The 144,179-nt window shown below is 40.1% G+C and overlaps 1 protein-coding gene and 1 pseudogene across 1 annotated transcript; both read right to left on the bottom strand.

The window, feature by feature from the left end:
• Positions 1-24,575: 24,575 nt before the first annotated feature.
• Positions 24,576-112,040, bottom strand: ELOVL2 (ELOVL fatty acid elongase 2). The gene is made up of 8 exons (XM_037037873.1): positions 111,906-112,040; positions 60,272-60,335; positions 46,770-46,957; positions 40,174-40,251; positions 34,715-34,886; positions 31,147-31,271; positions 30,497-30,631; positions 24,576-27,712 (listed from the first exon to the last, which is right to left on the bottom strand). The coding sequence occupies exons 1-8, from the start codon at positions 111,906-111,908 to the stop codon at positions 27,587-27,589; spliced, it is 891 nt and encodes a 296-aa protein (XP_036893768.1). The 5' UTR covers positions 111,909-112,040; the 3' UTR covers positions 24,576-27,586.
• Positions 37,393-39,178, bottom strand: LOC118981155 (40S ribosomal protein S6-like; annotated as a pseudogene).
• Positions 112,041-144,179: the final 32,139 nt, after the last annotated feature.

The raw sequence follows: 144,179 nt of genomic DNA on the forward strand, positions 1-144,179 counted from the left end.
CAAGGAGGAACACACCAAGGCACATCATAATTACATTAGCCAAGACCAAAATGAAGGAGAGAATCCTAGGAGCAGCAAGAGGTAAGGGGACAGTCACCTACAAAGGAGTACCCATCAGACTGTCAGCATATTTCTCAAAAGAGACCTTACAGGCAAGAAGGGGCTGGAAAGAAATAGTCCAAGTCATGAAAGACAAGGACCTACATCCAAGACTGCTCTATCCAGCAAAGCTTTCATTTAGAATGGAAGGGCAGATAAAGCACTTCTCAGATAAGGTCAAGCTAAAAGAGTTCATCACCACCAAGCCCTTATTATATGAAATATTAAAGGGACTTATCTAAAAAAAGATGATAAAACATATGAACAGCAAAAAGATAGCAAACTCACAGTTATTAACAACAACACCTAAAACAAAAGCAAATTAAGCAAATGACTAGAACAGGAACAGAACCACAGAAATGGAGATCACATGGAGGGTTAGCAACAGGGGAGTGGGAGGATGAGAGGGGGGGAAAAGGTTCAGGGAATAAGTAGCATAGATAGTAAGTAGATAATAGACAGAAGGAGGACAAAAATAGTATGGGGAATGTAGAAGCTAAAGAACTTATGACACATGGACATGAACTAAAGTAGGGGAATGTGGGTGGGAGGGGGTGTGCAGGGTGGAGGGAAATGAAGGGGGGAAATGGGATGACTATAATAGCATAATCAATAAAATATATATATTTTTAAAAAATGCTTCCCAGATAAGGTCAAGTTAAAGGACTTCATCATCACCAAACCCTTATTATGTGAAATGTTAAAGTCACTTATCTAAGAAAAAGAAGATCAAAACCTATGAACAGTGAAAGGACAACAATCTCACAACTATCAACAACCGAACCTGAAAAACAAAAACTAAGCAAACAACTAGAACACGAACAGAATCACAGAAATGGAGATCACATGGAGGGTTATAATTGCGACAGGGGAGAGAATGGTGGGAAAAGGTATAGGGAATAAGAAGCATACTTGGTAGGTACAAAACAGACAGGGGTAGATTAAGAATAGTATAGGAAATGGAGAAGCCAAAGAACTTATACATACAACTCATGGTCATGAGCTAAGTGGAGGGAAATGCTGGAGGGTGGGGCGGTGCAGGGGGTTAAAGGGGAGAAAAAATTGGGACAAGTATAATAGCATAATCAACAAAATATACTTTAAAAATATGTCTAAAACTTATAATTTTCTTATTTCACTTAATGATCTAGAAAAGTTTATTTGGACATGAACATTCTATTAGACAGTGTTTCCATTCTTTACCTAAGTATCAGGTAACTATTTATAATAATAATAACAATAATAACAACAACAATGATAAATAAAGGTGAGAGGAAACTTGGAAGTGATGGATACATTATAATAATGCTCACGGATATGTATTTATAACAAAACTCATCAAGTTGTTAGCATTACATATGTACAGCTTTTTATATGTCAATCATATAAAGTGAGTTTTAAAAAGACTTGTTAAAAAAAGGAGTAGGTTTCTTGGAAAGTAACAAGTTTTTGCTTCAGTGAAAGTGACAAATGGCCTTCCTGGAAGTTTGAGGAGATCATGTCTAATATCTCTTCCAATTACAAGATTCAGAAAAATGCCAGCCCAAGGGTACTTGTAGACAAATGACCTTGGCCTTACTTCCAAATGCTGGTGACTCAGTAGTCCTTCCACTGTTGCTCCTCACCCCCTAATTGGGTACCATTGGAAATGTATTCAGAGAAAATTATAATTATGTATCTCTTAGCCACCTAATTCAGAGAAGTATGCATAAGGCAAACTATAATGTTGATCAAGGCATGAACCTGAGATTCTGATTCCTTACCACTCCTCCCAACTCAGGCCTTACCTGCTCCTTCCTGTGTCCAACTCCTGCCTCTGAATTCCTCTGTGGTACAGGCATAAGACTGGAGAGCCTACTAGCGAAGGAGGAAATTTCTCCATTCACCAACCATCGGGTTTCCTTCTGAAACTAACTTTCTCCTTCCAGGAAAGGCCGCCTAAAGTCCCTTTCCTTTCCACTTTAGTCAGGCCACAGAATCAATTACAGAGGATCAGGAAGCTGGGGGATCTTCACTCAAAGGGTCAGGGGAGAAGGGTGCTCTTTGTTTTTGCTTTTGTTTCTTTCCAGGTGCCCACAGCTGGACAGTGGCTTGGACAAACAAGTGCTGGGCAACTTACTGGGTGGCTTGGGCCTCCTTATTTGGCAATTGCAAAGCAGTGGAGACAAGGCGTTTCCAAGAACTGCTAAGAGAAATGAGTCAAAGGTAACTAGGAAAGATTAACTAGAGTTAGCTGCTTTATATACCCTCTGCTGCCTTTTCCCCCAAAGGTGGTTCTCCAGAGGCAGCAGCTGCTAACATTGAATTTAGTCCATCAAGCAAGGTAAGTTAGGAAGAATACCACTTAGGGACAGTACCGCCAAATCACCCACACACCTGCTACCACCTACTCACGAATGTAAACATCTTCTAGAATGTTTGTTGTTGTTTTTGTTTTTAAGGCACTTCTCCCTGGAGTGACCCCAGCCTCATTTCAGCACACTATTATTATCCCCATTTACGGGTGAGAAATATTTCTATCTTCCTGTCTAATTCTGGAAAGCAGGAGTTTAGAATATGGTCTGTGCCCTTTGAGAAACATACTGTTTCCTTAAGAATTTTGTGCCAGGTTTCCTTCTTTTGCTTCTCTGGACCTGCTCTCCTCACTGCCTGGTGCCCTGGGAGACTGACCAGAGTGAAGCATACAATGGCCCTACCCTCTGGATTCCAGGTGGGGTCAGCCATTGGGGATCCCAAGATCAGAAAGGGGAGGAGAGCAGGTTCCCTTCAGACCCTTGTGTACTGGTGTTGGGTGGTCCCCACCATCAGGGTTACTCTCTAAGTGGCCCTTTCTCCTCATCTCTCCTTCTGGGTGCTGGATGCTCAGTATACTTGGGAGTGCTACGAGCTTTCCTGGGGCAAAGGCAGGAGTAAACTTCACTTTCCAGTGTGTGTGTGTGTGTGTGTGTGTGTGTGCACACATGTGGGCGTGTAAGAGAGAGAGATCAATTCCTAGTTCCACTTATTCATGCATTCATTGGTTGATTCTTGTATCAAACCTGCCAACCTGGCTATCAGAAAGATGCTCTAACTAACCCACCCAAGGCTAAAACACTTTTACTTTAATCAGAGTTTTCCTCAATTCCCAAATTATTATGTATATATTTTCAGTGATCCTGTGAATCTGAGTGTTTCTTCCCAAGCAACTCATTAAACTCCCTAGTTTGCTATAGATATGAAACCTGAGCCTGTCAATAGTACCTGCATGTAGGTATCGATTACAGATTTTTCATGCAATGAAACATCGGGCCCTCGTGGGTGGGCTCCCATCCTCACCTGAATGCCGATTCTGACATTGGTTTGGCCTTATTTCTGCAGGTGTTTTCTTAAAGGACAAAATGAGTCTTTAAGGCCTGTCTCTGAATTTTTATTTCAAAACACAGTTCTCTTTATCCCATTTTTTTAAACAGCAGAAATTTCTGTGTTAATGAAAAAACATGAGAAATTGTTTAGACACTGAAGTAAACTCTGGATATTAAAATACCTAATGATTAGACTAGGGGACACCTGGAGAGGGCTGTGTATGAAGACTTTGCCTTTTTCATAAAGTAATTAAAAATGATTGCAGGCATTTTTTATTTACTTGTCTTCCTCTAGTTCCTCCTATTCTTTCTTTCTCATTCCTCTTTCTCCTCCTAACCTGAAGTTGATTGACTAATTCATTAATTGTCTTAACCCCCTTCTTCCTTGCTGCCTCTTACCAAAGTTCTGCAAAGCCACAGTCCCTGGCAGATAGGGTTGGCCACACGACCCGATTACAACCCAGGAAACAAAAATGGAAATATGTTAGGGGCTTCTGGGACAGATTTTGCTTCTATATGAAAGGGCAGAAAAGGGAGATCTTTGGTAGAGCCTATTTCCCTGTCTTCCTGCCTTGAAGGCAGAAATGACCTCTGGGTCTGCAACAGCCGTCTTGTCTTCATGAGACTACCAGCATTGGGATGAAAAATCCAAAGACAGCGGAGTAGAAATAGTAAAAGGGGCTGGTTTTTGATGACATTTTTTTTCCAGCTGGTCCAATGTTAGCACACCACCCCCTTTTCAGACTTAATGCCAGTGAGGAAAGCAAAGCCTTATTTTAATACACTGTTAATTACTATCACCTGTAGAGGAAATCATTCTGAACTGGTGCACACCCTTCATGCTTTTCTTCTTCTCATGTGCCTCCCTTTTTCCTTTGTCTTCTTTCCCTGTTATGGGCTGAATTTTGTCCTCCCCTCCCCATTCATATGTTGAATTTCTAACCTCCAGTATCTCAGAATGTGACTGTATTCAGAGATATTTAAAGAAGTAATTAAATTAAAATAAAATTATTAAAGTAGGTGGGGATTAAAAAAGAGGAAATCTGGACACAGAGACATAGGGATGTGAAGACACAGGGAGGTAGTCATCTATAAGCTAAAGAAAGAAACCGCTGAAGAAACCAACCCTGGTGGTAATTTTATCCTGAACTTCTAGCCTCCAGAGTTGTGAGAAAATAAATTTGTTGTTTAAAATAAATAAATAAACAAATAAATCAATGCAGAAAGTTATTCTTTCACAGCTATAGAGGCCAGAGAAATCTGAGATCAAGGTGTTGGCAGTGTTGGTTCCTTCTGAGGGAGTCTTGTGGTTTACTGGAAATCTTTGATATACCTGATCATCAACTTCATCTTCACATGGTTTCTCCCTGTGTCCACGTCTGTCTCCAAATATTAGAAGGACGGCAGTCATATTGGATTGGAGTCACCCTAATAACTTCATTTTAACTAGATAACTTCAGTAGAGACCCTGTCTCCAAATTAAGGTCACATTCTGAGGTCCTGGACATTAGGATTTAAGGGTGAATTTGGAGGGGATACAATTCAACCTATAACACTGCCCAAGCTAGGCACCTTAGAGTTAGCTTTGAATGTTTTCTCTCTCTCTGCTTCCTAACCCCAATCTTGAACCAAGTTTCATTGCTTCTCTCCACATCCACTCCTGGGTCTGCACCTTCATCTCCAGGTGACCACTGTCCCTGACACATCTTCTCCAGTAAGACCTTCCTGCAAACTGCTCTAGTCCTAAAACCATACAGTATTAGGTTTGTTATATTGCTCTAGTTGCTCGAGGATACGCAGTGACTCTCTAGTACTTCTGAAATCTACTGGGAAAGCCTCTTCCTTGTTCCAAAGCTCTCCATATCTCCCTGGTATACCATTACACCCTGGGGAGGCTGGCTTGTCCCAGTGAACCCCACATGTCATATTTATTCCTGCTTCCAAGCCTTTATGCTATTTTAATTGCTTAGAAAACTATGGTACATTTACACAATGGAATTCTATGCAGCAGAAAAAAAGAAGGAGCTCCTACCCTTTGCAACAGCATGGATGGAACTGGAAAGCATTATGCTGAGTGAAATAAGCCAGGCGGTGAAAGACAAATACCATTTGATCTCACGTTTAGCAGGAATCTAAAGAACAAAACAAACAAGCAAGCAAAATATAACCAAAGACACTGAAATAGAGAACAGGCTGACAGGGACCAGAGGGGAGAGGGGAGAAGGGAGGAAATTTCAGGGGAAAGGGGGAACTATTTATAGGAACAAGTATAAAAGACACATGGGCAAAAACTAAGGGGGGTGGAAATGGGAGGGAGGTGGGGATCACTGGGGGGGGGGCTGGGATTGGAGTAAAAGGCAGAAAACTGTACTTGAACAACAATTAAATAAATAAATAAATAATAAAGTGCTTTGGGGGGGGGGAGATTGCCCCTTCTGCCTTTTTGAAATGTATACTTTAAAGACCAGCCTAAGTCATACTTTTTCAGTGGCAACATTTCCTGATAGTTCCGTTATTAGAATCTTGCTAGAATATACTATAGCCAATATCTTACAGCTCTGTTCTTGACTTTTTAATTTTTATTACTATTTCACATATGTGAGTCTCTTAAAGCAAGCTGTGTTATCACACTCAAGGGATAAGAGACTTGAGGTGGTCTAATCAAGAACAAGACATGGTTGTTGCAAGGCAGTTTTATTTACTTGTAGCAAGTAAAGGAGACAGAGGATTTGTATGCAAAGGGAGACTTAGCCATTGCATATATACACTATTCAGTTAACTACACATTGATTTCTTCCTTGCAGTTGGCTACATTTATCTGGTTGAGTTCCTGTCAAGCTCCTCCTATTGACTACAAAATACTGTGCTACATTTTAGCAGTTAGCAAGAATAACATTTAGTAGTAACATTTAGAATCACCCAGACCTTGAGACCCTTATCCTACCTAACAGATATGAGCCACTTGAGAGCAGAGCCATAACTGGAATTTCACTTGTCTTCCTCCCCGCCTACGAAGTGTCTGAGATGTACTAGATATCAATAAATGTTGGTTGAAAGGAGAAATGAATGAGTAGATGGTCTAGTGAATGAAATAGTAGCTGATCAAATGAGAGCACGCATGAATGATGATGCTAAGGGTAGAACTCCAAATCTGCTAAAAGCCCCATAAATATTCACTTGTCGTGATGAAGGGGGCTTCACTGTGATGGAGGCTTGCTTTCTAAGGGCTTCAACCCCTTACCTCATGCCCTGCAGCACGAAGTCCTTTTCAGAGTGTTGTGTTTTAGACCTGCATGGAGACTGGAAGAGTGATTTAAATCTTCAGAAGAGGCTTGAGCACAGTCATTGGAGGCATCTGGGTAGGTTTGATCATGATCACCTGTGTTTCTGACAACTGTAGCCTGCTGTGAGGCAGGTTAAAGAATGTCCTGATGTTTCTCAAGTGCTGCCCAAAGGGCAAGGATTTAGTCCTGGTCATTGTTAAGGGTACTGTGAAAACATGGCCCAAGAACACTTAACCAAAGAGCTTCTTTTTTGAAAAATAATTTTTAATTTTATTTATCTATCTTTAGAGGGGAAGGGAAGGGAAGGAGGGAGGGGAATATCAATGTATGGTTGATAGTGTGCATCAACCTGCTGGGAACTGGCATGTGCTCTGACCGGGAATCTAACCGTGATCCTCTGGTTCACAGGCCCACACTCAATCCACTGAGCTACACCAGCCAGGCCCAAAGAGCTTCTTGATTACCATTAGCAACAGAGAAGTATTGAAGGCCATTGGCTAAACTGTAACCCCCTGAAGTCAGAGGTTATTGCCTATCCAAGCCCTACACAAGAGTCCTAAGAGAGCAGTTATTTCTACTTGAACTCCTGCAGCCCTCACCAGGCCAGAGATGGGTGCTACCTCATAATGAAAATGTAAGCATTATGCGCAGGCATTTATAAGTTTTGAGAAGGGAGAAGGGCCACTTCCGGCTTAAGATGAAAGCCCTGGAATCTATGATAAGTGGAGGAATGGTCTTGGGAACCTGGTGCTGGTAAAGCCTGGGCAGAAGCAGAGAGAAATAGAAGGGCACTNTTTCTACTTGAACTCCTGCAGCCCTCACCAGGCCAGAGATGGGTGCTACCTCATAATGAAAATGTAAGCATTATGCGCAGGCATTTATAAGTTTTGAGAAGGGAGAAGGGCCACTTCCGGCTTAAGATGAAAGCCCTGGAATCTATGATAAGTGGAGGAATGGTCTTGGGAACCTGGTGCTGGTAGGGCCTGGGCAGAAGCAGAGAGAAATAGAAGGGCACTCTCTCTTTCTCTCTCTCTCTCTCTCTGTCTCTGTCTCTTTCTGTCTCTCTGTCTCTCTCTCTCTCTCTCTCAGATTTACTTTTGTTTGTGCTAAGCCTGTAGTTAGAGAACTTTGGAGGGTCAAGCCATCAGAATAGGCCACTAAGGATGTATGGAAAGAGAACCAACCACTTTTACTGCAAAGACAAGTCCAACCAGCACCAGCTACATAATTCTCAGGGCACAATGCAAAATAAAAATGAGGGATTTCTTATATAAAAATTACCAAAAAGTATCATTAAAAATTCAGGATAATGACAGCAGAGCATTAAGCCAAGTGTGGGGCCCTTCTGAGCATAAGACCTTGTGTGACCACTCAGGTGTCATGCCTGGGGAGCCAGCCATAGACCCAGCACCTGGAGGAACACAGTGTTCAGTCCAAACCACTCACTATAGCCTATTGGTCATGCCCAGCTGCCCTGCCTCAAGCCTGTGTTCCTGCTGTCACATTTGCCTGGAACACCTTTCCTCCCTGCTGTGCTCCATCTTCCTCTTGGGTGGTGGCTGGGATGTTTGCTTATAATAATGTATTAAGGACACATTTTTAATGTTTTTATGTATGTGCTATATGTAACAATGAAAATGTTCTTTGAGAAAAAGAGCAACTTTAACTACAGAGCTTGACTTTTGCTTGAAACAAGTAATTTGCAGTATAGCTCCCTGTGGTTCATGTTGGAGTACAAAGTGGATACTTTGAGTTCCGGGATAGGGAGTGAGGAGTTAAGGTCAGCCAGAAGTAACAGAAAGCTGCTCAGGATATCTGGGTCTGCGACAAGGCCACAAGAAAGGCAAAATTTAGATAGAGAAGGGGGAGTGAGCCTTCTGGGAAGAGCAAAAGACGGAGCCCAAGGACTCAAGGTGGAAAAGAATCTGTGCTAGGCCAGTCACGAGATGACAGTGGCTACCCAGAACAGGAGGTAGCTGGGAGACCAGTGGGAGAGCATGACGACTTATTGAATTAATGTTGCTTGTACAGCCATGGAAATTTGCCATGTGGGGGGATGTGTGCACGTTTGTACAGAATCTGATCATTTCATGATGGAGAACGTCTGAGAACTAGGTGAGACAGTGATGGTATGGCATCACCGATGTGTGCTCTGGTTTTAGAGCCAGACTGCTTAACTTCAAAGGGCAGCACTGCTGCTTTCTAGCTGGGTGACTTTGGCAGCTTCAGGAGCTCAGTTTCTTCATCTGTGAAATAGTTTCAGGAAAAATCCTAAATCTGGGACGTAGGAAGAGAAGAAACTTTATCCAAGTGAACAGTTTGCAAAACGGGAACACAGCCTCAGGTGGAAACCAAAGATGCAGCTGCACCCCACTCCCCAGAAAGTTACCACCTTGGTTCCTGATTGGTCCACTTTTATTCCAATCAGAAGTCCAGTTCACACATTCTAATTAGTCTAAATAGCATTGTCTTGATTGGTCAGAATTGTGCATACTGACTGGCCATTATTGAGCCACTCCAATTGGTCAGCATGGATGCAAATGAGGACATAGTTACCCAGTTCCAATTAGCTGGGGCTTGTCTCAACCCATTAGTTAAAATATAATACCAGGAACTCCTTTAAAGATGGCAGGAGCACAGTGGAGGAGATTAAAGTCTTCTCTGTGGCTTTTCCCTGAAATGCAGAGTAGAGGCCTCTGTTGTCAATTGCTGCTAGGCTCTAGCTATGACTCTGTGTCCATTTAATCTTGAGGAGTCCTTCTTGGCAGATACAATCCTTCTTGAGGTTTACAATGAGAATAATAATAGTATCCCTGTTTTAGGATTGGTTTTGTGAGGATTAAATGAATCACTACATGTATTGTGCTTAAATGACCAGGGCATAGTAAATACTCCACAAATAGCATCCTGTTACTATTGAGGCTATATCAGAATTATGGCAGGATATGATTCTTGGGTCAAAGCATTGTCTTAGATAGTTCTGGAGGTGGAAGGATTACCCAATTTTGTCTGTACTTTCTATCTAATAAATGTTTAAGAAGTGAAACACCTGGGGGCATTCCCACACATGAATGACTCCAATACACAGGTGGAAGGCAATTTCCCTAGGACACTGTGCCTAGTCTTCCAGATCAGCTGCCACTCAGAGGAACGCCTTGCACACATCAAAAAGTAACTTCTTAATGCACATCTGCTTAATTTCTCTTTCTCTCCTTTGTTTCCTTTTATATCATCTTACTTTAAGCTTCTTGAGCACATTAGTAAGACAGAAAATTTCCCCAGTCCCTTTTTTAACTGCAGCGTGATTTGGCATACTTCTGATCATTCTTTCCTTAAGGACATGCACATTTTCTTGACCTTTTAAAGAGCTTTGTTCTATGTGCTTATCCCATGTGACTGTGACTTAGGACAATAGAAGGAAATAGACTGTGATTAATCATAGGGTGGCTTTTTCGTTTTCTCTAAAGCTATATTCACATTCAGGGGCATTTTTCATTTACTTGATATCTTTAGGGTACTTTTTTGTGGTTTATTAGTTTGAAGCCAGGATTCGAGTGAAGTATAATTCTCATAAAAAGTTTAATTGGATGCTGAGAGTATGTGTTTAAGACCATGAAGCAATTCAGAGACAAAATTGATATTTCATTTAAAAAATGTTAGTGCATTGAATTTCACACAAAAACAAAATATCAGCAAATACAAAATAGCCCAGTTATTTTGTTGTGGTGAAATTAAAACATATATTATCAGAGAATGCATCTTCTTTCTGTACTCTCTGGGGTAGATGCTTAGCTGAAGCTGTTTGTGAGGTCTTAAGTGAGTCACATGTATGGGATGTGATAAGAAATAATAAGAGGTGTGGTTGGTATGGCAAGTGACTTGGCTTTGATGTATCATTTTCTTCTATAAAGATGGCAGAAGTCTTAATAGGAGAAAGAAACAAGGAGTATTCAAGGTAATCACTCCTAGAAATATGGAGAGGGACCAAGAATTAGAGGAAAATAAGGAATTACTCAATGATGTTAAGGATTATGGTGGCTTGTGTTGTCACTGCATAATGAAACATAAGCAGAAAAGTATCAAAATGTCTGTAAAATACCTATTATCTGAAATATTCTAGCAAAACTAAAATATATAAATGTAAGAATCCTGAAATACCAATTCAAAAAAAATACATGTACCCTTACGTTCATAGCAGTGCTATTTACAGTAGCCAAGATTTGCAAACCACCTAAGTATTCATCAGTAGATGAGTCTGTTACAGAAAACAACTCAGCCGCTTTTGGGCGTATGGAGTGGAACTTTATTTTACACACACGGACCCAGAGGAATCAGTCTCCAAATTCTGGGCCCTGAACAGCGGAGGAGCAGTTACTTTTATAGAGCAAGGGAGGGCCCATCCTTCAGACCATCACTTCTAGGGTGAAAGCAGGAGGCAGCTTGCAGAGGCAGAAGCAGAGCATTATCTCTGGCATGCAGATGATAAGCAGGTTAAAAAAAAAGCTAAAAGAAAACAAGTCACTAGGCTATTAAAAAACTCGACTGTAAAAGCAAATCACTCTCTAGTCGCAGTGCTATCTTAAAATAGCTATCAATTTCCCCCAATGGGTCTATAAAAAAATCTGTGATAGATTTATACAGTGGAATACTACACAGCAGTAAAACAGAAGGAATTCTTACCTTTTGCAACAGTGTGGATGGAACTGGAGACTACTACACTAAGTGAAATAAGCCAGTCAGTGAAAGACAAATATGATCTCACTTGTAAGTAGAATCTAATAAACAAAATAAACTCACAAGAAAAATAAAACCAGAGGCATAGAAACATGGAACAGACTGACAGCTGTAAGAGGGGAGAGGACTCATGGACATGGACATGAGTGTGGGATTGACTGCAGGAGCTGGGTGGAGGAGGGCAAAAGGGAAACATTGGGACAACTGTAATAGCAATAAACAATAAAATAGTTAAATTAAAATAAATAAATAAATAAAATATATAGATGATAATAAAGATGGAAGATGCACACTACCTGATTTTGAGAATTACTATAAATCTACAGTAATTAACATAGTGTAGTATTGGCTTAAAGATAAACAAATAGAACTATGAATTAGAATAGGGATTCCAGAAATACACCTACATAAATATGGTCAATAAAATATTGACAAAGGTGCATAAACAGTATGAAAATAAACAGTGTTGGGATAATTGTGTATTCATGTGAAAAGATGAGTTTCAACCCACATATCATACCTGATACTAAAGATAACTCAAAAGGAATCATAAACCTGCATGTAAAACATAAACTATAAAACTTTAAGAAGAAAAATACAACTTAACATTTTGGTATATTATGTCTTTGTAATGTTTTATTCATATAAAATTTTTTCAGAATGTATTTACTGTGCTTATAATCAGATTTTGTTACTTAACATTACATAATTGACAATTTTCCATGTTACTGAAAGTCTCCTCCTGCCTGTTTATAACTGGGGGACCTACCACCCCCTGCCCAGGAAATGGGAGAGGAGTTGGAAAGCACTGAGGATGGTGCATGAGTTGCCTTGGCAACTGGGGCAATGTGGCACCACTCCTCAGAAAGAAGAGTGTAGGGTGCATGCATCAGGCTAGGGAGGTGATTGGATGGAGGGACATATCCTCCTATCTACTTTTGCTGTGTAGTACGGTCCTAGGGTTGTTGCTAAGAACTGGAGAGAACAGATATGCTGCACTCTACTTTCCCCTCTTCTCACTGGTTTGGTCAGCCACCAGGGCTCCATTCCTGGGCCAGCGGGCCTTGGGGACCACGTGGCCTGAGAATATTGCTGGTGTTCCTTCCCAAGTGCCCCAAGGCCTGGCAGGTCAGGAGATCAGCAGGCACTGGACCAGTAGGGCAGAAGGGAAGGAGGCTGGGGCTGGTGGGCCCTGGATGCTATGTGGCTGGGCAGAAAGCCCCATGCCCCTCCCTCAGACATGAAGCTGCAGTGGTGCTGACAGCTGGAGCAAGCACTGTGCAGGCCTGCCCAAGCAGGAGCTCAGTGGCAGCAGCAAGGCAATGCTGAAGAGACAGGGAGCAAGTGCTGGACCATTGCTCAGAAGCCAAGCAAGGAGCAGCATGCTGTGAGAGGGACTTTGGCCAGCTCACAGTTTCCAGAGGACGCTTGGAGCAGACTGTGACTAGACATATGCTGCAGCTGCCTGTGTTTCCCCAAGGATTGTACTTTTAATTGGGAAAAGAAATTTCAGGTGCAGCCTAGGACTGGTCTGGCCTGACAGAGGGTGGCAGGGTTATTTTTCTTTGGATATTTTAGAGGGAATGGGCTTTGAGGCAGAAACCTGCCATTATTCGAGATTGCATGGGGGTTAGATAAAAGATTCCTTTTCCTTTCCACAGAACTATGTCTCCTGAGTTTTGTCTGTTTGGCTGTGAGCAGTAGGATCCTCACTGACTGATTCAGTAATGTCTTCACTGGAGGCCAGCCTTTGGGTCTAGAATAGAAGAAAGCTATAAGAGAAGAGACTCATTAAGAACTTGAGTTCCTTGAGGGGGATTCCAGAAACAGACCTGATGGCTTAGCTTGTCTGTTCCTTAGGGGTGGCCTCAGAATGAAGGACACTGACCATTCTCCAACAGCAAACCTCAGAGCTGAGCTGGAAAGTCATGTACCATACAAAAAAATTTGAAATGAATAAACCTGAAAAGAGAGCCATACTTCATGAATCACTTGCTATAGCTGTGAGAACCAGAAACTCTCCAACATTAGGAATATATGGCTTTTTCCCCTTCAGCCCCATTGCTTGTTTTTGAGAAGCACAGTAACCTGTGATGTCTGTCTGTGCCTGTCACCATCATGCCTAAGAAAATCCCAAACCTCAGAGATGTAATAAAGATAGTTTGAAGTCCACCATCTAGGTTTATTATCACACATAAAGGTCTGCACATAGCGGAAGAATAAAAATTTCCAAAATTGTTTTATGAATCTTTCATTATAATATAAAACTTTAACAAAAATTGTACAGAGAACCACAGAGCAATCTTAATTAAAATAACTAAGCCAAAATTCTAAGTAACGTATTGGTGAACACAATTTAGCAGCTTATTAAAGGAATAATATGTCATGACCAAGTGAAATTTATTCCAGGAATACCAAGATTGTTCGATATTAGGTAGTCTATTAATATATTAATTATTAATAGATCGAAGGATAAAATCATTATGGTTCTTCCCATATACTTCAAAAGGCATTTGAAAAAATTCTACATATCCCCTTGAATTTTTATGAAACCAAGTAAAATAGTACTAACTAGATTATTTTTTGTAAGATAAATCTCAGTCCCAAAGCCATTATCATGCTCAATGGAGAAACTCTAAATGTATTATTACTAAAATCAGCAGCAATGATGGAGAGACTCAATAACAAAAGTTGCTGATTTTAATGTGGCAGAGAGCAGAGAAAGACAGTGCTCTTCTGACTTTTATGAAGGCATTAATCCCACTCACGAGGGCCCCACTCTCTTTGTTGCCAGACAGGAACTTGCCTGGTCTGCCTCAGGCCAGCCTACAGTGTGTGGGATCTGACTTCATGTAGGAAAGATTTCCCAACACAAGTCCAGGTGATTTTGATAGCATGTTTACTAAGGCTGGGGATGGTGAGACCAAGGAAGAATGTAGGGTGAAAAAATAACAAGAACTAAATAAAAAATTATTTTAATAAATAATAAATAAATAAATAAATAAATAAATAAAAACAGTAATAGGACAGAGCCTAAAGGATGCTCTACTTTGGCTCCCTAGAAATGTTATAGGAAAGGAGTGAACTAAGGTGGAGCTGCCGTCAGCTCCCTGGAAGTGGAGGTCACAATGACAGAAGTGAGCCAAGGCAGAGCTGCTTTTAGCTCACTGAGAAGTCAGAGAAAAGGGGGCCCCAGAGACAGGATCAGGGTGTTAGCCGGGGTCCAGCTGACACTGCCCACTGCTTCCCTGACTGCAAGTCTCCTGGAGACCCTCAGAGTTTAGGAGGAAATAAAAGGCTCATGCTGGGGAAGGGGCAGGGGCATACTCGAGAGTGAGCCCACTCTGAGTTGTCCTGAGGCTTCTTACCTTTTCTCTGTGGGTGAGAATCTTAGGGGAGGGTTTCTACCAAATATTCACTAGCTTTCCAAGCGCATGTTTAATATGCTAATACATCAGAATGAGCTCATCGCAGGGTTTGGGAACATTCTTTGGTCTGTTACATTGTTTTACTTTTGTCTTGGGTCTGTTTGGCTTTTAATGGAGTTTTTGTTATTCGTTCCTGACTTCATCTGTCCTTGGGTTTAGCTGGCCCAAACAACATTAATTGGGCCTCTGTTCTCTATTACCCAGAACAGGGAGATTTAAGCTATGCGTTCTTTGGTTAGAGAGGAGAGGTATGAACAATTTGCTTTCAAGTGTCCTTGGTTAGGGGTTATACGGTCTTGAGATTCACCAGCTGGCTGCAAGTTGCTCAAACTGTTTGGCCTTATTTAGTCTTCTTGTCTCAGTTTCCCCATTCCACTTGCCCAGTAATTTTCCTAGCTTCTTACTACCCTGTCACAACATGACCTCATTTACTTCTAACTACTTCCTAAGAGCTCTACTTCCTAATAGTATCACAAGGGCAGGGAGTCAGCACATGAATGAGGGGGAGGGAACACAAACATTCAGTCTGTAACATGGGGTCAGTGACTCGACAGTCTCTGGGAGATCAAAAACTGTGACAGTGGAGGAAGGAGAGCAGGAGCCTTGGAAAGGCCAGGGAGGTGTGGGCAGAAAGTTGGATATTGAAAATCAAGAATACAGAGGTGGGAACTTTGTGTTGATGACAAAAATCTGTGCGTGGCTGTGGTGAAACAACGGAATGTGGTACAGGAGGTGAGGTGTCAGAGAACCTGAGAAGCCAGAACTTGAAGATGGGTCCTTAGTGATGGTGTTGCCATTACTACCAAGGCTAGCAGGAACCAAGTAAACAAAGGACCCAGGACGATGAATGCATAGTGGGATGGATGGTATAAAATCAGCAGGGAAGTTTCTTCAAGAGACCCGGTAAAGACCTGTGTGAGGCAATAGGCAGTGAGCAGAACACTTGCCTCTCCATCTGGCCATGAAGTGATAGGATGATTGGGGAAAAAAAAGGCTTCTAATTCACAGACAGACTCAGGGGAAGTGGTACCTTCAGAGGTCACCACATTTTAGTGAAGATAAAGAGGCGAGGAGGTATTTTCATCTGGGACTAGGCTAAGGATATCGGGGAGTCTGCTGATGATGGGCTGAATTGTGGGGCTTGGACAGAAAGACCCTGAGACGGTGGGAAAGGCTAGTAGAGGAGGAGATGTGCCAGCAGCATCAAGCGAGAGGGTGGAGGATGATGGCAGTCTTTTGTTAGCCATTAAGGCAAAGGGGGAACTGAGAGCAAATGGGGTTGCCTTTGAGCGATTTCTATAGGAGGGAGTTTATATACTTTTAACTGTGAGCCCCAACACTTCTCTGGAAGCTCCAGCCATTCGATGAGCTTTCTGCCAGTGTTGTGAGGCCCACAGAATAAATAAATACGGAATGTGTTTGACAACCACCAACTATTCTGTTCTTGGACACAATCACTTTAAACAATGATTGGATTCTTTGAATCTTGTTTTGTTCATTCTCACAGCATTTAATAATGGGGTTTTTAAATGTTTGTTTATTTATTCATTTATTTAATTGTTGTTCAAGTACAATTTTCTGTCTTTTACTCCCATCCCAGCCCACCCCCTAGTGCTCCCCACTTCCCTCCCATTTCCACCCTCCTTAGTTGTTGTCCATGTGTCCTTTATACTACTAGTTCCTGTAAATCCTTCCCCTTTTCCCCTGAAATTCCCTCCCCTCTCCCCTCTGGTCCCTGTCAGCCTGTTCTCTATTTCAGTGTCTTTGGTTATATTTTGCTTGTTTGTTTGTTTTGTTGTTTGGATTCCTGTTAAAGGCAAGATCATATGGTATTTGTCTTTCACCGCCTGGCTTATTTCACTCAGCATAATGCTTTCCATTTCCATCCATGCTGTGCAAAGGGTAGGAGCTCCTTCTTTCTTTCTGCTGGATAAAATTCCATTGTGTATATGTACCATAATTTTTGGATCCATTCATTTACTGATGCACACCTAGGTTGCTTCCAACTCTTGGCTATTGTAAATTGTGCTGTTATGAACAATGGAGTGCATAGGTTTTTTTGGATTGGTGTTTTAGGGTTCTTAGGATATAATCCTAGCAGTGGAATTGCTGGGCAATAATGGGTTTTTTTATACAGACGTCAAGTTGATATTTTCTTCAATTTAGAGGCCTGAACTAGATTCCCTAAATAGGCCATAACCCAATACATTTTTATAGGAATCCAATTCCATTTACCTTAAAGAGTGTAGTAATTATAAAGATCATGTGTTTGGTTTCATTTTACTCAGAGTGAATTAAATGGGTAGTTTTTAAATATGCTTTCAGTGTCCAAAGTTGTGCTTTGTGATTTTTCATTCAGCAATCCACTTCTAGGAAATTATATTAAAGATGAAGTTGAACTATTCAGTAATACATACAATATATGTATTGGAAACAATTCTAATCAGGGAAGATTGGAATTCTCCTTAAATTTCCAGCTGGAGTTTGATTAAATAGGTTGATAACTTCATATAATAGGCCATGCATCCATTCAAAAGATTTAGGTTATATCAATTTGACTTGGGAAGATATTTAAAAGTGAGTAAAATGTAAAAGCTTGTTGCAAAGCATCATATGTTACAAGATCCCATTTGTTTTAAATGTTAGATGAGGATATGAAGTTTCATTCTCCTAGTAAATCGTTGCATCTGTTAGGTGCCGGGTACTATCTTTGAAGCTGGAGGTAGAACAACACTCAAGGTCCTTGACCTCATACAGTGTATATTTTAGTAAGATAGACAGATGGTAAAGAAGTAAACAGATAAGAATTCATGATAGTGGTTAGTGTTAAGAAGGAAAATATGTGAGAGCAAGCCTCATAGTGTGGAAGGAGGAGAGTCAAGTCAAATCTCTCCAAGGAAGTGATATTTGAGCTAAAATTAGAAGGATGAGTGGACCCAGCAGTGAGGACAGTGGGAAGAGCATTTCAGAGGGAAAGGCCAAGACAGACATCTGAGGCCTTGCGAAGCTTAGAATGTTCTAGAAATTCAGTGAGAGCCAAACAAAAAGAGTGAGGGCAGAGTAATCTAAGCTCAGGTTAGGGGCAGGGGTATGGGAGGTGGTAAATCTAGGGCCTTAGGGACCATGGTTAGGAAGCTGGATTTTATTCCCACGGAAGTGAAGGGGGTAAAAGTAAAGAGACTATCCTCAGGGTTGTTTGTGTGTGTGTTGGGGTGGAGAATGGGATGAGGTGGGCAAGTGGAGATGGACCTAGAAGGGTTGTTGATAGTTTAGATGTGGTGGGAGGGGAAAAGGAAGGATTAAGGACAACTTCCAGGTGGAAACTGGAGACAGTGAAGATTTGGAAAGGTGTGCTTTTATTGGGAAGAGGAGGGGGAAGATGTGGACAGATATTAAAAGTTTGATTCATGATGTACTTTCATTTTGTGAGTCCAGCATCTGAATGAAGTTGTCAGGTGTGCAACTGGATATTTGAAACTGAAAGTCACAGCACAGGGGTGACCTTAAGTCTGACTGAGTTGACTTAGGGACTAAGTTTAGAGAGAAGTTCCATGAAAAAAATCCAGTGTACTGAAGCTAGGTAAGGGGGATTAAAGCTACCAGGAGAGGATCAGAAAGAGCAGGCCAATGAAGCACTGGCTGCATGGGCAGGTTGGTTAGAGCAAGGGCCCCCAACCCCTGCTCACCTGAGTTCTGCCTCCTGTCTCCTCCTCTCCCCTCCACCCCCACCCCATCTTCCACAAAAATGGCCCTTGGTGCCCAAAAGGTTGGGGACCTCTGATCTGGTATAGGTCAATGGTCTGACCTGATATATCAAGGCTGCAGGTTCCATCCCCAGTCAGGGCACATACAAGAAGCAAACAAAAAATGCAGTGAGTGCATTGAGCGGAAAAACAAATCTCTCTCTCTCTCTCTCTCCCTTCCCCTCTCTCTAAAAACAATAAATAAAATTAAAAAGAGTTGATCGATGAGATAACAAGGAGAGAAGGTGTTACAATAATGAGAGGTTGTATGTATACAGGAAAGATTGAGATTCTAGAAGATACTCACCAACTTGTCAACTGTGGTTATTTCTGTGGGGGTATGTTTCAGATGAATTTACTTTCATCTTAGGCTATTCTGTAATTCTAGAATTTAGTCCAAGATAAGAATCACTTTTGAGTAATAGACTCAAACAACATAACACTTATAAAAAGTTAAACTTTTCTACACCCCCAAACCTCCCTCTTGTCTATAACCCAGAGGTAACTGCCTCTGCACAGTTTGGTGCATGTTCTTCCAGGCATTTTTGTCTGTACCCACAGGAGAAGGTACACAAATGTTCATATAAGGATGCAAATGTGTATTTTATGTGATATAAATGGTACAGTAAATATTATGTATATTCTTGTTGGTGCTCAGCAATACAAGGAGGATTCCTTTCTAAGTCATAAATACGGATCTTATTTTCTAAATAGCTGCAAAATATTCCAATTTATAATCTATGCATTCAACTCTCTATTGACGAACATCCAGGTAATTTTCAATTGTTATTCCTAATAAATCTGCTGTGGATACCCTTGTATGTATCTTGAATGACTTTCATTATCAGGCAAAAATAACTTTTAATTTGGGGAAATAAAAATAACAAATCTCCTAATCAAAATAGTCCTGAAAGAGGATATGGAGAAAAGACTAATCTGGCCTAAAGATATTAGACTAATTCCCAGCCCTAATGGAGAATTGGACAAAATGTGAATTAACTGTACATGTTACAGTTAGTCACATGTAACAGATTCTAGCAGCTGAGACAAAGATGGGTCCCATCCCTCCCCAACCCTGGTTCCGGTAAGCAGCAGCCCGCAGGGAGGTCATCCAGGGCTGGTGTAAAGTAGCTTTAAATTGTCAGTGGGGCCCAGGTTTTCTTAAGCTTCCTGCTCTGCTATCCTCCCTGTGGCTTTGGACTTTATACACACAGGATGCCTACTCTGCCTCTAAGCATCTCTTCTACAGTTCAGGCAGTACATTTACACCTGTCCCCTAGACAAGTACCAACTGGAGGTGGTGCATGCTCCTCAGACTGAATGTGTCCACAGCTGAATCTCAACCCCTGCTGCCCCTGCCCTGCCAGTCCAGACTCTCTCCTGCTGAGCCCATGGCGGCCCCACCCACTGCTTCCCCTGGGCTTCAAAGTTTTGTGGCAACACCCAGTGAAGTCTCCTGTATGATCTAGCTTAGATTTTCCCCGATAACCCACTGCTTATCTGTGCACAGCACCCATCTAACACATCATTTCCCTGCTGAATTCTGTGATGGCTCCATTAGCCTGGCATTCAAGGCTGTACATCTTCTGCCTCATTTTCTACCCATCACCCTAAGGCTCCTCTTTACAGCTAGAAGTTTCTGGAATGTGCTATGACAGCTCTGTCATTATGCATCTCCCTTTTTTACTGGGAATTCAGATAAGCTAGGAGCTTGCCTTTCACTTTTTTTCACAAGCCATTGGGCTTATTTATGTGGCTCAGTCATTTTTGATTGTTATAACAGGACATGGTGAATTTGAAATGTGTCAACTTGGCTAGGCTGAACTACATTTCTCAGAATACCTGCTCTTTAATATTTTCGTTTAGAGTTGGCCACAGAGGGACCAGTGCGGGATCTGGAAGGCAGAGTAATGAGACTGTTACTTGTTGGCAGATATGAGTTGTTGCCCATCTGCCAACTAGACTCCCTGCTGTGAGGCAGCACCTGGGCCTGGGGCTGCCCCGCCCTTCCCCACCTCCATCAGCTGCCCCTTCTGGGCCAGGTGTGTGCAGCTCTGTGACACAGGCCAGCAGTGCCTTGCCCTGTGACACAGACCCTGGCTTCTGCAGGACACTCATCACAAGCTTGGAGGTAACAAGATTGCCGGGTTTCAGTCTGTCTTCATGGGCCAGCTTGTGCTGTAGGTCCTGGTTTGCTCTTAATCTCCCCATTCTACATCCATCCTCCCTCCCAACTGCCTGCCCTGTGGATTTCAAGCTTCAACTTCAGACATGATGACAACAGCCTTACAGAGACTTCTTAATCACTCCCACAACCCTGGTGCCAAATCCCTATGCATATATGTGGAACATATTCAGGAAGAATAATGGTCTCAGCTGTCATATTCAGTGCCCCATATAAGTGATGTGTGTGAATGCTAACCTGTTTAACAGTTAACATAAATAGCACATTCTTGCAGAATGTGATGACAGTTTTCCCGCTAGGAGGTGTCCACTAGACACAAGTTCCTAGAGACCTTGTCTGTTTTCTGCACTATCTTATTCCAAATCCTGGGGCAATGCCTGGCCCCTGGGAGGCACTCGAGGAGTACTTGTTGAAGGAACGGTGACTCCTATTAGAATTGTGTTTACCTCTGAAATTTCCTCAAAGGTCCTGCCTTGTCTATTTGGAGAACTTCTCACCCATCATAGCTAAGGCATTCCCTCCTTTAGAAAATAGCTTAGTAAGCTGTTTTCAATATTTCTATTATTTTATAAACTAAATGTTTCTCCATCTACTTTATCAGACTATGAACTGTGGGGGAGCTTTGTCCAGCAGAGCCCCTGCATCTGTTGAGGATGAGGATAAGTCTACCAAGACATGATCTGCTTGGGGAAGAAAGATGGCCAGTCTCTCAGAGAAAAGCCTTGAGCCTGTTCCTCAATAGGCTTTTATCGGGTTTAATTTGCATAGGAACACAGGACATATATGTAAATCTCAATCATTGTCAGGCAGAAATGATTAAACAATAGATATCATTCAAAGAACTATGAGGGCTTATTCTGAGTCAGGGTCAGATAGGCAAAGGGCCATAAAGCTCTGGGAAACAAAGTCATTTTATGCTTAGACCCTTATTGTTTAAATTGAGGGCATTCTTAGCAAAGCAGGTTTCATGGGATTTTATGCATTCTTTTCTTAGGCCTGATTACCCCAGAAACCTGCCCTTTCCAGCACAGGGCTGCACCCACCTTTGGCATTGTTTCAGGCTTAAGTCAGGTGGGGCAAGTAAGGTAGCCAAGAGATTAGTGGATTTCTTACAGACAGAATGAGGACTCAGGCTATACCAAAGCCTTAGGGTAAGAGTCCATCACCCCGTTTTTCTATAGGCCCCCAAGTCCTTCCCTGAGGGCCCTTCATGACCATTCCTGTCTTAGGTCATCCCTCCCTTGAGGAATCTTACCTGTCAGGGCTAACCAGTCATCTGCCTGGGGTCAAGCAGGGTGAAGTAAAGGGGACAGAGGCTGCACCCCTGATGGGGCGATAAGCTGTGTCTCCTTAGTGGCTTATGACCCCAAGACTTTTTCACTCAGCTTTAGCCATGGGGGGTCACAGCTTCTCAAACCAGGCAGGGCAGTTCCCACAATGAACTCCAAGGGCAGATATTTCACTGGGGTCACTTCTGCTCTCTAGTGTAATACACAGTACTGGATAATGTAGATTTGATGACTTTTTCAATTGAACATTACTATTTCCAGAGTGTATCAAAGCCTGCAGAACCAAATTAGCTTAAGAAAAAGTAAACGGTTGTTGTACACAAAGTACACTAGGAAAAGTGGTTAGTCTTTTACTGAAATTTGCAACTTCTAATTATTTGTTACTAGGATCACAGCCAACAAGAATGTTAAATTCATTTCCTTCTTAGTATATGACACCAGTCTGGGCAAATCTGTACAGAATTTCTCCTTTTGTTGTTCAATGGTCAGGAGTCACAGATTCAAATGCCTTTAGGGATCAGCTAAGTCAACAGGCTGAAGACAAAAGGCTTAGTGGAAACTGGCAAAAGCAAGAGCACAGGCACTATCTCAAGACTAGAGACTGCAGTGCACAAGAGAAAGGCGTGTGCCAAGAGCTTGGAGGGCACCCGGCATGTCTGGGCTTTACCTGCATGCCAAAAGTGACTTGGCTCAGGTGCTGTCCTAATGGGCTTCCAGTGGGTTGCTCCTAAAAGCCGTAATAACTGCATTTACAAATTGCTCAATGAGGGCATGAATTTCAGGTTTACTTCTCCTGGTGTCATTCCAATGTTCTCTCAGCAGAGTTTCTTAAGGCAGAAAAATGACCTACAAATCAACAGCATTTTACCCCCTTCATAGCTGAAAGTCTAGTGTACTAAAGGTCAAGGGATATTTTAGGTGACCGCAATTGGTCTTGTAAGAATGATTACTTTGGTGTGTGCCCTGGAGTGGAAAGCTTCCTTAAAAATACACAAATGTAATTCGATTTTTTAAAAAAGCCTGCTGTAATAAAAACACACACTTTTTATATAAAGAAACTATGAAACTTATTTAGATGAACATTTATCATGTATAAGCATATTTTTAAAAAATTTTAATCCTCACACAAGTACATGTTTCCATTGATTTTTAGAGAGAGAGAGAGAAACTTCGATGTGTGAGAGAAGCATCAATCGGCTGCCTTCTGCACACACCCCAACAGGGGATCCAATCGCCTACCTGGGCATGTGCCCTGACTGGGTATCAAGCTGGCAGCCTTTTGGTGCACAGAATGACACACCAACCAATGGAGCCATGCATCCAGGGTAGGTATGAGCACCTTTTAATTTGTAATATTTATTACACACTGTCATAGAAAAATAGGATGTATCTTTTAAATATGAAGTTTTAATGACTTGGTTCTACCCACTGTTTAAAACCTATTGTTTAAAAAAATGAAAGCCCTTTAGGTTAGGAGAAGGCTCTTAAAAATGCCCACTCTTCCTCCCCAAACTCTAGCCCCCATACTGACAGTGAACGTGAAGTTTCCCCTCTACAGTGCCACCACCCCTCCCCTCTTTTTTCTCATTTCCTCCCTCCCTCCCCTACTCTTCCTTAATAAATCCTGCCCACCCCAGTCCTGTTACTCCTCTCCAGGAATTGAAGCATTTCATAAGTAATCTCTGAGCACATCTTTTGTAATTTTTGGACCTATTTCTTGTCCTTTTTAAAGATTTTATTTAGTTGTAAGATTTTATTATTTTTACAGAGAAGGGAAGGGAAGGAGGGAGGTGGAGAAACATCAGTGTGTGGTTGCCTCTCATGTGGCCACTGGTCCATAACCCAGGCACGTGCCCTGACTGGGAATTGAAGCGGTGTCCCTTTGGTTCACAGCCCACGCTCAATCCACTGAGCTACACCAGCCAGGGCTCTTGTTCTCCTTAATATCACATTAGAAACTTTACCCTATGTACTGATACAATGCCAATCTGTGATCTTGCTCTACACCATGGTCAAATCTCCACTCCCATATCCCTCCTGAGTGGCAACAGCCTCCTCTCTGCCTGTCCAGGGGGCGCTGGGCTTCCTCTGCAAAGGGGGCCCTGGGCTTCAGAGCATTGTGCAATGCTGTTTGTGTCTGACTTAGTTTGCTCAAACAACCCAGTACTCCTTCCAGATTATTCTATATAGCAATTTGCTTCTTATACCTTTATATCCTCTGCTTATTTAATTGGTCGTAAATTTTTTTGTGAATGACCTTTTATGAAATAGTTTAACTTGCATATGAATATTATATAAAGGCAATAGATCATATTTAAAAACTCACTGCTTATTGGAGAAAAATTAAACATCTAAAGTTAATTGCTAAAATACCACTTTATTATTTTAAAAATCCTGAGTTATTTGGAATCCCAGGTGGACACAAATTATAACTTATTTGAACCAGATAAGAAAAATCACAATGTGCTTTACTTTAGTGTAAAAATCAATTTATTATACAACAATCATACAGAATGCTTTTCTCTATCTACCAAGAAAAACAGCTTCTCCTGCCCACCCCGGCCACCCCGATCATGATGTTATGTTCTTAAGACATAAATACTTTCAAAAGAAAATCCACAAAGTAACATTCTTATTTCCCAAGTAAGGAAGCCCCCAGGAAACAATATGGAAATATTAGAAAGAACCAGAATGGCCTCTTACACACAAAGTGCTGTGCTGCCCATTGCAGTATATGCTGTTTTGTCTTAAAACAGAAATAAATATTTTTCTCATGGGAATGTGAAGGAACTTATCCCCCAAATGCCTAAACAGTTCAATATATAATTTTGAAGAGCTGAAAATTTCTGTTTAATTATATTAAGTAAATGTTTTGTTCTGTTAGTTTAAAAAATTGGGGGAATTATTAACAGATGTGCTGTGGTATTCATTTAAAGGTTTTCATTTTCCTATGAGTAAGAGAAAATTTATTTGGGAAAACTCATTGTCTATTTCTTAACAGGTAATACAGATATTTAAAAATAGTTTCATTTTAGGAAAATCACATTAAAAGAAAACATTGTGTTTCTTAAAGTTGTAACACTTAATGACAGGTTAAAATATTTACCTGATTCAATTTTTGTGGCTAAGATTTCATAGCTTTGTGTAAATTAACTGGCCCTTGAATGGTTTAAGGCTACAAGTGTTTTATTAAGCTTTTCTAGAATTAAATCCCACTTGGAAGTAAGCATCCTGAAACCTGTAACTATACTGAGTGTGAAAGTGTAAACTACCCAAGCTTTCCTGCTTGATCTGCGAGGTTCCAAGCTGCACCCACGTTGAGCTCCTTGGCTTTGCTGTTCTGTTGAACAACGGCAGCCCTCCTCGCACTGCAGCTACGAAGCCCACGAGAGCCTCCTGAACTGTAGGTATGAGGAGGAGTGGTGAGACTTTAGGTACTTGTGGACGATTAAAAACAAACTGAATACAGTGAATGACCAGTGATGTCTGTCTTCTGTCTGAATCACAGTTTTAGTAGGCATGGTCCTTGAGAACAGATTTTGGTGCATGTCTGATAACCTAAAACTGCAGCAGAGTCCGGCTGCTCCACAGGCTGTCTCCTTAGTCCGACTTGTGTTTGTCACGGAGCAGCAGTACCAGCTGTACCCGAAGCTAGCCCTTGTTTTAAGGTGAGTTTTGGAAGAGAATAAATCTTATAACAATACAGTAATAACGTGATGAAAGTGGGGATTAAGCACCCTAGAACAAGTTGGCTTTAGAAAGCCATTCACGAAAATAAATCCAAGGGTAAGTGGTATCAGGTAGAGATGTCTGTTCAATAGAAACCGATCAACAAGCAGAGGGGGGATGTTATGGGCCCAGCACTTTCACCAGGAAGACTAGTCTCAGGTCAGTCACCTTCCAAAAGGTGGGCCAGATTCCTGAGTGGGCAGTTCACACGAAAGGGAAGATTAAAAAGTCGGCACAACGTCAGTACACAGTATCAGTACAAAAGTCAGTGTTCTTACTTTTTAAACAGGGAAAATAATTAAAAAAAACTAGAGTTTGGAAGGAAAAAGCATAAAAGGACAGAAAGGCACTCCCCAACAGACTGGGTGTGCTGGGGCAATGGTGACAATGCCTTTCCAACACTGGAGCATTTGATGTCAACATTATGACCTAACTGTTTACAAAGAAGGCATATGGGATAAATAATCCTTTTATAGGGGATAAATCAGCATCAAATCTTCAGAAAATATTGTTTCCATTCGTGGTACAATGTAATAGTGAGTAACAGTCCCACAGACAGAGGAGGAAGGAAACAGCCATTGATGACCTCCTGTGCTTTTGCGCTGAATTCTTGGCACAGATTATATTCCCTGAGCTGGAAAAAGATATGCTGAGTTCGCCACATCGGCACTTCTCACTGTGGCTCATTACCAGCTGATGGCTGAGTACTGAAATCTTTCTGTAGTCCTCCAAGTTTTGGTTCCTATTTTCAAAAACGTAACCTGCCAAGACTGGTAGCAGGTTATTTGGGAATAATATTCACAAAGAGGTTCACAATAAACAGTTGACAAATTCAATATCTCCTTTTCCCCAATTGCTCTGTTAATTCTGATTTAGAAATGTTCCAGTGGCTTATCACTCCAAAGAAGGGGGCAGACTGGACTCAAGTGCTCGCTCCGAAGGAGGTGGGCAGCCAGGTTTAGTGAGATGCTGCTTCTAAACACTGAGCACTGTCGCTGTCTAACGTAGGGCGACTTAACATGAGAGGTAGACATGAATAATTAAAACTGAGGAACAACTATTCAAAGCCCCTGAGCTATGAGGGTTTGGCAGATTTTTTTCTTTCAAGAAAAAGTAACATTCAAAATTTAAAAAAATATACAAGTTTCATTACCATATCGCTATGCTGAGAATTAAGACTGGTTGTGGGAATTTGACAGACACACAGCTTGAGAAAGTTTTGCTATATTTTCCATTTATGATCCCACTTGAATATCTTTTGGGGTTGATTTCCTAAAGGAACAGAGGGACTAATTATGCACTGACAATTATTGCTTAATATAGATTACAACATACCCTGTATTAGGAGATAAGTAACATTTTCTTTTAAACATTTTCATGTGAACAAAACTCTAAACTTTTCATTTGAAGACTTGCTATGAAAAACAATGCTCCATGTTCCCTGGCTTTGTGAGCGTATAAGGCATTATGAAGACAGTTTCTCGTTAGGGGTTAAGTCTGGGGGGAGGAGGGAAAGCGAGAGAATGCTGCACCAGGTCTGAGGTCTACAAGCTCAGCCTCACCTCAATGCTTACAGAAGTACTCAGTTAACAGATTAACCTAATAGCAAGATACTAATACATTCTGGGTACAAATGATTCATAAACTCAAAAGAAATTAGTGTATGCTAAAACATAGATAACTTTCAATTCAATCCTTGCCTTAAAAGCAAGTGAATGTTAGGCTATTGTATATCTTTGTCTGTTACTTGACGTTTACTGGGCTTTCTTGTTTATTACTCCATTAGTTGCAGTGAAGTAGGTTTTGGAAAACCCATTCTTAACTTCTTTCCCGGCTGGTGCCTCTTCCACCTCTTTCTTCATTGGCTTGTTTCGATATGTCTGTTAGATATGTAACATTTCGAAGAGAAAAAGAAAGAAAAAAGGATTCTTTAATAAGATCTTGTCTCTCAAGTGGCAGATAGTCTAAAATAGTGCATGATTTTCTTGGATACTGGACTTTCTAATAAGAATTCTTGTTTTTAATATGAAATTTTTTAAGCTTCTGGTTAAAATAAAAATAAGGTGAAAAGAGGACATATGCATGAAACCTAATGAAAGGCTGTTTCTTTCACGTTATCAGCATAGTATTTATGCATTATGGGATTAGTATTCAATTTATTCTGCATTAGTTGCTTACTTGGAAAGGATTTATAAATTTGTTTTTCAATAGAGGTATAATTGGCACATAGTAGTTTAAGGTGTACAAAGTCATGATTCAAAATTTGTCTACACTGTGGCAATATCAGTGCAGTAAGTCCAGTTCACACTCATCACCACCTAGACTTTTCCCTTGTGATGACGACTGTGAAGATCTAATCTGTTAGCAACTTGCAAATACACAACACAGTACTAAATGTAGTCACCATGCCATTAACATCCAATGACTTATTTATGGACTAATTTTTCAATAATACAGTTCAAGCGAAAAAGTGCCACTTGTTATTTTAAAAGTACTAGTAAACCCAGGATTTTGGCTTGATTTGGATTTTGGCAAATATATTTGCTATTGTGACAAAACAACTGATCTCATCTCATTTTTAAGGGTTAAGACTAAAAGAACATACTCAGTTTTGACAGACTAAGAGTCAATTGAACCAACAAGCAGAGTTCAAGCTTGGACGGCCACTGTGGCGGCCCCTGCTGGGCCATCCGTCCACTTCTCTTTAAGTTTCAGCACCAAATGGCTCCCTTAGCTCTCCTGTAACAGTCAGCTTTTTAAATTCTTTTGTTTTTCTGGTTTTGTTTGCTTCTATGAATGATCATTTCTTTAGACATTCTAAAACTTCTGTCTCTTATAGTGGACAAAGCCTAGCCAGTCCAATTTCAGAAACACCAGAGCTGGAAAGCTTTCCAAAGTTCCACTCCCACAGTCGTACTTTGTGAAAACCACTGTGGCTTGACTGTCAGCAAAGCAAACTAAAAAATCAGAAAGCATTTGTTTGTTTGAAGAAGAAAATATAGTTAAATATGATTTCGGGAGTACTGTTTTGAACATAAATATACGTTCTCATTTTTTTCATGATGTTTGCTATTTCTCCAGCCCACAGAGGAGAGCAATTTACACCTGCAAACACCTGAGGCTCGTGCTCTTATCACTGTCATCAGTTCTTGTATAATACAGTTGCTTTGATATTGCATTCTGAAGCACTCTTTAAATTGTTAGTTAAAAAGAAAATGACACTCAAGAAAAAGTCAACATAAACTTTGCACACTGCTTTGTCTTAAAATAATTTTCTTTCAGATAAACAGCCTGTCACATCACTGTAGCTGATATGGAAAGTTTTTTAGTATTGGACTCATTAGGCCTAAGTTTTTCTCCATTTGTTACTAGTAGACAGTCTGTCCAGAGCACCAGGGGAGTCTCTGCCCATTGGCCAAGATGGTGGCAGGTTCTTACACTCAGCCGTGAAAGCCTAGCAAGATAACTGGATAGAGAAAAAAGCCCTCCCTGCTTCTGCTATCAGATTGGGGGTGGAACCAGGGGAAGCAAGCACATGCCCCATAGAAATCAAAATGGTGCAGGGGGAGGCTCTGGACCAGGGAATCTAGGCTGACAGGTTCTGGCCTGTCAGTCTAGCCTGGAGAAAGAAGGGATTGGTTGGGAGGTGGATCCCATCAAAGCATGTGAAAATTTGGGAAGTCCATTGGTTATTTTTTTGAGAAAGCACTTGCTCCATCCCACACCCAAACTAATATAATCCCAGGGGAACAAAGAAACACATTGTCTCTCTTCCGTTCTCCACCTGGACTCACATGGTGTACTCGCCTCTTCTCTCTGTGGACCACCTAGCTACTAAGGCCCATGGCCTCCTGGAAGGAGCCTCTCTGGCTCTCTCTTGCCCACCTGCTGATGCACTTGCTGGTGCATTCATATCCTCTCTCTTGAAAGGACATGGCCTTGCAGCCCTAGCAGCCTCATGGCCCATGTCTGTGTGGCCTCCACACACACGCTCCAGAGGGAACCTAAAATGAACAGCAGCCAGGACCAAAGTTTGCTACCTGGATGGGGACTATGACCACTTAGCAGCTGCCTGAGAGCTTTAAAGGACTGTACTTTAAAATGGAACAGGAACTGGGGACAACGCCTTTTTTCTTGGTTTTGAGGAGTAGGCAGGCTTTTAGATAGGAGTCCACCATTCTCACAGATCACACAGCGCCTGAATAAAATCTTTCCTTTTACAACAGCATCTGCCTCACAAGTTTGGCTTTTGTGGAGATAGGCAGCCAAATATCCCCCTTTTCTGTTGCTTTCAGACTTCAAACTTTGGCAGCATAGTGTAAATATATGTGCAAATATGTTTATGTGCACATGCATAATACTTTTGATAAAACTGTGTATGTATTCATTGGAACATGTCTAATACACTGCCCATAGACTGGCAGTGGTTGCCCTTTGAGAAGGCGCTCCTTTGTTGGGAAAGGAGTTTGAAATGCAGGTTTCATTTTTTTCCTTTGTGCTGAGATTTAAATAGAGATTAAAGTAGAGATTCATATCTCTATTATTTGAATTTACCAACAAGCATGTGCTACTGTAATATTTAATTGGTAAAATTAAACAAATATACAATGCAAAGAGTGCATAGTCTATTACATTTTACCACTGAACATTTCAATTTAACTTACCTGAAAGTAAAAATTTAAGAACAGGATGACTAATGTAAGCATGTAAGAAGACTGGAAGATGAGACACCCAAAGGGGAAGCCGCACGGTTTCACGACAGCACTCATTGTGTGGGTGATGGTGAGCACGAACTGCACCTGGGAGGGTGGGAGAAGGGGCAACCATGGTGAGGGGCCCAGGCCGGGCCATGTAAAAACCACTGTGAGGTTTTATAGCTTTCGAAGTCAACTACTCTTATCCCCTCAATTTTGCAGGAATAAAGCAAAACAAGAAAATGCTAAAGCAGCCCACTACTTAATCTATAAATTTTATTTGAAGTTATATTAGTCAGTAATTATAATTGCTCATTAATTTTCTCATGGAAAAGTAGTAGTTGAAATGATTTAGATAAAACTGATTTAACATTAACATTGATTTTAAAGTATTCACCTACACTTCACAGCAAGGAATAAGCTAATTGCATACACAAACGATGTTTAAACACACAAGGTTTCATTGTTAAAAGGCCATTTTTAAGAGAAAACAGGCAGCTTCATCACACATGGAAAAACCTCTGATGTTTAAGAAGTCTGGCGTTCCTATTACCTTTCCCCATCCCTGAGGATATCTAGAAGCTTCCCAGGGGGAAGAGGTGAAAGGAGAGAGGACATACCAGCTGAGCTTGTGTGAGATATTTCTTCCACCAAAGATACTTGTGCATTGATGGAAACACAGAGAGTCCATAGTAGGAATACATCAGAATGTGGATAAAACTGTTCAAAGTGGGTCCAAAGAAACCTACGAAAGTACCACATAATTACTGCTCTTATAGAAAGTAAAACTGTTCATTTTTTTGTCAAGTGAGACCCTTCCTGTTCATCATAAAGATGAATAGCAAGTATGGCACTAACAATTCACACTGACACACTCACTCTGCCATTATTACTCCAGGACTCAAGCAAAAGTCACTGACATGGAACTAAACTGAATAGTGCTTCAGAGTGCTCCCCAAACAGGTAAATCCTGGTTTGCAAAGGTTTCACTGTCCCTTTACCTGTCAGCTAACTGGGGAGGAAGGAAATGTTACCTTACAGCCAACGGCAGAATTTCTTTAAGAAAGAAGTGTCTTTGCTTTAGCCCAGCCTCTGATGAGCCCATTTGGTTGTAGAGAGCGAGCCTTCAGTACATGCCTGAAGGGGGTGCTCAAAAGCCAAGGAGAACATGTTGCTCTTTATAATGAAGTACAGAAAACCTAACTGAAAGGGACCTAGGAACCAGGACATGATGGGGAAGGTGAGATAATACAAGAGAGAAGGGCCAGCAGGACAAGAAAAGGCTGGGACTGAGAAGTGATTGGCCAGTGAGACCTTCCCAGTCGCTGAGCCTCTCATGGACTTTTAGATGATCTAAAAGATGATCTAAAATCCAGTTTTAGGGTATTTGCAGTGATAAGCCATGCTGAAGCATTTCCCCAGCCACTGCCATCACCTTCAAGAAATCCTTCTAAACTGCTGTCAGTGTAGGTGGATGGTGCTTCACGACACCAAGAAGAAAGGACCACGTTCTATGTTGCTCGACCAAGGTTTGAAAAGGTATAGCTGCAAGAGTAAGATGTCAGAGGTAGATTACTTGTTGGAAACGGAACACACTATTGTGAGGGTTAAATCAATTGATATGTGTAAAGTGTTTATTAGTGTTCACTTTGTGCCAGGTATTGTTCTATGTGATAACTTGGGATCCGGAGGGCTGGGGTAGGAGAGACTGGGGAGCCAGAGGACCTATCACTATGTCCCTTTGGATCCGTTACTTTGACTTTGTATATTTTGATTTTTCTCACCTAGAAAATTGTTATAACAATAATTACTTCTTAAGGTTGTGGTAGGATTAATGGAGATAATAAATACTATATAATCAAAGAGGTACTAAACATGTATTTGTTAACTGATCAATTTAAATTCTCTAGCCTGGTTTCCCAGTCCTGGGTTAGAGATCTGGATGAATGCAAATGAATGAGTAAGGAACAAAAGGAGTAACACCATGCATCCAGCAAGGCCTTAATAAACACTGGCTGGAATAACTTATTAAGGCACTTGAATTTATAAAGACACAAATATAATTTCAGAGTGCCAGGAAGCACAATATTAGTGATATTTTTTTACCCACCAGAATTTTCATTTCCATCAATTAATTAAAAATAAGTAGTTGCTTATAATTTTAATAATATTCTAGATAGAATAGTAGTAATATTCTAGATAAAATACTATTCACATAGTATTTTATTCATAGGAATTCTATGTCTTCACACAATGATTATTTGAGACTGACTTTTTTATGCTTAGTGATTTGTAATGAAAATGTTGACAATCATAGAAATACTTAACCTTGATACTGTCATCTGGTGTTGATTATAGTATAAGTCTATTGTAGTCTTAATAACTAAATTCAAGAAACTAGATTCTGTCAGGCTAGGAGAGGTGTGAAGAAAAGCTAGGGCTTTCTGCCCACTGCACCCCCAGCAATTTCCCTCTTCACACTGTGGGGCAAGTTTTCATCTTCACAGTCACTGATGTATCCAAATATCCTTGGTTTTAAAAAAACAAAACCAAAAAAAAACAACCTCATCTCTACAAGATCCTAAATCCTAGAAAAAATCATTCTGACTTGAGTTTCACCTGTTCTGATTTTTCACTGGCTATTTTTTAATTCTTATGTATAAGACAATTGAATAGAAGTACTGTTCTCTTTACCTTTGGGCTTCTCCAACTGCGGGTCATAAAGGACCCATTGAGGGAGGACTCAAGAGTTGGAAAATTATAGTTTAAGGTAATAGTTAATAAACCTAGCAGTTAATGCATATAAAAAGCTGTTGTTTCAGGAACTGCAGGTACAGCCCACCCTGACTTCAGGAGACCACAAGAGATTGACCTTTGAGCTCCAGAAAAGACCATGAGCAGTCAAGGTGGTATCTAAGCCATTTTGTTCCAGAGAGAGATATTCCACGACACAGGACACAGGACACAGATAAATAAAAGGACTGGTCAGCAGATGAAAGGATGTTGGGACACTGCTGGACTGCAGTTTTTATCTGATCAACGTCATTCCTGGATTCCAGACCCCTTACCTACACTTTTTCCCCCTGAATGCCAGACCCCTTACCCCCACCTTATTGCCTCCTTATAAAAAAGGCTGGCTTCAAAGGAAATGTTAGCCGGCCCCTTAAGGTACAAACCCACCGTCTTCTCAGATCGCCAGCCGTCTGAATAAAGTGCCCATAAAGATTCAATCCCTGTCTCTGCTTATGGGGTCTGGTAGGTGACAGCTGGCATGAACACCGGCTTTTTTGATTACCTCATTACTAAATCAATGCAGTGAGGATTGTCATCAGTTTTTCTTAAGTGAAACAGAATTTGAAAAAAANTTCCCCCTGAATGCCAGACCCCTTACCCCCACCTTATTGCCTCCTTATAAAAAAGGCTGGCTTCAAAGGAAATGTTAGCCGGCCCATTAAGGTACAAACCCACCGTCTTCTCAGATCGCCAGCCATCTGAATAAAGTGCCCATAAAGATTCAATCCCTGTCTCTGCTTATGGGGTCTGGTAGGTGACAGCTGGCATGAACACCAGCTTTTTTTGATTACCTCATTACTAAATCAATGCAGTGAGGATTGTCATCAGTTTTTCTTAAGTGAAACAGAATTTGAAAAAAATATACAGAAGCAGATAAATATTATCCCATGAAAGTTGTTTCATTCAAAATATATACATATGAATGAATGGGTTGTGATGTGAAACATATTGCAGTTCTTAATTTTAAAAAAGTCAATACTCTGATAGGTCAGCAATGCGGCTTTAATTTTTCAGAATGGAAACACAGCCCCTAAAATTTGGAATGACTGAACCTGCACCACCGCCAAGAGGTGATTATGGAAGGTGCCACACTTGCTCGTTCAACCCCAAGAATTGGAGTGAAACTGCTCCAGGCAGGATATGTGCTTCTGGTCACTGGGCATTTGGTACAAGGGAAAGAAAATATTTTTAAACTTTAAGATAATACTCAGACTTTGCCAGTATCAAAGAAAAAATGTTCCTTGGCAAACATGTGCTTCCCTGCATGGGGCTGCAGGCTATGCTGTGGCCTTTCTTCCCTCTCTCCTGATCTGCATGCAGTTCTCAACACAAAAGACATGCTAGAGGTCTTGCAAGATCCACTACACAGAACTAAAAATTGACAAAATAACTTACTTTGCCCACAAGGTATCCAGTTCAAAACACACCACCAGATGTTAAACATAGAGGCATGATGATACACATGAAGAAAAGTAATCTGACTGGTTTTTTTCCGCAAGACAAAGAATATCGTGTCCAGGAACTCTATTAATTTGGAGAAGTAGTACCACCATAACACCTTGGCTACCTGTAAAAATTTTTTAAAAGGGAAAAAATAAAAGGCAAGCAATAAAAAGGCCCCTTGTACTGCCTTCCCTCTCAGCCTCCTGTGTGTCCTGTGCTTCCCTGGCATACATTTCTCTCAGACTATTATTGAAAAAGCTTCTTCCAGGCATCTTTGCCTCCAGTTTTTCCTTACTCCCAGCGATCCAACCTAGTCTAGTATTATTATTTCCAAAGTACATGTCTGATCAAATTACTCCTCCACACCTACAGAACCGATTCATATGCCTCTTAAAAACCTTTGCTCTGGAGCTCCACCTCTCTTTTTTCTTTTCTCGGGCTGAATCGACTGCTTCTTCATTTATATTCCCAAATTACTTTATGCCTCTATTTCAATAACCATAACAAAGCACACTTAGTGTTATGAATCAATCTTTTCCAACAGAATGTGAATCACTTGAAGGCAGAGACTGTCTGTCTCACCCCTGTTTAGGGCCCAGCACTGGAAAGACCACCACTGCTGCTACACGAGATTTAACTTTGTATCCACTCGCCTAATGTAGGTGTTTTACCTCTAAAATTATACTACCCAAGAGCAGTCTATGACTACTTCTTCCATGTCTCTTCCTTAGAAGTAAAGATTAAAAATCCAGATGCTTTTCTTCCTCACTGACAGCAGTGTGACATGATTACCACTTCCTTTCCCTCCAGAGTCTGTTAGCACCACCGTATAGAAACAAGACACACTATACAACAGGAACTTTGAGATTAGGGTACATGCTCTACAGTCTGCTTCTCAAGGTAAGGTGTGGTGGCTTCCATCTTAACGTTTGAGGTAACAATAAACCTTCAAACATATTAAACTGTAAGTACATACAATACATATATGCAGCAATGACCTCTAGAGAACTGTATGGTATCCCAAAGTGTACTTGTATATGATAATACTTTAGGGTTGCCTAAAAAATCTGTATAGTATTTTCTGTAAAATAAAAAAATGCATATTTCGTTTACACAAATAACTTTATTGATTTAGATATTTTGAGTATGTTGGCTATCTCTTGAGTTGTATAATGTTGATTGCTCTCAATTAATGTCTTCATTTGATTGCTACCAACTTCAAATGGTCTATGCAGCCATGAAGCATCATCTAGTAAGAAATCTCCAGCATGAAATTTCACAAACCACATTGGACACGTTTGATCAGTCACTGCACCTTCTCCATACACTGCATAAATCTTTTTTTCCTGCATTTTAGTTCCCTTTTTACCTTTCTTGAAATATTAAGCATAATATGCAGAAAATGTTATATATTTTCTCCCATCTTCAATATTAAAATTACTACACAAATACCAATTTTGATAAGTTTTTTTAAAATGCACACTGATAGACAGCTGTCACAGTATAATCTAACAAAATTGTTTTTGAATGAAGTTAAAGACAACTAAGTGTTACTAGAGCCATCTTATAGGGAAAAAAACAAACTAACTAACTTTTTGGCCAACCCAATGTATTAGAAATCTTGTGGTGTAGAGAAATTAATATATCTTACCGTTTTGTACTATAGCTTTGAAGATGCTTTAAAAATGTACATCTCAGCCCTGGTTGGTGTAGCTCAGTGAATTGAGCACGGGCCTGCGAACCACATGGTCACGGTTCGATTCCCAGTTAGAGCACCATGCCTGGGTTGCAGGCCAGTTCCCAGCAGGGGACTCACAAGAGGCAACCATACATTGATATTTCTCTCCTTCTCTCCTTCCCTTCCCCTCTAAAGATAAATAAATAGAATCTTTAAAAAATGTACATCTTAAAGATTTTAATTAAAAGGTTTTCTACCATCTCCCTTATTGATAACCTGTGTTTTTTATTGTCAAATCGTCATAAATATAGAGGAAATAAGTATAATGAACCTTTTGGTATCTATCACTGAATTTCAAAATTTTCATTATGATTTCAAATTTGTTGAATCAATTCTATTTCCCACCACCATTTTTTGTTGGGGGGGCAGTATAACATACAAGCAAATCCAAAGTATATAATTTTATCTATAAAAACTAATAAGGAGGTTTCTTTTATTTTAACATAATCACCTTGACATTATCTTATGAAACTAACAATTGCTTAATATCTTCTAATAGCCTAGTCAATGTTCAAAAAAAATGTCTTCTTATAATTCATTTAAATCAGGATCTAAATAAAATCCAGCTTCCATTTCTCTGATACAGTTCTTAAGTGTTCTTTTTTTTTAATATATTTTATTGATTATACCATTACAGTTGTTCTATTCCCCCCTTCATTCCCCTCCACCCGCACACTCCCTCCCCCAACATTCTCTCCCCCTTAGTTTATAACCACGTGTCTCAAGTTCTTTAGATTCTATATTTCCCCCACTATTCTCGCCCTCCCCCCTATTTTCTACCTACCATCTATGCNTTTGGCACTCTCTGAGCTTCCTGGATTTCCTGGAAGTCTATTTCCTTTGCCAGACTGGGGAAGTTCTCCTTTATTATTTGTTCAAATACGTTTAAGTGTTCTAATCAATAACTCTCCCTCACCTTGCTCCCCCCTTTTCTTTCATGTCTTTTATTCTTAAAAAAGCTAGGTTAGTTGTATAGAATTCTAATATTATTAATATTACAGATTTGAATTAATATTATGGATTTCTGTTTTCCTAGTGTTATTTAACTTGTTTCTCTATCCCCCACTTTTTCTGTAATCATTTAGACTTACAGGCTTGATAGGATTCTGGTTTAAGGTTTGGGGCAAGAAGACTTCATAGGTGGTTCAGTGCACTTCCTATCATATCACATCAAGAGGGACATAATTTCCCTTCCTTGCCCCTCCCTCCCTCCCTCCTTCTCTTTTTTCTCTCTTTTCTTTCTTCATTTATCCCTTTCCTTCCCTTTCTCCTTCCTTCCATCTGATCTTATTTGTTATCCTAGGAAATCTCATTTTTGTATGGATTCAGATTTAGAGGTAGAAGCTCTCAGAAAGGGCAGCCTACGTCTCTCGGGAACCTATTCCTAGAGTTCTTTGACTATCTTCATTGTTTTAGCCAAAAGTTTAGCATATTCTGTGGCCTCTTCCTTATTTTTATTAGTACATTGTTTCTGCAGAGCAGTATGCTGATGTCTGTGTTGCAGGACATGTGGAGAAAGAGGATACTGAACCTTGGGTGCTTTGATCCTAGGTATCTGGCCTTCTTTTTTTAGGGGCTTTTTCACAACATTTTTGTGGACAGCATCTTCTATAGAGAGACCGGAAAGTTTGCAGATGCTGCTAGCTCTTTTGAGCCCCAGGCAATGACAGTACTATCAGTGAGACCTGGAATATCTTTCTTGGTCAATTTTCACAATGACCAAATTGAAAAACACTCAGATTAGTGCCCACAATTCAACCCTACCGAAATTTGCACTTTCTTTCTCCAGGCCTCCTTGGTCTACAACAGGAATGCTCCTTACTCAGCAGCCAGCACACATGGCCAAGGTTCAAGGCACCCTGCTTCATGGGGTAGCCTTGTCATTCCCACCACTGATTCGAACCATATAATCATTCTGCTCTTCTCCCAGAATGTCAGCAGCAACTTACATGGCCACACACTTCTCATAAAGGTACAGAATTTGTGGCTGGGAAAGAAATGTCCAGCTTCACCCTGAAGCAGCCAACCACCTCTGAGATTCCATGAAAAAGAGGGGCATAATTTCTGATATTGATGTGTAGTGACATCAGGTGTCAACAGCCGAATCCAATCACTAGGAAGTTTCCATTCAACGTTCACCCAACAGTTTTATCATTTACAGATCATTGCTGTCTAGATCAAAACTTCTCTAGGAATTGCAAAATGGTAATTTTGATTCTCCTGTTACTTATGCCTTTATTTCCTTCTATAGAGAAGAACTCTTCCTCTTCATTTGGAGATTCACATATGAAAGGCAAGAAAACATTTGATTCTTTCCCTATAATTATTTTCTACAATGAGTTGGTGTCTTACCAACCTTCAGAAAACAATGAGGGTTTTTTAGCATCATTTTAAACTCATGGTTTTAAAAATAAGTTTCGTATGTTTCAATTCACCAGTCAGTATTCTTTTTGATACTCAAACTGTCCCCCAGCAGTGGGAGTCATTTTAAGGTGTCTCCTGTGTCTTGTTGTCAAGACTCTAGCAGTCGTGGGCATTTCCCTTATTTTCTGTCACAGGAGGTTCTGGATTCTTCCTATACACCTTTCCCACCCCAACCAAAAATCGGCCAATTCTTTAAGAACCCTCTCTCTTCTGCTGGCAAATTATAGTACTGAGGGGCCAATCTGGGGATTCATAGACCATTATGCTGAGTTGTCAGAGACTAACTAGGTCTTTTCTGTACAGAGATCTGAAAACATGTTTGTTTTAGAATGAATAAAGTTAGTTCTGATATTTCCAATTTGAATCTATTATTAATGGGCTTCATTTAACATATTTATTAATATCTTCTTTCTTTTGTTTAAATATTAATTGTAATGATATTAACATTACTACATACTTACTTTATCCCACAGTGTACCTATAACAGTCTCAAAAAGAAATACACATATTTTTATTAATAGCACACAAAAAAATTCCTGAACACTGTTAAGATATATCTCATTAGGGATGTCCAGTCAAAACACTGTGTTTTAATGTTACTTGAAATAATTCTTCTTTGGGTGGTTATGTTACCAACTTAATAGATGGGTATATTCACTTATTTTAGTTTATTTCCAAGTTTTGGGGGGAATCTGCCCTGCTTTCTTTTTAGATTTATTTTTTCTATAATTATGTAAAACAATGGTTTCAAAGTCAAATGCATTACAATGCACATTCAGAGATGTGGAGCTTTTATCTGGGCTCCCCTGCCCTGCCCCCTATCCTGGAAGGAAACCACTTTGTTGGCTTTGGGGTTATTCTAGCATTGTTTCTTTTTAAAAATATAAACAATACACACATATATTCATACAATTTCTTGCACAAAAGGTACTATACTACAAACATGGGTCACACGGGTTGCTTTTTTTTCACTTGGACATATCCTGGAGATGATTCTGTAACAGTATAGAGATCTTCCTCATTCCATGTGGAAAGGGATCCATCACAGAGATGTACCGTGGCTTATTTGGTCAGTCTCCCATAGCTGCACATTTGGAAAACATTTTTGTAATCCAACATTTCTATTAGAACAGGAGTTCCTTTCTTATCTAATCCCAGACCCCGTCCTCTCATCTACCAAGAGAAAGCCTTCCTTCTTCTCCACGAGAAATGGTTACAGGAGGCTGATTTGCTTCTTCCCATGACTCACCCGGATATCTGCTTCCCCTGCACTGGCAAGATTCTGACATTGCAAGTTGTAGCCTCCTTCCCAACTGGAGAGAATAAGCTGCCAGGGAAACAAGAAAGGCAAAGGGATCACCGCAAGAATTTGGATAAAAACAATTTCCATTCATGCTTCTAACTGGCATCTATTCAAGGTTGGAGTAGAAACTTCCCAGAATTTGACTTTGATTCAATCCTGTCCTTAAACACTTATTATCAAAGGATTTAATTCTTGCTGTGAACTGATATCAATGGTTATATTCCTTAGTTAATGTAATTTACTTCTAACATTTTTTCTTTTAAAATTAAATCTAAAATTTGGCCTGGCTGGTGTAGCTCAGTGAATTGAGCACGGGCCTGCGAACCACACGATCGCGGTTCGATTCCCAGTCAGGGCACATGCCTGGGTTGCAGGCCAGTTCCCAGCAGGGGACTCACAAGAAGCAACCATACATTGATATTTCTCTCCTTCTCTCCTTTCCTTCCTGTCCAAAGACAAATAAATAAAATCTTTAAAAAAAATCTAAAATGAAACAAAATTTAGATATTATTTGAGTGACGAAATATTTTGTGTAAAGTATTACCTAGTCGTAATGCTTCCACAAGTAAAATGTAGAATTATATGTAAACAAAGGTGAGGAAACTACACTAAAATTTTAATAGTACTCAATATTGACTTATACATAAATATCTTAGTTAATCATCTCAGTAACTTTAAGAGCATATTTATTATAATTTTATAGATATGAAAACCAGGGCTCAGAAAGATTCTTATGTCATTTCTTCATTAATTTATGCTATGTGGTGACTAATCATTTGTGTGATTATAACTGATCAATATCTATATTCCTCTTGCTCAAAAACAAAAATCTGCATAAAATCTAAACTTTTTTGTTCACTTTTTTATCTAGTTCCCTGCTCAATGCCTAGCACATAAAAAGTACTCAATGAGCATATAAGTAAATAATTTCTTCAACATTATGTGGATTGAAAGTAATAGTACAATGATTGGAATTCACATATTTTAATTCTTCACCTAGTGTTCTTTCTACAAAATGAGCTTTTTAGTTCTTTGTGGAAATTTTTACAAAAGAGGTTTTCTCCCTTCTTTCCCACTATTACTAAAGAAACCTGACATTCTAAAATATAAGGCATTTGACTTTGATTTACATGTTATTATATGCAAAAGTCTACCATTTTCTCCTACATATCGGAAATGTGTAAAGGTGAACTTCTGGCCAAGATGGAGGCACAGGGAGATATACTTTGCCTCTCCACACAACCAAAGGAAAGACAACAAATTTAAAAACACAAAACAACAAGAACTGTCAGATTATTGAAGTGTATGGAAGTCTGACAACCAAAGAGTTAAAGAAGAAACATTCATCCAGACTGGTAGGAGGGGTGGAGATAGATAGCTTGGGTGAAAAGGACTCTTGGCAAGGCTGTGGCTGGAGGACCGGGGCAGGAGAGGCAGTGGCTGGCAAAGTGGGCGGCCCACATTTGCTGCGGATAATCCAGGGGGAAAAACTAACTGGGGAGCAAGACAGACCAACCAACCCAGGGTTCTAGCGTGGGGAAATAAAGCCTCTAAATCTCTGACTGAAACAATTAGTGGGGATTGAAGTAGCAGGAGAAACCCCCAGCCTCATAGGACAGTTCATTGGAGAGAGCCACAGGGTCCTAGAATGTACACAAACCCATCCACCAGGGGAATCAGCACCAGAAGGGCCCAATTTGCTTGTGGGTAGCAGAGGAAGTGACTGAAAACCGGTAGAGAGTGAAGTAAGTGGCACTTTTCCCTCCTGGACCGTCCCCCCTGACATACAGTGCCAGAAGGCAGTAACGTGGGTTGCTCTGCTCTGGCAAATATTTAAAGCTATACCCTTTACTATGCAACAAGTGCATGAAGACCAAAAAATGTGTCCCAAATGAAAGAACAGATCAAAGCTCCAGAAAAAATGCAACTAAGGCAAAGGAAACTGACTTCTAGGAAGCTCAGAGAGTCCCCAAAAAGTTGGACCCAAGGAAGTACACACCAAGGCACATCATAATTACATTACTCAAGATTAAAGATAAGGAGAGAATCTCAAAACTAGCAAGAGAAAAGGAGACAGTTACCTACAAAGGAGATTCCATGGGACTGTCAGCTGATTTCTCAAAAGAAATCTTACAGGCAAGAAGGGGTTGAAAAGAAGCATTTGAAGTCATGAAAGACAAAGACCTACATCCAAGATGATGTAGGTCTATCCAGCAAAGCTATCATTTAGAATGGAAGGGCAGATAAAGTGCTTCCTAGATAAGGTCAAGTTAAAGGAGTTTGTCATCACCAAGCCCTTATTATATGAAATGTTATAGGGACTTATCTAAGAAAAATAAGATCAAAATATGAACAGTAAAATAACAGACTCACAACTATCAACAAATGAACCTAAAAAACAAAAACAAAAACTAAGCAAATGATTAGAAGAGGAACAGAATGACAGAAATGAATATCGCACGGAGGGTTATCAGTGGGGAAGGGGAGAATGGGGGGAAAAGTAGGGAATAAGAAGCACAAATAGTAGGTACAAAATAGACAGGGGGAAGTTAAGAATAGTATAGGAAATGGAAAAGCCAAAGAACTTATATGTATGACCTATGGACATGAACTAAGGGGGAGGGAGGGAGGGTGCAGGGCAGAGGGGGATAAAGGGGAGAAAAATATGGAACACCTGTAATAGCATAATCAATAAAATATATTTTAAAAAAAGAAATGTGTGAAGGTATAGAACTGTTAATATACAAGCAGGGAAGGATGTGATGTTAATGAACTGAACATTAAAAAAAGATGAACCACTAAAAACACTCAGAATATTTTAGAGTCCTTGTCTTCACTCCACTATCCTAGTTTACCTCTTTCCTCTGACCAAAGCACCTTTTAGTTCGCATCTAACTCTATATCATCAGGATAAATGAATCCAGTGAAAGTTAAAAAGATTGAATTTTCCTGATGGGATCTATTTATTATAAGTCAAGTCACCCCCCTAGCTTCCAGGGCTTTACGTGTCTGGGTCTCCGGTGGGACCCAGTGATAGGCTACAGGGGACCTAGGGATACCTAAGAGTAAATTTTTGTGTGTCAGTACATTTTTCAAATAGGAAAGCTGTTTAACATTGTGCAGAAAGATTAATAAAAACCTCTATGATCATGCTGTAGTATTTTGTAAGAGGCTCTAGTCTTTTTGCTATACACTAACAATACAGTAGTGGGAGGGGATGGGCCATATTCTGTTACTCCATGACATTTCCTGCTTCCATCAGATTTGTTTAGGCTCCACCCACTCCTGTGTCACCTCTGTAGAACTACCTGGCAATCTAACAATTAAACAGCATAATTAAGCAGCCAAACTACAGGAGGCTTTTTCTGCCTTACTCTGGACCATTCCAAATCCCCTAGCTGGGTTGGTGTACAGGAGCCATCCAAGTCATGTGTTGATGAAAAAACATGCTTTGCCTTAAGGAGATGTGAGCCAAAGTAATACGTGTAGAATCTACTGTCTTCTCATTTCTACCACCTAAATCCAACAAGCTGCCAGCATCTGTCACCTGCTGTACTGCAATCATATCCTAACTGGACACTATTTCTATCCTTGTCCTCAACTCACTCTCATAGTCCATTTTCCATGTAGCCAGAATAACCAATTTTAAAAGGGAGATCATACATCACTCCCCTCATTAAAATCCTCCAGTGGCTTTCCATTCTGCTTAGAATAAAAGCCAAATATTTTACAAGACCCTCTATAATCTTCCACATCCACAGCTCATCTTGAATCATTTTCTCTTCCCTTTGCTGTGTCCCTGCTACATTGTTTTTTATAGTCCTTGAACAAACACCCCAAGCTTATTCCTGCCTCAAGAACTTTACACTCATTGTCCGTAACGCATGAACACACTCTCCCCAGATTTTTAGTTACCTGGGTTATTTTCATCATTTAGTCTCAGCTCAAATATGACCTCCTTCATGAGGCATTCCAGTCCCACCACCAGCCCATCGCTGTTCAATGCACTAGAGCTGTGATTTTCAACCTTTTTCATCTCATGGTACATATGAACTACTTAATTACTAAAATGCTGTAGCACTCCAAAAAATAGGCATAATTTAGATTCATTCACACCTGACAGTTAATGTTGTGTTGGTTGTTGTCATTTTTCATTTGACGGTCTAAAGAAATGAGGGCAGTACCCCTGACTAAATAGTCAGGAATTGCATGTTTTAAAAATTCTTGCAGCACACCGATTGAAAATCTCTGAACTAGGGCAAAGACTGTGTCCCAGAATCTAGAACAGAATCTGACATAGTAAAGGCACTCAATACATATTTGTTGAAAGAAGAATTTTAGCAATGATTTCCTGGACTGAGTAAACATCTGGCCATGGCATAACAAGTCAGCAAGGTCAACTCAACTTGTCACTCGACTGATGTCTATTAAATGCACCCCAAGAGTATCAAGGAAAAGACCTTATGCTTTCCCTGTAAGAGGTTACAATCAGAGGAGGCTAGGAGGCAACTGATGATGGTTTTGAACCAAGAGGTATAAAAGTGTGAGAAGAAAACCAGTAGGTAAAATTCGTAGTAGGAAATGAGCTTGGTGCTCATGTTCTCCCTAAACAACAGAAACTATTAATTGATTGTTCAAAAACTAAACTTGTTCTTGTTTCTGTTGATGGTGACTAATATTCGCTTTAAAATGCACAAAACATTTCCACACTTACTCCTCCTTATACACACCTGTGGACACCTGAGTACAGAATCTGTCACTCTGTCTCTGTATCCCATGCTTCACGCACCTAAGTGCTCTCTGCATGTTGACTGAACACAACCGATTGATCCTCATATCTCACTCACGAGTTGGACAAATATCGTATCTTCGTTTCAAAGATTAATTGCCCAAGAGGCGACACTAACTCCTCTAAAATTACAGAGATAGTGACAGAGATGACACATGAATTTGGACCTTGTGACTCCACTACATCAAAGCTTCCAGCAGGTAATGGAGCTTCCAATGCAGTTAGATGTTTGGATACAGCTGTTACGTTTAACGATAATGCAATGAAGAGCATTTTTCCCTTTGTTATGTAGGGAAACCAACAGCATAAATCACTATCTCGTAAGCTCATCTAGTGAACTAAAATTCACCTAGTAGAGAACCTGAGATAAAACTTCCCAGGGGAAAAGGGGAAGGATTCATAGGAACAAGTATAAAGGACACATGGACAAAAACTAAGGAGGGATGGAAATAGGAGGGAGGTGGGGAGCACTGGGGGGTGGGCTGGGACGGGAGTAAAAGACAGAAAACTGTACTTGAACAATAATTAAATTTAAAACAAACAAACAAACAAACAAAAACTTCTCCTTTCAGAGTGAGGTAACTTAGTGAGCCCCAACGTGGATTTTAGAGCTGCTAGCATGGCCTGCCCATCTCCTGCACTCTGGCTGCTGTCTCCAATTCCATTTGTGGAGTTCTACTACAGTCATTTCAGATCATTGTTGTTTACCATTATTTGAATGGTGCATTTTGGATTAATGCACAGATTACCTCCACAGGTGAGACCTGTTTTTAGTCAAGAAAAAATTTTTTTAATTCAAAGATACAGGAGGGCAGCTATACTTGTGCCATCAACAGCTATTTATAATTCATATGAGTGGTTTTACCCTAACTTTTCCCTAAAAAAGATTTTATGTTTATCTCCTTTCCTCTCTTCCCCTCCCCCCGTCTGTCAGGTCAGGCCTTAGGTCGTACAGGAGAGACAATTACTTCTTTCTTTCTTGTGAAATTCCATGGGTTTGGCACTTTGCAAAGGAACAGGGAGTACGTGGTGGAACAAGGACAGCTCGAGCTGAGCTGGAGTGTCGCCTCAGGCTCCAGAAGTCAGCCCTGAGAAACAGCTATCCCACCGTCGGTGTCCCAAGGATGTGGGAAGTTCCCTTTAGGGGACAGTATATTCATATTTCAGTCAAACTAACTGCACTTGATATTTGGTTTTAAAAATAATCTGTTACGCAGCCCTGGCTGGTGGATTGAGTGCCAAACCGCTAATCAAAAGATCCGCAGTTCAATTCCCAGGACCTGGGTTGCAGGCCAGGTCCCCTCTCTCATATTCATGTTTCTCCCCCTCTTTTTCTCTCTCCCTTCCCCTCTGTCTAGAAACAAATAAATAAACTATTTTTAAAATCTGTTAATAGCTGTCTGTTCTCAGACAAATTATGTAGATTTTCTAAGCTTCAGCATCATAACCTATAAAAGGAGAAAATGATAACATATGATCTTTAAACACCCATTCAGATCTAAATTGTGATTTTAAATTATAATAGAAGACTAAAGACTAAATAAATAGGCCTACATTTGGATAAGAAAAATTCAAGTTAGAAATACAGACTTCTAAGGGCTTTCAGAAGTCATACTATCAAATGCTGGAACAAGTTCTTGAGGTCTTAAAGAACAGTTTGATAGCAACCTTGGGTAGTTCTGCTATGCTAGATTTAATCGCTTCTAAAAATCTCTTAATTAGGGCCTCCAGACTTAGCTGAATGAACACTTACCTCTGTCAGCATATACGTGGAGAGAAGTGTGATTGCTAGATTGTACAAGGTGAGGATACCTCTGAGGGAAAGAGCAGGTCTGTTCTTCATATACTTGTTACCCAGCCATATTGAAAGCAGATATATGACCGTAAGAGAAAAGGTAGGAAGGTAAGAATCCAACATGAACCACCCTCTGACTCGAGGATCTGAAAAGAAACACAAACAGTGAGAATTCTGAAGAGTGACGATTCTGTTTAATTATAAGATATTGGCACATATATCTTAGTTGTACATACCAAATACAACAGAGAACAACCTGGCACGGCATTAAGGAAGCTGGCTTTGGGTTGTCATTCAGGAGACGAAACCAGTGGGGGTTGGAATGGCTAGGGAAGCTTTCATGGAGCAAGCAGGGCTTAAGCTGAACACCGAATAACAGGAAAAGTTAATGAAGGTGGGAAGTAACAGTTCCTGAATGTCTGCTTGGGAATAATGACTACATTTATTTACTCTAATTCAGTAAATATGAAATAGGTTGTGCCATTTTATGAATTAATAAAGAGCTTAGAAAGCTTTAGTAACTCGCAAATGGCTGTCCGGGTGTTGGCAGCAGAGTCAGGATTTGAATGCACAGCTGACTCCCAGCCATTTCTCAACTGCAGCTCATCAGCATAAACAACCGTCACTTAGTGGTTTGTTATCATAGCTGTACTGTTACTATGACTAACATTTACTGAGTGTTAATCCTGTGTCACACACTGCTTTAAAGCCTTTCACATGAACTAACTTATTTAACTCTCAAAGCAATCTTCTTATATAGCTATTATTTTTAGTAACTTTACTGAGATACAGTTGATACACAGAATCCTGCACATATTTAATGTGCACAGTGTTGGGAACAAGAACAATGGCCTCAGCACCAAGGAGCCTGAAACCCTAGAAGAGACTCTGTAAGCCAATAATCTGCCTCTGTGCCAAAAAAAAAAAAAAAAAAAAACACGCCTGCTTTATGACCTGTATATAAGGACTTAGCTGTAAGCGCTAGGCGCGAATCCCAGAGGAGCCCCCAGTGGGCACAGTGTCTCTGGAGGGATCGCCCCTGCGCAGGTTAAACTTAGAGGAGCCCCCAGTGGGCACAGTGTCTCTGGAGGGATCGCCCCTGCGCAGGTTAAACTTGGCCAATAAATTAACACCTTTGAATCCCTGAAAGTCTCCGATATTTGTTCTCGTGGTTGGTGGATCTAACATTTGGAGGTCCCACCGAGATGTCCCTCCTCGGAGACCGGATGGGTGACTTCAGCTGAGTAAGTAATTGGTTGGGATCCTCTTAGTGTTTGTCCTCCGGAGTGAAAAGACCCTGTGGTGTGAGACAGGACGCTGTCAAGACCACCCAGGGATTGTCAGAGGCAGGACGCTGCTCTCTGAAATTTGGTATTGACGACTTGGATTGGGACCGGTCCCGTTAGGTTTCTATTTCCTTGCTCTGCGCCGCGCTGCGAGTGTGCTTGGTGTGCCTGCAAGTGTGTATGTTTAGGGACTCGGATAATCTGTGTGTTCGTACCGTCCTGTGCCTGTCGGGTCTTTGTCTGTCTTGTTTTGTGTATTGGTTTGGCCTCTGAGGTCTCTAAGGTCTCTCAGATGGGTCAGCGAGAATCTGTGCCCGATTCTCCGCTTGATTGTCTGTTGAAAAATTTTTCTGATTTTCAGAGGCGAGCCCAAGGATATGGTGGCTCGCCACCGGACTCTGAATTCCTCCGAACCCTGAGTCAACTAGAATGGCCCTCCTTTAATGTAGGATGGCCTACGGAGGGAACTTTTGAGCTTCCAACCTTGTTTGCCGTCCGGGCTACTGTTTATAGAGTCCCCCACCCCGACCAATACCTGTACATAGATATCTGGGTGGATATCGCTACTGAGCGGCCTGGATATATTAGGAAATTTTTAAAAGGAAATCAGCGGGGCAGACGAGCCGTTTGTCTCCTGGCCGGAGGGAACAAAGAAAAGGGGGAGGAGGGGAGGGGCGGAGCTGCTGGTGCCGCCCGGAGACAGCCCCGGAGTCAGCGTAGGCTTTATCCTGTTTTGCAAGAACCGCAGGAGGACAATCTCGATCCAGATCCAGTGAATGCTCCTCCACCTTACGCACGCAAACAGGAACCTGATTCCTTGCATTGGGACCTTGGCGACTCCATAAGCCCGTCACACACCCGGGGAGGGGCACTCTACGGGGAGGGGATATTGCCTGTGGGGCGAAACCCTGCCGTTTTCTCCTCATTAGAGGGACACGCCCCTCTGCCTGTGGCGCGAAACCCTGGGGCTTTGTCCTCCTCAGAGGGACACGCCCCTCTGCCTGTGGCGCGAAACCCTGGGGCTTTGTCCTCCTCAGAGGGACACGCCCCTCTGCCTGTGGCGCGAAGCCCTGGGGCTTTGTCCTCCTCAGAGGGACACGCCCCTCTGCCTGTGGCGCGAAACCCTGGGGCTTTGTCCTCCTCAGAGGGACACGCCCCTCTGCCTGTGGCGCGAAACCCTGGGGCTTTGTCCTCCTCAGAGGGACCTGCCCCTCTGCCTGTAGGGCCCAACCCTGCTGCTTTCTCCTCGTCAGAGGGATACACCCCTCTGCCTGTGGCGGGGACTCCTACCATCTTACCCCTCCGAGAGGCCCCGCCCCTACCAGACGCCCCACCGCGAGCTCCTCCTCGATTTGTCTATGTCCCTTTTTCCACCAGTGATTTATATAATTGGAAACATCAGAATCCCCCGTTCTCTGAGAAACCCCAAGGGCTAATCTCCCTCCTCGAAACTATATTTAGAACTCATCAACCCACCTGGGATGATTGCCAGCAGATTCTGCAGACCCTTTTCACTTCGGAGGAGAGAGACAGGATTATTAGGGAGGCTGCAAAGGCAGTCCTGGGTGAGGAGAGGGACACCGTGGCGGGAAGGAGGGAAATTGAGGGCATCCTCCCTTCCCAGCCTCCTAATTGGGACCCCAACACCACAGGGGGGAGAGATTCGCTCATTCAGTATCGCCGGGCTCTAATCAGGGGGCTGAAGGCAGCAGCTAGAAAGCCGACCAATTTTAGTAAAGTCGGTGAGGTCATCCAGGGGCGGGAGGAGTCCCCAGCAGCCTTCCTAGAAAGACTCATGGAGGCCTACAGGATATATACCCCTCTAGATCCGGAGGCAGAGGAGAACAGAAGGCTAGTGAATATAACTTTTGTGACTCAGGCAGCATCAGATATCAGAAAAAAGCTTCAGAAGATAGAAGGGTTTGAGGGAGAGAATAGGAGCAAGTTATTGGAAATAGCACAGAAAGTGTATGTTAATAGGGATGATCCGGAGGTTGGCAGAGCAAAGGAAGTTGCCAAGATTTTGATTGCCGCTCAGAAGCCTCCTCCTAAAGGAAAAGGGGGACAACGAAAAGGCCAGGGACGGCGAACAGACATAGACAAGGACCAATGTGCCTTTTGCAAGGAGAAGGGACACTGGAAGCGAGACTGCCCAAAGCTGAAGGCTGTGAAGGCAGACAATCAGGGACAAAAACAAGGCCCTGAAGTCTTGCTCCAAACCTTAGACTGACGGGGCCAGGGCTCCATTCCCGTTGGCTCCCAGGAGCCCATGGTCACCTTAACAGTCGAAGGTAAGCCAATAGACTTCCTGGTCGACACGGGAGCCACTTTTTCAGTCCTGAAACAACCTCAGGGGCAAATTCAGAAGGCAACCACCAAAATAGTTGGGGCGACTGGCAAAGCAGAAGCCTATCCATGGACTACCGCTAGAATTACTAATTTGGGCCGAGGCACCATCACCCACTCCTTCCTAGTTATCCCAGACTGCCCTTACCCACTGCTTGGGAGAGATTTGTTGCAGAAGCTTCAGGCCACCATTACCTTCAGACGTGAGGAGAGCCCTTCGAGGAACAAGGGCAAGGAGGCAGAGGTCAGCTTGGAGATAACTGTCCCACTGTCTGAAGAATACCTACTTGCCGTTGTACAAGGAGGTAAGGAGGAAGGAGCAGGGGTCCCTGATGCCCTACTCACCAAGATACCTGGAGTATGGGCAGAGACCAATCCACCAGGGTTGGCCATCCACCAGCCACCTGCCCTGGTGCAGCTGCTGAGCACCGCCAGCCCAGTTAGAATTAGGCAATACCCAGTCCCAGCCCGAGCCAAACAGGGCATTGCACGACACTTGCAACGCCTGCTGGAGGCAGGCATACTCCGAGAGTGTCAATCCGCATGGAATACCCCACTACTCCCTGTCCAGAAACCAGGGACTCAGGACTACCGCCCGGTGCAGGACTTGCGGGAGGTGAATGCGCGGGTAGAGACTATTCATCCCACGGTGCCCAACCCGTACACCCTGCTGAGCTCATTGCCCCCGACCCATACCTATTATTCAGTCCTAGACTTGAAGGATGCCTTCTTTTGTATTCCCCTGGCGCCCCAGAGCCAAGAGATCTTTGCCTTTGAATGGAACGACCCAGAAAATGGACTGGTGGGGCAGTTCACTTGGACTAGGCTACCACAAGGGTTTAAGAACTCCCCCACCATTTTCAATGAGGCCCTCGGCAAGGATCTGCAGGGTTTTCGCTCCTCCCACCCGTCGATCGTACTGCTCCAGTATGTAGATGATATTCTCATAGCAGCCAAGGATAAAAGAGAATGTGAAGAGGCCACCATAGATCTGTTACAGGATCTCGAGCGGATGGGGTATCGAGTCTCAGCTAAGAAGGCCCAGATTGTGACTCAGACTGTAAGTTATTTGGGGTATAACTTGCAGGGGGGACAAAGAACTCTGTCCAGCCAGCGGATCCAGGCAGTTCTGCAGATTCCTGAGCCCTCCACCAAAAGGCAAGTACGAGAATTCTTGGGCGCAGTAGGATACTGCCGGTTGTGGATACTAGGCTTTGCAGAACTAGCTAGACCCCTGCATGAACTAACCAGAGGAAAAGAAGAGCAGTTCACATGGACAGATAAGGAGAGGCAAGCATTCCAAGCACTTAAGGAGGCCCTAGTGACTGCCCCAGCCTTAGCCCTGCCGGACCTGGCTAAGCCCTTTCAGCTGTTTGTAGCAGAAAAGGGAGGGGTAGCCCTAGGGGTGCTGAGCCAGGAGCTTGGGCCATGGAAGAGGCCCGTCGCCTATTTGTCTAAAAAGCTTGACCCCGTGGCCTCAGGATGGCCAACATGTCTGAGGGCACTTGCTGCCACCTCAACCCTGGTCAAGGAGGCCAGTAAGTTGACCCTGGGACAGGACATACAGGTGATTGGGGAACATTACATAGAGCAAGTGCTACGAGCGCCCCCAGATAGGTGGCTAACTAACGCACGGCTAACGCAGTATCAGGCCCAACTATTAAACCCTCCGTCTGTTCAGTTCCTTAAAACAGCTGCCCTGAACCCGGCGACCCTGCTGCCAGTACCGGATTCCACTTTAGTCCACGATTGCAAGCAAATCCTTGACACAGTGACTGGCTCCCGCCCGGACTTAAGAGATCAGGCATATAAAAAGGCAGACCTGACCCTCTTTACTGATGGGAGCAGTTTTATCAAGGATGGACAGCGGTACGCGGGGGCAGCAGTGACCACAGGAGATAAGGTCCTGTGGCGAAGGGCATTGCCTGCAGGGACCTCTGCACAGAGGGCAGAGCTGATAGGGCTGACCGAGGCCTTACGGATAGCTGAAGGAAAAGTGGCCAACATCTACACTGACAGCCGTTATGCATTTGCCACAGCCCACATTCATGGGGCCATATATAAGGAGAGAGGCCTCCTAACAGCAGGGGGAAAGGACATTAAGAACCGCAGTGAAATTCTTGCCCTCCTAGACGCCATTTGGTTACCCACCAAAGTTGCCATCATTCATTGCAAAGGACATCAAAAGGGGAATTCCCCTGTTATAAAAGGTAATTGCCTGGCGGACTCGGCTGCGAAAGAAGCAGCTACGGGACAACAAGAAAACCTCCTCCCCCTACTGCCTCAGCCAACGCTACCTCCGGATCCTAAGTATTCCCCCGAGGAAGAGCAGGAAGGGATACAACTAAAGGGGCAGAAAAATCAGCAGGGGTGGATAGAACTTCCCGACTCCAGACTCTACCTGCCACAAGGAGTAATAAGAGAGATAGTAAAGGATATTCATACCAGTACCCACCTAGGGCAAAATAAGTTGGAACAGCTTGTCAAGAAATACTATTTAGGGCCCAACATTAGGGACATTATTCACTCCATTGTCTCTAGATGTAGCATTTGTGCTAGGGTAAATGCGCAGAATAAGAAATTGCCTCCCCTTGTAAGGTATCGGGGAAAAGCTCCTGGAGAGTTATGGGAAATAGATTTCACAGAGATGACTCCTGGGAAATCAGGTTATAAGTATCTATTAGTATTAGTAGACACCTTCTCGGGATGGGTAGAAGCATTCCCCACACGAGGAGAGACTGCCTCCACCGTTTGCAAAGTTTTATTGAGGGAAATCATACCCAGATATGGCATTCCCATAGCCCTAGGATCAGACAATGGACCTGCATTTGTCTCAAAGATATCTCAAGAATTAGCTACAAAGTTAAATATCAGTTGGAAATTGCATTGCATCTATAGGCCCCAGAGTTCAGGACAAGTAGAAAGGATGAACAGGACTTTGAAAGAAACCATAATGAAATTAAGGGAAGAGACCGGCGAAAACTGGGTTGAGCTACTCCCTTTCGCCCTTTTTAGAACAAGGTGTACTCCTTACCTTAAGAAATGGGCCCCTTACGAAATTTTATTTGGACAACCAATACCTCTTGTGCCTCGGTTAACTAGAGAAGAGATAGAAGTTTCTAACCACAACTTCCTCAAGTCCTTACAGGCACTACAGCACATCCGGAGCGAGGTGCGAGCCCTTCAGAAGACAGCTCTATCAGACGCTGATCGTGGCACCCGAATACCTGAACCACCAGAACCTGGACAGTGGGTGTGGATCCTCAATCACAGGCGGGGTAACCTGGAACCGAGATGGAATGGACCATTCCAGGTACTCTTAAGCACGCCAACGGCTATTAAAGTGGCAGAGAAACCCTACTGGATCCATCTCTCCCATGTGAAACCAGCCAACCCCCCTGACGAGGATCCCCGGAGATGGCAAGTCAAAAGAAAACCAGGGGAACCCTTGAAGTTGACTTTTTCTGCCAACTAAGACTACTGATTCTTTGTTCCCTGTTTGGTCAAAATATGGGGTTAAAAGGAGGAGAATGGGTACTAATTCGAACAGCCGATGGAAGTGCTATTGCTAAAAATTTTACTTGGGATGTGGGCCCAATAACCCTACAAGCTGATTTTTCTAAATTTTTTGGAGACACTCTTAAAGATTCCTCAGTGTCAGATAGGTTAGGGACTTCAAACCTTTATGTATCCACTGGGATAGTTGGAGGAGGGGCTCCCCCCAAACCCATACCAGTGGATGAAGAAGAATTTTTAAATAAACAATTAAGTAGAACGGGAGCCTACGGGTGTCCACAACCGGAGAGGAAAAGAGCCCGTGGCTGTGGATGGGAAGGAGATTTTTACTGCAAAAGTTGGGGTTGTGAGACTTTAGTCAGCAAGGGAGGATGGGTCCCAGGAGGAGGAAAAGATCCCCATATTAACTTAGATAGGGAAAGTAAATGGGGGAAACCTCAAGACTGTGGAAAAAATAAGTGTAACCCAACAGTCATTACTATTAAGAACCCAAAAGACCCTGAATGGATTAAAGGGAGAACTTGGGGTTTAAGATTATATGTTACTGGACAGGATCCAGGAACCCTGTTTACTATAAAGAAGCTCCCTACGAAAACTGAGTCACTCCTAAAGGGGGCAGGAGGTGGTCTCCCACCAAAGCCACCACAGCCCACTACAAGGGGGCCACCACGATCCACCACAAGTTCTCCCAGTCAGAGCAGGTTGCCTGTAACCCCCGTTGAAAAGTCAGAAGAATTAGAAGACCAGAGCCCTAAGCCACCATTCTACACTCCTAATCCACCGTTAGAAAGACCGCATCACCAAGAAATCTATGCCTTAGATTTATTGGATAAAGTTTTCCCATTCTTCAACAACACTCAGCCAGAAATTACAGAGTCCTGCTGGCTATGTTTAAGTCCCCGGCCGCCTTTTTATATAGGATTAGGAGCCAACACCTCCAGAGGAGGAGAATTAGCCCCTAAGACAGTCACTCTTACAAATGACATAGACCGAGATCAAGACCAGATGAAGGACTGTGTTACTGAAGGGTCCCTCACCCTTGCGGAGTTCCATGGGAGGGGAACCTGTTACCTCCAAGCAAATTCCACTCTAGACAAAAATCCAAACTATAGTGACTACTGTCTTAATCAAGAGGCCCTGCAAATAACCTCAGGGAACCCCTTCATAACCAAAGCTTCTGAGGGGTTATGGTTTGTCTGTACCCAAGGCATTTTTAAATGCATTGTCCCCACTCACCCTGAGCTCTGTGTTAGTGCTTATATTATTCCTCAAGTATATTTGTATGGAGGAAATCCTGAGTTTCTAGTTGCCTCCCCTAAGCGCACCAAACGAGCCCCATTGCTTATCCCAATTGTAGCCACTATAGGGATTGTAGGTTCCGCTGCTGTAGGGGCGGGGGCTTTCATACAAGGGGAGCTCAACCTCAGGCAATTATCCCAAACTTTCTCAAAGGACATATCCCTCCTACAAGATCAAATAATATATCTAGAGCACCAAGTAGACTCCCTTGCTGAAGTAGCCTTACAGAATAGGAGAGGACTAGACCTCCTCCTCCTCCAGCAAGGTGGGTTATGTGCTGCATTAGGAGAAGAATGTTGTTTTTATGCTAACCACTCTGGAATAATTAAAGAAAATGTCAAAACACTCACCAAAAGGTTAAAAGATAGAAATAGAGAAGAAGAAAGTTCTAATTGGTATGAATCTATGTTCAAAACGTCCCCTTGGCTAACCACCCTTATATCGGCCATTGCTGGACCACTCCTAGTACTCTTATTAGTGGTCACAATAGGACCTATTATCTTAAATAAAGTATTTGCTTTCATCAAGGAGAGAATAGAAATAGTTAAGCTAATGGTACTCTCCCAACCATACACCATCCTCCCAAGTGATGAAGAATCAAAGGTTTGACATACCCCCCAAAAGAAAACGGGGGAATGTTGGGAACAAGAACAATGGCCTCAGCACCAAGGAGCCTGAAACCCTAGAAGACACCCTGTAAGCCAATAATCTGCCTCTGTGCCAAAAAAAAAAAAAAACACGCCTGCTTTATGACCTGTATATAAGGACTTAGCTGTAAGCGCTAGGCGCGAATCCCTGACGAGCCCCCAGTGGGCACAGTGTCTCTGGAGGGATCGCCCCTGCGCAGGTTAAACTTGGCCAATAAATTAACATCTTTGAATCCCTGAAAGTCTCCGATATTTGTTCTCGTGGTTGGTGGATCTAACACACAGTGTGATGAGTCTGGGCATGTATGCAAACACATGTGCCATCACCACAGTCACAGTAATAGACATGTAGGTGATACTGTTGTCCCCAGTTTACATTTGAGAAAAACTGAGCCCTGGGGGTAAAAAGTTAAATAACTTTCACTAAAGTGCTACCCTACCTCTTGTTATGATATTATGGGTTGAAACCCTAAAAAGATATGTTCAAGTCCTAACTCCTATTCCCTGAGATTGTGAACTTATTTGGAAATTAGGGTTTTTGCAGAGGTAACCAAGTTAAGATGAGGTCATACTAGATTAGGGTGGGTGCTGACCAGTGACTGGTGTCCTTGTAAGAAAAGGAGATTTGGATTCAGGGACACAAAGAGAACACTATGGGGAGATGGAGGCAGAGTTTGGAATGATATATCCGTAAGCCAAGGGACGCCAAAGATTGCTGGCAACCACCAGAAGTTAGGAGAGAGACACGCAACAGGTTCTTTCCTAGAACTTCAGAGGGAACATGGTCTTGCCAACACCTTGATTTCAAACTTGAAGTCTTCAGAACCATCAGAGAGTAAATTGCAGCTGTTTTAAGCCATGAGTTTGTGATGCTTTGTTACTGCAGCCCCAGGAAACTCACACACGTGGTTCACGTGATAGCTTTCCAATTGTTCTGATGTGCCAGTTTTACCTTCTCAACAACACTATATGCTCTATGAGACAGACACTAGGTCTTATATTTCTACTCTGTCTCACTCATAACTTATATCCACCTAGTGCTGAGTTGAAAAGAAAGTTATTAAATATATATTAATTGGCACATTGAGTCAATCACATATTACAAAACTAATATAGCACTTGGAGTTTTGTCTTCTTACATCATGGTCCTATGAATACTTGCTTCAGTTGTTATAGAGCACCATAACTGATCCAACCAAAAAATGAGAACAAATACTTGTAAGAACATTATTATCTTTGGGACTTGAGAAGTGTTACCTCTGAATCTGTGTCAAGTATTTGCCCACAACAACATCCTTTGATGGTACTAACATGATGTAGGTAAAATCAGAGATCTGGGGACACCTAGAAGCTTACCAGGTGGCTGCCAGTCAGCTTAAGCTTGTGCCACTTTTAGAAGGTGACAAGGATTCGTGATTACCTATATGTCACTGTGGAGGTCAACTGATCCAGTTTCCAAATGCCAATCTTATAGTCTCTTTGTAATGGGGTGCAGAGTGAGGGCCCCCTAAAAATCCCCATGAACCTTAACTGGGGGAAGGGGAACGGGACAATAAGACATTTAGGATATTTTACATTACAATGGCAAGTTGACAGCCCTGTCCTTCCCAAAGAGAAGCAGACTGCTGCCTAGGGCAAAAGGAGTTGTGACTCCGAAAGTACACAGTGGCTTGAAACATAGCTGAGGGATGTGAATGCCCACCCTGATGTCTGCATGCCACAGTGAACTCTCGCCCTAACTAAAGATGACAGCTGAAAGAGGGTAAAAGATACAGGAAAACGGACAAATGTAGCACATCATAGGAAGGGCCAGATAAGGTCATGTAGGAAGCTCCAGGCCAAGCATTTAAAATAAGGGTGGGCTGAAAGAGAAGGGAATTCTGCCATGAAGGCCAAAGGAGTAGGGAAGCAGCCATGTGGGCTGTAGGTAGATTCAGTGAGGAGGTCTGAAAGAGGAAGCAGCAAGCAGCCATGCAGTTTGTAGTGAAGCAGTCTATGAGGGCTGGTGTATGGGTACAAGCCATGCTGGCTGGAAGCCAGGATTCCGCCATGTGGCCTGGGGTAGTGAGGAAGGCAGCTATGCAGGCTGAGGAGAGGATGCAAGAAGAGAGCTGATGGAGCTGTGTGGGAACTTGCCAAACCAAGCATGGATTTGTGGGAAATGCTTTGGAACTGAACTGTGACCAGGAATGTGGACTTCTCTTAAGGACGTACAGGGAAGCCACTCCCCTGGGACCTGTGCCTCCCTGGACTCCACCACGATCCAGTGTAACTCAGCACAAGTTTTCCCGAACTACTACACAAAAACTGAGGACAGTGTACCCTAGATCCTGAAGGGAAGAGCTGCAATGACAGGATGGTGATTCTGAAACCCATGAGTGTACTTTGCAGAGGGGATGGAAAACTGTTTGCGTAGCTGGGTTACAAACTGATAAGGATATGGGGAATTTCTGGGCATGGTTCTGGCTTGTAGCCTGCTGGGGAACAAGGGAAGTGCTGGGTCTTCTGGGAGAACAGGGTTCTGAGCAGGAGTGCTTCCAGCCCCCACCCCCCTGAGGTTGGAATCCTGTAAATAAAACCTGTTTCTTTCAACACTAATTGTTGGGCCATGTATCAGGGCAACATGTGGACGGGCCCCAGTTTGCTCAGTTATATCTTTGCCACAAAAAAACTTCCATTCAAATGACCAAAGCTAAGTAAACAACAATAATCCTATCCTGAATTGATTCCATATTCATGTAATCCCAGGTAATGATGATCTTATTGATGGCAAAGTTCAATGTGAAGTTGGCTCAGAGAGACTATTATTTAACTCTCTAGTGGGAGTGTCAGAAAGCCACAGTTACCAAGAAACCCCACATGCTTAAATTAGAATGTCATGCCCTCTACCCTACCCACTAAAGCTGTGAGGCAGAGGACATATTAAGGAAAGTAGGTCGCAGGTATCCCACCTGCCTATCCCACCAATCACCATAAGGATAAAATGGAAAACAAAACCAAACAAAACCAAAGACTATGTGAAAGTATTTTTAAGAAGTTCTATATAATCACAGGGTATCATTTTATTAAAATTATATATAGTCATTCACCTAGAATAGAAACTGGAGAGTGGTCTAAATAATCTCTAAGTAATTCTGTTTAAAGATTTTGAGAAACAAACAAACAAAACTTCCTCATACTCCACCCCACCCCCAATAAACAAAAACATGCTGTTTAGAATTTATTCATTGATTTGCAAAATACATAGTGCCTAACATGTTCCTGAAACTGTACTAAGCCCTGGAGAGAACAGTCAACCATAACTGTTGTTCTCGCAGTCATGGTTGACTGCGAGAACAACAGTCAACTCCTGTTCTCGCAGGAGGAGGTGGGGCAAATTCCCTGAAAGCTTTGTCAGGGAAAAGGCAGAATTTAAGTTGATACCTGAAGTGTGAGAAGGGGCTTGTTACACTGGGGCATGGAGTAGGCGACAGCAGGCAGGAATTCTAGGCTCAAGGGATAGCATATGGAAGAATTTTATATATTTGAGGAGATAAAAGAAGTCAGATGTCAAAGTGAGTGGAAAAGAGTGGTACTGCCTGTTGGAGAGGCAGCGGGGGCTAGATAATACATGGGTATGTAGTCCACACTAAGAAATTTGGTTTTTATCTAAAGGACACTGAGTATTAAGCTAGAGTATCACATATTATGACTTAGACTTTCAAAGTATTATTCCAACTGATAATAAAAGGTTGGAAGAAGGGAGACTAGTTAGGATAACTTACAACCACTTAGTGCTGAGTTGAGTTATTAAATATATATCAACTGGCACATTGAGTAGATTGGCACATTGCCGTAGTCTTAAGTGATTGGTGATGGAGGAATGATTGAGAGACTCAGAACGACTGAGGGTTCAGAAATTCCATCTAACAGACCTGGGCAGAGAAAGATCACACATCTTCAAAGAGAATTTATCAAGATCCTGTCGGGGCAGAAAGACTATATATGACTGTGCATGTGAGGAAGGTAGAAAGTGAATGGTCAATGGAGAGATAAGAGAAGTAGCATAAGTTTAGAAGGAAAGCTACAGCCTATTTTGATAGCCAGTTTTTGGCAACTTTGGTAGCTAGAAAGACACCAAAGGAAACTATTGCACTGCATTCTATTCCTGCTTTCTGCTCCCAGAACTTTTAATTCTGGGAGAGGCTGAGCAGGAGAAAGGAGGCCTTCTAGATGCTCTGGGAGAAGGATAAAAAGGGTGAGGAAAGTTAAGACTCTAAATGTTAAGTACCACACTATTGTCAGGATACCAGAAGTGACATAATTCTCTTCTATAGGAAAAAAAATACTGTTCCTTCCACATTAAGTCCTCAAGTAGTTCACTTACCTCGAGGTCCAAACATATTGTCCAAAAAAACATTGATTTCATTGTCAAAAGCCTTTAGATGCTCCTGAAAAGATAAAGGAAAAATGATTAAAGGGGTTCTGGGGGGAAATTCTCAAAACAAACCACTGTCTACAATACGTAGTTGATAAAATCTCTAGGGGCCCTAGGTTCAAGGAGTTTTGACTGCAAAGAGAACTAGTAAATGTAGCCTCTTTCTCACAAGTTTCTAAAGATTTGGAAGCAAACATTCCTTTTTCATTTCCTTAGGCAAGAATAGTTCAGAAAAACAGGGTTGGTACATTTAAACATCAAAGGGTTATTGACCTCATTTCCATTTCCTTTTAAAATGCTTAGAAGTATAAGCATTTCCATAAGTAACTTCTATTGTGGCAGTTAACAGAAGTGTGCAAGCAACAGGGAAGTCTATAGCTACAAGATGTGATGTAATTATTAAATGAAAATACAGCTGAACTGTATTTCACTTAACTAAATCTAAAGCTTTAAAGGGGACTTGGTTTTCAATGAAGAAAATTAAGCATTACAGTTATTTTCCACTACATTTATATTGTTTCTTTCAAAACCTTTTTATACACTAACATCTATTTAATAGTACATCAAATAGCATCACTAGGGTACATCATCAGATTAATTATTGCCACTTTAATTGAATTTCAGATTGGTAATGAAGAATCTTAAGGTTCATAATCTGGCTTCTGACTCTTGATTTAGCTCCTATTCATGCTGGTCAGCCATTATACTTCTCAAAATATCTGCTAAGGTATCCCCACCCCTCTAAAAAGGTCTAGAATACCTCCTCAAGCAAAGCAAAGGAGAGACATGGCACTCCCCAATGTTCCTAGGAAAGGGATCTTTGATAAGGATTTGGGCTCATGGACTGGTCCCTGCCGAGGTGTGAGTTGAGTATGACGACCCTCAGAAATTCATATAGAACCTTCTCTACAGTCAATAGCTGGAGTACAGTCAAAAGCATCTTATTCTCAAAGAAAAGGTTAAGTACCAAAGCGGAAAATTAACTGACTGGCATTGGAAGAGAAGGTATATATCTTTGGTGACTGGCACACACCATGTAGACCTATTACTTATTGGTGACTTTGATCCTGAGATAAATTTCAAGGAAACTTAGATCTCTGGGAACTTTAGAAGGAGGAAGAAGATTAGAGACTAACATTTATCAGTACCTACCACTGCTGTCCAGTGTATTAGGAACTTTATTATTCCACAATACTGCCATAAAAGGTATCCAGAATAAACAAAGCTTGGAAGTTTTGAAACAGTGTTTTAATCTTTGGTTTCTGTGAAGTGCATCTCAGGAGACCTCCAGACTTGAGAAAGGTCAGTTACGTAACATCTGAGTATGACAGACTGGTTTTTGTTGCCATTAGGATAGGGCAGGTCTGTCTAGATCTCTCATTTTTGAACAAAGCATGTTAACATCACTGATGTACCTAACCTCAAAACAAATACCAATGAAATCTCTTTTTCATTGCCACATCCCCTTGTAAATGTTTAAACTTTTCCAGTTCATTTGCTAAGGTTCAAAATCCATTTTCCAGCATTTGTAGATTTAAGAACACTAGTTAAAGGTCACAGACATTGTATTATTTCTATAATCTTGCAAAAATGTAGTCACAGTGGAAAAGCAAAGTAAGGGGAAGACATGAAGAGAAAGCAGAGAATGAAAGAAATGTATGAGAAGGGATGTTCCATTATTTCAGTCATTAAGTACTGATTCATTGACCAATTATCTAAGTATTCCTGTGTGTCAGCACCAAGTTACATTATGAAATACTAAGTCAAATGTAACATGTCCTTATCTTTACCTAGGATATAGAGAAGTAAATAAATAATTACGTAGTATCTTAAATACGATGAGCGAGAGGTTTACAGGGATGTGCTATAAGAACACAGAGGAAGGAACTATCATTCAGCCATTAAAAAAAGAGAAAATCTTGCCATTTTCTACACCATGAAAAAACCTTTAGGGCATTATGCTAAGTGAATAAATAAATCAGAGAGAAACAAATTCCATGTGATCTTATTTATATATGAAATCAAAAAAGAGCAAACTAACTCAGCTGCACAGAACAGGCTGGTGGTTACCAGAGGTGGAGGGTGGGGGTGGGCATAATGGGTGAAGGTGGCCTAAAAGTACAAACTTCCAGTTACAAAATAAATAAGTCATGAAGACACACGTAGGGTGACAATAGATAATAATGCCCGGTATATTTGAAAATTGCTAAGAGTAGATCTTAAAAGTTCTCATCACACACACAAAATTATAGCTGTGTATATACCTAGATTTATCGTAGTAATCATTTTGCAATGTGTAAAGATATTAAATCATTATGTGGTACACATGAAATAAATAAAAAAATTTAGAAGTAGGAAATTTAATTTAGATCTCTTAAAAAGAGAAGCTTCCCAGGAAGAACTGCTGCTGTCGTTGAGTTTGGAAAGATTCTAGGGCAGACAGAGAAGAAAAGAAAGAACATTTGAGGAAGAAGATCAATATATACAAATACACTGAGACATGACTTGGGAAATGTTCATGGACGGGGTCTCTAGTGACCTATATGACAGAAATAAAGCCAATGCTAAGAAAACCAGAAACCTGGAAAAATTACTTTTTTTTCTGGGTTAATACAGTTAGTAATGATATAAGTTAAAAAGACAATGATGAGATGAGATCAGAAGATCAAAATTTATCCTGGATTAGTAAAACATAAGTTCAGAATTTGGGTAGTGTTAGTCAACTAATGATGAATGCTTAAGAAAAGGTGATGGAGAAGAACTTGGGTACTGAGTTATAGCTATACACTGGGTTGTATATGTGTAAATGCAAAAGTGTACTGGAGACTTCTGGCCAAGATGGAGGCATAGGTAGACACACTGGGCCTCCATGCACAACCAAAATAAGGACAACAATAATTTAGAAACAACCCCCGCCCCCCAGTATTGATAGAAAATTGAACTGTATGGAAGTCCAACAGCCAAGGAGTTAAAGTAGACACATTCATCAAGACCAGCAGGAAGGACAGAGTTGGGGTGCCTGGTGGGGAGGGGGTGCAGCAAAAAAGCGGTGGCTGGGGGACCCCAGGCATGCGAGGCAGCAGCTGGCAGACCCAGTGAGGCCTCCAACAGTGGAGGGGCATGGTGCACAAGGTGGCTGGCAGGTTGGGCAGTCCCACATTCTTGCGCAGATAAACTAGACAAAACTGGGGAGCAAGACAGACCGTGCAACCAAGGTTCCCAGTATGGGGAAATAAAGCCTAAAAACACCAATTGAAAACACCTCTGGGGGCTAAGGTTCCAGGAGAGCCTCCCAGCCTCACAGGAGTGTTCATTAGAGAAATCCACAGGGTCCTAGAACATACACAAACCCACTAAAAAGGGAATCTGCACTAGAAGGGCCCGGTTTGCTTGGGGGAAGTAGTAGAAAGGACTGAAATCCAGCAGAAAGCTGAGCAAGCGCCATTCTTCCCTCTCAAACTCCTGCCCCACATACAGCGTCACAATCCAGTGACTGGGTTGCCTCACCCAAATGAATACCTAAGGCTCCGCCCCTAACTACGTAACAGTCGCATCAAGACAAAAAAAAAAAAATGGCCCAAACAAAAGAACAGATCAAGCTCCAGAAAAAATACAACTAAGTGAAGAAGAGATTGCCAACCTATCAGATGCACAGTTCAAAGCATTAGTGATCAGGATGCTCACAGAATTGGTTGAATTTGGTTGCAAATTGGATGAAAAAATGAAGGCTACGCTAAGTGAAATGAAGCAAAATGCACAGTGATGGGAAGAAAACTGGGACTCAAATTAATGGAGTGGACCAGAAGGAAGAAACAACCAAACAGAAAAGAAGGAAGAAAAAATAATTTTAAAAAAATGAGGAGAGGCTTAGGAACCTGCAGGACATCTTTAAACACCCCACCATTCAAATCATAGGGCTACCAAAAGGAGATGAGGAAGAGCAACAAGTGGAAAAGTTATTTGAACACATAATTTTAAAAAACTTCCTCAATCTGGCAAAGGAAATAGAATTCCAGGAAGTCCAGGAAACTCAGAAGGTCCCAGAGAAGTTGGACCCAAGAAGGAACACACCAAGGCACATCATAATTACATTACCCAAGATTGAAATGAAGGAGAGAATCCTAGAAGCAGCAAGAGATAAGAGGACAGTCACTTACAAAGGAGTTCCCATCAGACTGTCAGCTGATTTTCAAAAAAAGACCTGACAGGCAAGAAGGGGCTGGAAAGAAGGATTCCAGGTCATGAAAGGCAAGGACCTACATCCAAGATTGCTCTATCCAGCAAAGCTTTCATTTAGAATGGAAGGACAGATAAAGTGCTCCTGAGATAAGGTCAAGTCAAAGAAGTTCATCATCAACAAGCCCTTATTATAAGAAATGTTAAAGGGACTTATCTAAGAAAATAAAAAACATGCACAGTAAAATGACAGCAAACTCACAGTTGTTAACAACCACACCTAAAACAAAAAGAAAAGAAAACAAAGCAAACAACTAGAACAGGAACAGAACCACAGAAATGGAGATCACATGGAGAGTTATCAATAGGTAAGTGGGAGGAGGAGAGAGGGGGGAAAGGTACAGAGAATAAGTAGCATAGATGATAGGTAGAAAATAGACAGGGGGAGGGTAAGAATAATATGGGGAATGTAGAAGCCAAGAACTTATAAGTATGACACACAGACATGAACTAAAGGCGGGAAATGTGGGTGGGAGAGGGTGTGCAGGGTGGAGGGGAGTGAAGGGGGGGAATGGGACAACTGTAACAGCATAATCAATAAGACATATTTTTTAAAGTGCACTGGAAAATTTCTCAAGACTAATACTATAACCTAGGAGCTATGGAAACCAACAAATCACCTGTTGTACTTCACTCAATCAGGATCTTTGAACAGCTATTTTGACCATAGTACTTTACTGGACATATGAAGGAAAAAAAGGGATGCAGTGGTTGACTCAAAAGCTTACAGACAAATAGGGAAAGTGATAGATACAAAGGTAAAGAGAAAACAATTGGGAAGAAAGAGGTACACAGAATTGCCACAATGACGGAAGTCATACAGTATGAGTGATGACTTACCATGAGTTTTTCAGATGGTTAAGGTGGTTAGAATTTGGACAGATTAGAAGACAGGGGAGCAGTACTGCCCTTAGACCTGGGTTAGATGCTTTTCTCAACTCTGTACAGTAGAAGGCCCTACTCTGGTCATCCTTTGGCCATATCCCTCCACACAGGGAACAAAAATCCTTTGAACCAAGGGAAATGCCTGCCTATGACCACAGCTTCCCCATTTTAGACCATGTTCCAAGTGCAACAGGCCAAAAAATTCTCTGCCAAACAACAATTCTCTGAGCTCACTTCTAGAACAACATAAGTGATTTCTGCTTGCCCACTTAGTAAAGTCCACGTTCCATGACTTTGAATCCGATTTGCAACTATTTATAGCAATAGATGAAGGACAGAAGTATTGTGAGCAAGTTGTGCCTTATTTAGTTGTATATCCCTGAATGCCTACCACATCTGGTGATAATGTAAAATGTATAATCACACTGGAAAACAGTTTAGCCATTTAGTAAAAACAAACATTCAACTATGATCCAGCATGCCACTTCTGGGTATTCACCAAAGTGAAAATAAAGCTTCTAGTCATGCAAAGACTTGTATACAAATATTCATGGCAGCTTTATGTCTATAGCTAAAAATGGAAACTTCCTAATTACCCATTAAAAGGTGAATGGATAGCCCTGAGCAGTGTGGCTCAGTTGGCTGGGCATCATCCCAAAAAGCAAAAGGTGCTGGTTTGATTCCCTGTCCCTGCCTAGGGACAGGTGCAGCAAAGGTGCCTAGGCTTGATTACCTGATGTTTCTCTCCCTCTCTTTCTCTCTCCCTTCCACTCTCTTTCTCTCTCTCTAAAAAAAAGTAAATGGATAAACAAGTTGTGGTATAGCCACACAATGAAATATTACTCAGCAGTATAATAGAGTGAATTATTTATCCACGTGAATGAATGTCAAAATTATGATGCTGCATTTAAGAAGCTAAACAGCAGAAAAGGATACACATGTTTCCATTTATATAAAATTCTAGTAAATGTAAACCTGTCTATGTGACAGAAAGCAAATCATGGTTGTTTGGTGTCTTCAGGAGAGGGAACAAAATATCCTTCAGAAATGGGGGTGAAATAAGGGTATTTTCATATATGCATAATGATAGGACTTGTAGCTAGCAGAACTATACACTATGGAGTATGATAAAGATGTTTTTCATGCCAAAGGGAAATAATTCCATATGAAAAGTAGTGTTTGCAGAAAAGAATCAAGAGCACCAGAAATAGATCTAACTAATTGAAGAGTCATAACTCAGAGTAAGCTGGCCTTCACCCACCTCACCACATCAGCTGTAACTGCAATCATCACCTCTTACAGCATGTTCATCCTTACCCAGGATTAGCGACTCATAACACCTAGGTGATGTCTTGCACCTGGTCCTTCTTCTACTGGGCTATGTAACATGCAACTTACAACATTGGTAGATTGGACCACCATGCACTGCTGCCTCAGAGAATACTTGGGAAACAGCCATGAAGGATACATCTAGGCTTTGCCACCATGATGCTGGTTGGGACTTCCACCCAGCTCTAACTGCACTAGTTGGAGCTAAACATCAAGCAGGGGCATCTAGTGGGAGGGCATTTCCTGGCCTGTTCTTCAAGGTGCAAACTCATGATCACTGTGGGGATGGCTACATCCTGAACACCTTGATAACTCAAGATTTTCTTTAGCAAGGGCGGTCTTGCATTCAGAAACTTGGCACCACAATTAAATAAACCCCACCACAAAAACTCTGACTATGCTTTCTCTCATCTTTAATTAACAGGACTCCTGATTTCCTTTTTCTCCCCTTTCCCCTTTTTCCTTACTCTCCTTTTCTCCTCTGTTACTTTCCTTGTTTCCTTTACCTTCTTCCATTCCTTTCTTTCCTTCCTCCTTCCATTTTCTTCCTTCATTCCACATTCCCTTCCTCTTTTCACTTTCCCTGAAACCTTCCTTTCCTCTCTCATTCCTTCATTCCTCTTAGGCATTTCTTCCTTTGTTTATGTGTTAAGCATTTTATTATTTTTAGTATTTATCTACCAGGGGCCTTAAAAAATCCAGTGACTTGAGGAGATGGCAAGATGGCAGAGGACTGAATGGAAGCCACTCTAACTTCCTCCCAGGGCCAATCTGGAATTACAAGTAAATTGTGGGGAAATCACCCAGAACAAACAACTGAACAATAGTGACAGAGAAGACTTATAACCTCAGACAGAGAAAATAACTAGCTTCAGCAGTAACTGACTGGTAATGAGTATGGTGGAGTCTCAAGAAGGCTGGCTGTGCACCCACAGGCAGCAGCAGCACTGGAGGGATAATTAAGCAACTGGATGAATTCCCCTGAGAAGTCTAGGGTCTAAAGCCTAAGCTGAGAGCCCCAGCCTAGAGCATAAGAGCCCAAAAAGTACACAGATAACAATCAACAGCAGAAAGCGACAGGGTTGCTCTGTGCCAGAGACAGATGGCTGGAGATGCAAAGATCTGTTTAAAGGGCCAACACAATTCTTCAGCTATAGCCACTTACCCTGGTCTCCAGAAAAGGCAGGGGCAGAGTGGGCTAGAGATGCCTGAAGACAGACTGAGGACAGAAGCTTTGGGGAGAGAGCTGAGAGAGTAGACACTGGGAACCCAGTGCTGAGTCATCCCTCATATGGCAGCAGCCATCCTGCCCAGGCAGACCACTCTCCTCAGAGCAGGAGCAGCCTGAGGGGAAACAATAGCCCTGATTCCAGAAGAGATTGTGTCCCAGCTCTGTGGTACTTAAGCCTGACTGCTGAGTGCAGAGTGACTAGAGTAACAACTGAAGGAGTCAGCCAAAGACACTAGATCCCTGTTAAAGTGGGGGCAGAGTGGACTAGAGACACTTTAAGAGAGACTGGGGATAGAGGCTTAGGGGAGAGAACTGAGAGGGTGGCTGCCAGGATCCAGGTGCCGAGTCATGACCCATGCTAGAGCAGCTCAGGCAGACCACTCTGCTCCATGCGGCAGCAGCATGAGGGGAAACAATAGCCCCAACCCCAGGAGGGATTCTACACCACGCTATGGGGCTTCAGCCTCTTTGCTGAGTGCTGAGTGACTAGATTAACAACTGAAGGAGACAGCCAGAGGCAGTAGATCCCTTGCAGTCTCAGAGCAGGCTCCTTAAGGTCAGACAGGGTGAACATCCGACATCACCAGAGGCAGATCCACAAAGAAAAAACAATGGCAAATACTAGAGGCTACTGAAATGAAATCCACTGTGGTCTTCTCCATGATTTATGATATTTTCTTTCCTGCATAGCTCTTTAACATTAGGTTCTTGTCCATCAAATTAGTGCATATTAAGTCACTAGATTTTATACCATAGTTTATTTCTCTCCTTTCTTCTAATGGCCTTAATCTCTTTATGCCCTTATTAATACTGGTTCATTTGCTGTTGATAGTGGGATTGTGGGGAGAGACCTATTTTTGCAGATGTGGGTTTGTTTCCTGAGCTTTATGATTTTCTTCTGGCAGCAAACAAGACCTAGTGGGTGGAATGACCTTCAGTCAACCAGCTGGAGGGAAGGACCCTCAACAAAGAATGGCCCAACAATAATCAAAACCTAATTACATCCAGAGATCCAACATAAACAGCATAAAGGCACCCTGAGAGCATCAAGTTCAGGAGTTCAAGGAGACTGCACCACTGAATCTCACAGGTCTTACCACAGTTCATACCACAAACTCTGGGTATCAAAACAGATCAATTTAAGAAGCAGGAACAAACAAGAAGAGTCTCACAAATAATTGGAAGACAAAGAACCAATCCCCCCAATCTAAAGGGAAGTTGGAATCCTCAGAGAGCATGCTAAATGAAATAGAGGCAATTAAACAATCAGATATTGAGTTCAAACATGCTTATAAGGAAACTCAATGAGCTCAGTGAGAATTACCAAAAGCTACAGCGAAACTATCAGGAACTTACTGCAAACTATATCAATGTGATAAAGGACATAGAAACTATCAATAAGTGCCAAGAGGAAATGAAGAATACAATTTTTGAACTGAAGAACACAGTACAAGGAATCAAAAGCAGGCTAGATGAAGCAGGGGATCAAATCAGAGAGCTGGAAAACAAGGTAGAAAAAATACCCAGAAAGAGCAAGAAAAGAAAAAGAAACTAAGAAAGAATGAAGTGTGAAGGGAACTGCAGGACAACATGAAACTGAATAATATCCATATAATAGGGTACCAGAAGGAGAAGAAGGGGAGCAAGGGATAGAAAACATCTTTGAAAAAAGTAATGATGGAAAACTTCTCTAATTTGATGAGAGAAAAAGTCACACAAATCTAGGAAGCACAGAGGGTGCCAAACAAGAGGAACCCAAACAGGCCCACTCCAAGACACACTGTAATTAAAGTGGCGAAATTCAAAGGCAAAGAGAGCATCTTAAAGGCAACAAAGGAGAAACAGGCAGTAACGTACAAGGGAGCCCTGGTAAGGCTAGCAGCTGACTTCTTGATTGAAACACTCCAAGCAAGAACAGAATGGTAAGAAATATTTCAAGTAATGAAAACCAAAGGCCTGCAACCCAGGCTACTCTATCTAGCAAGACTCTCAATTAAAATGGAAGGCCAAATAAGGAGCTTCCCAGACAAAAGAAGGCTCAAGTAATACACCTCCTCCAAATCAGCTCTGCAAGAGATGCTGAAGAATCTGCTTTAAGAACAGGAAGAAAAAGAGAAAAGAAGACAGGCAGAAAGGGGATAAAATGGCAATGATAAGTACCTATCAATAATAACCTTAAATGTAAATGGATTAAATGCTCCAATCAAAAGATAGAGAATAGCTGAATGGATAAGAAATCATGACCCACACATACACTGCCTATCAGAGCACCACCTCAGAAAAAAAGACCTACACAGATTCAAAGTGAAGTGTTGGAAAAAAATATCCCAAGCAAATGGACAGGAAAACAAGCCAGGGTGGCAATACTTGTATCGGACAAAATAGATTTCAAAAGAAAGATCATAAAAAGAGACACAGAAGAACACTTCATAATACTCAAGGGAAGAATCCATCAAGAAGACATAAACATTATAAACATATATGAAGCCCCAAAAAGAGCACCCAAATATAGAAGGAAAATCTTGGAGGACTTCAAGAAAGATACAACAGCAATATACTTATACTAGGGGATTTTAACATCCCACTGTCAAAAATGGATAAATCTTCCAAACAAAATATCACCAAGGATACTGTGGCATCAAACAATGTCCTAAATCAAATGGACTTAACTGATATATATATAGAACCTTTCACCCCAAAGAAGCAAAATACACATTCTTTTCAAATGCACATAGAACAGTTTCAAAGATAGACCACATGACAGGTCTCAACAAATTCAAAAAAATTAAAATCAAGCATTTTCTCAGACCATGAGAGTCTGACACCAGAAAACAATCTCAAGGAAATAACTCACAAACATCCAAATTCATGGAGATTGAATAGCCTGCTATTAAACAATGAATGGGTTAATAATGAGATCAAGGAAGAAATAAAAGAGGTTTCTGGAAACAAATGAAAATGAACACACAACAGTCCAAAACTTATGGGACAGAGAGAAGGCAGTCCTAAGAAGAAAGTTCATAGAGATAAAGGCTTACCTAAAAAAGATAGAAATATTTTAAACAAACAACCTAACCCTATGCCTACAAGAACTCGAGGAACAACAACAAACAAAGCCCAGAGAGAGTAGAAGAAAGGAAATGATCAAGAGTAGAACTAAAAGACATAGACACTAAAAGCACAATTCTAAGGATCAATGAATCCAGGAGCTGGTTCTTTGAAAAGATAAACAAAATCGAAAAGCCTTTAACCAGACTCATCAAAAAAAAAAGAGGGAGGACCCAAATAAACAAAATGAGAAATGAAAGAGGAGAGATTACCACTTATACCACAGAAATACAAAGGATTGTTAAGAAATTACTACAAAGAACTATATGCCAAGAAATCTGAAAACCTAGGTGAAATGGACAAATTTCTAGAAAAATACAATCTTCCAAAGCTGAATAGAGAAGCAGAAAGCCTGAACAGACCAATAACAGCAGATGACATTGAAGCAGTAATCAAAAAACTCCCAACACACAAAAGCCCTGGACCGGACAGTTTCACAGGAGAATTCTACAAAACATTTAAGGAACAACTAACCCCTATTCTTCAAAGAGTATTCCAAAAATTCCAAGAAGATGGAAAACTCCCAAACTCTTTTGATGAAGTCAGCATCATCCTAATCCCAAAACCAGATAAAGACACCACCAAGAGCCCTGGCTGGTGTAGCTCAGCGAATTGAGCATGGGCTGAGAACCAAAGGATTGCCAGTTCAATTTCCAATCAGGGCACATGCCTGGGTTATAGACCAGGTCCTCAGTAGGGGCCATGTGAGAGGCAACCACACATTGATGTTTCTCTCCTCTCTTTTTCCCTCCCTTTCCCTCTATAAAAATATATAAAATCTTTAAAAAAAAAAGAAACAGCAAAGAAAGAAAACTACAGGCCAATATTACTGATGAACATAGATTTCAAAATCCTCAATAAAATATTGGCAAACCGCATCCAGCAATACATCAAAAAGGTCATACACCATGATCAAGTGGGATCCATCCCAGGGATGCAAGGACGGTACAATAGTCACAAATCAATAAACATAATACATCACATAAACAAAAGAAAAAAATCACATGATCCCATCAACAGATGCAGAAAAAGCATTTGATAAGGTGCAGCACCTATTCATGATAAAAACACTCTGTAAAGTGGGAATAGAGGAAGCATTCCTCAACATAATAAAGGCCATACACAAGAGACCTACAGCTAACATATGCGATGGGCAAAAACTAAAAGCTCCCCCACTAAGATCAGGAAGAAGACAAGGATGTCTGCTTTCAACACTTCTATTCAACATAGTATTAGAAGTCCTAGTCACAGAGATCAGAAAAGAAAAAGAAATAAAAGGCATCCAAATTGGAAAGGAGGAAGCAAAACTGTCACTGTTTGTAGATGACAGGATAGTATACACAGAAAATACTGTAGACTCCACCAAAAAACTGCTTGACTACTAAATGAGTTAGCAAAACAGTGGATACATAGTCAATATTTAGAAATCAAAAGCATTTTTGTACACCAATGACAAAATATCAGAAACAGAAATCAGGAAAAAATCCCATTTGATATAGCAACAAGAAAAATAAATTAGGAATAAACCTAATCTAGGAGGTAAAAGACCTGTACTCAGAAAGCTACACAACACTGAAGAAAAAAATTAAGGCAAACACAAACAAATGGAAGCATATTCTGTGTTCATGGATTCGAGTATTTAACATCATCAAAATGTCATACTACTCAAAGCAATTTATAGATTCAATGCAATCCCTATTAAAGTATCAATGGCATATTTCACAGACATAGAACAAACACTTCAAAAATTTATGTGGAACCATAAATGGCCCCGATAGTGGCAGCAATTTTGAGAAAGAAGAACAAAGTAGAAAAGCTCACAATACCTGATATCAAACTATACTACAAGGCTACGGTAATCAAAACTGTCTGGTACTGGCTTAAGAACAGATACATAGGTCAGTGGAACAAAATAGAGAGCCCAAGAATAAACCCAAGTCTCTTTGGCAATTAATATTCAACAAAGGGGGCAAAAGCATAAAATGGAGTAAAAATAGCCTCTTCAACAAATGGTGTTGGGAGATCTGGACAGCTACATGAAACTCAACCACCAACTTACACCATACAAAAAAGAATCTCAAGATGGATAAAAGACTTAAATGTAAGTCACAATAGCATAAAAGTCCTAGAGGAGAACATAGACAAGAAAATCTTAGATATTCCATGCAGCAATATTTTCACTGATATGTCCCGTAGAGCAAAGGACATAAAGGAAAGAATAAACAAATGGGACTTCATCAAAATGAAAAGGTTCTGTATGGCTAAAGAAAAGATTAGCAAAATGAAAATGGAACCAACCACATGGGAAAATATATTTGCAAATGATACCTCAGACAAAGGTTTCATTTCCAAAATATACAAAGAACTCACACGACTCCACTCCAGGAAGACAAACCACCCAATTAAAAAATGGGCAAAGGACCTGAACAGACACTTCTCCAAGGAGGATACACAGAAGGCCCAGAGACACATGAAAAGATGCTCAGCATCGCTACCCATCAGACAGATGCAAATTCAAAGCACAATGAGATACCATTTCACAACGGTGAGAATGGCCATCATAAACAAATCAACAAACAAGTGCTGGAGAGGATGTGGAGAAAAAGGAACCCTAGTGCACTGTTGGTGGGAATACAGACTGATGCAGCCACTGTGGAAAATAGTATGGAATTTCCTCAGAAAACTAAAATTGGAACTTCCTTTTGACCCACCAATTACACTGCTAGGATTATATCCTAAGAACCCTGAAGCACCAATTCAAAAGAACCCATGCACCCCAATGTTCATAGCAGCACAATTTACAATAGCCAGGTGCTGGAAGCAACCTAAATGTCCATCAGTAGATGAATGGCTCAAAAAACTATGGTACATTTATACAATGGAATACTATGCACCAGAAAGAAAGAAGGAACTCCTACCCTTCATGACAGCATGGATGGATCTGTAGAGCATTATGCTAAGTTAAATAAGCCAGGTGGTGAAAGACAAATACCATATGATCTCATCACATGTAAGTGGAACCTAATCAACAAAACCAACAAGCAATCAAAATATAACCAAAAACACTGAAATAAAGAATAAACTGACAAGTAACCAGAAGGGAAGGAGGAGGGGATAATGAGGGGGAAAAAGGAGGGTAGTCAAGGAACATGTGTAAAGGACACACAGACAAAGCCAAAAAGGGATAGGATTGAGGGTGGGAGGTTGGGATGGGTGGGGTGAAAGGTCGTAGGGAAAAGTAGAAATAACTATACTTGAACAACAATAATTAAAAAAATAAGTGGAAGAAATAAAAAATTCAGTTACTCAGTATCTTGATGTTTGTCTTATTTTGTTGGTATAGTTTTATAGACCATTTTAAAAATGCTTATTCTATCAGAACAGTTATTTCCCACCACCAACTCCGTTCTTTACTGCTTTTTAAAATAATAAAAAGCCTTTAAGATGACAAAATTGTTAAGTTTGGAAGAAGACATAGTATCCAAATCCTTAACTTTCTTTTTTAAAATTGTATTTCAGAGTAAACTAAATCTGAAGTGCTCAATGACAGCAGGTCAGGAAATGGGATCTGACCAGCTCTGGAATATATTATATTTCAGACAAACCAGATATCAACTCTTAAAATTTCACAGGAACCTCAGGGTGAAGGCTGAGTTACACAGACTGAGAGACAACTCTCAGTATAGAATCCCCCCTCAGGAGCAAGGGGCACAGACTAGCTAGAGTGCCATTCCACAATGAGTCTTCCAAGCTATTACCAGGGCTCAGGGCGCATGCATGTCTGCTATTTAGAGCTCTTTCGGCAGACTCCTGAGGGGCTCTTCCCAGCTGTGTGAACACAACTAGAAGGTTTAGACAGAGGATGGTTGAAGGTGGACATAAAAAAATTCTTTGGCTGTCTTGAAGCTTATTTCACACAATGTGTACTTATGCATATTTTACACTGATAACCCTAACTGCCTTTGAGAGGTCTACCCACTCAACCACTCAACATCTCAGCCTCCAACTGCTGTACTCTGGAGGAATGGATAGACTAAGTTAGGCAGAAGGTAAGAAATAGGTAGAAATTCTTATTTATTTATAGAAGCTCTAAATTGTTATGTTTTAGGGAGTACTTTTCAGAAGACTGAAACTAAGGTATTGAAGAATCTGTGGGAACACTTACCCTTGGTTACCACATCTTAAGACATATAAATTGGTGGACAGAATATGCCACTTTTTGAGTTATAATTACTTAAGAAGCAGTAGGTAGATAAAGGACACCTCGATCCTCTTTTCTCCTCCTGAAAGCAGGAAATAAATCTCTTCCTATACTACTAGGAGGGTAGAAGGCACCTTATCACCAGAGATAGGGAAATTAGGGCCAAGAGGGTTGTATAAACAAACCTTGTTACTCTTTACCAATTTACCACCACAAGTCCAAACACCCTTTGTCTTGTTAGGCCTTCACAAATGTATTGTTTTCTTGTCTAAAAGGTATAAAAACTGCCTGCTTTGGACACCTAACTTTGAGTCTCGCCTTTTTATGGTGCTCTCATGGAGGATTAAATTTGTTTTTCTCATGTTAATCCATTATATGTCAATTTAATTGTTAGGACAAACGAAGAACCTAGAAGGGAAGGAGGAAAAAGTTTTCTGCTCCTACAAAATGAATAGTTCCTGTTTATCTAAATAGTATGTGCCAGGCATTTAATATACATTTGCTATGATTTTTACAATTACTTTGTAAGTTGGGTTTGTTCCTGTTGCGAACAAGAAAAATAGTCTCAGCCCCAAGGAGCCTGCATCCCTAGCAAACATCCTGTAAGTTGATTGCCATCTGTTTAGTTTCAGAATTGTCCTTTCAGTTGAGTCAGACCCCACCCTGTTCCCCGTGTGGGCTCTGTAAGCCAATAGCTAACCACCACATCTGCTTCTGTGCAATGCTTGCTTGCCTCTATATAAGGACTTGGCTATAATCGCTAGGCACGACTCTCGTTTGCGGGCACTGTGTCTCTGGACACTCTGAGAGTTCGCCCCTGCGCAGGTTAAACTTGGCCAATAAAGTAACATCTTTGAAACCCTAAAAGTCTCTGACATTTGTTCTCGCAGTTGGTGGATGCAACAGTTCCCAGTTTACAGATGTGACGATTGGGAGTGCAAACTTCAGTGGCACTGTTGTGTGAAACTTGACCTAAGTTTAACAGCAAGTTAATCAGTGTTTTTTATACCTTCAGATTGAAAGGTTTCAGAGCTGGGATAGCAGAAAAAGGGCTTCTGGAGAGCTCACGCTCATATTTCTTGTGCTGTAGTACATGTCAGGACACTAAGTCGACAAAGAAAATAGGGGCTGATTTTATTTGCATTCTGGGTAACACTGACACTATAGGACAGTTTCACTCAAGGAGATGAAAGATTTGTTTTAGAACAGGAAATATTACTGCAGTTTTGTTTATGTTCCAATTCTCCCACATGGCTCTCTATCTCACTGCATTCAGTGTCTGGTCAAATGGCAACTGCTTACATGTTTCCCTGATTCACCTCTCATGGGCCTAATTATAAAGGAGAAGAAAACACCTGCTACATGGTAACCTGGTCTGTGGTGCAGAATCATTCTCCATTTCCTTACATACCCTGTATCTTCCTTATAGTACTTACTGTTACACAAATTCTCACTGGCTAATTAATTTATTGTCTGGGTCTCCTAATAAAACCACAGCTCTAATACGGCATTTTACCTTCAATTCTTAGAACAATGCCTGGCACATAATGGGGGCTTAGTATTTATTGTATTAATCAAGGAAACTCATTCTAATCCTTCACAGTACTCACTTGATACTTATTTCATATTTATTACATCCCTAGCTATATTTTAATATATGTGATCTGGCTTCAAATATATTTTTAAAGATCCTTAACACTCAATACTCAGTATATCATCAGGGTCTACTGGACCCAATTTTATTTTTTCCATTTCTGTTTTAGAAGTTTCATCCTTCCAAAGAACAAAGAAAAACATTTGTTTATATATTTTTAAAGTAGAATAAACCTCATTCTATCTTGCAATTAACACTGAATCCAATGAGCTCTTGTGTAAATCTAAGATACACTATACATCTTAGTGATCATATTATTTTCTGTATCTTAAAACATTTTGCTATTTAACCAACCTAGTAATTACATCATTAATATTCATCAACCACTTCAATTTATGCTAATAAAAATATAGGAAAATGTAAGAATGATGTAATTGCCTGGAAGGACAATGCAACGGTCCGATGATTTTCAGCCAGTGTACCACAAGAGGTTTTAAAGCATGCAATACCTGACTATTTAGTCAGGGGCACTGACCTCTTTTCCTTTAGAGTGTCCAATTAAAAAAAAGAAATGACATCAACCAACACAATAGCTGTCCAGTGTAAATGAATCAAAATTATAGCAATTTTTTCACCATATCAGTCAAAATATATATTTTTGGTGTGCCGCATAAATTTAGTCGTTTGTGTGTTCTGCAAGATGAAAAAGGTGGAAGATGGCTGCAATATTCAAATAAGCAATCACAACTGCATCATCCTTCATTTTTCTTACTTTATCCAAAGTTTTGCATTGTGCTTTAAAAAGATACAGAAATTACAAAAGTAACTTTTTTCTTTTTTTATTGTTGCTCAAATACAGTTTTCTACCTTTTCCCCCACCCCTCCACACCACCCCAGCCCTCCCTGCCTCCCTCCCCTGTTTTCACCCCCCTTGTTATTGTTCATATGTCCTTTAAAATTGTTCCCGTAAACCCTTCACCCTTTCCCCCCATTATCCCCGCCCCCTCCCCTCTGATTGCTGTCAGCATGTTCTCAATTTCAATGTCTTTAGCTATACTTTGCTTGCTTGTTTTGTTAATTAGGTTCCTATTAATGGTGAGATCATATGGTATGTCTTTTAGCTCCTGGCTTCATTTAGCATAATGCTTCCCAGTTCCATCCATGCTGTTGCAAAGGGTAGGAGCTCCTTCTTTCTTTCTGCTGCATAGAATTCCATTGTGTAAATGTACCACAGTTTTTTGATCCATTCATTCACTGATGGGCATTTGGGTTGCTTCCAGAACTTGGCTATTGTAAATTGGACTGCAATGAACATTGGGGTGCATAGGTTCTTTTGGATTGGAGCTTCAGGGTTCTTAGGAAATAATCCTAGGAGTGGAATTGCTGGGTCAAAAGGCAGATTCATTTTTAGTTTTCTGAGGAAGTTTCATACTGTTTTCTGTAGTAGTTGCACCAGTCTGCAACTTTTTAAAGTTTTCATTGAGCACACTTAAAGGTTAGAATTTTTTATGTTCTTAAAACTTCAGTAATCATACAAATAAATACCTGAGGATCTNCCAACACAATAGCTGTCCAGTGTAAATGAATCAAAATTATAGCAATTTTTTCACCATATCAGTCAAAATATATATTTTTGGTGTGCCGCATAAATTTAGTCGTTTGTGTGTTCTGCAAGATGAAAAAGGTGGAAGATGGCTGCAATATTCAAATAAGCAATCACAACTGCATCATCCTTCATTTTTCTTACTTTATCCAAAGTTTTGCATTGTGCTTTAAAAAGATACAGAAATTACAAAAGTAACTTTTTTCTTTTTTTATTGTTGCTCAAATACAGTTTTCTACCTTTTCCCCCACCCCTCCACACCACCCCAGCCCTCCCTGCCTCCCTCCCGTTTTCACCCCCCTTGTTATTGTTCATATGTCCTTTAAAATTGTTCCTGTAAACCCTTCACCCTTTCCCCCCATTATCCCCGCCCCCTCCCCTCTGATTGCTGTCAGCATGTTCTCAATTTCAATGTCTTTAGCTATACTTTGCTTGCTTGTTTTGTTAATTAGGTTCCTATTAATGGTGAGATCATATGGTATGTCTTTTAGCTCCTGGCTTCATTTAGCATAATGCTTCCCAGTTCCATCCATGCTGTTGCAAAGGGTAGGAGCTCCTTCTTTCTTTCTGCTGCATAGAATTCCATTGTGTAAATGTACCACAGTTTTTTGATCCATTCATTCACTGATGGGCATTTGGGTTGCTTCCAGAACTTGGCTATTGTAAATTGGACTGCAATGAACACTGGGGTGCATAGGTTCTTTTGGATTGGAGCTTCAGGGTTCTTAGGAAATAATCCTAGGAGTGGAATTGCTGGGTCAAAAGGCAGATTCATTTTTAGTTTTCTGAGGAAGTTTCATACTGTTTTCTGTAGTAGTTGCACCAGTCTGCAACTTTTTAAAGTTTTCATTGAGCACACTTAAAGGTTAGAATTTTTTATGTTCTTAAAACTTCAGTAATCATACAAATAAATACCTGAGGATCTTGCTAAAGTACAAATTTTCATTGCATTATTTAGTTCAGTAATTTTAAACCTTTTTCATCTCATGGCACACATAAACAAATTACTAAAATTCTGCAGCACACCAAAAAATATGTTTTTTCTGATCTGACAGAAAAAAGGTATTATGAATAAAAATTCATTCATACCAGAGAGCTATTGTTGTATGGGTTGTTGTCATTTTTTTTTTAACTTGACAATCTAAAGAAAAGAGGTCAGTGCCTCCAACTAAATAGTCAGGTGTTATATGTCTTAAAAATTTCTGTGGCACTTCAGTTGAAAGCCACCAGTCTTGGTTGAGGCTGGAAGTCTCCCAGGTGACATCAAAGCTACTGGACTAAAGAGCACACTGTGAGCGGCAATGATTTAGATGAGGGTCTCTTGAAATCCGCTTGGGTTTTTATCAAACTAGTAGTTTTCTGATGTACTCTTATCACAAAAATACTACTTTCTTGATTACTTTTTAAAAACCTACCAAGTATTTTATTACATATTGTTCTATATAAAATTCAAATTTGTTATGTTAATTATATCACGATTCATTTCACAGGCATTTTAGTAATGAACTGCCTATGCAAACCCGCTTATATACTACCTACAGCACTCTCAACAGAAATGAAATCACTCCTTTGGCTGTGTTTTTCCACATTTGCTGTACTTAAAATACAGTCTCTTAAACACAGTCTCAAGAGGAGTGCAGAAAGACTGCTGTCCTATCTTGATCAGGATATTACATTTCTACCAAAGTTTCATAGGACTGCACTTGCCCATTCCATCAGTTAGTCCTTGTCAACAAACATTACCCACTACTTTTCATGTTAACTGCTGTCAAATTCAAGCTCTACTCAAGCTACACAACTGATTTTTAAACTGTTACCACTTTTGAGTCTATCTTCTTTATTTCAGCCCCACCTTCACCCTCGGATAAGATTATCCAAATTTCTAAGCATATATGTATTTTCCCTTTAGGTTTACTATATTTAAACCTTTTAGTACCTATATTCAAACTACTAATTAAACCAAGTTATATAACCGGGTGTTATGAACTAAGTATCTGTGTCCCAAAATTCATATGATAAAGCCCTAACCACCAATGTGATGGTATCTGGAGATGTAACTTTTAGGAGATATTTAGGTTTATATGAGGTCTTGAGGGTGGGGCCTTTATGATAAATTAGTGGCCTTATAAGAAGAGACACTAGAGTGACCTCGGCATCATGATGGAATGAAAGGACTCTTTTGTGCCTCCCTTTAGGTTTATAAGTCTATAAATCTGAATTTATAAGTCTAAGACATCTATATAATCTGGAAAAAGTTCCTCTGCTCAACACATAAAAAAATCCTCTGAGAGATCCACTCATCAGTACATGTGAAGGTAGACATACTTGAACGTGTATGGGAGGTGGGATTGGTGACTGCAGATGCAGTTGGGTGGCCATCATGGTGGTGGTAAAGGAGCCCCACACTACAGCCCAGCAGAGGGTAAAGGCACAGAAGAAGCAGTGGTGCCTGAGAACTGGTTCCCTGCCCCTGCACTGAGGCAAAACCCAGTAGCATCAGCGGAGGTGCCTCTAACAGCATGCTAGTGATGGTGGCCATTAGTAACAAGGAGGCAGTGCTGCAGACTTGCAAACCAGCCTCTCCCCTACCTGCCATAACCTCCCACATGATAGTGGTGTCCTGAGACTGAGGTGACCTAGACACAGTGAAGACACCCACCACTCCAGTCACCCAGAGTTCAATTTCCAAAACAGCCACTACCCCTCTCCCCCACTTCAACCCTGGGGCCACAAACGGCAGGTAAAAGAAAACAAAATTTGTGCTATATATAGCACCAGTTACTGGAAATCTAAAGAAAGACCTTAACAAACTGTTAGCTATGATTATCTCTAGGGAAGAAAAGAGAAGAATGAGGAATAATGAGAGAAAAGAAAGAGGGACTAACTCTTTACTGTGTATATGTCTTATGTTTTAGTTTTTAGTAAATTACTGTCAATATATTAACCATGTAATTAAAATACTACAACTAAAACTAAGAGATATTGTTAATGGGATGGCTTGTGCAATTTTCTCCATAAATCTTAAAAATATAATCACAATTTTTATTTTTTATAATCACAATTTTTAATAGGTTAGTTTCTTCCAATTAATTCATCTAAAATAAAAGATGAGATAAAGTAGATGATATTATGATATATAATGCCTAAAAAGCATTACCCTACTGCCCCTGGGTCAAGTGACTCAATTGGTTGGCTGTTGTTCCACAAACCAAAAGGTCATCTGTTAAATTCCCAGTCAGGGCATATGCCTAGGTTGCAAGTTCATCCCCAGTTGGGGAGTGTAAGGAAAGCCATCAATCTTTCTTTCTCTCTCACATTGATGTTTCTTTCTCCCCTCCCTTTCCCTCTTTCTAAAATAATTTTTTTAAAAAGCCTTACCCTATTTAAGAACTTATTAACTAATTCTATTCTTTAAAGAATTTATTTATTTATTTAGAGAGAGGGGAGGGAAAGAGGTGGGAGAGAAACACCAATGTGTGGTTGCCTCTCATGAGCCCCCTACTGAGGACCTGGCCCGAAATCCAGGCATGTGCCCTGACTGGGAATTGAACCAGTGACCCTTTGCCTCACAGGCCCGTGTTCAATTCACTGAGCTACACCAGCCAGGGCTCTTAACTAATTCTTGACTAAGTATGTGATAAGTACTTACTTTTTCATCAGATATGTTTTTATTATTTTGTACCAATACAAACAGATTAGTGGTTATAATAATCAGCCCAAAGCTGTTTTCTTTTTTAAAGATAAACAAAATTGACAAACCTTTACCTGGACGGACTCAGAAAAAGGACTCAAAATCAGAAAAGAAAAACACTGCAACAGAAATACAAAAGATCATGAGAAACTACTATGAATAATTATGCATTAACAAACTAAGTATACAAACTAAAAATATACAACCTACCAAGACAGAATCATGAAGAAACAGAAATCTGAATAGACTTACAAGTAAGAAGACTGAATCAGTAATAAAAAACAACCCCCTCCACCACAACACAGAAAAGGCCAGCACCAGATAATTTCACTAGTGAATTCTACCAAATATTTAAAGAATTAATGCCAATTCCTTTGGAACTGAAAGGGAGAACTGAAAAGTGAAGACAGAACACTTCCAAACCCATTTTATGGGACTGGTACTCTCCTGATACCAAAGGCAGACATGGACACCATAAGAAAAGAAAAGGACAGACCAATATCCCTGATAAATACAGTGTAAAAATTCTCAAAATATTATCAAACCAAATTCACAGTACATTAAAAGGATCATATAGCATGATTAAGTGGGATTTATTTCTAGGATGCAAGGGTGGTCTAACATATGTAAATCCATAAATGTAATACCCACATTAATAGAATGAAAGGTAAAATCATGAATATGTCAATAGGTGCAAAAAATTCTGACAAAATGCAACATCCTGTTATGATTAACGAAAGTTGACCAATTGGTTATGGAAATAAGTTACCTCAACAAAATAAAGGCCATTATAACAACCCACAACAAACATCCTACTCCACATCGAAAGGCTGAAATTTTTTCCTCTAAGATCAGAAACAAGACAAGGGTGCCCACTCTCACCACTCCTGTTGAACATAGTTTGGAAGTCCTAGCAAAAGCAGCAATCAGACAAGAAAAGAAATAAAAGGCACACAAACAAGAGAGGAATAAGCAAGATTGTCACTGTTTATAGATGATACAATTTTGTATATTGAAAATCCAAAAGATTCTACAAAAAAAATCTGCCAGAACTAATCAACAAATTCAGTAAAGTTGCAAGATACAATCAACAGTTATGTCTCTATACATTAACAACACCTGGAAAAATAAAGAAGATAATCCCATTCGTAATAGCATTCTAAACAATGAAATAAGAATAAATTTAACCAGAGGCAAAAGATCTATACACTGAAAGAAACTGAATGATTAAAGAAACTGAAAAAGACACAAACAAATGTAAAGATATCTCATTTTCATGCATCAGAAGAATTAACATTGTTAAAATGTCCTTATTACCCATTCGTCTGTAGATTCAATGCAATCCTTATCAAAATTCCAATGGCATTTTTCACAGAAACACAGTCTAAAAACGTTAGAGAACCACAAAATCCTTAATAGCCAAAGAGGAAACAAACAAAGAACAAAACTGGAGTTATCACACTTTCTGACATATATTACAAAGCTATAGTAAACAAAACAGTATGATACTGGTATAAAAACAGACACATAAGGGAACAGAAATGAGACCTCAGGAATAAATCCTCAAATACAGAATCAACTAATATTTGACATGGGAACCAAAAATTCTCAGTGGAGAAAGAACAGTCTCCTGAATAAAATGAGAAAACTGGATAAGCACATGCAAAAGAGTGAAATTAGACCCAACAAAATGAAGTAAATGTTTGAACATAAGGCCTAAAACATAAAACTCCTAGAGAAAAACGTAGGAATTAAAACTTTTCTAAGCCTTCTGCCCTTCAAGATGCCTTCTGTGCACTCGATATGCCAGGCATATCTACTTAGCTGAAGCTCTCCCAATGCATTACTCTCTCAGCGTTCATTCAAATATGAACAATAAAACAACAAACTCACAACTATCAACAAATGAACCTAAAAGAAAAGAAAAACAATGAAAATAAAAACTAAACAAACAACCAGAAAAGGAACAGAATCAGAGAAATGGACATCACATGGAGAGATTTCAGTGGGGAGTGGGAAGGGCAGAATAGGGGGGAAATGGTACGGGGAAGAAGCAGCATAATTAGTAGGCATAAAATAGACGGGAAGAGATAAAAATGGTATAAAAAACAGAGGACTCAAAGAACTTATATGTACAACCCATGGACATGAACTAAAGAAGGGAATGCTAGAGGGCTTGGAGGAGCAGGGCAGAGGGGGAATAAAAAAAACTGAGAAAACTAATAGCATAATTAATTTAAAAAACACTTAACAAAGAAAAAGAAAAAACAAAGATATGAGATAAATATATCTTGTTTGTTACGTCTCAAAAACAGATTTTAAACACTTTAAAAATATACTGACATGGCTTAAGTGATTTGTGAATTAATTCATTAGTTACATGGAAATTTGACAACTTTAAGGATACTGAAATTTAGCTAAACAAATACATCTTCTTTTTAAAAAGGATTTTATTTATTTTTAGAGAGAGGGAAAGGGAGGGAGAAAGAGTGGGAGGGAAACATTGATGTGTGAGAGAAACATCGATCATTGCCTCTCACATGCCCCCAACAGGGAATCTGGTCTGCAGCCCAGGCATGGGATCTGACTGAGAATCCTACCGGTGACCTTTCAGCTTGCTTGCAGGATGACACTCAGCCCACCGAGCTACACGATTCAGGGCCAAATACATATTCTTAATAATTAGTTTCTTTCCAATAATTTTGCAAGTTACGGCCTTCTGTACAAGAGTATGAAAATAAGACACAAATACATTTCATTTATAACATTCTGGTCTTATTAAAAGGAATTAAATAACTTGCCTTAATTTCAAGTGAGTAAAAATGAAATCTGCTGTACAGAAAAACAAAATGTGTCAATGTCACAATTTGAAAATAAAGTCATTCTGTGATTCAATACTAAATATTTGAGGAACAAAAAGCTAATGATGCTGCTAAGGTTGTAATTCAAGATTATTTGTAATGACCATTACAACTTCTACTTCCACAGGAAGTAGTGAGTGAATACAAAACCCCTTGGAGATTTAATCCAAAGCCAGATAGCTCTATTCAGGACACACTGGAACTGCACCAGTTTCTGAATTTGGGGACATGGAGAAGAATACAGCTCTTTCACAATTAACAGCAATGATGAAAGGCGATTCTGTTTCTATGTGCTTTGGTTATCAAGTACTGACCAGAGGGGAAGCAGGTTGGCTATTCTGCATGTACAAGTGGCATCCTTTTCAGTGGGAAAACAAAGGAAAGCTTTTAATGATTTCTTGAAAAAAAAAAACATGGGTCAGGTTTTATTTCTAACTTGTTAAGCAATAAGCATACAAATCTATTCTATATTTATACATTCCAATCTATCTATTCTAAAATACCTACAGTATCTTGGTATATTTATGGTAAAGTCAAAAGATGTATTCTTTTTACTGAAAACAGAGCAAGAGACAAGTTTTGAGTCATATGAATAAATTATTTTATACTTTCCTTCTTTTGAGCTAAGAAACCAACCAACAAAGAGATTTAACTGTGCAGTCCAGATTACTTACCTGATGAAGGGCTTATCACATCCTTGCTTGTTTGATAGTGCTTTATCTTAAAGTGGCAGTTGATCTACACTTCACTGCATTCAATTAAGAGGTAAAGGAAAATCATACCTTTGCCCTAGCACTTTAATCCAGACAATGTCAGATCAAACTGAGTATCATTAGCAGATTCTAAGAGGAAAATAAACCGTCAAATGGCAAAATGCAGCCTGAGTGGTATGTGAATAAAATAACACTTGACCTTTATGATGGTTAGAGTTTTAAAAACTAAATTTTGATATTTGAATCTCATGTTATTTTGAACATCTCCTGGAATATCATCTTAACTGATGATCATTAACTCATCAACATTCAATCATCAGTACAACGTGGTCTCCCAAAACACTAGACCAACCTAAGAGGGAAGTTCACAGCAATACAGGCCTACCTAAAAAATATAGAAACATTTCAAATAAACAACCTAATCCTACATCTACAAGTTCTGGAGAAACAACAACAAAGACAGTCCAGAGCAAGCAGAAGGAAGGAAATAAAAAAGATTAGAGCAGAATTAAACGACATAGAGACTAAAAGCACAATTCTAAGGATCAATAAATCCAGGAGCTGGTTCTTTGAAAAGATAAACAATATCAACAAGCCTTGAAGCAGACTCATCAAGAAAAAAAGAGGGAGGACCCATATAAACACAATCAGAAATGAAAGCGGAGAGATTACAACTGTTACCATGGAAATACAAAGGATTGTAAGAAATTACTACAAAGAACTATATGCCAAGAAATTTCTAGAAAATATAATCTTCCAAAACTCGGTGAAGAAGCAGAAAACCTGAACAGACTAATAACAGCAGATTACATTGAAGTAGTAATCAAAAAATTCCCCACAAACAAAAGCCCTTGACTGGACAGTTTCACAGGAGAATTCTACAAAGCATTTAAGGAAGAGCTAACCCCTATCCTTCATAGACTTCAAAAAAATCGTAAATGATGGAAGACTCCCAAACTCTTTTTATGAAGCCAGCATCATCCTAATACCAAAACCAGATAAAGACACAACAAAGAAAGAAAACTTCAGGCCAATACTGCTGATGAACATAGACGCTAAAATCTTCAACAAAATATGGACAAACTGCATCCAGAAATACATTAAAAAGATCAAGCACCGTGATCAAGTGGAAATCACCCCAGGGATGCAAAAGTGATATAATATTCACAAATCAATAAGCATAATACATGACATTAAAAAGCAAAACAAAATCACATGATCATATCAACAGATGCAGAAAAAGGATTTGATTAGGCACAGCACCCATAATGATTAAAACACTCAGCAAAATGGGAATGGAGGAAGCATTCCTCAACCTAATAAAGGCTATATATGAGAAATCTATAGCCAACACCATACTCAACGGGCAAAAACTAAAAACTTTCCCACTAAGATCAGGAACAAGAAAAGGTTGTCCACTTTCACCATTACTATTCAACATAATGTTGGAAGTCCTATCTACAGAGATCAGAAAAGAAAAAGAAAGAAAAGGCATCCAAATCAGAAAGGGGAAAACAAAACTGTCATTGTTTGCAGATGAGATGATATTGTACACAGAAAATACTATAGACTCCACTAAAAAATTACTTGACCTAATAAATGAATTTGGCAAAACAGCGGGATACAAAGTCAATATTCAGAAATCAAAGGCATTTTTGAACATCAACAATGAGATATCAGGAACAGAAATCAGGGAAAAAATCCCATTTGATATAGCAACAAGAAAAATAAAATATCTAGGAATAAACCTAACCAAGGAGGTAAAAGACCTGTACTGAGAAAACTACACAACACTGAAGAAAGAAATTAAGGAAGACACAAATGGAAGCATATACCACACTCATGGAGAGAACTAACATCAACAAAATGTCCATATTACCCGAAGCAATTTAGAGATTCAATGCAATACTTACCAATGGCATATTTCACAGATATAAAACAAACACTTCAAAAATGTATATGGAACCATAAATGACCCCAAATAGCTGCAGCAATGTTCAGAAAGAAGAACGAAGTAGGGGGTATCACAATACCTGATATCAAACTGTATTACAAGGCCACTATAATCAAAACAGCCTGGTACTGGCATAAGAACAGACACATGGATAAACAGATACATGGACCAACAGAACAGAATAGAGAGCCCAGAAATTAACCTAAGTCTCTATGGTCAATTAATATTTGTCAAAGGGGGAAGAAGCATAAAATGGAGCAAAAATAGACTCTTCAACAAGTGGTGCTGGGAGAGCTGGACAGATACATGCAAAAAAAAAAAGAAACAATCACTAACTTACACCATACACAAAAATAAATGCAAGGTGGATAAAGGACTTAAATATAAGTCATGACACCATAAAAGTCCTTCTGGAGAACATAGGTAGGAAAATGTCAGATATTCCACGCAGCAAATTTTCACTGATATGTCCCCTAGAGCAAGGGACATGAAGGAAAGAATAAACGAATGGGATCTCATCAAAATTAAAAGCTTCTGCATGGCTAAAGAAAACAGCGTTAAAAAGAAAAGAGAGCCAACCATATGGGAAACATTTGCCAATGATACCTTGGACAAGGGTTTGATCTCAAAAATATATAAAGAACTCACATGACTCCACTCTAGGAATATAAACAACCCAATTAAAAAATGGGCAAAGAACTTAACAGACACTTCTTGAAGGAGGACATACAGAGGGCCCAGAGACGCATGAAAAGATGCTCAATATTGCTAGCCATCAGAAAGATGCAAATTAAAACCACAAGGAGATATCACCTCATGCTAGTCAAAATGGCCATCGTAAACAAAGCAACAAACAATGAATGTTGGAGAGGATGTGGAGAAAAGGGAACCCTAGTGCACTGTTGGTAAGAATGCAGACTGGTGCAACCACTGTGGAAAACAGTATGGAATTTCCTCAGAAAACTGAAAATGGAACTGCCTTTTGACCCAGCGATTACACTGCTAGGGTTATACCCTAAGAACGCTGAAACACCAATCCAAAAGAACCAATGCACACCAATGTTCAAAGCAGCAGAATTTACAATAGCCAAGTGCTGGAAGCAACCTAAGTGACCATCAGTAAATGAATGGATAAAAAACGATTGTACATTTACACAATGGAATACTGCAGAGAAGAGAGGAAGAAGGAGCTCCTACCCTTTGCAACAGCATGGATGGAAGTGGACAGCAGTATGCTAAGTGAAGTAAGCCTGGTGGTGAAAGACAAATACCATATGATCTCACCCATAAGTGGAACCTAATCAACAAAACAAACAAGCAAGCAAAACATAACCAGAGACATTGAAATTAAGAACAAACGGACAGTAACCAGAGAGGAGATGGAAGGGGATAATGGGGGAAAAAGGGTAAGGGTTTTCAGGAACCACCATAAAGGACACATGGACAAAACAAAGGGGGTGTTAGAATCAGAGGAAGGAGGTGGGGAGGGCTAGGGTTAGGGGCAGAAGGCCAAAAACTGTACTTGAACAACAATACAATTTTAAACACTGGACTGATACAGACAACTTTATGGAGGTGAATTGATAAGGGTGACAAGTGCTATTTTACACATAAGGGGCACTTGACAAAACAATTTATTTCCATTACACACCCTGTGTGATTATGCCCATTTGCCTTTGCCAATTTATTGCATCAAAATAAAGAGATTAATGTAAATTAAGTGTCATACCCCCATTTTTAAATTTATTGTATTGATTATGCTATTACAGTTGTCCCATTTTCCCTTCCCCTTCACCCTGCACACCCTCTACCACCCGCATTCCCCCATTTTAGTTCATGTCCATGTGTCGTAAGTTCTTTAGTTCTACATTTCCCATACTGTTCTTGCCCCCCACAACTATTATCTACCTACCATCAATGCTACTTATTCTCTGTAACTTTTCCCCCTCTCTCTTCCTCCCACTCCCCTCTTTATAACTCTCCATGTGATCTCCATTTCTGTGGTTCTGATCCTCTTCTAGTTGTTTGCTTACTTTGTTTTTGTTTTTAGGTTCAGTTGTTAATGACTGTGAGTTTATTGTCATTTTACTGTTCATATTTTACCTTCTTTTTCTTGGACAAATTCCTTTAACATTTCATGTAATAAGGGCTGGGTGATGATGAACTCCTTGAACTTGACCTCATCTGAGAAGCACTTTATCTGTCCTTCCATTCTAAATGAAAGCTTTGCTGGATAGAGCAATCTTGAATGCAGGTCCTTGCCCTTCATGACTTGGAATCCTTCTTTCCAGCCCCTTCTTGCCTATAAGGTCTCTTGAGAAATCAGCTGACAGTCTGATGGGAATTCCTCTGTAGGTGACTGTCCCCTTATTTCTTGCTGCTTCTAGGATTCTCTCCTTCATTTTAATCTTGGCTAATGTAATTATGATGTGGCTTGGTGTGTTCCTCCTTGGGTCCAACTTCTTCGGGACTCTCTGAGCTTCCTGGACTTCCTGGAAGTCTATTTCCTTTGCCAGAATGGGGAAGTTGTCCTTTATTATTTGTTCAAATAACTTTTCCTCTTACTGCTCTTCCTCTTCCCCTTCTGGTAGTTGTATGATTCGGATGTTGGAACATTTAAAGATGTCCTGGATTCCTAAGCTGCTCATTTTTTTAATTCTTTTTTCTTCTTTCTTTTCTGTTTGGTTGTTTCTTTCTTCCTTCTGGTCCACTCCATTGATTTGAGTCCTAGTTTTCTTCCCATCACTATTTGTTCTCTGTACATTTTCCTTCATTTCATTTAGCATAACCTTCATTTTTTAATCTAATTTGCTCTGCCTGGTTTCAGGAGTTGTAACTGACCCCCATGGCTAAGGCTGAGTGAGTGACCTCCGGACTGTGAGCCACTAAAGAGACAAAGTTTGTCTCTGGCAGCAGCACTGCTTCTGCTTCATCCCTTGCCCCCAACGCTTGGTCGGATATTCAATGACGGGTAAGACTCCTCGGGGGGGGGGGGCACCTAAGCTAGACATGATCACATGGGAGGCCATCATGGAAGGACTCAGGGGGCCCCAACAAAGAGGGAGTGATGGACCCTCAACCCCCAGCTCTTCTGACATAGCGCAAGTCCCCATTTCCTCTGGGGGAAGCGCTTCCTGTCTCTAATCCACTTAAGCCTAAAAACCTATGATGGGAGAGGCGGTGCGCCCCTTTTGGCTAGAGTGGGATCCGGGGTGATTGGGCATAAAAAAGAATTTCTAAAGTCCTGTGAAGCCTGCTTTGATAAGAGTGTTTTCATTCATCTGATAAGGGTCCAAGCAGGAAATGAGTATGTCTCCCAAAGTTTCTGCAACCCCCTTACCTGACAGACACTGACTCAAACTAAGCCCTCAGATTTCTTTGAAATGTTATCTACTGTTTGATCCTTGCTGCCTGTATTCCTGTGTATTACAACCCAATAAATGTCATTAAGGAAGGGGCTCCTGGTCTTTCTCCTCTGAGAGATTGGCCATCTCTCCTCCCCAAGCAGATCATGTCTTGGTATATTACTTTCATCCTTGTGGGAAAACTTGTGGAGGCAACTTTCCTCACAAGTCCCCCCCATGTGCCACAGATGAGAGTAATTATGACTAAGACATGATGTGATCTGCTTGGGGAAGAGGGGTGTCCAGTTTCTCAGGGGAGACAAAGGCCAGCAGCAGCCAGTTTCTCTGAGGAGAAAAAGGCTCTGAGCCCCCTCCTCCAGGGACTTTTATTGGGTTGTAACACACAGGAATACAGGGCGGCAAGGATCAAACAGTAGATAACATTTCAAAGAAATCTGAGGGCTTAGTCTGAGTCAGAGTCTGTCAGGAAGAGAGTTTTAGAGTTTCCTACTTGAACCCTTAACATATGAATGAAAGCACTCTTAGCAGAGCAGGTTTCACAGGTTTATGAGGAAGTCTTTGTCATGCCAGATTTTTCCCCAGGACATGCTCTAGCAAGGCAAGAAGCTGCACCCCTCCCCATCAGGTATTCAGGCTTAAGGGGATTAGAGCCAGGAAGCACTTCTACCAGAAGACATGGGGACTCTGGCTATCTCAAAGCCAGGGGGGTGGGGCGAGAGTCCATTGCTATTTGTTGCAGCCCCAAGTCCTTCTATGGCCTCTAAAGTGATCGAGTCTGGCTTAGGTTGCCCCCCACTGTGAGGCGTCTTAACCTTCACTGACTAACGACCAAGTTTTAGGGGCAGGGAGAGGAAACTGAGGAAGTGCTTGCTACCAGAGACAAGCTTTGTCTCCTGCGGCTGGCACTCCAAAGGTCATCCTTCACCCTTAGCCACAAGGGATCGAGATACAATTCCTAGAACCAGGCAGAGAGGTCTACAACAAAAACTTGCCCCCACACCATCACTATTGGTTCCCTGTACATTTTCCTTCATTTCACTTAGCATAGCCTTCATTTTTTTATCTAATTTGTGACCAAATTCAACCAATTCTGTGAGCATCCTGATCACCAGTGCTTTGAACTATGCATCTGATAGGTTGGCTATCTCTTCTTTGCTTAGTTGTATTTTTTTCTGAAGCTTTGATCTGTTCTTCCATTTGGGCCATTTTTTTGTCTTGACACACCTGTTATGTAGTAAGGGGCAGAGCCTTAGGTGTTCAGCAGGGCAGGGCAATCCAGTCACTGGGCTGTGACACTATGTGGGGACGGGTCCGAGAGGCAACAGTGGTGCTTGCTCAGCTCTCTGCTGGATTTCAGTCCCTGCCACCACTTCCCCCAAGCAAACTGGGTCTTTCTGGTGCCAATTTCCCCTGTGGCTGGGTTTGTGTATGTTCTAGGACCCTGTGGGTCTTTCCAACAAACTCTCACCTGGTACCTCAACACCCACAGGTGTTTTCAATCGGTATTTTGAAGCTTTATTTCCCCTCGCTGGGACCCTAGGTTGTGAGGTCTGTCTTGCTTCCCAGTTTTGCCTGGTTTATCTGCACATGAATGTGTGACCCCCCAGTCAGCCAGCTACCTTGTGCACAGTGCTTTATAGTGGTTCATGTGTCCTTTACAGTTGTTCCTGAAAACCCTTGTTCTTGACAACTATAGTTGCCTCTCTGAGTCTGCCCATTGCCACCCCACGCCCGGGGCCTGCCAGCCAGGGTACTCGCTTGGGTGCCCAGTGCCACTAGTTTTTTTGCCTTGACCCCTCTCCACTAGGCCACAGACTCTGCCCCTCCTACTGTTCTGGATGAATGTACCTATTTTAACTCCTTGGTTGTCAGATTTCCATACAGTTCAATTTTCTGTCAGTTCTGGTTACTATTTTGTTTCCAAATTGTTGTTGCCCTTATTTTGGTTGTGCGAGGAAGCACGGTGTGTCTTTCTACGCCTTCGTCTTGGCTGGAAGTCCCAGACCCCCATTTTTTTTATTAGCATTGTATCTCACTTTCTGCTCTCTGGGTTCTTCTTGAGCTACTGTTTTCAATGCTACTAAGTGAGCACTTTTATGAAACATTACTACCTTTTTCTTATTGGTAAACCATTTCAATTCAATGGAGAAGTGAAGCATTTTGTTGTGTTTTCTCAATTTTCTTTTTTTAATTTTTTAAATTATTCTATTATAGTTGTCCCAATTTTTCCCCCCTTTGCCCTCCTCTGTCCATTTTCTTTAAGGTGCTAAATAACAGACTTCAAGCCCTTCCTCCCTCATCCCTGTTTCCAACCAGACAGCTGTCCCATTCTTTGCCTATATACTAATTTTTAAGCTACTGGAAATAAATATAAAACACATAATAAAGTGATAACTAAATGTATTTTACTCTTCATATATGGTGCTAAGACCTTAAGTATGTAGAATTGATGCATAATTTGGAAATGAACTGGGCAGATAGAACTGAAATCAGTGAAACTGAAATCTGTAGCCTTTTAAATTAACACAGTAATTTGGTAAGTTAAGTTACATCAATGATTTCATTCATTCAATAATTTAGTTCAACTGCATGCATGCAAGCTCTTCTTTGAATGCTTATTTTCAGTGTAATCCTTAACAGGTTATAAGAAACATTTTGAAGTGAATAAATGTCTATTTAAAATAATTATAAATGTATCATAAAAATTTAAATGGAGTAAGAGCACAACCACTTTGTCATATAAATAATTTATGACAATATCACCAAATTTAAAAAATGTGTACATCAGTTTATTCTTTTTTTCTCATTTAACTTGGTCATCAAGTGTAACATCACATGATGGGAAAATGAAGGCTAAAACATCAGTTTCCCTGTTTTCCCTAATTTTGACAATACAGTCATCCCCCTTATCTGTGGTTTTGCTTTTGAAGTTCAAGTTACCTGCAGCCATCCATGGTCCAAACATATTAAATGGAAAACTCCAGAAATAAACAATTCATAAGTTATGAATTGGGCATCGGTTTGAATAGAATGATGAAATCTGGCTCTGTCCCACTCCTTCCCACCTGGGACGCGCATCCCCCTCGTCCAGCGTCTCCATACAGTATGTGCGTGCTCCCCGCCTGGCAGTCACCTGGTAGTCCCTAGTTATCGAATCAGTTATGAGATGTTTGGTATGCTCTTCCTTTTTCTACTTTTAGGTTTTTATTTTTATTTTTTTTTCAATACCATTTATCCCCTTTATATGTTCACCTCCACCCATCCCCAACCCCTTAATCTATTTTTCTATTAGAAACTAGTTGGCTTCTATAAAATAAAGAACCATACACAAAGTACATTAATTGTTCTTTTCATCTAATGATTGTAAAAATATTATCCTGGCAGAAGTCTTCACTGAGTTTTAGCCTTTCAGCACACAAAGATTACTTGGTTTTCTTTTATATATAGCTTTTTAGAATTGTATCATGATAGAAAATGTTAACTACTACAGCTAATGTAGGTTTATAGAGTTTTCTCTCTCAGCCTCTAAAATGGACAAGCTAAACTGATTAACAGTAATAGGTAGTGACTCTGGGCAGAGGAAGGAGTGGATGGGGAACACTCCTGAGTTTTAGGAAGATATCTGATACAGAAGTTTTCAGGAAGACACAGCAGAAAGAGCAATTGCAACAATTATGAGAGCCCAGCTTCCATGTTGTTAGTGATTGCACTTGATTAGTCGTTTCAGCTGTTTCTCAAACTGTGGCCACAACTAGTCTCCAGAGTAGACTTAATGAAAGTTTGCTGGCCTGATTATTTGAAAATAAGCATGTGTTGGATTTAAATATATTAGAAAAGTTAAGGAAGGAGATGTTAGATTGAGTTTTTTTGTTATTATTTTTTTAACAGGACAGTCAGCCAACTCAATTGCATAACTTTAAAAGACTCCTGGGGTTGAAAATGTAAACGGTTCTGAAGGCCAGGGGCAAGCTGGGCAAAAATGTCAGATAACGTTGTGCAGGGCTGCGAAAGTGCAACCGGGCAGCATTTGGTAGGAAATCCTTGGTGATCCTTCTTGGCTGTAACAGGAGGGACAAGGCAACTCATACATTAATCCTGAACTTGGGCATGAAGTGTAATATTACAGATCTCTGGGACAGCCACCAAGAAACTGATTCTTTATAGAAGGGCCTCCTTTGTTTCACTAGACAAACTAGGAATTGTGGGAAAATAAAAGCCCCTTTTCAGTATTTCTTCATGTCCATTGTCTCATGAATATATAATTCTCAAGGCAAGAGACTTATTAGGTAGCAGCTGGTAAAAATTAGAAGGGAAAATCCTTACTAAAGTATATAGATAAGTAGATAGATAGAGTTGTAAATATATCCATTCAGTACTTTCTCTAACTCTTCCCTTTGAAGGATTGGAGAGCAGTGTGATTTTCACCTTCTTGTTCATTCCAGCTTGCTATTCCTTCAGTTTCCAGAATACTCTAATACAGCAGTCAGTTAAATATACTCACAGAGAAAGCTATATAACTCAATGAGAACAGTGGTTATTTTAGCCTTTAGAATAAAACATATCCATGTCACACCCGTAAGGGTAGCTTGCAAGCACTTAGCAGGATGGCAGCAACTAGAATGAACTCATCGTTATATGGGGGGCAAAACTAGCTTTATAGTCATTAGTATGCAAAAGAGTTCATTCTTGTATAATTCTTTATTAATTACTGTATTTTCCCATATAATGTAAATCTACTTTTGTCCCCTGCATATTAATTAAAAATCCTATTTAAGCAAAATCCCAATTCTCTGGAATCTCTTCAAGAGAATGTCCATACAGTTAGCCACTGTAAACATTACTGCTTCATTCTAAAGTCACTAATCATCATTGTAAGGCTGAAAGCATCAGAATATGAATTAAGAAACTCGGGTTCCTATCTTGACTCTGAAACTTAAGTTTTGTGGCCTTGAACATCATTTACATAGCACAGTGGTGGGGGCTGGGGGGACAACCTCACTTTCTGTGATGACTGGATTAGCTGCTGTTGATGCCAGTTACCTAGAAACAAAGATTTTTAAGACAAATGCTCATGGAACAAAAATATGCTAAAGATGATCAACTATGCTTATAATAAGCAAAATAAGTGTTGCTCATGTGTGATTCCAGCATGATCACTGTCTTAATGTGAAATTTTTTTCTGCCTTTGGTCACGCTCTGTAACTCATACCAAGAAGCTCTAGTTTTATACATATCCAGCATATGAAAAATTGAAGAAGTAATAGGATTTACAGACTGTACAAACTGGGGACAAAAAAAGGGCCACATACTAAACCCTGAGAAGCTCAAGGGGTGTCCACGTGGCAGGCCTTACAAACACAGAGACCACAGTAACCACACAAGTGGTATAAATATAAAAATTCCTAACTAAGAGAGGGTCATGGTGGGTAGTTACATCATAGGCCTACAGCTTCCTTGACAAAGGTCAACCTTTACCTTTGGAATTTCAGTCTACTGTCATTGTGCATCTAAGATAACATGCCTTTCCAATGTCAGAGTCATCTTCTTTTCCAGGTCTCTTGAAGACACAACCGCAGGCACCAGAGCAGGAGACAACATTGTTACCTTGTTGCCCACATACCACCTCTATGTGCTATAAATGTTCGTGATTAACTCCCCTGTGCCCACCAACATAAAAGAACATGTCTGTTTTACTTTTTATACAATCTCAGAGAATTCCCTAATTTGCTTTCTCCCGCCTCCCTAATCTACCACATTTCTTCCTTTGATTCTAATGTATAAAATAAGTTGCAAAACTGCCCTTCTCTGGAGCATTTTCTCAGTCTGTTGAGATCTTGGTTCCAGGCAATTGTCATCAATTTGGCTCAAATAAATTCTTACAAACCTTTTTCTTAGGCTGGACATTTTTTTCATCAACAGCCTGATTTCACATGAACTATAACATAACAATTTAAAGTAGTAATACTGTTGTATCTAACAGTAACTATCTTTCTAAAGAGTAACAGTCTTTTCTTACAGAGATTTAATATTTTAGGTAAAATAATATTTGAAAATATTTGGCAAGTCTCCATTTCCTAAACCTACCCCGTGTTTTATGGAAAATGACTTTTAAAATGTATTATAGTAAAAATTAACATACTTATTTATAAGGATTTCTTTCCCAACACATAGTACTGTAAAGGCATAAGAATTAGCTTATGTGGCCCAGAGTTTTTATTATGGAAAACTCTGAAAGGAAACACAGAAAGGAAAAAACATAGAAAGGAAAAAACAGAATGACTTTTAAACCTCAGACAAACCATAATTCAACTTTCCACCCAAACCTAAATATAACTGCTTTCCACAATAATTCTGATAGAAACTACTCACCCACATTATTGGAAAAACTTCAAAGACTTCTACTTTGCAAAATAGCACATTCTATTTTTAAACATTTCTTAGAAAACCCTTCCAGATTCTGAGCTAAAAATGTTTCTCCATAACCTGTTACTTGTCAAGCTTAGTTCTTCCCTCTTAAGTCATACATGACTAATTAGTTTTCTTCCACGGGAGAGCCCTTCAGACATCTGATGCTAGGTGTCATCTGACACAGCCTTCACCTTTCCTAAGCTAAACAGCCTCAGTAAATTCAACTTTTCCCATTCTTCTTTTACTCCCTCCCTCCCTCCCTCTCTTCCTCCCTACATGAGCACTAATTGAATACACTAGGTATTAGACACATGTCTGTATGTATGAAGTCAATTCTAGACCCTCGCCTTCTTTAAAATTATTTTCTGGATTTATTCCAGTTCATCAACATCTTTTTTTTTAAGAGTCCTCAGAAGTAAGTATTTTCAGAATGTGGAGGAACCATTACCTCTCTTGCTCTGAAAGCCCTATTTCTACTGATATAACCAATTCCTTCTGCCCGTGCCTTGCTAACATCTTTCCCCTAATACCATTCCTCCAAATGGGACCATTTTGGACTTTTGGGAGTAAAATCTACAGACACATGGATTTCGTTTCCATCAATCAAATGTCTGTAGTTTCTTCATAAACATGTAAGTTGCTTTGCTGTCTTTTCCTCTTGGAAGATTTAGTTTTGCTTAGAATTTGGATGTAGCATTTTAACTCCATAACAGGTTAAAACAGGTTCTTGTCTTAAAACACTGTATGCCTCCCTTGTTACTGCTGCCTTGATAAGCTATCGCTTGTTTTAACTTTCTAATTATTTCTTTGGCTTGGCCACTTTTTATAAAGAGGTTTTACTGTTGCCCAGGAGCAGGTATGGACAAACAGGCCAATCAGTGATCGGATGGCTTCAGTCCAGAGTAACTATCTCCATCAGAAGAGTAAACTGCTTCCAAGTTATAATTATCACAGGCTTTCTTTTTCCTTTCTAACTTATTGACTAGTTTATATTTTAAAAAAGAGAATTAAATTATCCCTCATTAGTTACCCACAGTTGCCATGTAGCTTGCTCTTTTAATTTTTTAATTTTAAAATAAAGGAGTTCCTAATTTCCAAATCACCCCCAATATTACTGATTTCTTCATTACAGAAACTATAGATGATGATAAAAATAATAATAAATGTACATAGTTAAATGTATCTACTAGGTCATTGTATTTATTGGGCATACTACACTTCATCCTCTCAACTACTCTATAGAATAGGTATTTTCATCTCTTCTGACAAATCAGGAAACTGAGGCAGAGAAGTGAAGCAGCTTGCCTAATTTCATCGAGCTAGTAAATGACTGACCACCATGCAGGGGTGTCCAACTTGCAGCCCGCAGACCTCATGAGGCTCAGGATGACTATGAATGCAGCCCAACACAAAATTTTAAGTTTACTTAAAACCTTTTTTTTTTGCTTATCAGTTGGTCATTAGTGTTTGTGCATTTAATGTGTGGCCCAAGATAATTCTTCCAGTGTGGCCCAGAGATTCGAAAAGTTTGGACATCCCTGGTAGAGGAAGGCTGTGTCTTCCTGCCATTCATGTAGATGGTGATTATTCTTAGGTAATCCTGGGTTTTGTGTGTGAGGAGGAGGTCACTTAAGGCTATGGTTAAAACAGCAGCATAGCATTCTGTGTGGTTTGCTGAAAATTATGAGAGTTTCACAAGGGTTCTAGTCTTGGTTCTGACACTAAGCAGTTGCAATAACCTTGGACAAATCATCTCTGAGCAACATCTCCATTATCTATAAAAAAGAGAAAAATAATCTTAACTTCTCAATATTAGGAAGATTAAGTGATTTCATACTTGTAAAAGCATCCACAACAGGCCCGTATACCCAGTAGAAGCTTAACAGACATTCATTCAGTGTCCTGCATTTTCAAATCCCAATTCAGGGACACACTGCCATAGCGTTGTATCTCCCACTGCCATCACACTTGGAAAATCTCAAGGGAGTGACATCATATAGAAGAAATGTCCCTTCTTTAATTAGTGATTACCTCAATGATATTTTTTTGAAGAATCAGGAGAAGAAATGCAGTGGTGTGAAAAGGAGAGTGACGAAATCCCAGTCCGAGTGTTAACACTGGAAATGGACCCAAGGGACACTCAACGTAAATATCTTCAAAGGCAACACAGGGCAAACTGGAGAGTAGAGACAGGAAAGTGGGAGGATTCAACTTGCAGTGGGTTCAGAAGCCCTTTACAACTGACTTGCAAGTGGGAAACACAAATATTTATGGTGCGTAATTTGAGTAAAAATCCTTTCCTTACTTTTATGCTTCTTTCTCCAACTTGCTTCAGTTTCCCTAGTGGCAAAAAAGAAATGACAGTACCAACTCCAAAGTTGCTATGAAGATGCATGAAAACAGGAAAGATGCTTAGCACATTCATTGGGATACAGTAAGAATTAACTGCTATTATTATTTGGTTATTCTCTTTTCCCACATGGGGAAACATCCTTATTCCTTTCATTGATGTCCAGAATGACAAGCATGCTTTTCTACGTTGCCCTTCAGCTCTTTAAAACTGCATGGATGCTCAGTCTGGCCTTGTAAAGCCTTTCAGATGTTGATTAAGTCAGGCAAGAAAGGGTCAGGGATTAAGAAAACAATAAAAGGTTCTCTCAGGGACGTGCTCTCAGTCCTTTCACCTACTTGAGAAAAAATGTAAAGGCATAAAAATGTAGAGAATGGTAAGCTAAACATATCACACATTGAAAGGTGTGTCCTATTTGTCTCCCATCTTTTAAAATTAACTCAATAAGTACTTTTAATGTACCTATTAGGTACTGGGAACTAAGAAATAAAATATAACTCATAAATTATCATTCCCTTTGTATATCTTTCTAATCCTGTGTCCCTTGTTCCCTCCTCAAATATAACTACTATAAACAATTTGATGTCAAGGCATCCTGACCAGGTTCTTACATATTTATATTCCCAACAGAAATAGCTTTCTTGTGCATTTGTACATATATATAAATTACATCATACCTACCTTTCTGCAGCCTGTTGTATCATGCTGATACTAGTTCATGCACTGTAACTGCTGTATCATATTCTATCATGTGACTATTCTATACTATTATGTATCCATTTCCTTACTGATGGATATTTTAGTTGTTCCAGTTTTTGCTATTTCAAACAATGTTGCTATATACTAATTTCTTTGCATTCATAAGTAATAATTTCTCTGGGAATAAATCTAGTTGTGGAATTGCTATGTTGTGTGAGGAATACATTTTTAATTTTAGTAAAAACTACCATATGCTCTTAAAAATTCATGGGATTTTCTACTGTTGTCATTTCAAATTTTTGCCAAATTCACAGGTGTTGAATGGTTTTAATTTGCATCTCCTTATCATTATTACAGTTATTCATGCCTTTAAAATGTTTATTGGCTATGCGATTTCCTCTTCAGTGAGCTGTCACTTAATAACCTCTATCCATATTTCTAATGGACTGCCTGTCTTCTTTTTATTGACACAGAAAAGTCATTTGTATATATAACAATCCATATTGTTACATAGATTGCAAATACCTCCTCTTAGTCTGCTGCCTTTTAAAAAAATCTAAGCCTATAACGTCTTCTATCACCTCGAAATTTTTATTTTGACATGACTAAACCTGTCGTTTTTTAGGGTCTGTTGTTTTCAGTCTTGCTGAAAATATCACGGGTATCGGGAAAGCCAGTTGGTACAATGAAGCACACAATGTGATTGAAGATTAAGAGACATAGGTATGAAGTGGGCCTGAATCCCCAGTCCACCATTTACTAGTTTCATGATGAAATAATACAATCTCTAAGTCTGTTTCCTCAAGCATGAGAAAGCTGCTTTACACATCTGACCATTTATTCAACAAGTATTCTTTAAGTAGCTATGACATGCCGGCACCATTCCAGTGCTGAAATTTCAGTGGTAAATAAGACACACACAGTTCTTGCCTTTATAGAGCTTATATTACAGTGGGGGAATATAATAACCAAATAAAAAAACTAAGTAATATGCAACTGAGATGATATTTCGAAAGTGTTCTCTAAGTTAAGAAGTATTATGCAAACATGCAGTATTATGATTGCCATTATTAGGGACATTGTGGAAAGTTTCTCTAAAGTTGCTAACAAATTGAAGATGTAATTGTCCTGTTTTACGTGAAAATGAACTGATAGTCAAGTTATAGAAGACAAATGACTACTAGGTAAAAAGGAGTTTTATAGTGGAGGACATCATGGACGTTCACCAAAACCCCAGAGACTTCACTCCATTTGGGTCAAAGCATTCCTCCAGCCTGTCTGAACCAGCCTTCCATGCAACACCTCTACACTGGCAAGGCTGGTCTATTCACTGCCCTCAACCTGTGCAACGTATCTCCTACTTTTCTTACCTGATCTTAGTTAGCTTCTTTTAAAACTGCCCTCTCCTAAATCATACGAAGTTCATTCCATATTGCTACTTACTTCAATTTTACTCATGTGATGGGGTGCAGAAGTTGGGGTGCCCAGGAATATAAGGTATCCCCCATAGGCCTGGAGGATGGCCATCGAGCAGGCATGGAGCTCAACGGCAGACATGGAGCAGGGCCACTGAGAGTTATTTTGCATATCAGTAACAGATTGATAAATAGTTCCTTTCCTTTTTACCAAACTCTGGCATCGAGAGCCACAGTTCCTAACACCTGGGTGCTGGCAAGATGGACCTAGAACAGAAAGACCCTGGGGGAGGGGGTTTGTTTTGGCAACAGTATCTGGGCTCCCTCATGGGTTCCATTCTATGACACTCATACACTTTAATTTCTAATCAATATTCACTACTTCTAAACTGACAGGAAAAAGGTGGGAAAAGAAGCTTTTCTTTCCTCATTATTTTCAATACAATATAAAAATCCAATACTCTTCCCTACTTAGGATTTTAGCAACTGAAATAATGCTTATCAAGTGGAAAAGGCAGGGAATGAAAAAACTGTTTCCTTGTAGGGTACACTTTAGGGGTTAAGGCATCAGATTAAGCTTTATTAAGAAGCTTAAGACCATACACAATTTGATGTAGACAGCTAAAGCTTAATCCGGTTATGTGAAGCTCCCAGGATTTTCTAAAGTTGTTATTCAAATCCATAAAACAATTTTCAAAATATACTATTTTATAATATGAGTACATCTATAGGTGAAAATAAGAAAAACTTTAAACAAGGAGTTTAATTTTTTATTTCTCATTTGTTTTGTTTTTTAAATTTCTCATTAGTTAATAGAACTCATGAAGCTTTAAGAAAAAGAACAAAAAAATCAGAAAATAAAATTTTATCACTTTTCATTCTCTCCAGAAAAAGTCCTGGATGTTAAACCTAATATCCATATCACCAGATAATTATCATTTTAAAAATGTAAATAAATGTGTATTAGTCAAGGTGGTTAAATTTTTTTCAGGCATGCAAAAAAAAAGTTAGGGTTGTAAAGATGAACATAATTAAGTTTCTGTGGGTAATAGCCACTAGTTTTGAGTACCTAGTGTTAGCTAGCTTGTATTAGGGACTTTATATATATTATCTTATTTGAATCAATCTTTACTATATGTCATAAGTATTTTAGAGATGAGATAAATGGAGTGGAGAATTAAACCCGAGAGTGTGTGGTTATAGAGGTCAGTTTTCAAAAGTTAGTAACATGAAAATAAGTGAGAAGAACTGACATATTAGTTCATCCCCACTAGAACCTCCTTATCTGGGCTGTCTCCCAGCCACAGACACTACAGAACCAGATTAATTTTTCTAAATGATGCTTTCATCATTTAACTCTCCATTATAAAAACCTGGTTTACAAAATCCAGAAGAAACTTCTTAGCCTCAGATTCAAGATCCTTCAAAATTTAACTGGTCCATATAATTATCCAGTTAGTCCATAGCTGTCACAAATTTATGGAGCACCTAATCTATACTAGGCTCTACGAAAATATGACCCTGTCCATAAATTGCTCACAGTACAGTGTTTCTCAAATACACCTGTTATTGCTTCTGGGTCCTTACCCACTTATTGCCTTAAATGGAATATTCTGCTTAATTCTACATTCCTCCCTTTTCCAACATATCAAAATCCAAGCTATTTAAGATTCATCATCAATCCCAACTCCTTCATGAAGCACACACTAAACATTTTTGCTAGAAAGCAGTCCCTCATCCCTTCGTGCCCCCCAAGAACTAGATCACAAATTTGTGTGGACTTGATTCCTGACCTGCAGACTGCAAGGCCCCTCCCCTCAGAGGTTCTGAGTCAGTAGGTATGGCTTTGCCCAATCTAGAGGTAACGTGCATTTAAATATGTGTGTCCAATTCCTAAGGCCATGCTCCTTCTACCCATGCTACCTCTCAGACAATGGGTTTGATTTTCCCTCCTTTCACTAAACCAACTCATTTTCTGAGTACCCTGGTGTCACAATGTTGATCTCAGCCTTATTCATTCTGATGATTTTGGCTATATAATTGCCAACTACCTCCTGGCCCTAAATGTGCCCTAAGCACATTCTTGGCATGATAAAGAAATAAAAGGGTTTAGTTTCAAGGTTTTTTGTGGGGGTTTTTTATTAACAATATAACTCACCTCATTAGACTAAGTTGTTTTGTTGGATAAAATGGTACACTAACTCCAGGAAGGCACATTCACTAGCCTGAGTGACTTAAAGGCTCTGCCACTGAGCCTGCTTGCACCAGAGGACATCAAAGAGTCTCCCACTGCAGTGTGGACTTCTTGAAGCAGAGACTGTCGTTTACATTTAGACTGACAGTACCTAGCACATCCCTATTACTGAGCGTGTGTTGAATGAAAAATATCAATGAGTACATTTAATCAAAAGTTTACTGAGACAATATATTTTCGTGTCTCCTTGGTATCAGTTTTAAAGAATGCGGTATTCAATGTAGACAGCCTACCTCTTTCCTTCAAAAGAATGAATGCAAACTATTAATTCCAAAGTTTGCACTAAGGACTTTATTATGCATCTTATTATATGACTCAAGACTGATAAGAATAGTGTTTTCAGAAATGTACTGCAATACAACTGGGGCATTTCCACTTACTCTCTTAATTGTAAAAAGAAAAGATTAGGACTAGCAAACCTAATTTACAAAAGGAACCAGGCAGCATTTCAGTAGCAGGACCTTTAGGGGGTTGATGTAATAACCACACTATTATTTAATGGAGAAACAGGGCTTATGCAACTTTGAAACTAGTGTGGCTGCCTTGTGCTGGTGAGTTTGAAGTGGACATCAGGCAGTAAATCTCAGAAAAAAAAACAAAAACAAAAAACCTTGTGACACATGCCATTTCTTTTTTGGAGTCGGAATAGAGGAAAGGCCAAAGGAAAGCAGGTGATGCCTTCTGTGAAAACACAAAGGAGTAACAATTCCCAAGACCATGGATAGAGGGACGTGAAATAGCCTCTAAGTGCCATTTTGACTACGGGAAAGTACAGCCAACTGAGTATTTTTCTGACAGCCCAAAGCACTCCCCTTCCTAAGCATGACTTCATCACTGACATTAAAACGGTTACGAAATCTGCATTTCCAAAATATCAAGGAAGCTGCCAGCTCCAAGGGAATGTATCTTCCCCGTCACAATTTAAGGAAAGCCTCTAGAATGGGAGCAGAGAAGGTCCAAGTACAGGCTTCCTCTTCCTTCGCCTTCCCTTGGACACCACTGAACAGTCCTCCCAGAGGCAGAGAAGAAAGTCAATTAAAACTGAATTTTCTGGAAAGCTGAAAATGGCCTAATTTTGTTTTCTTGCATTATGGACACATTCTGATTTCTTCTTTAAAGGCTTGAGTTAATTTTTAATTTAACTCATCAGTGTTGCAGTGGATAAATTTTGACATTGCCAAAAAAAAAAGCCCCCTGCAAGTATCCATAATATCTGTAAAATGCAAAGATTCTATTAACCAAATTCTGCTAACCATACAGAAAAAATAACTCAAGTATTTAAAGTTTTATAAATAAACCTAAATGATGAACTCTTTATGAAACAAAAATTTACGTGAAAAGCTGTTGGTCTCTCTCTGATCAATGTCTTCAGAATGCAGACATTCTCCTCAGAAACAGTGACTTCCCTTCCCTTGTAAATTACCTAATTGTCTACTTAAGGGTATTCCCCACTTATTATACCAATAAGTAGATAAAATTTGATACGTACATCTGTTGTTCCTGATCACCTCCATTTAAAATTAATTTCCTTTTCACACTCCCCATATACACGACATGAATCTTTTTGTTTTACACATTCTGTGTTTAAATGTCCATGTATTTATCTATCTATTCTGATCACTCACAGGGAAGTCATTCCGAGTTTTCCAATGCTATTGCTTTCATCACACTCTCATGAGAAGAGCACATCTACACTGGCTCCTCGCTAAGGCTCTACGGAAGAGGAGAAGACGTGCTATTTTAGGAATTGGAAGGTTCATACATGGTTTTGCTACCTCTAATACGTGACCTTGGGTAAACCATCTATCTTCTTTGAAACTTAACTCTATCCCCTGTAAAGCAGGTACGTTGATACAGAACTCGTCTCTCTAAAAAGTTTTTGTGAGGTGTCAAAGCACATAATATGTAAAAAATGCATTGAAGAACACTTGATTGATAAATATATTACTATATTTGTAGTGTATTTAAGTGATAACTAAAAGCCAAAAATATAACAGATATAATTAAAATAATTATTCAGTAACTTCATGAGTTGTAGCTTTGTTTATATCACTAAAACAGAAATTTATTTTTATTTCGGTAACAACTTAATGTTATAATTATAAATCTCATTATATAGAAATAATGGTATAACTTGTCCCTTTCCGCAAATATGACTGTGAGGTGTAAACAGAGTTGTATGCACACATACACAGTATCATTTACTAAAAGGTTACACAGCCATACATGCATTGATGAAGCAACTATATTACTGAAACACACCTAAACTGAACTGTAATAATTTCAAATGCATCAAAGAGATATTGTTCTTTGAAGGACCTGTGCCGTGAATATGTCTGCAAATGGCAATTTCCCAATTCTTCCTCTATGGACGGTAAATGGGATGTGAAGAGAAAAGAGCACTGCCCTGGGAACCAGCCTCCACTTTATCTACAAACTATTTAACATTTACTGAATGTCAGGCATTTGCCTAGCAGGGGTGTCTAACCTTTTGGCATCTCTGGGCCACACTGGAAGAAGATTTGTCGTGGGCCACACATTAAATACACAAACAGTAACAAAAACTGGTGAGCAAAAAAAGAAGGTTTTAAGTAAATATAAAAGGCGCTGGCTGGTGTAGCTCAGTGGATTGAGCGCAGGCCTGCGAACCAGAGGATTGGGGTTCGATTCCCAGTCAGGGCACATGCCTGGGTTGCAGGCTGGTTCCCTGCAGGCCAACTCCCAGCAGGGGACGCACGAAAGGCAACCATACATTGATGTTTCTCTCCCTCCCCTCTAAAGATAAATAAATAAATAAATAAAATCTTTAAAAAAAAGTAAATATAAAAATTTGTGAATTGTAAATTAATTGTAAATTTACATTTACAATTCATAGCCATCGTGGGCCGCATACAGCTGGTGGGCTGCAGCTGTATGGGTATAAGACACCTAGAGATACATCACTGAGCAACGCAAATAAAAACTTCTGTCCCCATGAAGCTGGCATTTGGGTAGGAAGGGACAAAAAAAATCCTATAACATCATAAGTAAATTATTAGAAGATTCCAAGTGCTACGTAAATGAGTAAGGATTTAGGTTTTAATTGTTACAGGGGGTAAAATAAAGAATGGTGTAAGATTTGGTATGTGTGAATATGGTAGCACAGTTTCCAGTGTTAAACAGTAGTTACAGTAGGTCTAGTTAAGAAAGTATTAGGAACACTGCCATACAGGTCTCTGTGGGAAAAAATCCAGCCAGAAGAAAAAGCCAGTGAAACAGTAAGCCCCATTTGATTTTGACAAAACAGTCTTGTGAAAAATACCCCATTTTGCAGATGAATAAACAGCGTCTCAGAGCAACTTACAGGGACAGAGCTAGTCAATATTAAAGCCAGAACTAGAAACCAGGTTTCTTGACTCTTGGTCCAGTCCCACTCTTTTGTTTTGTGCCTGTGTTTACTAAACACAGAGAAAGTGCTTCGTTTCCCATAAAGCACTGAGTAAATGTAAAGTGCCATCACTGCTGTGGGTGTAGCTATTATTATTTATCAGGTACTCTGATATTTCTTGAAAGGTAGATGAAGATCAAATAATTTCACTTCCCCTTTCTGTGTTTTTTTTTCCTTCCTTCGTGCTTCTTGGGTGGACTATTTTAATATCTGATTATCAGTTAAAGTAATTATATTTCTTGGCTATCTGATAAAGAAAAGGTGTTTAACATAAACTATAAAATAGCATTTATAACAACAGAAAAAGAGCTGATGAAAGGATGAAGAGAATATGTTGCCCAGCGATTCAGGAGAGAACTGTATTTCTCAAGAAGGGAAGGGGAAGATCTTTGAACATATTAGGACTAGAGGCCTCTGCATTAAGTTACTACATGACTCTGGCCTTGAAGAAATAATAAACTTAAAGTAAAAATGTTAAAAACAGAGACTACAAAAGAAGAAAAAAGTAGAAAAGATAAGAATAGCAGAAAGGGGGTTGGAAAGGAAAAGAGAAGAGATTTAAAAACTTTTTTTCTAGTAAAATGTGAGAATATTATACAATAAACAATATTAAAGAAAAAAGAGTGAGAATCAGATTTCAGACACAGTAGACTTGAGAGCTGGTGGAATTACTAACAGCAAAAGGGAACAGAGAGGAGCATCTGAAAGGTGAGCTTTCTTTTCGTCATACTAGGTTTAAGGTGGCAGTAGGTTCTCACAAGTGGAAAGGGTCTAATAGATAAGAGGTAAATTTGAAAGATGTGTATCATCTAGAGCTGTTCTGTCCAATACAGTAGTCTCTCACCACATGCGGCTGCTGAGCACTTGAAATTGTGGCTAGCCTGAACTGAATGTGCTGTAAGTACACATATACACCAGTTTTAAATATTTCATATTAAAAAAGAATATCATATAGCATTAACATTTTTACAATGATTGCATGCTGAGATAATATTTGCATGGATTGAGGTAAATGAAATACATTAAAGTAACTTCACTTGTCTCTTTTTAATGTGACAACTAAAAACTTAAAAATTACTATGTGGCTTGCATTATATTTCTACTGCACACTGCTGATACAGATATGCATTAGCATCGCGTAAGGGGAAGCAAACTTAGTGGTAAATCTTCTGAGGTGACTCAACTGAAAACAGATGTGGGAGAAAAAGAACACATCATAAGAGTTAATATTTACTGAGTACTCTAAGCATTATGCTTATTTTAAGTGTATCATCTTATTTGTTCCTCCCAGCAACCTTAGGGAATATTCGTCTTCTTTTACAAAAGAAAAAACTGAAGCCTGAAGAAGTTAATCTGCCCAAGGTCATAGTTAAATGTTGGCATTGGGATTCAAACTCATGACTGATCCCAGATCTCAAGTTCTAAATTGTCATATCTTCAATTCTAGAACAATTTATACTCCACAATTATTAAATTGTTAGATTTTTAAATGGTTATATTCAAACTAACAATTTATTAGAATGGTTCATTGTCAGTGTAACTGATGTCCTGATGCAGTGAGGAAAAAATACAAATGTATAAATTTGTAACTTCAGAATTATGATGAACTACTACTGATGTTGGCATGTTTTCACCATGCCAGGCCTAGGAGTCTCCAGGGTAACTTCTTGTCCTGTATCGATGTGTACTCCAAAAAACCCAACCCTGTCCTGCACAATTGTACAGTGGAGGTGATGATGGGCACAGCCCGGAGCAGCAGCGCCCTGTTTTCTGAATATGACGAGATCTATGACATGGATCCACTTAAATTTTAAACCATAAAAGAACCTGAACTACCCAAATTGTGATTTAAATGTTTTGGAGGGAACTGGATTAAATTGCAAGCTTTTGTTGAAGAACCAAAAAGTAAACTTACCCAAATGGATAATTTAAAAATGGACTTTGTCACCCTTACAAATGCAACACTTGAGGAATAGAATGGAAAAAATAGCTTGATATTTATAGACTGGAATCATAACACAATGAAATCTCCTAGAAATATAAACTGGGATAAAAAATAAGGTGTTTTTCATTTATGTTTGTTTGTACAAACTTATCTTCCTTTCCTTTTCACCTGTAATTTCTACCACCTATCTGGACTAGACAGTAATCATAGAACTACTGCATGTGTACAGTGATGGCTATAAGCACATCGTTTTCAGATACTTGCCCATGTAAATTTTATCAAGCGGTTTGGCTCAAACACTTCTCCAGGCTTAAAACAAGGATTGCCATCAATTTACACTATGGAAATGGAAAAACAAAAGGGAATTTTAAGGGAAGAATTCTGTTTCGGAATAAGACTAATTAGTAGAGACATCCTGAAACTGTTCAAGTTAGACATGAATCTAAAGGGGTGTCTCTTTCAACTGACCTAATAATTTATGAATTTTACCCCAGACTCTTCCCACTCCCTGCCCTTTTTTTAGTGAGATGACTTGGACGTGGTTATATTTATAAAAATAGGTCCTCTGAAGACCCAAAGTTACTGAGAAATGCTTATCTAAAGAAGAAGTATCACAATTGTACAGGGTAGAGCTTCCAAGAGCCTGCCCTTTATTTTGGCTCTTCCAGGTCAATTCCCATGACTCGTCCATCCAGTTAAGGAGTTATCCTTGGACTTGTTACCTTACTCATTGCAATTCATAATGATTTGGAACAAAGATTCAGACCTGGAAGGAAAAAGCCCTAAAAAGGATTTGTCCACTCATATGCCAAGGTGTCAAGAGCATAAAGCTGACAGATCCAGATATAACAGGTGGTCAACCAATACTCCTACCATGGAGGACCACTAAATTGACTCTTCCTTCCAAGAATATCCCTCCTTTCAAAGTTCACTTGAGATTCTCATCACTACAATCTTCAACTGGGTATTTAATCCTTGTAGCTGCGCTGCTTCCCATTTGTACATTAGCATAAAGTATGCAGCTTTGCTGGGTTAATTTTAAGAACATATTGAGCACTCACTATGTGCCAGGCACTGTTATATGCAGGTACTAGACATATAGCAGTGGATAAAAATGACAAAAATGTCAGCCTTACCGAAACTTACATTCCAGTGGGGAACACATTCAATAAACAAGATAAACAAAATCAATAGTAAGTTAAATGTTAGATACTGAAGAAGAAAAAATGGAACAGGCAAGGGGAATATGAACTGTGGTGCGTTGGGTGGGCAAGACTGTAAGTTTGGGTAAAGTGGCCAGAAAAGTCTTCACATATAATCAGATAAATAGTGTGCACTTGAAAGGGTAGAATGGGCATGATGTAGGACTGATTAGTGTTAGCTGGAGCGGGGAAGGGAGGTGATTAGCATACTTTAATCAGTCCTGAAGTGGAGAGGAAACTATATGAAAGAAAGGAGAGAAGCAAAGATAAAATATGGAGCACTTTAGACAAATGTGGGCTCCACATTTCGCCTAGGACTGACTGGTCCTTTGAGCGTGGCACAACACTTTCTTTTTTAGCCACAGACCCAGGCTCTGCTGCCAAACCAGGCAGGTCATGGGACACCAACAGACATTCCCCCACCCCCACCCCAGCAAGAGTCCAGTACTGGCTTGAGAAACTGAGATAGAGTAGTTATTGAAGGAACACTCCAGAGGGCCCTCCATCCTGATACATAAATGAAAACCTACCCACTGACACCACTATGCAAACCCAGGGAGGCAAAGGCAAGCACAGACACACCCCCTGGACAGTAGGTACGGAGCACAGAGACGGGAATTCCACAGCTTAGAGCTCAAACCCTCTTTCCCTACGTTGGGTCGATACCACAGGAGAGAAAACGCCGTTGCCCACGCCAGACGGTGGAGGGTGGGAGCGAGTGCCAGGAGAAGAAGGCTGTGGGGCGGCGAGCAGGCCTGGCTGCCGCGGGAGGAGGGCAAGTTCGTCGGGCATCCCCGGCGATGACCAGCCGCGGTCACACAACAGGGGGCTGGACGCGAGCTGGCGCCTCGAGGGGCCGGATCAGGACCGAAGACCCGGACAAAGTGCCCAACACCCGCCGGCCTCCGCCTGACTCGTGCCCCCGTCCCAGCCCAAACGTTCACCGCCCCCTCCCCAGGCCTGCGCGGGCCCGGCCCCCCGACAGCGACAGGTTCCAGCGGTCGAATCCGCAGCTCCCGCACCGCCGCCCGCTCGACCCCTTCCCGCCCAGCGCGGCGGTCCAGAAGCGAAAGAAAGAAAGAGCGGCAGTGGTAGCGCGCGGTCCCACTCACCATGATCGCGGCTGCGGCGGCACAGTGACCCCGGCGGGTAGCGATGCGCTGTCCAGGGTAGCTGGCGTCCCTCTGCCCCGCGCTCCCGCGCGCCCGCTCTACTTACCGCCACCCACACCCACGTTCAGCGCGCGCGCCGCCCGCCCGCGCCTCCCCGCCCCTCGGACTCGCGCCACTCCACCGCCCGAAGCCTCAGGGCCGTTTCGGGCGCCCCCGGCTCTTCGCCCCCTCCCCTAGCTGGGGCTTCGCCCGCCGCGTCACGTGGAGGGATAAAGGGGAGGAACAACGCAAGCCGGGCGGGGGCGCCCGGCGGCCTCGCGCGCCCCTTCTAGGGCGCGTGGCTTCTCCCGAGCGGCAGTGGCGCCTCCTGCCGGGCGGGCTGTGATTTGCAGGCCCAGCGGACACCCTCTGCGCGGGGTGACTCAATGTTAGCAGACTGTAGGCAAGAACCCACCGGCCAGAGGTGGCTTCAACACCCCCGGAGGCTACCAGACCTTCAGGAGCAATAGGGAGGACAGGGATGTAGATAGTAGGACACTGGTGCTGCTGTTAGTTGGGCTCCATGGCTTTCGAGCACACGTTAAAGGGAGAACAGCTCTTGCTCATGTAGGTTTGCGGGATGTAGGTGGTTTAGAAACAGGAATCAATCTGATTCCTTCAGGGATGAGGTCCGGAGTGAGTCAGTCTGAGCAGGAAATTCCATTTCTCACACGACTCTACCTCCAGAGGATCTTATTCCAGAATCTAATGCCAACAATGGTTATTTTAACACTTACTTGTGAGCAGAAAGTATAGGATCTTAGATTCTGGGCTGTAGATTGATTGATTGATGTATTTATTTATTTATTTTTATTTTTTATCACCCAAGATGAAAGATGTTGGGAAAGGTAGAGAGTGGTATATGACCTTTCCTCCTCCTCCTCTTTTTTTTTTTAGGATTAAGAATGTGCAGCCCTGGCTGATTGACTTGGTTTGCTGGAGCATCTTCCAATGTATGGGGAGGTTTTGGGCTGGATTTCCTGGTAAGGGCACATACCTAGGTTGCAGGTTCAAACCTCAGTGGGGTCACACTCAGGTGGCAAAAGAAGCCAACTAATTGGTGTTTCTCTTGCACTGATGTTTCTCTCTCTCTCTCTCTCCCCCCTCCCTCCTTTTCTTCCTTTCTCAAATTAATGAAAAAAAAAACATATCTTTGGGTGAAGATAAAAAAAAAAGTGTACTTGCTTTATGTGGCCAGTGTGGTAAACTGAAATGCAAGCAAAGTAAACACATTTATTGGCAGTGGGAACATTACATCTGTTTGTGCACAGAGAAACCTGCAACATAAACCGAATATTCCATGCTTGAAGTGATACAGACATATTTGTTGTTTGTCAAGTAGCAGAGTTAATAAACAAAGGTGCTAGGTCTAAGTTTTAATTGTCGTATAATCACCTAATACTTAGTTTTCTATAGTTAGAGTGCTAAACATCAGGTACATATGTATTTGCTTAGCAGGGGTGGTTAACTTGAGGCCATAATAGGTAGGTATTTGTTAACCAAGTCTTATAAAATGTCACTGTCAGTGGGCTCAGGAGTCAGTTCTTCCATATACTGGCTGTGTGATGTTGGATTAGTTACCTAACTTCTCTGTGCTCCACTTTCCTGATCTACAAAATGGGGATAAAAATGGCACACAATATATTGCTGTTATGGTTAAATTAATGTGAGTAAAACACTAGGAAAATGTCTGATGTAAAAGTACTAGTATTGATGTTACTGATTTGATGCCTATGGGAATCAGAAAGTGATATCCTATGTAATGTTGGCATACTTTTATAGATTGTCCATATGGCCAGAACTAAGGCTGCTTTAGATGCCAGTTTCATTCATTCATTCACTCTGCTCATTCAACAATATTTGAATATCAGGCTTTATGGTAAGACTTGGGGATACAATGATAAATGCATAAATATGGCCCCTGCCATCAGAATCTATGGTGATCCATATTATGACATCCAAAGACTAGAAGGAAATTCACCCAAATATTCACCAAATATTAACTATTTATCTCCCCCAAATAGCAGTGTTATGGAATAATTTTTTCCACCTCGCCCACCCAGTCTGCCAGCTGCCGCCTTATCCTGCATCCTCACTATCCCAGCTTTCCATCTCTGCCTCCTCTACCCATCTGGATGAATGTTTCTTTAACTCCTCAGTTGTCGGACTTCCATCAGTTTGACTCTCTGGCAGTTCTGGTTGTTTTTTATTTTAGAATTTGTTGTTATTCTTCTTTTGGTTGTGCAAGGTAGCGAAGCATTGTCTACCTATGTCTCCATCTTTGTCTCCACCCTGCAATAATAAATTTAAAATGGATTAAATACTTAAACTTTAGACCTGAAACCATAAAAATTATAGAAAAGTACACAGGCAGCAAAATCTCAGACATAGCTGGTAGCAATATTTTATCAGATATATCTCCCCAGGTGAGAGGAACAAAAGAATAGATAAGCAAATGTAACTTTATCAAACTAAAAATGTTTTGCACTGCAAATGAAAACATGAACAAAATAAAAAGAAAACCCACAGAATGGGAGGACACATTTGCCAATACATCTGATAAGGGGTTAATATCCAAAATTTATAATGAACTTATGAAACTGAACATGAAAAATACCAACTCAATTAAAAAATGAACAAAGGATCTGAAGAGACACTTCTCCAAAGAGGACAGAAAGATGGCCAGGAGACATATGAAAAGATGCCCAACATCACTAATCATCAGAGAAATGCAAATTAAAACCACCTCTCACACCTGTCAGAATGTCTATCATCAATAAATCAACAAATAACAAGTGCTAGTGAGAAAGTAGAGAAAGGGGAACCCTTTTGCAGTGTTGGTGGGAATGCATATTGGTGCAGTCACTGTGAAAACCAGTATGGACATACCTCAAAAATTAAAAATAGGTCTGTATTTTGACCCAGCTATCCCACTTCTGGGAATATATCTGAAGGACCCCAAAACACTAATTCAAAAGAACATAAGCAACCGTATGTTCACTGTAGTGTTGTTGACAATCACCAAGATATGAAACCAGCCCAAGTGTTTGTCAGTAGATAAGTGGATAAAGCAACTATGGGACATTTACTCAGTGGAATACTACTTGGTCATAAAAAAGAAGAAAGTTTTACCCTTTGCAACAGCATGGATGGACCTGGAGAACATTATGCTAAGTGAAATAAGCCAGTCAGAGAAAGACAAATACCACATGGTTTCACTCATGTAGAATCTGATGAACAAACTGAACTAACAAACAAAATAGAGACAGACACATAATTAGCAGGATGACAGCTAAGTGGGGGAGGGTAGTGGGTGGAGGGATTGAGCAAAAAAGAAAAAGGACTCATAGACATGGACAACAGTGTGGTGGTTGTGGTGAGGAGGGGTATAAGGGGACAAATGGTAATGAAAAAGTACAATAAAAATGAAAAGGAATTGCTGCTACTTTGCAAAGAAAATTTGCATGAACACATAAAATGTAATAGTTTCCGTCCTGACTTTTTTTTACATTAGACTGATTTCTCTTGCATAATCTTTCCATTGTCATAAAAAAAAGATATTCAATGATAAACCTATAAAGCCTTGACCATGTGGCTCAGGTGGTTGGAGTGTCATCCCATAGTATGACAAAATGTTGTGGGTTCGATCCCTGGTCAGGGCACATGTGAGAGGCTACCAATTGATGTTTCTATCTTACATCAGTGTTACTCTCTTTCTCTCTATACCCTCCTCTGTAAAATTAATAAACATATTCTCTGGGGAAGGTTAAAAACAAATTAAAAAATTAAAAATAATAAAACTATATATGTCAACAAAAAACTACTCAAAATTTTTGTTGATCCCATTAAGATGATAGGTTAATAAAAAAAATAGCTAGCCCTGACCAGTATTGCTCAGTTGTTGGGGTGTCATTCTATAGAGCAAAATGTCGCTGGTTCCATTCCTGGTCAGCGTATATGCCCAGGTTTCAGGTTCAGTCTCTGTCGAAGGTGTGTGAGAAGCAACCAACCAATGTTTCTCTCTCACACGGATGTTTCTCTTCCTCTCCTTCTACCTTCCTTCCCCTAAAAAACAAATAAATAAAATTTAAAAAAATCAGTAGCTATAGTTTTATTAAAAAATAGCCAATAGATTGTCTTTGTTATAATTGTTATCGGTGAATAGCAATCCCCAAATAATTAACATTTTATTTTACTAGTGTACTGGTGAATGAGTCTCCTAGGAGATAGAGATGAGGAAACTAAATGCAGTTTAGGAGTTTGAAAAGCCTTTTTTTACGTGACCCAGGTTTCAACCATGTGCATTGTTGCAACCCAAGCAACGCCTTCAATACCTGAGGAACAGACCAAAGGGATCCTAAGATTAAAGGGATCCTAATCCAGAAGTTGTAGCAGGCAGCCTCAGTTTATAACCTCAGCATTCTTTTAGCTCATCATTCTTTATATGTAGCATTAACAGGTAACTATTTGGTATCAGACATAAACATGCTGCATAACTCAGAATAGTAGCTCACAACAGTCCTGTGACTAGCCCCACTTTTCAGAGGGGGAAACTGAGGCTCAAAGAAGTTAAGTGATATGTATAAAGAGGTTAAGTAACTGTAGGAATTTCCAATTTTTTCACATTACATTAAGTGGGTTGATGCATCTTTTAAGTCTCTTGACATCTCTATATCCCCCAATCTTATTTAATTTCTTTTTCTTTTCTTGCAATTTATCTGTTTGTACTATAGACTTTCCCACAGTCTGGATTTGTACTCTGCCTCCCCAGAGTACAGGTTTACATGTGCTTCTGACCTCTGCTTTTGTCAATTTGTAACTAGTTCTAGAGGCTTGATCAGATTCAGACAAAGATACTTTTGCTAGTTTTCCATCAGGGAGCACATAATCCCTAATTGTCACTTTTTGTGTGTGATGTTTAGGCATCTGTGGGTGCTCAGTGCCTACATCCAGTAATTCATCAGAGGTTGCAAACTTGTGATATTGTATTTCCATCATTCCTTCTTCATTTATTAGTTTACTTACTTCCAGAAACTTTCCCTTATATACTCTTTGGTTAACTGTAGCACAGTTTGGGTAGGAAGGTCAAGATAAATAACAGTTTTAAAATGAAGAGTTGATTCAGTACCATGTAAAGAATCAGAAAGAGAGTTGAAAGTTTAAATATGGAGATAAGAACGAGTAGAATTTGGAAATACTCAGGCTAGCTGCCAGTATCAACAATGCCACATTAACTGTTGTTGCCCAATTTGGTTTTTTTCCATTTACCATGTTCTATCTGAACATAGATTAACTTTCAAAATTTTCTGAAATCTATATAAGCTCTGAAAAGAAAAACCTCAACTAAGGACTTGAATGTGATGGGTCCTTTTAAAGAGGATAGGTCGGAACCCAGGAGGAGAATGAGTCATGAAGGACTGAGTAAAATATTACGTGGTTCCGGAGGAGGCGGTGGGGAGAGGTGGAAGAGGGTATGGGGGGCATAAATGGTAACGGAAAAATACAATAAAATAAAGAATGTTTTACGTGGTTCTCTCATTAAACTGTTGCAGAAAAATGAAGCGACCAGACACCGAGGATTCAGGAGCACGATCTTTATTTACGTGCACGGGCCCGGAGGAGAGTGATCTCCAAATTCTGAGCCCCAAGCAGTGGCAGAGGTCTTTCTTTTATACTCCTGTCTTTCTTCTTAGGCTACGTGGCAGAAGCAGGTTACAGAAGCAAATGCAGAAGTTAGGTCTATTCCTTATTTGGGGATATCGGAGGTGCTGTGGCTCTCTTTGGCTGCGCGGCAGAAGCAGGTTACAAAAGCTGAATGGGGAAGTTAGACTCTCCTACGGGGCGTTCTTAGGCTAGCGGAAAAAGGGGCTTTTCTCTATCAAAACTAGTTGGATAGAAAAGTATATATGACAGTCTTGATACAGTCTTTCACCATTCTCTAACTAGTTCTTAAAGGTAATTTATAATTAATTTGGTTATACAAATTCTTCACTTGATATGAGAATTTTACTTAAAATGTTAATTCCAGTGGCCTTTACAGTTCCTATCACATAGTACACATTCAATTTACAGTTAGGACAAAACTACCTTTTTGTAAACCCTGTGACACCTAAGGTTTCTCTGACATTCTAGTGAGAATCTAATCAGATTCAAAAGTCTTTGAAAAGTATATTAATATAATTAACAGGGAAATGTAGTCCCTGAACAAATGCTAGTGTAATGATATAATTTATATAAACCTTATCATGAAAAAAATGTGTTCATTACTCTTGCAAGACCTGTATCATGCCAGCACCGAGGGATTTACAAAAAAATTGGGAGACATAGTTCCAGCAATTTTCTATTAAGCAGGATGACTGCATTAGGAGTTTCTGTTTCATAGATTCTAGCATAAGCTGTGCATTCCTGACAGGGGAGCTGAACATGGTACTAGCAATGAAGAAGCCTCACCATGGGACCTGTTGAATTCTAATAAAATAGTTGCAATTCCGGGAACTAGGAATTCACTTCTGGAAAACTTACATGTTAGATCATGAGATAAGGTTAGCTAGCAAGTATGCAGCCAAGTAACACCTCTTATTACCAATGAAAGGAGTAAAATTTAGCTCCTTTGCATTTTCCTCTATTTTTTGTCCTTTAAAAAATACATACTTCAATCTGTAAGTGCTTATGCTGATCATCCTCCTGGTATTGAAATGGAATGAACTGGAACTCACCTGCCCTTTTTTACATTAAGGTCTACAGCAGCATTAAAAAGATACACCAATACCTAGAATCCTTGGTGCAACAATTTGATGTGTCATTTCCAGTGAACTGAAGTCACTAAATTCTTGGACTTTGGTACACAGTAGTCATTAAGGACCTCATACTTGGTAGGTGACCTCTTTTACCATTCAACTCTGGACTCATCCTGCTCCCCCCACCCTCACCCCACCTCCAGACTCTCACCAGCAAGTGCTGCACAGCTTTGGATTTTGCTAAATGAACTTCTGCTGCTGACTAGACATAATTTTATCCTCCAGACTAAGCTGTATCTAGTAGCCAGACGCTTTGGCACACTATGTCGATAGTCCTTGGAGCACATAAATGAATTCAAAGGCCTGTCCACTTTTTGAATTCCTTAAACAAATAGTTTAAAACAAACTTGATGTCCTTTGGAACTGGGCAAGGGACAGGTCAATAACCTTTACTCCACTTCAGGAAAAAAAAATCAAATAGAAAAAAAACCCTGAACCATGTTTTAATGAGACTAATTAAGATCCTTTACTCTCCAACAGAATTTAAAATGTGAAATAATAGACACCAAGAGAGAAGTACATAATTTCAGAGGCTTTTAAAGGTTCTGTAATAAAGTCTTCATGAAGGAGAAGGTAATAGCAATGTTTAATTCTTAACTACTTTTTTAAGTGGGAAGAGCTGAAGAAATAAAACGTTAGCGTTGAAACGAAGAAGAAACTCCCACGACAGCCAAGTTGTGGTGATGGGGCTGTTTTCTTAGACACGCGTCCTTGTTAGGGTCATTGATGGATGTTTGTCTGCATTCTGTTTGTCCAGTAGTGTTATGTGGAACTCGCTGGTACTGAATGTCTATCAAAAGCCAAATTGACAGAGGAATTTTTAATGCAAATTTGTCATTTTTGTAGTCTTATCTCAATAGTCTACATTCACCCCTGCATTAAGCCAGATTTTTAGAAAGGATGTGACGACATGGTCAAAATCAAACTCGCCTCCACTAAATTGTTTGATTCATAAGAACTTTGCTCAATACCATCATTTGATATTAAGAAATGTCCTAACAAGCAGCTCCATGAGATACTTGTACATTAGTATAACTAAATTTTTTAAAAAACTATTTGTCCTACTAGAAGGGGCCTGCAATTGACATACTTACAAGTCATTTTTAAGTGGCTTTGGTACGTGTGGCTGCACCAGAACAATTTCACTTGCTCTAGTGACTAGAATAATCATCAAAATGAGCTCTAAAGAGTTAATCAAGTCGGAATACCTTCAGGAAGACCAAACCTCAGTCCATTATTCATCCGCCCATTCAGTAGGTTTTTCTGAGCCCTTTTTATGTGTTTGCCACTGGCATGTCTTCTTCAGCAGAGTCTCTTCAAATCTTTTGTCCATTTTTAATTGGGTTAGTTGCTTTTTTCTTACTGAGTTTTGACAGCTCTCCATATATTCTGGTTATAAATTCTTTATTAGGTATTTATGTTGCAAATATTTTCTTTTAGTTTATGGCTCATTTTTTTTTTCCTTGAAAAACTTTCAAGGAGTCCTTACTGTTGATGAAATTCAGACTAAAATTTTCAAATAAAATTAAAATTTTCATTGAAAATAAAATTTTTGTTTTTAATTTAATTTATTTTTAAATAAATTTTATTGATTATTCTATTAAAGTTGTACAAATTTTTATAATTATTTTTATTTTTATTTTTATTTTTATTGTTGTTCAAGTACAGTTGTCTCCATTTTTACCCTATCTCGGCCCTCTGTACCACACATCCCCACCTCCTACCCTCGAACCTACCCGCTTTGGCTTTGCCCATGTGTCCTTTATACATGTTCCTTAATGGACCTTCCCCTATTTTCCCCCATTATCCCTCTCCCCCATCCCCTCTGGTTACTGTCAGTTTGTTCTTTAATTCAATGTTTCTGGTTATATTTTGTTTGCTTGTTTGGTTTTTTTTATTAGGTTCCACTTATACATGAGATTATATGGTATTTGTCTTTCACCACTTGGCTTATTTCACTTAGCATAATGCTCTACAGTTCCATCCATGCTATAGTGAAGGGTAGGAGCTCTTTCTCTCTTTCTACTGTGTAGTATTCCACTGTGTAAATGTACCACAGTTTTTTTGATCCACCATTTACTGATGGGCACTTAGGTTGCTTCCAGCACTTGGCTATTGCAAATTGTGCTGCTATGAATATTGGGGTGCATAGGTTCTTTTGGATTGGTGTTTCAGGATTCTTAGGGTATAATCCCAGCAGTGGTATTGCTGGGTCAAAAGGCAGTTCCATTTTTAGTTTTCAGAGGAAATTCCATACTGTTTTCCACAGTGACTATACCAGTCTGCAATCCCACCAACAGTGCACTAGGGTTCCCTTTTCTCCATATCCTCTCCAACATTCATTGTTTGTTGCTTTGTTTATGATGGCCATTCTAACTTGTGTGAGGTGGTATCTCACTGTGGTTTTAATTTGCATTTCTCTGATGGCTAGTGATGCTAAGCATCCTTTCATATGTCTCTGGACCCTCTGTATGTTCTGCCTTTGGGATTCCTTATATGTAAGAAATGTTTGCCTTCCTGAGGTCACAGAGATCTCTCCCATATATTTTTCTAGAAATTTTGTAGTGTTATGTTTCATATTAGGTCTGTGTGGTTCATTTTCAGTTAGTTTTTGTATTTGGTGCAAGGGAGAAATAAAGGTATGCGTGTATGTGTGTATGCATGTATTTATTTTTGAATATGAAATTGTTCCAGCACCCTTTGTGGGAAAGATTATCTTTTTACCTTTGAGCTGACTTTGTATCTTCGTCAAAAATCAACTAACTGTCTATGTGTGGGTCTATTTCTGAACTTTCTATTCTGTTCCATGGATCTATGTGTTTATCTTTTCACCAATAGCAGACTGTCTGGATTACTGTTTCTTTAGGATAAGTTTTAAAGTCAAATTTTATAAGTTTTCTACTTTCTTTTTCAAAATTGTTTAGGCTGTTCCAGCTCCATTGCTTTCCTATAAATTTTAGAATCAGCTTGTCACTGTTCCTCAAAAGTTTTTGCACAAAGTTTGATCGGGATTGTGTTCGATCTGTAGATCAATTTTGGAAGAATTGACATTTTAATAATATTTTTTCAACTAATGAACTAGTATTTCTTTCCATTTATTAAGATATCTGACTTCTTTCCTCACTGTTTTGTAGTTGTGAGCATACCTTGCATGTATCTTGTTAGATTTATACCTAGGTGTTAAATGCTTTTGGTGCTATTGTAAATGATTTTTAAAATTTTCAGTTTGTGATTGTTTGTTGCTAGCAAATATAATTACCATTGATTTTTGTATGCTGATGTTCTAGCTTGTGGCCTTCTAAACTTGTTAGTCTTAGAAGCTTTTTAGTAGATTCTTTGAGATTTCCAACACATAGGACTATGACAGTGTACCTTTCCTATTCTTTTTCTTTTTTTTAATCTGAGGATATAAAAACTGCTATGTTCTGTACAAACAGTAGAAAGGAGAATGAGTATCAAACTATTAACATTGTTCAGTGATTTTTGAAAATGTGATACCCCAAAAATCCAACTAGAGGCTTTTAATGTTTTTCATAACAAACATGAGACATGCTACAGCAGAACTCAGAAAAGGTTGTTTGTATTTACCCATTCCCTCTCCACCTCCCCTCTGGCAACCATCTTTCTGTTTTGTTTATTCACTTGCTTTGCTTTTTAGATTCCACATGTAAGTGAAATCATATGATATTTGTCTGTCTCTGCCGACTTATGTCATTAGTATAATACCCTCTAGGTCTATCCATGTTGTCTTAAGTGGCAAAATTTCATTCCTTTTTATGGCTGAGTGAATATGTATATGCATATACCACCTCTTTATCCATTTGTCGATTGATGGACACTTATGTTGCTTTCATATATTGGCTATTGTAAACAATGTTTCAATGAGCATAGGGGTGCATATATCTTTTTGAATTAGTGTGTTTGGATTTTGGGGAGTAAATACCCAGAAGTGGAATTGCTGGGTCATACAGCAATTTGCAATTTAGGTGGGGGGGAACTCCATACTATTTTTCATAGTGGCTGCACAAGTTTATAATCCCAATAGTGCATGAAGTTTCACTTTTCTTCACATGTTTGTCAAGTTTTGTTTTTTGTTGATTTTTTGATAATAGCCATTCTGACAGATGTGAGGTGGCATCTCATTGTAGTTTTAATTTGTTTTTCCCTCATGATCATTGATGCTGGCATCTTTCCATACATCTATTGGCCATCTGTATGTCCTCTATGGAGAAATGTCTATTCAGGTCCACTGCCTATTTTGTAGTCAGATTGTTTGAGGGTTTTTCTTGTGTGTGTTAATTTGTATGAGTTCCCTATATATTTTGGATATTTCCCCCTTATTGTATGTATTATTGGTGAGTATCTTCTCCCATTCAGTAGGTTGTCTTTTAGTTTTGTTGATGGTTTCATCTGCTCTGCAAAAACTCTTTGGTTTGATGTAGCTTTATTTGTTATTTTTCTTTTGTTGCCCTTTCCTGAGAAGACATATTAAAAAAGATATTGCCAAAACCAATGTCCAAGAGATTACTGACTATGTTTTGTTCTAGAAGTTTTATCTGTTTAGGTCTTACATTTAGGTTTTTAATTTACTTTGAAGTGTTTTGTTTTTGTACATTGCTATAAGAAAGTGGTCCTATTTCTTTCCTTTTCTTTCTTTATTTTTTTGCATGTGCCTATTCAGTTTTCCCAACCCACTTGTTGAAAAGACTTTACTCCATTGTACATTCTTACCTCCTTTGTCATAAATAAATTGACCTTATAAGCAAGAATTTATTTCTGGGCTTTCTATTCTATTCCATTGATTTGTTTGTTTCTATGCCAGTACCAAACTATTTTGACTGCTATAACTTTGTGGTGTACTTTGAAATCAAGAAGTATGATACCTCCCACTTTGCTCTTTTTTCAAGGTTTCTTTGGGTACACTAAGTCTTTTGTGGTTTCATATAAATTTTAGGATTAATTGTTCTAGTTCTGAGAAGAATGTCATTGATATTTATATAGGGATTAATATTTTTTTTTCTTTTTCATTATACTGACCGGGACCTCCAATATTATGTTGACTAGGAGTATGAGAACAGATGTCCATTTTTGGTTCCTGATATCAAAGGTAAAGCTTTCATTCTTTTACTATTAAATATGCTGACAGTTGTAGGATGTGTTTTTTGTTTGTTTGTTTTGTTTTGTTTTGTTTTTTGTAGGTGTCCTTTATCAGGGTGAGGAAATTATCTTTTCCTAGTTTGCTGAGAGATTTTTTTATGATTATGAATGGATGTTGAATTTGGTCAAAGGCTTTTGCCACTTTATTGAGATAATAATATTTTTTTCTTCTTTAGTCTGTTGATGTGGTAAACTTTATTGACTAATTTTGAGTATGGAATTAACTTTTAATTTCCTGGTTAAGCCCACTTGGTCATGATGTACTATCATTCTTATATATTGCGGAATTCCATTTAGTAATATTTTGCTGAGAATTTTCTTTACACCTGTGTTCTTGAGAGTTGTTATTCTGTAGCTTTTTTTACAATGTCTTTGTGTGGCTTTGGATAAAGCTATCCTCAATAAGTGAGTTGAGAGTCCTCCCTTTTCTTCTGTTTTCCAGATGGATTTGTGTAGAACTGGTTCTATTTCTTCATTAAACATTTTTTGGAGGAGGGGGCTGGGTAGAAATAGAAGAGGGTGGGTATAAGGTGGTGGGTAAATGGCAATGGAAAAATACAATAAAAATGAATAAAATAAAAATAAAAATAACATAATTTTATAGTATATACCATTGAAGTAATTCAAGCCAGAAATTTTATTAGAAAAAATTTAAATATAAATTCAATTTATTTTTAAAATTATTTATTTATTTATTTCTAGAGAGAGTGGAGAGGAGAAAAAGAGGGAGAGAAATGTCAGTATGTGGTTGCCTCATATGGCCCCAGCTAGGGTCCTGGCCCACAACCCAGGCATAGTCCTGACTGGGAATCAAACCAGTGGCCCTTTGGCCCACAGCTCAGCACTCAGTCCATTAAGCCACACCAGCCAGGGTGAATTCAATTTATTTAATAGTCACAAGATCATTTAGATCATATATTTCTTCTTTGGTAAGCTTTGGTAATTTGTGCTTTTCAAAGATTTTTTCTATCAAAATTGTCAGATCTGTGGGCATAATATTGGATATCATATTTCCTATTGTCCTTTAATGTGTGCAGGATCCATCTGATATTCTCTTTCATTCCCAGCATTGGTAATTTGAGTCCTCTCTTCTACCCATGGTTCGTCTGGCTGGAGTTGTACCAATTTTATTGATCTTTTTGAAGAATCAGCTTTCAGTTACATTATTTTCTTCATTGGTTTACTTCTTTTGGTTTTATTTTTTTATTAAAGATCTTATTTATTTATTTATTTATTTATCTTTAGAGGGGAAGGAGAGGGAGAGAAACATCAATGTATGGTTGCCTTTCGTGCATCCCCTGCTGGGAGTTGGCCTGCAGGGAACCAGCCTGCAACCCAGGCATGTGCCCTGACTGGGAATCGAACCGCGATCCTCTGGTTCGCAGGCCCGCGCTCAGTCTTTTGGTTTTATTGATTTCTGCTCTTTCTTTGTTATTTTCCTTCTTCCTTTGCTTTGGGTTAGTTTACTTTCCTTTTTGCAGTTTCTTAATGTATAAATTTAGATTATTGATGTAAAATTTTCTTCTTTTGTGATGTAGGCACATAATGTTTATAATTTTACCTCTAAGCATCACTTTAGCTACATCTTACACATGATGATATGTTGTAATTTCATTTTTATTCGGTTAAAAATATTTTTAATTTCCTGGTGATTTCCTCTTTTACCTATGTGTAATTTAGTAATTTTTCATATCCAAAGATTTGGGAGTTTTCCAGATACCTCTTTTGGATTTATAGTTTAATTTTGTTATTCCTAAAAAAATTTCATGTAAAGAAATTTTTTAAATTTCTAAAAGCATTTCCATATACGAATTTATTCAGCCCAGGATATGGCCCCTATCTTGGTGAGTGTTCCATATGTACTTAAAGAGAATGTGTTCTGCTGTTGTTGGGTGGAATGTTGGTTTCACCCAATGTCAGCTGAGTCAAGTTGGCTCACAGTATTAGGGCTTGCACATACTTAGGTTGCCCTAATCTTTAATCACATCTGCCTTCACATAATATTATACTGCTTCTCATACATAGAATAAGAATGTTATGATAGTATGCTTGTACTTCCAACTCCCCACTTCTATTTTTTGTGCTGTTGTTGGTATACATTTTTCTTTTAAATATATCAGAATTCTACAATTCTACAATTTATTGCTATTATCTTATGCTTTAAATAATCAATTATCCTTTAGAGTAATTAAAAACAAAATATCTTTTATGTTTTGCTTTCAGTTTAACCATTTCTGGACATCATTTCTTTGTGTAGATCCAGCTTTCTGCCAAGCATCATATTCCTCAGCTTGTAGAATTTACTTGAACTTCTTTTGTGTGTGTGGTATAGGTCTTCTGATAATGAACTCTCTTGGTTTTTGTTTTTTTTTTTGGTCTCATATTTATATGAGATTTTAAATATTTTACCTGAGGTAGAAAAATGACTAAAGGTGTTGCTGTCTTATGTTCCTTTTTTCCCCATAAATATGTTAAGAGATGAAATCTATTTCCCCTCCCCTTAAACCTGAATGGATCTTGTGAGTTGGTGTGACCGATAAATATGGCCAAAGTGATCATGATCATATGCCAGTTTTGAGACTGCCTATAAGAGGACTGGCAGGTTCTGCATTTACTTGAGGAAACTAGATACCTGGATGTACAGAAGCTCAAGCATAATGCTGAAATATGAGATACCATGTTAAGAGGAAAAAGCCACCTGGAGGAACACCAAGCAGTGGACATGTAAGTGAAGCCTTCTTGGACCTTCCATCCCAGCCCAGCTATGTGCTAAATTCAGGTGACTGAGTGACCTCTGCTGATTTTGTTACAGAAACAAGCCTCCCTCCCCTGGGGTCTTTTTTTCATGATGGTTTGTCTTTGCCCACCACTGTTGTGTTAGGCATTGTGGCTCTCAATGCCAGAGATTGATAAAAAGGAAAGGAACTATTTATTCAAAAGTTATACAATTTTAGAACAATGGCAGAAAATTGCTGTTAAATCCCAAAGTCCCTTTAAAACACCCACAAAACACACAATCCTCCCTCCTCTTGCCAAAGCAGGCCAGGCAGGGGTACTATATATATATGTCAGGAAAAAAATAGAAGTCCATAGCTTGGCTAGACTCCCGTTCTTAACCAAAACCTGTGGTGAGCCAGAGGAATCCTTCCACATCCTTTCAAACCATTAGGAGAGAGAGGGCTCAGCATGGTTGCTACATTCTGCTTTCTTGCTTCCTGAGGCACGTGATCAAGAGAGCCCCCTCTCTGCTCCCCAAACCGCATGGTAAGCACCAGCTTGGCTGCCATGCCTGGGTTTAAATACCCCTGCACATCTTCCTCCATAACCCCATTTTTTACTCCTCCCACAATCAGCTACACTTGCCAGTAGTCTGGTTTCTTCTGCCCTTCTTGGCTGCCATTGTTAGTCCAGGCAAGTATGACCCACTGTTGTAGAAGCCGCCTCCAAGCCATTCTCACAGGTGCAGGAAGTCCCTCCAGCTACATCACATTACAGGTTAGAATCATGCTCCTCTCCCTGGCTCCCAGCAGGCACAGCTTTTAATATTATTAAAACACTGCCCAAGTTACTCTGTTACAATTCCACACAGAGCAGAAGAGCCTTATCCCTGCCCAGGTTCCCAACCCCATCACACCATGATAATAAAAGTCAAACAGATGGTTAATTCATTAAAGAAAATGTTATTAGATTCTCAGCAGATGATACCCCACCTTGTTGCTTGTACTCAGAATCACTCCCACTCCACTGATATGCCACTGAATAAGAGTGAAAACCTTAAAATTGCAAGGGATTAGTTCTTGTACTTTCTAGTGATTTAAGATTATTAGTTTTTCACTCGCTGATTGTGTGGACTAGTAATAATAATTTTTCTCTGTATAGTCATCCAACAGAATTCTACTAAGTATAGTTCATACCCCCTCTTCAGTTACACTCACCAAGACTTCAGATATTCAAGACCTACTAGTATTTTATTCAGCTGAAAAAAAATCTTGCATATGTTCTTCATTGAAATTTTAAAGCATAGTGTGGCAAAAAAGAGGAAAGATTGCTTGGTCATGTGTCAGAACTGAGTCGCCACTCTTTGGCACAGCCACTGGCTTCTCATGCACGCAGAGGGGCCAGGGCGCGGTCTGCGCTGGCTGGGACAAGACTCTGCTGTAAGACGGAGACAGAAGCCTGCCATTCAGACTTAGAGAGAACAAGACTGACTGCAATAATATGTTGGTGTGACTATCTAGCTAGTGATTTTCAATGTTTTTACTGACTATCTTTAGCTTCCTTTCAAGCAGCGTTTCAAGAAAAAGCTATTGGTTGTCATCCTGAAGAAATATGTAAATATATAGCCCTCACTCAATTGCATCCATTCTATAGAATGATAGAAGTGTCTTTCTCAACCTAGTAACTGGGAGATAGGAAAATGAAGAGGAAGTTGACTTCCTAAAATGCACACAAAAGTAAAATATTTGCTATCAGAAAGTCTTTATTAAGGATATGAAAAATCTAGTCTTTGTACTTCAAATGGAATAAATAACATTTTTTGTTTTGTTTTGTTTTGCTTTGTTTTTGCTACTGACCAATATTTATTATTATTCTTGTCCACTTATTCCCCCAGCTTCTGCAAATGTTGGCTTCAGATAGCCAAGTGTGTTTCTGGACTCAGTCTAGGCTAGAGAGTCTTGCTGCTCTGCTCACCTTAACATCCCTCCTTTGCCCAGGTTGTGTCCATATCCAGTGATGAGTCAAGTGAGGATAGAGAGGCCCAGTTCCCTCGATTTAATTCGGAACCACTCTGAAGGGCTGCCCTACGCACAGAGTGCCCAAAAGGACCAAATGAGTCCTTCTCCCACTGCCTAGCCCTGCTTCCTTCTTGCCCTCACAGATATTGATTCCCAGACCACTCCCCAGGGCATTTTCTCCATCTTGGAAACTGCTTCCCAGGGAAAAAATGGCCTATGAGTATACTCGGATAGATGAATATTCATGGAGAACACCAAAGTTTCTTTTATTTTATTTTTTATTTAATTCTTGTTCAAGTACAGTTTTCTGTCTTATATTGCAAGCCCTGCCCCCCCAGTGCTGCCCACCTCCCTCCCATTTCCACCCACCATCCTTAGTTATTGTCCATGTGTCCTTTATATTTGTTCATGTGAGTCCATCTCCTTTTCTCCTGCGATTCTCTCCCCTCTCCCCTCTGGTCCCTGTCAGTCTGTTCTGTATTTCAGTGTCTTTGGTCACATTTTGCTTGCTTGTTTGTTTTGTTGTTTAGTTTCCTGTTAATGGTGAGATCATATGGTATTAGTCTTTCACCGCCTGGCTTATTTCGCTCAACATAATGTTCTCCAGTTCCATCCATGATGTTGCAAAGGGTAGGAGTTCCTTCTTCCTTTCTGCAGCATAGAATTCCATTGTGTAAATGTACCATAGTTTTTTGATCCAGTCATTTACCAATGGGCATCTTGGTTGCTTCCAACTCTTGGCTATCGTGAATTGTGCTGCTATGAACATCGGGGTGCATAGGTTCTTTTGGATTGGTGTTTCAGGGTTCTTAGGATATACTCCTAACAGTGGAATGGCTGGGTCAAAAGGCAGGTTCATTTTTAGTTTTCTTAGAAAATGCCATACTGTTTTCCATAGTGGTTGTACCAGTCTGCAATCCCACCAACAGTGAATTAGGGTCCCCTTTTCCTCACAACCTCTCCAACACTTGTTGTTTGTTTCTTTGTTTATGATGGCCATTCTGACTGGTGTAAAGTGGCATCTCATTGTGATTTTAATTTGCAACTCTCTGATAGCAAGTGATATAGAGCATCTTTTCATGTGTCTCTGGATCCTCTGTATGTCTTTCTTGGAGAAGTGTCTGTTCATGTCCTTTCCCCATTTTTTAATTGGGTTAGTTGTCTTCTTAGAGTGGAGTCGTATAAGTTCTTTGTATATTTTGGAGATTAAACCTTTGTCTGAGGTATCATTGGCAAATATGTTTTCCCAAATAGTTGCTTCTCTTTTTATCTTGATATGTTTTCCTTAGCCATGCAGAAGCTTTTAAGTTGGATAAGATCCTATTTGTTTATTCTTTCCTTTATGTCCCTTGCTCTGGGGGACATATCAGTAAAAATCTTGCTGCGTGGAATATCTGAGATTTTCCTGCCAGTGCTCTCCTCTAGGGCTTTAATGGTTTCACGGCTTATATTTAAGTCTTTTATCCACGTTGAATTTATTTTGGTGTATAGTGTAAATTGGTGTTCCAGTTTCATTTTTTTGCATGTAGCTGTCCAGTTCTCCCAACACCAATTCTTGAAGAGGCTATCTTTACTCCATATTATGTTACTGCCCAGTTTGTCAAATATTAATTGACTGTAGAGATTTGGGTTTATTTCTGGGCTCTCTGTTCTATTCCATTGGTCTATGTGCCTGTTTTTATGCCAGTACTAAGCTGTTTTGATTACAGTGGCCTTGTAATACAGTTTGATATCAGGTATAGTGATCCCTCCTACATTGTTCTTCTTTCTCAAAATTGTAGCTGTGACTCGGGGACTTTTATGGTTCCATATAAATTTTTGAAGTGTTTGTTCTATGTCTGTGAAATACACCATTGGTATTTTAATAGGTATTGCATTGAATCTATAAATTGCTTTGGGTAGTATGGACATTTTGATGATGTTAATTCTTCCAATCCATGGGCATAGTATATGTTTCCATTTGTTTGTGTCTTCCTTGATTTCTTTCTTCAGTGTGTATAGTTTTCTGCATATAGGTCTTTTACCTCCTTCGTTAGGTTTATTCCCAGATATTTTATTTTTGTTTTTGCTATATCTAATGGGATTTTTTCCCTGATTTCTGCTTCTGCTGTTTCATTGTTGGTATACAAAAATGCCTTTGATTTCTGGATATTGACTTTGTATCCCGCTGTTTTGCCAAATTCATTTATTAGTTCGAGCAGTTTTTTGGTAGAGGCTATAGGGTTTTCCATGTACACTATTGTGTCATCTGCAAACAATGCCAGTTTTGTTTCCTTCTTTCCGATTTGGATGCCTTTTATTTCCTTTTCTTGTCTGATCGCTGTGGCTAGAACTTCTAATACTATATTGAATAGAAGTGGTGATAGTGGGCAACCTTGTCTTGTTCCTGATCTTAGTGGAAAAGATTTTAGTTTTTGCCCATTGAGTATGATGTTGGCTGTAGGTCTTTCATATATGGCCTTTATTATATTGAGGAATGTTCCCTCTATTCCCATTTTTCTGAGTACCTTTATGATAAATGGGTGTTGTACCTTATCAAAAGCTTTTTCCGCATCTATTGATATGATCATGTGGTTTTTGTCTTTGCTTTTGTTTATGTGATGTATTGCATTTACTGATTTACGAATATTGAACCATCCTTGCATCCCTAGGATGAATCCCACTTGGTCATGGTGTATGATCTTTTTGATGTATTGTTGGATGCGATTTGCCAATATTTTATTGAGGATTTTAGCATCTATGTTCATCAGTGATATTGGCCTGTAATTTTCTTTCTTTGTTGTGTCTCTATCTGGCTTTGGAATTAGGGTGATGCTGGCTTCATAAAAAGAGTTGGGGAGTTTTCCCTCCTTTTGGATTTTTTGGAATAGTCTGTGAAGAATAGGGGTTAGCTCTTCCTTAAAAGCTTTGTAGAATTCTCCTGTGAAACCATCTGGTCCAGGGCTTTTGTGTGATGGGAGTTTTTTGATTACTTCTTCAATTTCATTTGCTGTTATTGGCCTGTTCAGGTTTTCTGCTTCTTTTTCATTGAGTTTTGGAAGATTATATTTTTCTAGAAATTTGTCCATTTCACCTAGGTTTTCAAATTTCTTGGCATACAGTTCTGCATAGTAATTTCTTACAATCCTTTCTATTTCTGTGGTATCAGTTGTAATCTCTCCTCTTTCATTTCTGATTGTGTTTATTTGGGTCCTCTCTCTTCTTTTCTTGATGAGCCTACTTAAAGGTTTGTCTATTTTGTTTATCTTTTCAAAAAACCAACTCCTGGATTCATTGATCCTTAGAATTGTGCTTTTAGTCTCTATGTCATTTAATTCTGCTCTGATCTTGGTTATTTCCTTCCTTCTACTTGCTCTGGGCTGTCTTTGTTGTTGTTCCTCGAGTTCTTGCAGGCGTTGGGTTAGGTTGTTTGTTTGAAATGTTTCTATCCTCTTTAGGTGAGCCTGTATCGCTATGAACTTCCCTCTCAGGACTGCCTTCACTGTGTCCCATAAATTTTGGGTTGTGGTGAGTTCATTTTCATTTGTTTCAAGGAGTTTTTTGATTTCCTCCCTAATTTCAATCTTGACCCATTCATTGTTCAATAGCCTACCATTCAGTCTCCATGATTTTGGGTGTTTTGGGTTTTTTCCTGTGGGGTTGGTTTCCAATTTCAGTCCCTTGTGATCAGAGAAGATGCTTGGTATGATTTCTATTTTCCTGAAGTTGTTGAGACTGGTTTTGTGTCCTATCATGTGATCTATCTTTGAAAATGTTCCATGTGCGTTTGAAAAGAAAGTGTATTTAGTTTCTTTGGGATGGATGGCTCTATATATATCAATTAGGTCCATTTCTTCTAGAGTGTCGTTTAATGCTGCTATATCTTTGTTGATATTTTGTTTGGAAGATCTGTCCATTTTTGACAGTGGGGTGTTAAAATCCCCTACTATAATTGTGTTGCTGTCAATATCTTTCTTGAGGTCCTCTAGGATTTTCTTTATATATTTGGGTGCTCCTGTGTTGGGTGCATATATATTTATGATGTTAATGTCTTCTTGGTGGATTCTTCCCTTGAGTATTATGAAGTGACCTTCTGGGTCTCTCTTTATAGCCTTTTTTTTGAAGTCTATTTTGTCTGATATGAGGATTGCTACCCCGGCTTTTTTTTCATGTCCATTTGCTTGGAAAATTTGTTTCCATCCTTTCACTTTCAGTCTGTGGTGGTCTTTTGTCCTCAGGTGAGTCTCTTGTAGGCAGCATATGTGTGGGTCATGCTTTCTTATCCATTCAGCTATTCTATGTCTCTTAATTGGTGCATTTAATCCATTTACGTTTAAAGTTATTATCGAAAGGTACTTATTCATTGCCATTTATGTACCTGTGTTCCTCTCTGTCTCTCTCTTTTCCTTCCTTTCCTTAAAGCAGCCCTTTTAGTAATTCTTGTAGAGCAGGTTTTGTGGAGGCGTATTCTTTTAGACTTCTTTTGTCTTGGAAGCTCTTTATTTGGCCTTCTATCTTGATTGAGAGCCTTGCTGGATAAAGCAGTCTCGGTTGTAGGCCTCTGTTTCTCATTACTTGGAATATTTCCTGCCATTCTTTTCTTGCTTGGAATGTTTCCGTTGAGAAGTCATTAGCCAACCTTATTGGGACCCCCTTGTATGTTACTTCCTTTTTCTCCCTTGCTGCCTTTAGGATTCTCTCTTTGTCCTGGAGTTTTGCCATTTTAATGATGATGTGTCTTGCAGTAGGCCTCTTTGGGTTCCACCTGCCTGGGACTCTCTGCGATTCCTGGATTCGTGTGACTTTCTCTCCCCTCATCTTAGGAAAATTTTCTGTTATTACTCTTTCAAGTAGGTTTTCTATCCCTTGTTCTTCTTCTTCCCCTTCTGGTATTCCTATTATTCGGATATTATTACGTTTCATATTGTCTTGTATTTCTCTTAGACTCTCCTCATTTTTTCTGATTCTCTTTTCCATTACCTCGTCTGTCTGGGAGATTCTTTCCACCTTGTCTTCGAGCTCGCTTATGCGGTCCTCCGCCTCATCAATCCTACTCTTCATACCTTCTACTGTGTTCTTCAATTCAGAAATTGTATTTTTCATTTCCTCTTGGCCTTTGCTGATGGCTTCTATTTCCTTTTTCATGCTGGTATAATTTGTGGAGAGTTCATTGTAGCTCCCCTGTAGTTTCTGGTAGTTCGTTGTAAGCTCTTTGAATTTCCTGATAACCAGTGCTTTGAATTCAATATCTGATAGCTGACTTGCCTCTATTTCATCTAACATTCTTTCTGAGACTCCCTCCTTTTCTTTCATTTGGGGATTGTTTCTTTGTCTTCCCATTGTTTTGTGATGCTCTTCTTGTTGGCCGCAGCTTCTTAAATTGATCTGTTCTTGTTCCCTGGGTTTATGGTGTGAACTTCTGTGGTAGGATACCTGTGAAAGTCAGTGGTGCAGTCTCCTGCAGGTATTTTGGTGTTTTCTGCTTCCACCTACTCCTTTCTTTATTGTGCATGTGTGATCAGTTGGAGGGCGAGGCAAAATGGTTTATGATAGCAGAAGAGTATTTTATGTTATTTACCATCACAGTCAGTAGAGAAGAGAAGAAATAGACAATCTTTAGGCTATGTATAGTGTTAACTGTGCTCTTCGACCCAGCTTGCCATGTTTAAGAAAGGATGGACAGAAGATAAGTCTCTTGTTGGGAAGGGAAGGTTTGCGAGTTGTATCTAGAAAGCAGTGTGGTTGCAGGTGGTCAGATTTTGAGGTGAAGTGAGAGTACAGGTTAGTAACTAGGTGTAGCATGTGAGTAAATAAAGTAATAGAATTCAGGAACCTGTAAGGTTGTCTAAGGTCCGGGAGATGTGTTATGAAGTATTACGGTTGTACAGAACAGCTCTTATTTACAATAATATTAGAGCAACATTCATGTGACAGACTCTATGTGATCTGTCTGAATGGGGGTTATAGAGCTTGGGAAGTATGCCAAAGGAAAGCAAGTGGCGTAAAGTATAGAAAATTAGCAATATGCTATGGAGGAAAGAGCAGGGGAAACCTGCCTAATAGTACAATATAACCAGCCAGGACTAAGAAACCTGTACAGAAAGAGGAGGAATACAAATATATTATTAAAATAAAAAAGAAGTGAGAATAATGCAAAAAATAAAAAAATAATAATACACCTATGCAGCAACTTGAGGCTTCTCTGCTCTAGCGAAGTGAAATTTGTTTCTGTGTCACTATTGTTTAGATGCCCCCTCTTTAGGTCCCACTATTGTCCTTTCACAGTTCCCAGTTATTTGTGTCTCTTGTGGGTAAAAGAAAATTAAGCAACAAACAAACAAACAATCCAACACACACACACACACACACACACACACACACACACACACACACGTCAGGAGAAAGGAGGAATAGATGAAAAGTTTGGGAAGAAAGGAAGAAGGACTAAAACCAGACAAAAAAAGAGGAGAGGAACAAAGTATTGAAAGGTAGAGCAACAATACAGTTTAAAAAATATAAGATTACTTAGAAAATAAGTTGCAAAACAACAACAAAAACAAAACAAAACACATTTTAAAAAACCAAAAAAACCTTCCTTTGTCGGTTTCAAACTGTCCAAACCAGTTTTTCTGGTTGCAGCAGGACCTCTCTGTGGGCTGGAATGAAGGCGCACACCCTTGCGCACGCAAGCGTGCTCAGGCTACCAGGCTGGGAAGTGGGCGCCCGAACCCCCCTTCAGGCTGCCTAGGTCCCTCGGTATCTGGCACTGTCCTTCCCAGTCCCTCAGCGGGACCCAGGTGTTCCCGCCCCTCCCCTAGAAGGCTGCTGGGCTGGTTGGGCACCTCAGTTCACTTTCCAATAGAGACTTCTCCACAAAGCCTGCTTCTCAGCCCAGCCCAATCCCCAAAAGACTGACAATGACAGTGTCCTCAAATCTCCAGGGCTGGGGGGCTGGTGGGCAGGCGGGCTGGCGACCACAGAGTCCGCAGTTGAACAGGGCCCTCCGCCCCTGCCACCCTTTACATAAACTTAAGCCCACAGGTCTCTGCCCAGTATTGCCCAGCCTTGCCTAGATGGGGAGGGAGGGAGTCAGTTCTCTCCCACGGACCCTGTAGCAGGCCCACGGCTCCCACGGCTCCCATGGAGTCTGTTGTAGACCCACCGGGTGCCGGGCTTCTGGAGTTCCCTCCGCCACAGGCGCCCAGCACTGGATCCAGACCGGGGCCTTTGTTTCCCACCGATGCCATGCCACCGTCCAAGGTCACTGCCGCCTCCTATTGTCTGCACTCAAGTGTCAGGCCATGGGCACAGCCTGCCTCGGGCACAGCCCACTGCCACAGAGGCCGCAGGCGCAGCCGCTTTTATCCTCACTCGCCTCCCGGAGTCCACACCGACCTGCAGCTGTCTGGTTTCTCCATCACACTCTCTGGTCTCTTATTGTCATAAATGCTGGGGAATTGTTGGTTGATTATGCTGTTCTTCAGTAGATCCACCTGGATTTTCTGCCAGGTGCACGCGAGCTGGGTTCCCTCCGTGCTACACTGTCGCCATCTCACTCTCTCTGCCCAAACTCCAAAGTGTCAAACGAATGGAACTGCCATGTACCCATTACCCAGTTTCAATAATTATCAGTGAACACCCAAGTTTTGGTTCATCTACACCCTTACTTGCTTCCCTCAATCCCACCCTAGCTTGTTTTGAAGCATATCCCAGATATTGTAAATTTTAATCTGTAATGTATTAGGATGTATTTCTGAAGTGTAAGAACTCTTATTTTAAATATTGTAACTGCAATACTATTATCACATGAAAATTAATAGTAATTTCTTAATACAAAGTTAGTGTTTAATTAGTTTCAATTAGGATCTGTATAAGGTCCTTCCTTATACATTGCAACTGATTGATATATCTTTTCATTCTCTTTTGGTCTATAGACTCTCTTTTTCTCATCAGTTTTTAAGCAGTGTACTTTTGAACTTCTATGATTACGATGCTCAAAATCACAGGAGCTTGTGGGAATGCATGTGATACTAGCAATAGCTGCTTTTCGTGGCCTTTCAGTGAACCAGGCACTGTGGCAAGTGCTTTGCATGTATCATCTCATTTAATCTTCACAATAGCTCAACAAGTTAGATATTATCAGCCCCATTTTATACATGTAAAACTGAAGGTTAGGGAGATGAAGTAATTTGCCTGGAATACATAGTTAATAAGCTGTGATTCACACCATTTTGATTGCAAAGTTCATGTTCCTAATATCTAGGTTATACCATCTCAGTAAATGGGTTAGGAGAAATGAATGCCATCTGAGTGTGGGATTAATTTTTATTGGTACTTCTATGAGTCTTTGGGATAGTTCTTAGATTAACAAAGGAAACTGAATGCCATCATAAAGTATTCATGTTGTCCATCTAAATTAGGGGTGTCCAACTCATTTTCACCAGGGGGCACATCAGCCTTGAAATTGCCTTCAAAGGGCTGAATGTAATTTCAACTCCTTCACAGTTAAGGAAGGACTTCCAGCCAAGATGGAGGCATAGGTGGAAATACTGTGCCTCCTCACACAACCCAGTTTAAAGACAACAAAGTTTTAGTAACAAAAATGCGACCAAAACACAGAAAATTGAACTGTACAGAAGTCCGACAACAACGAACCATTCAGCCAGACTGGTAAGAGGGGCAGAGTCAGCAGCTGGTGGAGGGAAGTCGGGCAGGCAAAAGTGGCCTGACTGACCCAGGAGTGCAGGAGGCAGTTGGCGGATCCCAGGTGCGGGGTGGCGGTGGGCAGACCCAGTGAGGGTGCAAGGTGACTGGCTGACCACAGTCACACATTCGTGTGCAGATAAAACAGGCAAAGGAGTGAGCAGTGAGACAGACCACACAGGCTAGGGCCCCAGTGCTGGGAGTTAAAGCCTGAAAGCACCAATTGGAAAAACTTTCAGTGTTGAGGTGCCAGGAGAAGCTCCCAGGCTCACAGAGAGTTTGTTGGAGAGACCCACAGGGCCCTGGAGGGTGCACAGGCCCACATACTCAGGGGCCAGCACAAGGAGGCCCCAGTTTGCTTGTGGGAAGTAGCAGAGGGGAGCAAAATCCAAGATAGAGCGGAACAAACCCCATTGCCCCTCTCTGACCCCACCCCCACATACAGTGTCACAACCCAGCCACTGGGTCGCCCCACCCTCGTGAACACCTAAGGGTCCACCCCTCATACACAATAGGTGCGACCTAACCAAAACATTATGGCTCAAGAAGAAAAAGGGCTCAAAGCCCCAGAGCCAATACTTTTAAGAGACTAAGAAATAGCCAACCTATCAGATGCACAGTTCAAAACACTGGTGATCAGGATGCTCACAGAACTGGTTGATTTTAGTCACAAATTAGAGGAACAAATAAAGGCTAAACTAATTGAAATGAAGGAATATGTACAGGAAACCAATAGTGATGGAAAGGAAACTGGGACTCAAATCAATCGAGTGGACCAGAAGGAAGAAAAAAATGACCAAACAGAAAAGAATGAGGAAACAAGAATTCAAAAAAATGAGGAGAGGCTTAGGATCCTCCAGGACATCTTTAAACGTTCCAACATCCATATTATAGGGATACCAGAAGGGGAAAAGAAACAGACATGAATGGAAAACTTATTTGAACAAATAATAAAGAACTTTCCGAGTCTGGCAAAGGAAATAGACTTCCAGGAAATCCAGGAAGCTCAGAGTCCCAAAGAAGTTGGACCCAAGAAGGAACACACCAAGGCACATCATAATTACATTAGCCAAGATGAAAATGAAGAAGAGAATCCTAGGAGCAGCAAGAGATAAGGGGACAGTCACCTACAAAGGAGTTCCCATAAGACTGTCAGCGGATTTCTCAAAAGAGACCTTACAGGCAAGAAGAGGGTGGAAAGAACTATTCCAAGTCATGAAATCCAAAGACCTACACCAAGATTGCTCTATCCAGCAAAGTTTTCATTTAGAATGGAAGGGCAGATAAAGTGCTTCTCAGATAAGGTCAAATTCAAGGAGTTCATCATCACCAAGCCCTTATTATATGAAATGTTAAAGGGACTTATTTAAGAAAAAGAAGATAAAAAAACATGAACAGTGAAAGGACAGTGAACTCACAATTATTAACAACCACACCCAAAATAAAAGCAAACTAAGAGGACAGCTAGATCGGGAGTGGAATCATAGAAATGGAGATCACATGGAGGGTTAGCAACAGGGGAGTGGGAGGAGGAGAAAGGGGGAGAAGGTACAGAGGATAAGTAGCATAGATGGTAGGTAGAAAATAGGGGGAGGGCAAGAATAGTATGGGAAATATACAATCTAAAGAACTTGTGACACATGAACATAAACTAAAGGAGGGGAATGGTGGGGGAGGGGTGTTCAGGGTGGAGGGGAATGAAGGGGGGGAATGGGACAAACTGTAATGGCATAATCAATAAAATATATTTTTAAAAAAACAGTAAGAAATAGTTACATTTATATTGTCCTAAAATTATTTCAGCCCTTTGAAGGCAACCATGAGGCTGATGTGGCCCCCAGTGAAAATGAGTTTGACACCTCTGGTCTAAATCAACAGTACATAGTAAGCATATTCTGTGCACACAGAACTGGATAGGAGGTGGGTAAAGTCAGCAGAAAAATTGTATTTGGTCACTGCTTCCAAATGCTCACAATTCAGAGGTTAGGGTGAAGGGAGACAGACAGATACACAAGCAGATGCAACGGATAGAGGACTGTGTTATCATGAAGCTACCAATAAAGAGTGAGGCAGAACAGAGAGAAAAAGAATTCTCATTTGGGGGATTAAAAAAGCTTTCTGATAAGGGAACTGCAAGGCCATTAATAATAAATAGGATGTTAGCAAATAAAGCTTAGGCGAGTGGAGAATGAAGGTGGTGACTATTAAAATGTAATACCACACTCTAATGAGGTTTATTGAGGGCTTCTGTTTTCCCCTGTTGATTTTGTGGAAATGTACAAAGTATTCTTTGCACCTCTCTCCATAACTCGGCAGCTTGCACCATTAGGAAAGGGGAGCTGATACCTCATCCACCTGCACCTCCTTTCCAGCAGGATACACGTTGGGGTGGCATATTGACCATCCCCAACTGCCAATTTTCTCTCTGCCTGTCCCTTTTTAAAAGTCTAGGGTTGTCTTTGGATTCCTAGTGACACCTGTTGCCAGTCTGCTTCTGACCTAAAGCTTCCTTCAGCTTTGTTGAGGTCAGGCAACTTGCCAGCTCCACCTTGGCAGGAGAGCCTTGGTTCCCGAGATAACTAGTTTTGTGCCTCTCTGATTACAGCCTGATTACAGCCCTGGATTGTTCTTGGTGAGCAGTGAGGGCTATCACTGCAGGAGGCAGTCAACCCTACGTGCTTAGCAGGAGATCCATCTGAGATTTCTTTTAAGTCTGTTACATTAAGAAAAGAAGCACTTCTTTCCAGTACTTAATAGGGCTACTTCGTTTTACAGCTTTTTAGAGACATCTGTTTCTCTGGTTTTATCAGGTTAAGCAAAAAGGGAATACTGAGTGGCAATTTTTTCACTTTTATTTTGTCACTCATCAACAGCAAAAGCTTAACCTCTGGCTGCCAGACCCTTCTTCCCAAGGCCAGGTATTTCCATCTCCTTATATACATAAGATGGAACATAGTAGTGATTATGTTCTCAAAAAAGATGAACAGGCTTTAACATTAATCAGGGCAAAACTTAAGAACCGACATCAAACTACTATCTACTTCTCCCCTCCAAACCGTATATAGCGAAGAATGTAAAAGCCAAAAGCAATTGTGTTATTTTTACCAATTAAAAAATTATTGGTATTTTTGGTAATTATTGGTAATTAATAATTAAATTATTTTTACCAATAAAAATTAAGCCCACATAAGCCCAGACTCAAGATGGCATTAATTTCTCCTAACCCATTTACCGAGACGATATAACCTAGATATTAGGAACATGAACTTTGCAATCGGAATGGTGTGAATCTCAACTTACTAACTATGTATTCCAGGCAGAGTACTTCATCTTCCTAACCTTCTGTTTTATGTGTATAAAATGGGGCTGATAATACCTAATTCTAATTTTCCATGCTAGCAGTTCTTACAACTAAGGAAGAAAGTTGGGTTAATAATATAGCCTACAAATCCTTACTTGGAAGATAGTATGATAACTTCAGAATCAACATTTCTATTACTGGTGTATTATTTACAATGACTTTTATACTATCATTGTATTTTTAGTGTTAGTGGTAGTTTAGTATTTAGTGGTAGTTTCTAGGGCTACCCATCAAATATTTCTGGTTTGCTTCCACATGAACCATAGTACTGTATTTCCAGAATGCTACAAGGTCCATGTGGCCAAGTGATTTGTTTTAGTTAAGGAAATGTGAGTGAAAGGGAAGGATGCCGCATCCAGACAAGCTTTGAGATCCAGTGCATGACGTTCCATGATTTTCTTTACTTCCACCATGGTGACAGGTGCCTGGTCACTTTCAAGGTGGTGGCTCCTTGTCAACCTCATTCCTCAAATGGTAACAACGCTAGGCAGAGCCCTGAGCCAACTGTATGATGGACATGAAGCATGAGTTAGAAATAAAACTTTGCTGTTTAAGTTACCGATACTGAGGGTGTTATCTCAGTATTATCTTGACAAGTATGACTTATATATAAGGTTTCATAAAAGCTCCCAAAGTTAAGCAAATGAGCCTCCAGATAACCTTTTATACCTAAAATAAACTCTTATAACTCTGTTGCAAGTTTAGGTTTCACAATACAGTATGTTTCGGGTCATCTGACCCAGGCCTCAGGAACTGAAAGTGCTGGGCCACCTATACCACCACCTGCTCTTCAGGTGACGTGGCACCAAGGAATAACACTGAGTCCACGCAAGTGACTGTGCCATTCACTCAGCTTTTATTAATGCAAAGTCAATCCTAATCCATACTAATCTATTAACAATAATAATGATTCACAAACAATCAGCAATAACATTGCGCAAGAGAATTGGAGGATAACAAACCCAAGTCCCAAGAGTCCAGATCAGATCTGGTCCAGGAGGCAGCTGGGCTTGGCTGTCAACTTCTTGTAAGGCAGAATCAGAAGGACAGAAGCAAGGCGGACCTTCCACTCCTGAGACAGACCAAGTAGGTCCTCTCAAAGTGACTCACTCTGGGGACCTGTGGTTCATGGTCTGAAGTCCTCTGCTTTTACGCCTCTTTCGCTTGCAAAGTCATGTTGACTTTGCACAATTTCTCATATACATATTTTTCTTCACTTGGGTAAGCACATGTTGTTTCTCTCAGTCCTAACAGGCACACGTATACATCAGCTCTATAGGCACGTGTTGTTTTGCGTCCCTCTCTGAGAAGGTGGTGTCCTCCTCAGATATGCATGTGCTGTCCCCCAACACCGAAGGGTGTATAATCCCCCTGAGTCATTGCTCTCCTGCGCATGCTCCCGTATTGCATTGGATCAAGGCAAGGCAGGTTCATGGTGTTTGTGCAGACAGAAAAATATTCATGAAACCATAGGGATGTCTGGCATTCACAGGTGGGCGAACCATACATGCCGCAAGCTGTGTGTCTGTCTTCACATCTCATGTCTTGGCCCCTGCTCCCCAGTGTGGCAGCCCTTGTGGCACCTGTCTCCTTGCATGTCTCTCATCACTGTTGCCCGCAGCAGGGAGTCCCTACGAGTTTAAGTACTAGAGGGGAACAAAGCCATCAAGATGCCAGAAAGTATGTAACATAACATAACTCTGTGCGTGCGAGCCCACTTCATGTTATGGGAAGAGTTTATCGGACCCAATCTCAAGGCTATGGGAACACTGCTTCCCTTAGTTACCCAGACACCTGGGTGAGGAAGCCAGACTGCCTCCACTTACCCTACACTCTTAACGTGCCTTCAGGCCCTGCCCTCCATAGCCTCAGAAAAGTTTTAGCTTGATGGGTGTGATAAAATACACTCTACAAATCTGAGGGACTAATGATAATTTTGCCATTCTTAAAAGGCTCATTTTCCAATCTCCTGGTTATTGACATAATATATAATATATATATATACATATATATATGTATATATATATATATATATATATATAAAACACATCACCGTACAACAAGTTTGTTTTTTCCCTGAGGATATTAACTAAAAGTTTTACAAAGTGACAAGGCAACATAAAGAAAATGCCCTTGTATTTAAGATTTAATATTAAAAATTTCACATTTTAAAAAGTTTGGTTCTAAGACCTCCTATGCCCATGTTATACAAGACTGGTCCTTTTTAGATATATTTGCTATAAGAATCTGATGCTCAAGACTCAATAAGCAAATCTATTACTTTACCGATCATTCATAAAGCTTTACTATGTCAAATTTATATTTTAGCTCCCTCTGCTGGAGAAATGTGCACCTCTATAAATATAGATTATTCCTGCTAATGTGATTTTTTGACTAGTGCTTTTCAAATAGACTGTGAAGAATGTCTTATTTATGATCCATACTAAAAGAAGTTTGTCCTTTAAGCAAATGTCCTTCTGACAAACTATGAGGGGGAACCCCCCCAAATGTGATTATCTTCTGGAGGTTGGACCCCTTCTGATACAGGCTTCCTCCGTTAGGTGAGTGTTTTAGGAACCCATCTCTATCAGTGTACCAGCTGGTGTTATTGAGAGAGGCTGCATTTGGCTTCAGTGAGTTTTTTTTAATACTCTTTCAGTGCATTTGCCCATTTCATGATGTGTGATTCAACAGCACACCTGCCCACACCACACTGAGTGTTCAGTAGTTTTTGACCAAAAAACTGCATGACCCCCATTCCCCACATTCCCTATTCACCTTATCTTGCCCTGAGAAACTTCTTTTGTTTGTTTCCCCAGGTGAAAAAGTCCTCAAAGGAAAACATTTTGCCAATGTGGAAGAGGTGAACCAAACAAACAAATAAAAAAAGGCAGAAACACTAAAAGGCATCAGAATTGACAAGTTCAAAAACTGTTTTGAGCAGTGGAAAAACATCTCAATAGGTGTATTGCATCAAATGGAGAGTTTTTTAAAGATGACTGAAGTTTAAATATGTAGGAATAAATGCACAAGTTTTAATAAATAAAGTCTATTTTGGGGGTTCCACCTTGTATTCATCTATAAATGGTATTTTTCTCTTGCAGATACTGTAGAAGAAATACAGATGCACATGCAGTCATTTATGTATATATATATATATATATATTATATAGTTTGCACACTTACAATGGAAAAAAAGTATGTAGTGAAAATCAGAAATGTGTGAGACCATGCCTCTCTCCCATGAAACAGCCCCCCCGTGCTCACACAGCCTGTACTTACCAGTGCCCAATCTCTCTACAATGTTTTCTGAGTTATGCGCCAACTTTCAGTCCAAATCATGTCATTCTTAATCATTCATTCAACAAACTATGTGATGGGTACAGTACTAAAGGCAGGAATTTCAATTTGAGCTAAAAAGATGTTAATATGCCTTTAGGTAGTTTACAGTCTTATTGGGTGGCAGACTTTCACCAAATGAAGAGATCAATAAGCGTTTAAT

This window comes from Sturnira hondurensis, unplaced genomic scaffold (genome assembly GCF_014824575.4).
Source record: "Sturnira hondurensis isolate 20B ecotype Veracruz unplaced genomic scaffold, ASM1482457v3 Scaffold0023817, whole genome shotgun sequence".
NCBI lineage: Eukaryota > Metazoa > Chordata > Mammalia > Chiroptera > Phyllostomidae > Sturnira > Sturnira hondurensis.

Coding starts and splice junctions, on each gene's coding strand:
- ELOVL2 (XM_037037873.1), bottom strand. Junction 40,252..46,769: donor CCACGTATATGCTGACAGAG/GTAAGTGTTCAT, acceptor TTTCCCTGGCAG/CTTATTCTCTCCAGTTGGGA. Junction 27,713..30,496: donor TCTTAAATTTTTACTTTCAG/GTAAGTTAAATT, acceptor CATATCTAACAG/ACATATCGAAACAAGCCAAT.